Below are 144,179 nucleotides of genomic sequence, written 5' to 3' on the forward strand. Positions count from 1 at the left end.
ATGCATATAACCTCTAAATAAAAGGCTATTAAATTAAAAAAAAAGAGAGAGAATTATTGGACTTCTAGAAAAATATGATGAAAAAAAGCCGGGACACTATTTTCTAGGAAATTATCAAAGAGAACTGCCCAGCAGTCATAGAAACAGAGGGTAAAATAGACATTGAAAGAATTCATTGATCACCTATTGAAAGGGATCCTAAAATCAAAACACTAAGAAATATAATGGCCAAATCCCAGAACTATCAGACAAAGGAAAAAATACTGCAAGCGGCTAGAAAAAATCAATTAAAATATAGAGGAGCCACAATAAGGACTACCCAGGATCTAGCAGCATCTACATTAAAGGATCAAAGGGCCTGGAATATGATATTCTGAAAGGCTAAGGAAGTTGGTATGGAACCAAAAATAACTTACCTAGTCAAAATGAACATCTTTTCCAGGGAAGATGGGCATTCAATGAAATAAGCAAATTTCACCTATTTTTGATGAAAAAAACAGAACTTAACAAAAAGTTTGATCTACAAATATAGAACTCAAGAGAAATCTAAAAAGGTCAAAAGAAATATTGGGGACTATATGTCTGCTATAAAGATATATAAAGAATACATGTATACCTTGTTCTAGAAACTAGAGGAGGAAAGGAAATTGTACCAGAAAAAGGGTACTATATCTCACGAAGAGGCAAAGGAAACCTTTTATATCTGAGAGAAAGAATGGAGGGGGATGAATATAGTGTATATCTTACTGCCATCAGAATTGGCTTAAAGAGAAATATTCTAGACATATTTGATTTATGGTGAAACTTCTCCCACCTCATTGAAAAGTAGGAAGGGAAAAGTGAAAAAGGAAGAAATAAGCTAAGTGGAAGGGAATACAGAAATTGCCAGAAAAAGGAGTAAGATAGGGGGAGGAACTCTAAGGTTGGGGGAGGGATATTTAAAAAAAAAAATGGGAGGGCTGTGAGAAGCAAGTGGTGCTCACAAGTTTAATACTGGGGAGAGGGGGAAGGGGGAAGAAAGGGAGGAAAGCATAAACAGAGGTTAACAAGATGACAAGTAATACAGAATTGGTAATTTTAACTATAAATATGAATGGGGTAAACTCCCCCATAAAGAGGAAGTGGTTAGCAGAATGGATTAAAAGTCAGAATCCTACAATATGTTGTTTATAGGAAAAAAACCTGAAGCAGGGAGATACATACAGAGTAAAGGTAAAAGGTTGGAGAATAATCTACTATGCTTCAGGTGAAGTAAAAAAAGCAAGGGTATCCATCCTCATCTCAGATCAAAAAGCAAAAATTGTTCTAATTAAAAGTGATAAGGAAAGGCACTATATCTTGTTAAAGGGTAGCATAGATAATGAAGCAATATCAATATTAAACATATATGCACCAAGTGGTGTAGCATCTAAATTTTTAAAAGAGAAATTAAGAGAGCAGCAGGAAGAAATAGACAGCAAAACTATAACAGTAGGATTTCAACCTTGCACTCTCAGAGTTAGATAAATCAAACCACAAAATAAATAAGAAAGAAGTCAAAGAGTTAAATAGAATACTAAAAAAGTTAGATATGATAGATCTCTGGAGAAAACGAAATGGAGACAGAAAGGAGTACACTTTCTTCTCAGCAGTTCATGTAACCTATATAAAAATAGACCAATCAGGACACAAAAACCTCAAACTCAAATGCAGTAAGGCAGAAATAGTAAATGCATCCTTTTCAGACCATGAGGCATTGAAAATTACGTTCAATAAAAAGCCAGGGGAAAATAGACCAAAAAATAATTGGAAACTAAATAGTCTCGTACTAAAGAATGATTGGGTGAAACAGCAAATCATAGACATAATTAATAAGTTCAAACAAGAAAATGACAATAATGAGACATCATACCAAAATGTGTGGGATGCAGCCAAAGTAGTAATAAGGGAAATTTTCATATCTCTAGAAGCCGACTTGCATAAAATAGAGAAAGAGAAGGTCAATGAATTGGACTTGCAACTAAAAATGATAGAAAAGGAACAAATTAAAAACCCCCAGTCAAACAATAAACTTGAAATTCTAAAAATAAATGGAGAAATCAATAAAATTGAAAATAAAAAAAACTATTGAATTAATTAATATAACTAAGAGTTGATTCTATGAAAAAAACAAAAAATAGACAAACCCTTAGTAAATCTGATTTAAAAAAAGAAATAAAAATCAAATTGTTGGGCTTAAAAATGAAAAGGGAGAACTTGCCACAAACCAAGAGGAAATTAGAGTAATATTCAGGACCTACTTTGCCCAACTTTATGCCAATAAATTTGACAACTTAAATGAAATGGAAGAATACCTTCAAAAATATAGCTTGCCCAGATTAACAGAAGAAGAAGTAAGTAGAGTAAACAGTCCCATTTTAGAAAATGAAATAGAACAAGCTATTAACCAACTCCCTAATCAAAAATCCCCAGGACCAGATGGATTTACATGTGAATTCTACCAAACATTTAAAGAACAATTAACTCCAATGCCGTATAAACTATCTGAAAAAAATAGGGATTGAAGGAGTCCTATCAAATTCCTTTTATGATATAGACATTATACTGATGCCTAAACCAGGTAGGTTGAAAACAGAGAAAGAAAATTTATAGAACAATCTCCCTAACGAATAGTATGCTAAAATCTTAAATAAAATATTAGCTAAAAGATTACAGAAAATCATCCCCAGGATAATACACTATGACCAAGTAGGATTTATACCAGGAATGCAGGGCTGGTTCAATATTAGGAAAACTATTAGCATAATTGAATATATCAATAACTAAAATGACAAAAACCATATCATCATCTCAATAGATGCAGAAAAAAAAAACATTTGATAAAATCCAACATCCATTCCTATTAAAAACACTTGAGAGGATAGGAATAAACGGATTTTTCCTGAAAATAGTCAGGAGCATGTATTTAAAACCGTCAGTAGACATCATATGCAATGGGGAAAAACTGGAACTTTTCCCACTAACATCAGGAGTGAAACAAGGTTGCCCACTATCACCATTATTATTCAATATTGTATTAGAAACGCTAGCCTTGGCAATAAGAATCAAGAAAGAGATGAAAGGAATTAGAATAGGTAGAGAGGAAACCAAATTATCACTCTTTGCAGATGATATGATGGTATACTTAGAGAACCCCCGAGATTCTACTAAAAAGCTATTAGAAATTATTCCTAACTTTAGCAAAGTTGCAAGATACAAAATAAATTCCCATAAGGGTGATATAAATTGATCCCCATCACACAAGGACCTCCTGGAAGAAATTATAAAAGACCTTAAACTAAACCTGGAAGAAAAATGGAGAATGGAAATGAGAAGTTTACAAGAGGGTTTGGAAAAGAAAACACAGAAATTATATGAAGAAAATTTATTACAAAATAGACTTAGTGAAAGGAAAAAAGCATATAATTCCTTAAAAATAATTTGACAAAATGGAAAAAGAAAACTTCCTGAAAACAAAATTTGTGAAATGGAAAAAGAAAATAACTTTGAAAACAGAATTTGTGAAATTAAAAAAAAATAGGAAAAACAATACATTTAAATATTAAATTGGGCAAATATGAAACAAATTTTTAAAGTAAATGAAGAAAATAATTTACTAAAAATCAGAACTCAGCAAATGGAAATGAATGAGTCAAGGAGACATCAAGAACCAGTCAAGCAAAAACAAAACAAAACAAAAAATATAAAAAAAGAAGAATATATAAAATACCTACTTGGGAAAACAACTGACCTGGAAAATAGATCTATTAGAGACAATCTAAGGATTATTGGACTTCCTAAAAACCAGGATGAAAAAAAAGAGCCTAGACATTATTTTTCAGTAAATCATCAAAGAAAACTGCCCTCATGTCTTAGAATCATAAGGTAAAATATTATTGAAAGAGTTCACCAAACACCTCTTGAAAGAGACAGGCCTCATTTCCAAAATATATAGAGAATTGACTCTAATTTATAAGAAACCAAGCCATTCTCCAATTGATAAATGGTCAAAGGATATGAACAATTTTCAGATGATGAAATTGAAATTACATCATAGACACAATCAACAAATTCATCCAAGAGAATGACAATAATAAGACTACATAGCAAAATTTGTGGGATGTAGCCAAAGTGGTTATAAGGGGAAATTTTATATCTCTAGATGCTTACTTGCATAAAATCGAGAAAAAAAGGTTTACGAATTGGGATTACAACTAAAAATGCTACAAAAAGAAGAAATAAAAAAACCCCAATTAAATACCAAATTTGAAATTCTGAAAAAGAAATACAACAAGCTATTGTCTTGGCAATCTATTTTATTTTTGTAGGTATTTCTCCATTTCACTTAGATTATCAAATTTATTGACATAAAGTTGAACAAAATAAAAAGGGAGATTAATAAAATTGAAAGTAATAAAACTATTGAATTAATAAATAAAACTAAGAGTTAGTGTTATAAAAAAAACAACAAAATGGAACTATTTAAGTATTTTTTTCCTCTTCTGTTAATCTTGGCTGAATCCAAAAAAATCCAAAAAATCTTTATGTTATTATCATTTTCTTAGATGAAATTATTAACTGTGTCTTTGATTTGTGGCTTGACCCATTCATTCTTTAAGATGGGACTATTTTGTTTCCGATTACTTCTTGGTCTATTTTCCCTTGGCCTCTTATTGACGTGATTTTTATTGTGTTGTGATCTGTAAAAAATGCATTTACTATTTCTGCCTTTCTACATTTGATTTTGAGATCTTTATGTCCTAAAACATACTCAATTTTTAAATAGGTTCCATCAACTGCTGAGAAGAAAGTGTACTCCCTTCTGTCTCCATTCAATTTTCTCCAAAGATCTATCATATCTAACTTTCAAGTATTCTATTTATCTCCTTAACTTCTTTCTTATTTTGTGGTTTAATTTATCTAGTTCTGAGAGAGTAAGGTTGAGATTTCCCACTATTATAGTTTTGCTATTTTGCTATTTCTTCCTGCAGCTCTTAACTTCTCCTTTAGGAATTCAGATGCTATACCACATGGTGCGTATATGTTTAGTATTGGTATTACTTCATCATATATGGTAACCTTTAGCAAGATATAGTTCTTCTTCCCTGAAAGATAATGTTCAATTTAGCTGGATAGTTCATTCTTGGTTGCAATTTAAATTCCTTTGCCTTTCACAATATCATACTCCAGGTCCTTCAATCCTTTAAGATAGAACTACTAGGTCCTCGGTATCCTGACTGTTTCTTCTCCATATCTGAATTGTTTCTTTCTGCCTGCTTGCAGTATTTTTTCCTTGATCCTATACTTCTGAAATGTTGCTATAATATTTCTTGGAGTTTTCCTTTTGGGGTCACTTTCAGGAGCTGCTCAATGAATTCTTTCAATGGCTACCACATATTTGTGGGTTCTGCCATTCCAAAACCAATTCAGAAGTTTAATCTGCTGTTAATCTGTGGGGAAGCTTGGAGGAGATCAGATACATCTGTGTCTACTCTCTGCCATGTTGGTTCCACCCCATGACCCTCAAGACTGTCAATTTTCAAATTAAATAATCAAAAGTATCAATAGTCATATGAAAAAATGCTCTAAACCAGTACTGATTGGAGATATGTAAATTAAAACAATATTGAGGTAGTACCTAATACCTGTTAGATTATTTAATGGGAAGAAAAAGGAGAATGATAAATATTAGAGAATATGTGGGAAAATTGAGACACTAATCTTATATTGGTAGAAGTGAAAGCAATTCAATCATTATGTAGAATGATTTGGAATTATGTCCTAATATTTATAGCAGTTCTTTTCTGGTGATAAAGAGTTGGAAATTGAGGACCTATCAAATGGGAACTTACTGAATCGTTTGTGATATATGATTGTGATGGAATACTATTGTGATATAAAAAATAGTGAGATAAATGCTTTCATAATGTCCTGAAGAGATGTCTATGAACTGATGCAAAGTGAAATGAATATAAGCAGAATATTGTACACAGTAACAGCAATGTAGTAAGATAACCAATTATACATGACTTAGCTATTTTCAGCAATACAATGATCCAAGACCATTCTGAAGCACTTATCATGAAAAAAATGTTATATATCCCCAGAGAAAGAAGTGATGGTGTCTAATATAGAAACAAGTTTTTCATGGTTACACATGTATAACTAGTATCAAATTACTTTTCAAAGAGGGGGATGTAGAGAGAGGGAGAAAATTTGAAAGTTTTAAAAATGAATGTTAAAAATGATTTTTATATGTACCTAGAGGAAATAAAATGTTAATGAAAAAGAAAAGCAAAAAAAAAAAAAAAAGCTAATCAAATCAGTAAGTTATGGACACAGGACAAACTTTGCTAATTCCTATCTTTTACCAAATCCATCCATTTGTCCTAGGGTCATCATTCTGGATTTCCCCATCTGTCTTCCTAATAGGGGAAATGGGGTTTTTGTGCTTTAATTTCCCTCATATTCCTGAGTACCAATTCCATTTTATCTCTTTTCTATGGGTACTCCCAAATAAGGAGGGAATAGGAAAAAAGCGAATGTACCCAAATACAAAGACCAATCATTTAAAAACAGTTAGCTTTATTCCTACATAGGAAATTGAATGCTTAGCAATAAAATTAGCTTTGCTTTGAAGACTTATTGGGACATTTGTAACAAAACTACTCATTATTATTTTATCATCATTGATTACTGGTATGTTGTAGCTGCTCAGGAAATCATTATTAGAACTTTGGAAGGAATGATAGATCTACCTTTCAGATATCATAGACCCTATACTAAATGAAAGAAAATTGTTGCCCAGGATTACACAGTCAGTAATTGTGGGGTAGAGCACGAACTCAAATTGTCCTGATTCTGAGAACAGACAGGTCTCTATACATGGCAATATGCTGCTTCTTGTACTACAATTATATATTTATAGTTCTGATTATTTTAATTGTCCACATTAAATATTTCCCTTCCAGGTAAAACATTCTTTAGGGATAATAAGTATGTATTTAGTTCATGATCAAATGATCATGTTAAAGTATTATATAGTATATTTAATGTATATGTTATATATTATTATATATGATATTTAACATATATATTATATATTAAACACATAACCTGTGAGACATTGGGTAATCCATTTAATTATTTTGGGCCTAAAGTTAATTTTCTACAAAATAAGAAAAAAAGAAAAACTGACTAATAAATTCTGATTAAACGCTAAATCTATGATTACCAACTCTAATAACTTTTAGACATCTCAGTCCCAGCAGTACAAGAAAAATAAATGTCCTATTCCACAGATCTAATGAAAGTTCTTTGAATGAAACAAAGGAATAAATTCCATTTTTGTTGCCTCTCTGATAATATGCAGTCCCAAAGTTTGTTACATTGGCTAAAGTTTGAGGATGTTTTCTTTCCTTTCCTTTTTTTCAAAGTGGGTAAAAGCCTATGAGGAAGAGACCATCAGTCTCTGAAACTATTCACAACCTCAAAACTTTAGAAGGTAAAGGGAATGCTGCAAATGTCAATGAAGCTTAGGAAAAAAAAAAGTATTTTCGGACCTCATTCATTTTCCTTTGTCAGTAAGAAAATATTGCTTTCAGACAATAGTAATAAAAAAAAAAGACTAGTAATAGAAATTGCTGCAAACTCTGTTTTTTGTTGATGCTTAAAATTCAACCTTTTCATTTCATGGGCTAGAGTTTACAGGAAAAGAGATGGATTATTCATCTTTATAATTAAAGAAATACCAGTCATTGAAATATAACACCTTTCTCAGTGAGTGACAGCCTTTATGATTGGGAGTTAGCAGTAGTCCACATGCAAGATGAATTCAGGTAATCTCATTTCCCCCCTTCCTTCTCTTAGGAATACCTCAAATTGACACTAATTCGGTAGTCTCATATCCCAGAACCCCTTGGATACTGAGAATGGAATGTAAAGAAATTCTCCTTGGTGTCAATCAGTAACTGTCCTTTTTCTTCAGATTACAAAAGGTGATTGACAGGAAGTGAAGGATTGCTCATTGTTCAAAGAAGCTGAAAATGATTGACAAGCAACTGCTGTGGGGGGTTTGTTTAATTGTGAAATCCATTGATGATAAAGAGTATAAAAGAGTTCATGGAAAGATCTATTTATCAGTAGTTATAATGATTCATATAGCACAACAAATTGATGCCACCCTTAATGATGAATAAAATCTTAAAATGAATGAAAAACCTTTTCTTTTCACTGAACCTTTTTCCTTTCTCTTTCCTTTCTATATATGTTGTTGTTATTATTTGTCCATCATTCTGGAAGAGGACCATGACATCAGGGAGATGCTGCCATGAAGAGCAAGTGAATTGAATTTTAGTGAGGGAGGGCTGTGCAAGGTCAGCAGCTTCACTTTCCCCTTCAAAACCAACTAGGCCCAAAGGCCAATTATAGATCAGGATGACTGGAGATGGCCCTGGATGAAATGGAATACCTTGGTTTTTTTAAGCTAAAGTCTTCAATAGGTCTCAGTTTGACTGAGGCTGCACTCATTTTATGATTAAGACTAGGTTGTTGAGGCAAAGAATCTCCTAGTCCAAAAACAACAATAACAACTATGAGCATAGATATGTGTTGAGACAATGTGCTAATCCTTTAAAGCTGTAGAGACATGCCTTGACTCTTGGGGGTGGGGTGGGGTAGAAGAAATAAGTAGTTTGGAAATGGGAGGGGGGTCTCAGAAAAGAAGGAATAACTGACTATAGCCCTATGAGTTATTCATCTTTGCAAGGCTGAAAATCAACACATGAGTGATGTTGACAATCTCTTCCATAAGTAGTATCTTGTTTTTGTTGTTGTTTTGTTTTATTTAACTTCAAATATAAAGCCTTACATTATCCCAAGAAAATTATGTGGGAGAAAAAAAGAGACTAGCAAAACCAATAGAACTATAAATGGAGGAAAGATAGAATAAATCTCTTGACATGTCACATTTTTGGAAATAAGAGTAAAGAATGCTCAAATCATTGGATATTTACTCTGGTACAAAATCACTCAGTTACAGAATGACAAATTTAGAAATAAGCTTAGAGGTCATAAACTCCAAACTTCCTTCCTTTTCTTCCTTCCTTCCTTCCTTCCTTCCTCCTTATATTACTTTCCCCCTTTCTCCTCCTCTTCCTTCTTTTTTCATAATGATTATTTTCACCCAGTTATACATCAAGAATATTTTAACATTTATTTTTCACAAAATTTCGAATTCCATTTTTTCTCTCTACCTCCTTTTCTTACCCTCTTTCAAATATAGCTTGATATAGTTTTTTTTTTTTTTTTTTTTTTCCCAGCTGAAGCATCATAGATTCTACGGCAGCCTCTTACCTTTCTTTACTCTGTATGTGTCTCTCTGCTTCAAGTTTGTTTCTTGTAAACAATATATTGTAGGATCATTGTTTTTGATCCACTCTGCTATCTGTTTTCATTTTATGGATGAGTTAATCTCATTCACATTCACATTTATGATCATTATCTGTGTTTTATTCCTTCCATCCCATTCTTCCTCTTGTTTGACCTGTCTTGCCTTTCACTCTTTCCCTCCTCATCAATGTTTATCTTTTGTCTATTCTTTTCTGCCCTCCCTTCTTTCAGTCCTCTCACTTCTTTACTTAATTTCCTCCCCTCCAACTTTTCTCTCTAATAAGATAGATTTCTATATTTAACTGATTACATGCATTTTTCTTCCTTTGAGCCAATACTGAGCAGAGTAAAGTTCAGTAAAGAAAGAGTATATTCATTGCCTATCCTGCCATCTTCCCCTCCATTATAATAGGTCTTTCAGACTATTCATGTGAAATAATTTATACCATTGTACCTCTTCCTTCCTTTATCACCTAGTATACTCTTCTTTCTCATCTCTTAATTTTTGGGGGGTCATTGCCTAAAACGCTTATTGCATCTGTACCTTTTATTTATGTATATTTCTTCTAGCTGTTATTTTAGTAATAGGATTACAAGTATCATTTTTTCATATATAGAAATAAACAGTTTAACCCTATTCAATGTTTTATGTATTTTTTTTCCATTTTGACCAGCTTATGTTTTTCTTGGGTCTTGATATTGAAGGTATTTTCTGGTCTTCTTATAAAGCTTTCAGATCCTGTGGAAGTAATTGTTATCAGACTGAATTGTATTGGAATCATGCAACCAATCATATGGTCTTACATTTTTCTTTTATTGCTTATCTATATTAAATTCATTATCCTTAAAAACTGCAAGCTTTTCAAGGGTAGAGAATAGGTGTTCTCCATAATTTTAACAGAATGAAATTATATAATTCACACTTAATAAATTCTTGACACATATAAGATAATCAACTAAAATGTAAACAAACTAATCCAGAAATACTACTGGGCCCAATACCCAAGGGAATTAAGTCAAAGTAAGAAACAAAAGTTTAATATGAACCAAAATATTTATAACAGCATCGATCTTAGTAGAAACAAAGTATTGTACTCCTCAATTTAAAAAATGCTCAAAATGATGAAAAAAGTTAAAAAAAAACAAACCTCTTGAATATGAATGCAAAAAAAAAAAGAATTTTATAGCAAAAGTTGTGAATATGGAAAAGTAAGTTATATGCTTTAGTGGATAGAAATTGGTTTCCAGAATCAGGAAGCCATAGATGTAAATGCTGTCTCTGTCCCATACTATCTCCTTGAATTGGAGAAAGTCACTTTACCTCTCAGCAGCTCTTTAAAACTATACATTTTAGAGAAGTTGTTTCCCTGTCTTGGTAGAGAGGGTTTTTTCATTTGAAATTCCCTGTAGGAGTGGAATCAATATCCTGAACCTTATTGCTATCCTTATGCTCATCCCTACGTATTTTCTTATTCCTAAGAGAAATTCTGGGAAGATTTGTATTAAATAATACAAGTAGAAATAAATAGAATGAAGAGAATGAATGACCACAACAATATAAATAATCTAATTGATCACTAAAGGAAGTTTGAATTAGGAGTAAATGAAATTTAATGTAAGTTCCAACAAAGTGATAATGAAAGAAATTTCTATCCCAGCAGAGAAGCTAGGAATTACAAGGAAAAATAATGTGTTTATTTGCAGACTTCTTTTCTTAAATAAGCTTTTATTAAAGTCTTTTTTTTACTTTACCTTTTCCCCCTTCCATTCAATACAGCTAGCATATATAATATAGAGTATCTTTTTTAAAAAATCATTAATCAATTACTCAATTAATTAATGCCATTTTGGGTTTTTTTAAATTATTGTTTCAAATTGTCTTTCTCTTTCCAACCACTTTTTCACCAATTAAGAAGGCAGCAACATATTATTCATCAAATCATGCAAGACTATACATTTTGGAGAAGTTGTCTCCCTGACTTGGTAGAGAGGGTTTTCTTATTTGAAAATTCCTTATAAGAGTGGAATCACAATTCTAATGCATTTTTGCATTTATCCTGAATCTTATTGTTATTCCATAATTGCTGTTTCAAAAAAAAAAAAGCAGAAAAAGTAAAGAAACTGAAAAAAAAATCACACCTATTTGCACTCAGAGGTTTTCAGTTTTCCTTCTGAAGGTGTATGACATTTTTCATCATGTGTCCTTTAAAACTGTCTTAAATCATTGAATTCATGAAAGTAGCTAAGTTTTTCACAATTGCTCATTATAATAATACTGGTTACTTGTGTTCAATGATCTACTGGTTCTGCTCACTTTACTATGCACAATAGTATTCCATCAAAGCCATCTACCACAACATTTTCAGCCATTATCCCACTAATGGGGATTGTTTCTATTTTCAAGTCCTTTGCACCATAAAGAGCTACTATAAACATTTCTGTTTATAGGGGTCTTTTTCCTTTCTTTTTTGACCTTTTTGGGATACAAGAGTTAATAGTAGTATTCCTGGATCAAAAAACAAGCAAAATTTTATATTCATTTGGACATAGTTCCAAATTGTTCTCCAGAATAGTTATATCACTTTACCATTCTACCAACAGTATAATTAGTATCCCTATTTTTCCATATTCCAGAAGATATTTGTCATTTTGTGCATGTGTCATGTAAGTCAATTTAATAGGTTTAAAAATGGCACTTCATAATTCTTTTAATTTGCATATCTTTCTTTATCTCTGTCTCTCTGTCTCTGTCTGTCTCTGTCTATCTCTGTTTCTCTTTTTTTATATCTGATTCCATTTCAAGTTATAAACAATATATTGTTGGATTGTTGTTTTTATAATTACTAATTAAATTTCCCTCAACCCTGTTTTCTTCAATTTTATCCTTCTCTTCTTTTACTCTTGTTTCTCCTCAGTCATCTATTTTGCGTCTTACTGCTACCTCCCTTAAGCTGCCTTCTTTTTATCACCCCCTTTTTTTTCTTATCCCCTTTCTCTCTTACTTCCCAGATTGATAGGAGAGATTTCTTTACTGCTTCTCTTCATGTTTGCTTTTTTATGCTTCTCTTGAGTCTTGTGGTTGAATTTTTTTTTCATTTTGCTCTGATATTTTCATCAGGAATGCTTGTTGTTTCATAAAAAGGTCAACTTTCAACTTTTTTTTTCAAATTCCAAAGGTTTTTTTCCAAAGATTTTTTTCAAATTCTCTTTAAGATATCTGAGCCACTTTTTGCTTTATAATTTCTTGACATATGATAACTAAGCTTTTTATCATGACTTTCAAATAGTGTTATAATTTTTATATCATCTATTTTTATCTATTTGGCATGTCAGTTGCATTTCCAATAAAATATTTTCAGTTTTATTGTATTTTTTCATTCCTTTGTTTATTCATGCTGCATGAAATCATTAGCTTTCACTTGCACAATTCTAATTCTTAAGGAATTTTCTTCTTCATAGAACTTTTGTATCTGTTTTTCTATTTGAACAATTCTACTTTATAAGGAGTTCAATTCTTCAGTACATTTTTGCCTTTTTTTTTTTTTTACCATTTAGGCTAATTCTTTGTTGTTGTTGTTGTTTGTGTGTTTTGTTTTGTTTTGTTTTTTATTATTATAACTTTTTATTGACAGAATCCATTCTGGGTAATTTTTTTTATAACATTATCCCTTGCAATAACTTCTGTTCCAACTTTCCCCACCCTCCCTCCATCCCCTCCCCCAGATGCAAGCAGTCCTATACATGTTAAATATGTCACAGTATATCCTAGATACAATATATGTGTGCAGAACTGAATAGTTATCTTGTTGTACAGGAAGAATTGGATTCAGAAGGTAAAAATAATCCATGAAGAAAAAGAAAAATGCAAACAGTTTACATTCATTTCCCAGTGTTCTTTCTTTGGGTGTAGCTGCTTCTGTCCATCATTGATCAATTAAAACTGGATTAGATCTTCTCTTTGTTGAAGAAATCCACTTCCATCAGAATACATCCTCATACAGTATAGTTGATGAGGTATATATTGATCTACTGGTTCTGCTCATTTCACTTAGCATCAGTTCATGTAAATCTCTCCAAGCCTTTCTGTATTCCTCCTGCTGGTCATTTCTTACAGAACAATAACATTCCATAACATTCATATACCACAATTTACCCAACCATTTCCAATTGATGGGCATCCATTTATTTTCCAGTTTCTAGCCACTACAAACAGGGCTGCCACAAACATTTTGGCACAAACAGGTCCCTTTCCCTTCTTTAGTATCTCTTTGGAGTATAAGCCCAGTGTAGCATTGCTGGATCAAAGGGTATGCACAGTTTGATAACTTTTTGAGCATGATTCCAGATTGCTCTCCAGAATGGTTGGATTCGTTTACAACTCCACCAATGCATCAATGTCCCAGTTTTCCCGCATCCCCTCCAATATTCATCATTATTTTTTCCTGTCATTTTAGGCTAATTCTTTTTTTAAGTTGTTCTTTTCTTCAGTATTTTTTTATTTTTTTGTGTTTCCTTTACCAAGGAGTTAATTTTATTTTTAACATATTTCTTTCATCATTCTCATTTCTTTTTCTACTTTTTCTGTGACCACTTGAATTTCTTTAGTTAACTCTTCTAGGGATTGTTTTTAGGTTTGTGTCCAATTTGCCTTTTTCTTTGAGGTTGCTTGTAGTTATTTTCATATTGCTGTCTTCTGAGTTTGTGTTGTGATCTTTCATGCCATCACAGTAATTTTTTATGGTAAGACTCTTTTGTTGTTGTTTGCTCATTTTATCCAGCCTTTTTCTTCACTTTGAAAGTTGGGTTTTGCTCATCTGGATGTGTGATGGTCAAACTTCAGGGGGTTTTACACAGTTGTTTTCTAACTATTTCTGGGAATCTGCAAGTTTTTAATGTTTCAAAGTTGATGGTATCTTGGATAAACTGTGGCTACCATTCTCTTCTTCTGCACTTCAGTCTTTAGACATGAAGGACTCTTGTTATTCTACTAATACAAGCACTTGATTATGGGACTGTTTCAAAGTCCCTTTCTCTTCTGGAGCTTCAAGTGTTAATATTCTTCTCTGCCTTGGAAATGTGACAGAATCAGTATTTTCTTGTGATCAACACAAGCACTTCTCTCTTTCTAGGAACTATTAGCTAGAATCATGTGTTAGCAATGAATTTGCCAAACATTACTTGGTCCTCTACCCAGTGTCAGCTCAGAGTTCTCCTTAATATCCTTTCTGAATACTTGTCCAAACCCTGTAGAAATGGTCTCCACACTAGCATCACAGACCTCGCCTGAAAAGCCCTGAGTTATCTTGAGCTGAGAACTGTCTCTCTCTCACCATTTGATGGCTATACCATTCCAAAATTCAATTTAAAATGTTATAAAGTTGTTTAGAAGAGAATGTTTGAAGAATTCAACTGTGTTCCTTCCTCTATTCTGCTATCTTGGCTGTACCTCTCTGTTTTTAGAATTGATCTCTGTATTTAATATTTTCAGATATTTTTCCTTTACAAAAGGAGAGTTCAGTTTAGTGGATAGTGTTAAGTAAATGTTAAATAAAGGAGAAAAATGAGAGTAATTAATAAATCATGTTTCCCCCAAAAAAATGATAATGCAAAATTAATCTAGATGGACTGTGGCACAAAGGAAAGAATATGCATTTAGAGCCAGAGGCCCTAATTTCAAATCCTATCTTAGCCATTTAATATTTGTGTAATGCCGAACAAGCTGCTAATGTTCTCTATGCTGTATTTTCCTCACAAAATGAGTTTGTATCAGATGATCTTTAAATTCTCTTCAGTTCTAAATATGTGAGAGTATATTTATGATCAATTCCTTGGTTGATTTGGCTTGAAATTCTGTTTTTATAGCTTAAAAGTCCAGATAAATGAATATACACAGAAATAAATATGAGATTAGTAAAGGCCAAAAAAAAAAAAAAGCTATGCAAATTAACTATCCAGGCAGGATTATTGTAAAGATCAATTGATATACTGCATTCAAATAACTTTCCAAACCTTATCATGCTATATGTCATTATTGTTATTTTTAATGATCATTATCACTATTATTTATGTCAAAGATTTCCTTCTGTGTACTTTTTAATATTATTGTTGTTGTTCAGTCTTTTAGTTGTTTAGTCATGTTTGACTCTTCATGACCCTAGGAACTTATCCATTGTTTTCTTCACAAAGATATTGAAGTGGTTCATCATTTTCCCCAGTATTTCTCCATTTTATAAATGAGAAACTGAGGCAAATAGGGATAAATGATTTATCCAAATTAGTAAGTGTCTAAGGACAGATTTAAATTAAGACTTTTCTGACTCTGGGCCAAGTGTTCTCTTTATCACATCACCTAGTGCCCCACTTTTAAATATATCTTTTTATTTTATTATCTTCTAAGTGGGTATTCATCCATTCTCTTCTAATAGAAAACCTAAATATTTTGGAAAATATTTTCTCCAGAAAAGAGCTGGGGAGGACCCTTTAGTTCATATTAAAATCCAAGAGAAAAGGCAGCTTCTTATGAAAGGATCATTTTATCAGGAGGCTGACTTACAACTAATGAGGAAGGCAGACATGAAGACAGGGCGAAAGAGGCAATTTGTTCACAGTTCTGCCATACTTTCAAAGAATAGAAAATATTCAGCTTCTCCTAATTACACAGAAGAATGAATCACAGCTTCTTAAATGTACTAAAACAAAGAATAATTTGTCAAACAGGAAGTCGCCTTCCTGACAGTCCTATGTAGATAGAACAAGACAGAGAAAGTTCAGCTTAGCAGTGGAGCAAATGAAGCAGTCATTTGTACATTTATCTAATGAAAAGGCAATATCCAGATTAGCAACTTCCAAATTAATTGGCAAAAAAGTAAAATGTATTTTCTGATGACCAAGATAAATCTTATCTTTGTAATCTGCTGAAATACAGGATGGAATTTTTTCTATTGTTCACTTTAAGGATTCCACTGTCCATTCTGACCTATTCTAGGAAGTGTATATACCATTCTCCCTCTGATAAGCTATCAAGTGCCCTTTCTATTATATGAATGGATGCTAAACAGGGATAAGCTTTTTTCATAATTTCCTCTTTGTACATACAAGTATATCACTTTGCTCTGAAATGAATAATGGGTTTTGCAGATAAATATAGTCTTTGATTACATTTATAATGTACTTGCATGCCTTGGTTTTAAGCGTCAGGAATTGATTCTTAATCCACTACTGTATAACATAATTTTCTTATCACATCTTTTTCTACAAGTAATTGTTTTTCTTTTCCTTCATTAAAGGGAATGCAAAGTAATTCATCATAGAAGTGACCATTCAAGTTATATTATCAATTATCAGAAGTATTTTCTTAAACACAAAAAATATTGGACTGAGAGTTAAGCAATATGGATTCTAGCACTGCATGACATTGGGTAAAATATGAATGATTTTTTGTAGTGAAACCAATTTAATTTCGTGTGACAGCAGTCTTCATTCAAATCTTTGTAAAACATCTCCATGATCACATTGTCCCTCTTGTAAGAAGTGCTGCAAATGCCCCTTATTCAAGATTCAGCTTCTCTTACCCTGTTCTCCTGTTGCAATCTACATGTTAGTAGCTTTATTCCAACTATTATTCCTCTGAGTTAAAGCTTTAAACCACAAATGCAGAAATGATTTTAGCATTCTCATTCTTTTGGCTACTCAAAGAATGAAGAGCTTCACAGTTGGACAGGATCTTTGAAGTCATTAAGTACAACCTTCATTAACCAAGAATCTCATTTGCATTATCACAGAAAAATGACAAATCTTTCCTTTTTTCAAAGATCTTCCATAATGTAGAGCTCTCACTTGTCACCCATTATACTTTTGGACAGTTTATTTAGAAGTCTGTCCTTATTCTAAGCCTAAATTTCTGTATCTTCTACTCATTGTATTAACTTTGATTGGTCTTTCTCTCTCTCTCTCTCTCTCACTCTCTCTCTCTCTCTCTCTCGTTTTTCCCTACACCAATATACCTTCCACAAGTATTCACCTAACACAATCCACTCTACTTCTCCATTCCCACACTGTTTAATTCAATAAAATTATCATATTCAGAATCAAATGTAAAATCTTTGATTTGATTTTCAGTGTCCTTTGTGTCTTTCCAGTTTTCTTATCCTTTACTTACGCCATGAGCATAATTTAACAAAAGAGCCATTAAGGCAGTTCTCTCAAGATAATATTTATCAGCAGGGCAGAGTGTCTGCCAATGACAAGCTCTATGGATTGTCTCCATTTATGCTAAAGATCCTGAAACAAGATAGTTTTTCTTATATAGGTTTTGGATGATACAGAGCAAAGAACAAGGTAGTTGTCATCATGGGATTGGAAACAGTAGGATTGTTTACAAAACTCCATTGAAGGGAACAACATGATTTGTTGAAAGCAATGGGGACTAGCAATAATCCCTTTCTTCCCTCCAAATAATCTAGATGTAAAATAACCAACTAGACATTCTTGAAGAATAGCCTGGTAGTGTAAAGATATAAAGTCTGACTCCCTTGTGTGTTCACACACATCTCTGGAAGTTAGTTAAATCCCATAAGGCAATAATGGGTCAGTGATTAACAGAAGTGCTGGATTTCTAATATTAACCCATTACACACCAGCTGAATTCTAAACTTAGCTCAGAGGCAAAAAATCATGACTTAAGCAATTATAGTACAAAGGCAGTGCAAAGTTAAAGTACAAGTACAAAGATAAAAGACAAACAATTAATAATCTACTCTGTGATCAAGTGACACCAGCCCCTTTGCTGTTTCTTTCATAAAATAACCCATCTCCAGAATCTCTATTTGTATGAGTTGTCCATCATGTCTAGTTTTTCTCTCTTCTTATTTTTGCATCCCAGCTTCCTTTAAGTCTCAGATAAAAATCTCATTTCCAAGAAGTATTTCCAAATTCCCTTTAATGCTAGTCTCTTTCTTATACTGAATATTTCCAATTGACCTTTAATATAGTTAGTTTGTGTGTAACTATTTGCAAGTTGTCTCCTTAATTAGAATTCTTGACATTAGCTTTTTGAGAACAGGGAATGTCTTTTAACATTCTTATCTTAAAAAATATTCTTAGAATAGTGTTTGATACCTAATAGGCACTAAAAAAAATGTTTGTTGACTGACTGCTTCTCATTTTGCTCTGTTGCATCAAGTAGATTAGGTCTAATTCTTTTCCCACGTGACAACCCTTCAAATATTTAAAAGGTGTGATCATATCCCCTTTTATTTTTCTCTTCTCTAGCCTAAAATAATGTTTCCTTAATTATTTCTCTTATGCTACACTCTTCAGATTTCTCATTATCACAGTCATTCTCCTCCTATTTCAGCATGCCAATGGTTTTTCTAATTCAGAATGGAGCACAACATTCCTCATATGGCTTAACTAGGGCAAAGATAAATGTAAACGAGTAAGATCTGAATAGATGGAAAGAGATAAACGTCCAAGCAAGGTTATCACCATGAGAAAATCCAACGTCCTTTAGCTTATGCTACTTCCTACGTTTAAAAAAAATCCTCTTTCTCATCTTTGCCTGTTTACATTCTAAGAACCAGTTCATACATATATACCTTTGCTATTTCTCCAGCTATCATGTATAGTTTTAGTATGGCCATTCATTTGTATATCATATTCCCTCACTAGTTTTTTTTTTTAAAAATTATTAGAATAGAGACTTTATCTTGCCCAGTGCTCACAACAGCTCTTAACACAGAGAAGGTTCTTAATTAACTTTTCTGAAATTGAAATTGAACAATAAAGTATGGGCACCTTGAAGCCCTGATGATCCTTTGTTTGTTTTTATTGAAGTAGATATAATGCTATAATAGAGTACAATAGACGAAACATATATATATATATATATATATATATATACATATATATATAGTCAGAAGACCTAAGTTAAAATTTGAAATCAACCTTTCTGTATCTTTGTGTTTGTTGAGTGAATCACTTAACCTTTCTAGACCTAAGTTTTCTCTTTTGCAAAATGATTAGGAAGAACCAGATGAACTCCTTTTCAAAAGTAAATGCACTGCTCTATCATAAAAGTAATCCTCTCATGAAAAAAAAAATCTTATATTGCATGTATTTTTGCAGGTAATTAGAAAGGTTGAAGAAAAAGAAAACATGAATAATAGTAAAAGATACCTGAGCAGTTGTAGTGGACAAATAGAACAATGAGTCAGTGGCAAAAAACATGGTAGTCAAAAAAGCTACTGTTAATTTAAACTTCATTATTCTAATAGTGTAAAGGGAAAAAAAAGAGGTGGATGTAGAGGGCTGAAACTCTTGAGTTGTTGCACTGAGGTCGGTTCAAGCACTTAGGGCTAATTACTGATTGGACAGTACTCTATGGGTATATGCTTGGAAAATGGTCCTTCCCACTATCCTGTGCTGGCTCAATGATTGGTGTATACAGAGGATTGTAGGAGGGACTAGGGAGTGGAGTAAGATGAGCCAGAGTCACTTTTTGCTGTGGATGAGGAAGAAGGCAGTTGTGGAGATTCTCTTCCATCACCTTCACTTCTATCCTTAAAGACCAAGAATAAAGACTAAGGACTTTTGCTTATCCTGACTCCGGCTGATTCTGAGGTATCCTGGGCGCTAGTGTGGTCATCACCAGTGGAGAGTGAAGGAGAAATGTCTCCACTGGACTGAACCTTATTCATATCTGTTTTTGTCTTCAATTTTAGATAAGAATCACGTGGAATTAGTAAACAAAATATTATTTTCATTCTATTGGAAACAATGGATTTATCATTGCTTGGAAATATAAGGAAAAGTTTCTTGATCAGAACTTATGGAAGGGTAACATTTGAGGAAGTGTTAAACATTTTTCCTTAATTACAAGTAACTATTCTGGCCAAAATTCTCCTATTCTGCACTATAATTATCTTGTCAAAGAAAAAAAATGGAGTCAGCTAATGAAGACTTGTTCTTAATATTTTATTTCTAGATGTTTATAAATGTTCTTTTTAATTCTATATTCTAATTAATAACCAAACTAACAAAAACCATATGATCATCTCAATAGATGCAGAAAAATCATTTGCTAAAATCCAACATCCATTCCTATTAAAAACACTTGAGAATATAGAAATAAATTACCTTAAAATAATCAGTAGCATTTATTTAAAATCATCAGTAAGAATCATATGTAATGGGGATAAACTGGAACCATTCCCATTATGATCAGGGGTGAAACAAATTGCCCACTATCACCATTTCTATTTAATAGTGTATTAGAAATGCTAGCTTTGGCAATAAAATTGAGAAAAAGATCAAAGGAATTAGAGTAGGTAATGAGAAAACCAAATTATCACTCCTTGCTGATGATATGATGGTATACTTAGAGAACACCAAAGATTCTACTAAAAAGCTATTAGAAATTATCCACACCATTAACAAAGTTGCAGGATAAACCCACATAAGTCATCAGCATTCATATATATCACTAACAAAATCCAACACTTAAAGTTTCAAAGAGAAATTCCATTTAAAGTAACTACCAATAGTATAAAATATTTAGGAATCTATCTGCCAAGGGAAAATCAGGAACTATATGAACAAAACTACAAAACACTTCCCACACAAATAAAATCAGATATAACCAATTGGAAAAATATCAAATGCTCTTGGATAGGGTGAGCAAATATAATAAAGATGACAATACTCACTAAACTAACCTATTTATTTAGTGCTATACCAATCAGACTCCCCAAAAAACTATTTTAATGAACTAGAAAAAATAACAACAAAGTTCATATGGAAAAACAAAAGGTCAAGAATTTAATGGAATTAATTAAAAAAAAATCAAAGGAAGCTGACCTAGTTGTACCAGATCTAAAATTATATTACAAAGTAACAGTTACCAAAACCATTTGGTATTGGCTAAGAAACAGACTAGTTGATCAGATGAATAGGTTTAGATTCAAAGGACAAAATAGTCAAAAACTTTAATAGTCTAGTGTTTGACAAACCTAAAGACCCCAGCTTTTGGAATAAGAACTCAGTGTTTGACAAAAATTGCTGGGAAAATTGGAAATTAGTATGGCAGAAAGTAGGCATTGACCCACACTTAACACCATACACCAATATAAGATCAAAATGAGTTCATGACCTAGACATAAAGAATGAGATTATAAATAATTAGAAGAAAATAGGATAGTTTACCTCTCAGACCTGTGGAAGAGGAAGTTATTTATGACCAAAGAAGAACTAAAGATCATTATTGATCACAAATTAGAAAATTTTGATTATATCAAATTGAAAAGTTTTTGTACAAACAAAACTAATGCAGACAAGATTAGAAGGGAAGCAATAAACTGGGAAAACATTTTTACAGTCAAAGGTTCTGATAAAGGCCTCATTTCCAAAATATATAGAGAATTGACTCTAATTTATAGGAAATCAAGCCATTCTCCAATTGATAAATGGTAAAAAGGATATGAACAAACAATTCTCAGATGAAGAAATGGAAACTATTTCTAGCCATATGAAAAGATGCTCCAAGTCATTATCAATCAGAGAAATGCAAATTAAGACAACTCTGAGATACCATACACACCTGTCAGATTGGCTAGCATGACAGGGAAAGATAATGCGCAATGTTGGAGGGGATGTGGGAAAACTGGGACACTGATACATTGTTGGTGGAATTGTGAATACATCCAGCCATTCTGGAGAGTCATTTGAAACTATGATCAAAAAGTTATCAAACTGTGCATACCCTTTGATCCAGCAGTGTTACTACTGGGCTCATATCCCAAAGAGAAACTAAAGAAGGGAAAGGGACCTGTATGTACAAGAATGTGGCAGGTCTTTTTGTAGTGGCCAGAAACTGGAAACTGAGTGTATGCCCATCAATTGGAGAATGGTTGAATAAATTGGTGGTATATGAATATTATGAAATATTATTGTTCTGTAAGAAATGACCAACAGGATGATTTCAGAAAGGCCTGGAGTGACTTACATGAATTGATGCTGAGTGAAATGAGCAGGAGCAGAAGATCATTATGTACTTCAACAACAATACTATATGATGAGCAATTCTGATGGACCTAGCCCTCTTCAACAATGAGATGAACCAAATCAGTTCCAATAGAGCAGTAATGAACTGAACCAACTACACCCAGAGAAAGAACTCTGGGAGATGACTATGAACCACTACATAGAATTCCTAATCCCTCTATTTTTGTCCACCTGCATTTTTGATTTTCTTCACAGGCTAATTGTACACTATTTCAAAGCCTGATTCTTTTTTCACAGCAAAATAACTGTATGGACGTGTGTGTGTGTGTATGTGTGTGTGTGTGTGTAATTTAACTTATTCTTTCACATATGTAACATGTATTGGTCAACCTGCCATCTGGGGGATGGGGTCAGGGAAAGGAGGGGAAAAGTTGGAACAAAAGGTTTTGCAACTGTCAATGCTGAAATATATCTTGTAAATAAAAGTTATAAAATAAAAAAAAATAATAATTTTATATTCCAGAATCTTTCCAGGAATATAAGTAAAGTATACTAGCTCATATTGTAATCCTACAAATTCTTTCCCTTTTTCTGGAAATCTAAAAAAGACTTGCCCACCACCTCTGTCATTTCAGGGTTCTTTCATAGAGCCCTAGCAGTGACTCAACAATTATATATGCTGCTTTTGAGCATTCTAATATATAATGTATCTGTGCTTAACAACTTGTATTCAAGGAAGGAAAATAGGTGTTTTTTTTCTTTTTACTCATTAATTACATAGGATTATAATTCTTTATTAACCCTTTATTTTCCATTTTAAAAAGTAGTAGAACATTCTCCTAAAAGAGAAAATAAAAGTTGAATACATCTGCCCTCTTTTTTCTCTATGTTTATTATCTTATTTATCTAAGCAGTCATTTGCATTCTATAAAATTTTTTCTCAATATTGCTTCAAAAAATCTCCACTTTTTTTGTTTTGTTTTACTGTGCACTCATCATTAGATCCATCTTGTTCTATACTAGATATTACTTATTATATTCTTGCAGGATAATGACTACTCTTTTATATTCATTCTTAGTCAACTTGCTTTATTCTCACCTTATGTATTTGAGTTTGGGACTTTTGAGTGATTATTGAACTGCCCTAGAAAAGATGCTAGAAAAAATGAAGATGTTATAAAACAAAAGAAAATAAATATGTATACTTTTGATATGTAACTATATGAATATATGCATATGTTTATATGTATACACACATTTAATATTGTTCCATAATTTTAAAGTGACCCAAAAGTCTTAGTGATGTTTAAGCTGCTTAAAACTACTGAGATTTGAGAGTGAGGCTATGTGCCCATATACAAATAATTATATACATGCATGTGTATATATGTGTGTGTTTCTTTTTTAAGAAAAGAAAGTGCATAAGGAACTGAAAAATTCTCCTTGTCTCCATGCTTGTTGAAATTAAGACTCTTATTCTTTAATTTTCTATTGCTCCTTTGGCCAACTCTTATGACAATCATATAAAAATACCTGTTATTCTTGGGTTTTTTGCCTCCTTGGATGCTTTGTTCTGAGACTCCTAATTGAGGTATTATTTATTTATAGCAGCTATGTAGTCTTTGACCATAAGAGTAAGCCAGGTTACTTGATTGCTTTTGGTTGATAATTAGCAACTTCCTGCCAAACATTCAATGTGTATCAAGAACATATGAACTGGTGATATATATATAAAGGGTCTCTAATTGAATGCATTTTATAAGCACATACTTTATAGAACAAAAATTTTTAAAATCTTTCATGTTTCAATGTACTTTCTGCTTTTCTGACTCTCCTCTTCTTCTGTTTTTTTAATTCCATATTACTAAATCATCATCATCCCTCTCTTATTACTTTGACTGTGATTCCTCTGTTGTATTGGGAATACCAATCAATAGATAGTTTTGGATGATTGATTGATTGATTGTGTTCTGAAATATTCTGGAAGGATACATAAAAATAATTTAATGAGGAAGAAATGTGACATTGGTTGGCTGATTTTCTTGTCATTTTAGTGAGTCAAATTTCAAAAAATATCATCATTTAAAATAAACAGTTATTTTGTTAAGGACTTGTATCATCTGTTTTACTGATGAGCTTAGAGGACAAATAGCAATCTCTAGGGTGGGAGTAGGGAAGAAGAAAAAAGAATAAAAAAGAAGTTACATGATAATTTTTATATGTTTAGAAGGGAATGCAAGTTGTGCATAATAGATTGGAAGTTTCAAGTTCAATTTTTATTATTTTATGGAAATGATCGTGTCATTTCATAAATTAAAAATAAATACAAAAGGGAGAGAAACTACATCCTTAGATCAAATTCTGCCAAGAATTTTATGTTTCAAAATGTGATAACACTGGAGTCATATAATATTGGCGGGGGGATCGACACTACAAAGACAAAATTGTAGAAATTTTACATATACTATTATCTGGATAGGCTACTTGAGAAATGAAAGCAGTTAACTCTGAAAAACTTAAGTCCTGATTCACTTAAAAATTTCAGGCAAAGCTTATGACAATGTACGGACCTTTTAGAAGATGTTTCATGAGAAGATATTTTAAATTAGAACAATGTCTTTATTTATGATATCTTAAAAGCTCTATCCTTTCATGAAAATACCTTCTATGTCAAATAACAAGTCACTGACAAAGTAATAGAATATTATATATATATATATATATATATATATATAAATTATGCTGTACAATTATTATCTATCATTTCATCTACATTTTATATTATTTTAAAGAAAGTGTAGCATAGCATCTATAAAGCTGCTCTGAGAAGCAAGAGCCCAGGATTCAGTGCCCCAGGTTACTCTCTAAGCCTAGAGATTCCAGAATAGTTGGAAATTTTGTCAGTGGAATTCTCCATACCAATGAAATCCCAATTCCAATTAATAGTTCCTCTCTTCCTCTGAAACAAAAACAGGATACTCTGTCAGGATTGAATATTAGGCAATATTATTCTTGATTAGTAGAATAAAAGAAACCTTCTTAGTAATGATTTTGGGTTAGATTTTAAAGGATGCCCCAAATTTTCAACTGTCAACGAATGATGGCATAGGAAAATCTAAGATCCTATATTATAATTGATTCCCCTCCACCTTTATCATTATATGTAGGTGAGTCTGAATTCTTAGCAGATCTAGCAGAAGAATGTAAGGAGTAGATTCCACCGTGCTGGAAAGTCCTTGATCTAGTTTGTTTATGCTCATTATCTTAGGATCAGTTTAATTTCCTTGGGGATCATCATGAGTAAGTTGATCACTTGGTCATGGATTCTTTGTGGTTGCCAACCTTTGTAGTCCCACTCTATTTTTGCAATGACCTTGGAAGAACAGTGGAAAAATAGGAGAAACCTTCTAAAAATTATAAGTTGTCAGGTTGTCTGAAAAACAACAATAACAAATAAGACAAGAAAAATAACAAACAAAATCAAAAGCAAACAAACAACAACAAAAAAACAATCCAACTTAGCTGTTAATACCCTAAGTATATGATCTTTTTACAAAGATGAAAAAGATACACATAAGACTGGAAAGGACCTCAATTTTATCCATTTTAGCAATCTTACAGTTAATGAAACCAGAAACAGTCAGGGATGTGTTGCCAAATAGAGATATGCTTCATCCTTTCTTCTGGGATAAACAAATAAAAGAATTTGAGGATTTGATGTCTATCATACCCAAGAGGAAACCAGACTTATGAGCTTGGATAATTTGGCTTACTGATAATGTTTAAAAGGGGAAAAAACAGAAAGGACGGGAAACTTTTTTGTCATCTCTGCATGATAATATCATTAATCACTAATACACCTTTTTTTTTTGACTACTATGTTCCAGTGTGCTAAATACAATGCATGCCAATATAATGAATGAAGCAGATCATTACTTACAAGACACTTGCTCTCTAAAATGGAGACAAGAGTTATAACCATAAGTGTATAGAACATAAATATAAAATTAAAATTAAATAAAACAGTTAACTACAAGGTAGATTAGGAGGAAAGACATTAGCACATTGGGAATTTATGAAAAGTTTCATGTAAAAGATTTTCTTAAATATATGCATCATATAAATAATATATTAAATATAATCTGCATCTTAAAGGAAAAGAGGAGGAATCTTTTAATTGGATAGAATAAGGGAATGCAATCAAGGTATGGTGTTTTGCCAGTTCTAAGGCACAGAGGTAGGAGACGGAGTGTCATAGTCATGAAATGGGTTTGCAAAAAGAATACCATTAAAATAATTCCAAGTTAAGTGCCAACATGTATAGAGAAATTCTAAAGTACTTGCTTAAAACCCTGTAAATTGGTCAACTGCCATTTATTTAGTACTTACTATATGCCAAACACTGAACTAAGCACACAAAATAAAATTATATATATATATATATATGAGAAATAAAGTCCCTGTCCTTATGGAGCTCCTCTCTAATGAGGGAGGGCACACATAAAAGAAAAAAAGCTGCAATTATGTAGAGGAGGATAAAGGTACTCAGCATGGGGGCATGGTAGAAAAAATTTTGAGTGCAGTCTAGAGAGGAATGAAACTTAATTGATCCATGACAATTTTATAAATGGAGGTTCTTGGGAGAGTTATCCAATCAGAGGAAGAGGGTTTAGGAAAGAGAATACTTCCAATGCATGAATTTTACAACTAGAGTAAGGTTCAGAGATGAAGAGCTGGTGCTTGGTAAATGAAATTAGAGTAGAATTTAGAGAGAACTGGATTAAATACATATTTTTGACAGTTAATAATCCTCCATCTCTGAATAGAATTTTTTAAATTTATTTTAGTCAGCATAAGTCACTCTAACCAAAATTAAGACTCAACTCGAATATTTTCTCCACCATAGAGACCCCCCTGATCTCCTTTCTTTAGCTCCAAGTGAGATAGCTTACTTTAAAAAAAAAAAAAAAAAAAAAAAAAAAAAAAAAAAAGAGTCATAGCATTCTGTTTGGACCTTTTCTTTTCACTTGAATCTTTTCCCCTTGTGTCATGGTTATTTCTGTAATCATCTTTGTTGTTCCAGCCCCTATTAATATGAAACCTCCCTGAAAATAAGGTCTGTTTTGAACCTCCTTTCATTTTCTTTTTGTTGAATTCAATAGTTGGATATCTATGAAAATAATAGATATTATAAATCAATACATAAGATGAAATAATTTTCTGGAAGTAGTAGACCACCATTAGATTAAAATATTGAAAAACTTAGCTCAATACTTAGAATAACTGTCTTTGACAGACATTAACCATGCAATTTATTAAGTGAAATCTGAAGAAAATATTTTACTCACAAATGCTAATAGGTAATACCAAAACAAAAACAAACAAAAAATCTACGCAGATAAAAAACTTAAGTCAAATATTTATTTGGGATATCAATGTTACCATATTGCAAAATTGTCTATAGAAAACTTTGACTGAAGCTATTCCATGTGCTATTCCTTTGTGATTCTAGGCAAGACTCGATCAATAGAGTCCTCAGTCTCTAGAAATATGAAAGAAATGGACTGAATGATTTCTTAGTTCTTTTCTAACTCTGGTATAGTGAATAGAACACTGAGATTTCTAGTCAGCAGGACATCTATGTGCTAAGTAGACAATAAACATTAATTGTGCAAGCATGAGTAAAATACAACCTCCCAGTCTCAGTTTTATTACCTAAAAATGGGGAAAATAATACTTCTCTCTCACTATGGCAAAAAGACACTACTCAACAGAAACAATCAGGTCAAACAACTAGCAATACACCCTCTTTTTTTTATTGCTCCTCAAATTTTACCCTGCGCTTTTTATCCTAAATTTAGTCCTTCTCAAAAGGGGATTAGAATTTTCAGTGCCCCATTTCACTTCTTACTGTTAATTTCCAAGAAAGAAATCCATCTTTGGTTCTAGTCTCCCCTCAAAGTGGGAAGGAAGGGAAGATATATAATGAACGAACATGAACAAAATATTAGAATAAACATATTTTCCCTATTAAGAAAAAGGGATGCTACGCAATTAAGAATCATTGAATGATCAGAAACAATCTCATGATTTATTGCTAGTCCAATCAGTTGGGAGATAAAATGTAAATCTTATTTTAAACTAATATCTCCTAGTATGTACCAGACATTTCATTGTGTGTACAATTTTTAATTAAAAATAAGACAATTCCTGCTCTCAAAGAGCTTACAATATAATGGCCGGAGTTAACAAACAAAAATAGACAGGAAATCAAGGAAGTAGGAAGACACCATAAAGTATTAAGTATGGGGGCATTTTATTATATGGAACTGATATCAAAGAAGCAAATCCAAAGTGGAGTAATATGAATATCTGAATGCCCATTTTCCATCTTCTCAAGAGTAAGGCACTGGGAAGGGGGTTGATATTCTACTTATACTCTGAAGAGAGAGGAGTCTGAGGGAAGTTGTGACAATCAAGTACCTATGTATAAGTCTATTAATGAGACATATTATATTCACTTATTATATTTTATTTATAAATAATACATATTAACTATATATTTATTTATATATTATTATATTTATTTAGTCATCACTTGACATTGTCCAATCAGAAAGTAAGCAAAATTTTCTAGTGGATTCTGTCAGTACTTGTGTGAAGAACACGAGAAGATTGTGTTCTTCAGCTGTCATTGCTGTCATCCTGGCACACTACCCTGGCCCAGCCTGTTTTCTGCTTTGGCTGCTGATGCTGTTGCTTCTGTTCTGGTGCTAAGGTAAGAGGGTGAGGTAGGAGAAAGGGACCAACTACTTTTTAAAATTCTAACAAGGCCCCCTACAAGGGAAAGAAGACACAAGAAGGAGGCACTTCCTTTCAGACACAGGATTGTCCAAATAGATTATCAGTTCATAAATGTTATAGAATGGGGAGAAGGATAATAATTCCAATATGCTGAGAATCTTAACAGCATTTCTCATTTTACAGCACTGAAATACCTTCAGGAGTGTTTCAAAGACAAAGGGAAGAAGCATCTTGAGGAATGATTCACCCCTTAAATGTATTCAGACTTTTGACTCAGTCACCAATTGACAATTGCTTAAAATATGTGAGTTATGAGGAAGAGGAATAAGATGACCAAAGGAGGCAAAGGAGGAGAAAGAAGAGGAGGAAGAGGACAAAAATGGATCCTAAGATTACAAATATGTATAACTGAGAGTGAAGTCTTAAAAAAATGATCTACAAGAAAGGGAGGTAGAAAGAGAATAAATAATATTAAGGCTTTACTTTGTTTCCATATTTTAAATATAAGAGAAGACAAAGGTAAATGGTATAAGCAACAAAATTAAGCTTTTAAAAAATGCTCAGAATTGCACATGTTTTACCTATACTAGATGACTTGTTGTCTAGAGAAAAGGGAATGGGAGGAAAATTTGGAACACAAGGGTTTACAAAGGTAAATGTTGAAAACTATCTTTGCATGTATTTGGGAACTATATTTGCATGTATTTTAAAAAGCTATTAAAAAGAATGCTGAGACAGAGAACCAATAGCTAACATTTTGATACTTTCTCAATATACTTACCAAAAACTTTTGAAGTAGATAGTTTAAGTATTATTTTGCCCATTTTACAGATAAGGAAACTGAAATACATAAAAGTTAAATTATTAAATCAAAGTCATATAGTAAGTGATAGAATTGGAACTAGAACAAAAATCTTCTAAAACCACTCTCCGTGTGCCTTTGCCTAAGGATTGGCAAAGGATTTCTATAGAAATTGAAACTTAAGCATTTTTGAAGACATTAAGACTCTAAGAGGCACAGATGAGTTGGAAATTGATTCCACTTATTAGGAATAGACCAGAACCGTTTCAGATTTATAAGAATATGTCATTACCCAATTGATAAATGGTCAAAGCATATGAACAATTTTTGTTTCATTTTTACTTTAATTAATTTAATTTAACTTCAGATGCAATTAAAGTAATCTATTATCATATAAAAATGCTCTAAATCACTATTGATTAGAGAAATGCAAATTATACCGCTCAGATTGACTAAATGACAGGAAAAGATAATGATAAATGTTAGAAGGGATTTGGGAAAACTGGGACACAAATGCATTGTTGATGGAGTTGTGAAATGATCCAGTCATTCTGGAGAACAATCTGGAACTACAGATACAAAGGGCTATAACTGTCCATACTCTTTGACCTAGCAGTGTCACCACTGGGTCTATATCCCAAGAAAATCATAAAAGAGGGAACAGGACCCACATTTGCAAAAATGTTTGTAGCACCTCTTTTTGTGGTATCAAAGAATTGGAAAATGAGTAGATGCCCATCAATTGGGGAATGGCTGAATAAGCTGTGTTATATGAAAGTAATGGCATATTATTGTTCTATAAAAATTATGATTAAGCTAATTTTACAAAGGGCTGGAAAGATTTACATGAACTAATTCTGAATGAAACAAACAGAACCAGAATTACACTGTACACATAACAGCAAAAATGTGCAATGATAAACTATGAAAGACTTGGTTCTTCTCAGTGATTCGGTTATCCAAAGCAATCCCAATATAGAAAATGGTTTCTATATCCAGAAAATGAACTATGGAGACTGAATGTAAATCAGCACATGCTATGTTCACTTCTTTTTTCTTGTTTTTTATTTCTCCCATAGTTTTTCCCTTTTGTTCTGATTTTTCTTTCCCAACATGATTCATAAAGCAATGTGTATTAAAATAAATAAAGCAATTAAAAGTTTAAAAAGACAGTTTAAAAAAGCTAAGGACTCCCATTGCCTTTAGGGTTACTGATTTATATCTGTCCTGATCTATATCTGGCCATGGACCCAGATGACTCTAGAAAAGTAAGTGAGATTGGTGACTTTGCACAACCTTTCTTAACTTAAATATGATTCGCTTGCATATTGTGGCATCACCTTCCTGATGTCATAATTCTCTTTAAGAACAGAGGACAAATAACCTCTGAACCACGTGTCAATAATGACTTACCTATAGACTTTAATGAAGGAAAAGAAAACAGACAAATAAGTTACATGTTTGGAATAAATGATTCTTACAACATCCCAATCATTATTACCTTCGTTTTGTGCATGAAGAAACTGAAGTTAAGATATTGTGTGATACAACCAGAACATTTCTGGGGCATGATTCAAAGCCAGGTCTGTTTCAAAGGCTAATGAATTTTTTTGTTTTCTTATGGTATATATGAGCCCTGTTCCACTCCATGAATCTATGATTCAAAGTTTGAGCAGTTTTTGTCAGAGAAAGAAAGGAGAAAAAAAAGGAAACAAGAAAAACAGGCAGAAGAATAAGTGAAGAGATGAGTCGAGAAGGCAGAGCAGAAAGGAAAAAAAGATGAGGAGAAAAGAGAAAAGATAACAGAAAATTCACTAGGCAAAGGAAAAGGAGAATCTGGACTGCTTATGAGAAATAGAACCCCAAACAATATATTCAATCTGACAATGAAAACTGAAAGATTCAAGCATCTTAACTACATACCTGTTGTCTTTAAGTGAGGAGTGAAGTAGAAGGTGTCACAAAAAGCCTAAGCTTGTTTAAGAGAGCAACAACCTAAATTTATTGAATATTAGCTTATTATGAAACTATGTGAATATAAAACAATAACAACAATAAAAACAATTTCCAATAAAATATGTCCTTTGGCTTGGTTTAATTCCTAAGGAAAAGAGATGAATAATTGAAAAAAATCTAATTTTACACTGATCACTTGAAGCATATTTTAATTGCTTTATATTAAAAATGTACAACTTTTTTTTTTAGATTTTATTCTACTTTATCAGACTATTTTGAACAAATTTCTAATTACTTTTATTATTTTGTTCAACTTCAAGGAATACTATCACAATGGGATGCAGTGAAATTTAGGTTACATATTTAGGTTTATAGAAAATTCATTATACTAGATGAATAGATTAGATCTTTTGGCTTGTGGAGGAGGAAGAAAAAAAGTTCCAATGCAATAAAAATCCAGAATTTCATAGCATCCTCTAAAAGACCTATCCAGTTAGTTTTTTATTGGTTCAACAGATATGCAAATGGAATGCCCAAATTATACACTATAGAATTTTAAAGCTAAATTGAACATCTGTGCATTTCCTTTGGTGAAACTTGGTGATAGAAAGAGGAAGTTGGATTTGGGGTTTTATAAATGTCCTTTACTGATTTTCTTAAAGGACTTATTTCAGAAGAAAGCAAGACCCACATATATAGCTCATTGATTTTACTTAATAACCTTATGTAAAAATGAACAGACTTCAAAAAAAAAGTATTACAGAAGAAGATGACTGAATTGCTTGTTTTGGATAAATTCTTATAATCAAATTAGTTTTTACCACTGTGAAGATCCTGTGGTGGGTGTTGCTTGGGATAGTGGCACACAAAGCAAATTGTAGCTAAGCAACCTTTTTCTCTTAATTGGCTTTGAAAAGTAGATTCAACTATCACCAGTTTGCAGGTGACTCAGACTATAGATTTTATTTAGAGGGAGATAAAATCAGGAGTACAGAATTATAGAAAGAAAAAGTAATCAAAAATCCTTAGACTAATGGCTCTGCTGGTTGAAAAAAGCCTTAGTAATCATATCAAGAGAACCTAGAAATTAATCACTAGACCTATAAGATAATTAATAATTATTGTTTCTCCTTTATAATACTTTTTACATGTGAAAATTGATATGTTTTGGCAAAACTTGAGTTAGCTACTCTATACAGGAGGCACTTTTCCTCCTCAATAGTGTACTCTCCTGATTCCTCTTAGGAAAAATTATTTGTTTGTATTGCTTATTTTTGTATATACATTAGTGTATATACATATGCATATTATACATTAGTATGTACATATTATTTATCACCCAGAAGAACACACATGCACTTTGAAAGCTGAGACTGCTTCATTTTTGTTAAACTATCCCCAGCATCTCTTCTGGTGTCTGGCATGTAAGAAGAGTTTGATAAATGGATATGCTCTTGAATTGAATTAAATTGAATTGAATTTGTAGGAAGCAGAGCTAAGTGTTGAATAGAATAGTAACAGAAAGTTTTACAGCTCACACTTGAGCTATGCTTTAAAAGATGGGTAGAATTGGGAGTGGCAGAGGAAATGGAGATAGAGTAGTAGGAAAGCCTGGATTAAAAGATCATGCATTTAGAGTTAAAAGGTCAGCTAATACAACTCTATTATTTTTAAATGGAAAAATCAAGATGAGGAGGTTGTTTGACTTTTACAAAGTGAAATAGGTAGGAAACACCTAAAAGATTTTCAACCCCGATGTTTTCATTCCAAAATTAATGCACTTTCCAATATATTAATCTGCATTCTTCAGGGTAGATCAAAATTGCAACAAATATTTTATTGTTCTTGTTTCTTTTTGTTTTTCTAGCTTTGTCTTTTTTTTTTTTTGTAATAATGAAAAACAGATTTCTTCTCTATGACTAATGAAAGAACTATCATGAAGAAATGGAAATGATTATGAAAGGGGTTTGACATAGATCCTTGATAATGTTATTTGTGGATTACTTAGTGTTTTTAATGATTTGGGGGAAATTATTGCTAACATAATTTCAAAAATGTTTGTCTGGCTTCCTTGTGGTCATCTCAAAGTACAATTTTAAATGGTAAAAGGGGAAATATTATACTTCAGGAAGAGCATAAGCTTCTTCATTTGATGTAGTTTATCTCAATCTACATTGACAGTGAAAATGTAAATGACTTTAACAAGTTACTTATACTTAAAAAGAAAGTAACTTAGTACCTGTTTGGTGTGTAAGAGAATCATTTTTCCTCCCAATTAGAGAGGTGATCTAGTGGATAGGGCCCTAGATCTAGAATTAGGGAGACTTGAATTCAATTTGACCTCAGATATTTACTAGCTGCATTACCTTATCTACCCCAGAATGTTATTTATAAAATGACTGACAATAATAATAAACACAGTCTTCCCAGGGTTCTTATAACAATAAAGCCTTTTGTGAAACTTAAAGAATCTGTAAATGTTTATTTTTATTGTTATTACTCAGAAAGATAAAGAAAATAAAGGGAACAGAAGAGCCAAAGACATATTTTAACTAATGAATATTTATTTATTTTCTTTTTGTTAGTACTTTTGCTTCTCAATCATCACTGAAATAGAGCCAGTAGAGAAAGGAAGCATGAAATTTGGGAAAATGCACTATGCAGTTATGAAAATAAATATACAAAGTCTTGTCTGATCCAAGGGGCAGCTAAAGGAGATGAAGGTGGAGAACTAATAGAATCAGCAATTAATCTATACAGAATTTTTTTTTCTTTAATGAATTAGTAAATAGATGCAACCATTCAGAAAAAGGCATGGAGAATTCATTCCAGTATATTTAGCTTCATATTTGGTGGTATATGTAAACGAAAAAGCTTAAATTTCTTTGAAATCTGAATAAATTAGTGACTACAGTTTCATTGAACTATTTTTCAAAACTGACAAGTTTCATTTCTAATTGTCAATGTACAAAAGCGCTTCATTGGGTTATAAAATTTGGAATCTGTTGCACTCCTAGTTCAGTGCATAGATGTAATGGAAACTGGTAGTTAAATGGTAGTCTCAAATGGAAAGATTATGACTTGACTTATGATTAAAACATATATATACACACAACTATCTGTATATATATATATGTATATATATAACATGCATATATATGTGTCCCTATATGCAAACATCCATGTATATGCATAGATACATAAAATATTGTTTATATATTATATATAGTATATAATGTTTAATAATTTTTCAATCATGTCTGAGTTTTCATGACCAATTTGTTTTTGTTGTTGTTGTTTTTGCAAATTTGCTAGGGTAGTTTGTCATTTCCTTCTCTGGTTCATTTTACAGATGAGGAAATGGAGGCAAACTGAGTTAAATGACTTTCCCAGGTCAACAGTTATTAAGTGTCTGAGGCCAGATTTGAATTCACAAAGAAGAAACAAAAAACTTCCTGACTTCAGAGCCATTACTGTATTGATAGATAGATAGATTAGATAGATAGATAGATTAGATAGATCTTTCTCTCCCTCCTTCTCTCTCTCTCTCTGTCTCTCTGTGTCTCTGTCTCTTTTTCTCTCTCTGTCTGACTTTCTATAAACACACATACACATACTATCTACAGATTTTGATTTTTTGTGTGTATCTTTATATACTTATCTATTTCTAGATATGACTATTATTCAATATTTGTCAGTAATTGCTTTCTTTTGGTTGTCATTAAGATGATTTGAATCAAGAAGCAAATTTCTCCAATTATTAATTAATTTCTTTTTAGATTTTTAAAAATATTATTTCCCACAAGTCAAGAATAGACATAACATTAAGAAGAATCATGAACAGAAAGGAAAACCTTGAATTACCAGACTGCTTAAATAACATGAATTCTAGTTAATTGAATTGAGAATCAATTGAAAATTGGGAAGACATGATCTCCATCTAATCTTTTATATTAAAGAGCCATATACTTAAAAATACATTCACCTGTGCATGATAGTAAAATCCTGTATTTCCTGCTGTTAGAACTAGGAGACTGCTAGGTTGCTTGAATTAAGAAATCCTCTGCTACATAAGAGTAAATGCAAGCCAGGTATGTTTGCATTAAGTCCAGTACAAATAGGGTGAGTCATCATGAATGGAGGGTCACTTGACAATCTAAGGACTGGTGTATTGGTCTTTGGCAGAAAAACAGAAGAAATTATAACTTCCATGCTAAAAAGTATTGATATCAAAATAAGAAGTGGTTGCATCATTTCCTCAAACAGTAAGCAAATGGATAACTGTCATAAATAAATTTAAAAAAGCAAATAAATAGGTAGGTAGACAAAATGAATTTATATACTTTAAAGTATAAATATGTCATTTGATTTGTGTAATTAGATATTTGATAATGACAGAATTTTTATTATTTCTAAGTCATCATTTTTGACCATATTGCCATTGTAAAAGAGATTGATCATTGGTTTATAAATTGAAGTCTATGAATATGTTTTCAAATATATAATTTAATAGTTATTCCAATATACTTTATTTTCTTTAAAATTATATTTTCTTTCCTATATTTTAAACATTTTCTTACTAGGAGTTCATAGTCTTCACCAGACTGGCACAAGAGTACACAATTAAAAGGAAAAAGAGGGGCAGCTAGGTGGCGCAGTGGATAGAGCACCAGCCTTGAAATCAGTAGGAGCTGAGTTAAACTATGATTTCAGACACTTACCACTTCCTAGCTGTGTGACCCAGGGCAAGTAACTTAACTTAAAAAAAAAAAAGGAAGCAAGGGAAGGAGAGAGGAAGGGAAAAAAAATAAGGGAGGGAGGGAGAAAAGAAGGAAAAAGGAAGGAAGAAAAATGGGGGAGGGGGAGAAATGGTTTAAACCTTTGCTGAAGATAAAGAAAGAACAAGAGACAGGGTTGGAATTTGTAATGTCTTCAGAACATGACCTGAAAATCATTAAAAAATAAATCTTCTGACTTAAAAAAAAAGAAAAAAAGTAATTTGCCTCTTTCTATTAAAAGCTAAATACAAACGACATATCACAGTTAACTGAAGATTTGGGTTATATGGATTCTAGAAAATCAAGGTTTACAATGAAATTAAAAAACCATAGTCATCCTTAGTTATGCCAGCTTTTCATACTTTCCATTTCTGGCAAGATCTTGCTTTCTATTCTTCTTGACCAGTCAGTCAAGAATGCCAGTACTACAATTAACACCTACATGCTTCTAGAATGTTAATGTAAATTTAACTTACTTCCCTATCCCAGGAATATAGTTGCTTTTTATTCAGTTGCAAGAAGAAACAGAATTTGTCGTTAAAATCAGGTTACTACATTATCCTGGGGCCACAGATCCAAAACTGGAAGGAACATTAGAGGTCATCAAATACAATGCTATCATTTTAAAAATGAGATTACTAAGGTCTTGAGAATTTAGTTACCCAAGAATTATCATATAATACAAATAGCAGAGGAAGAATTTAAACACTGGTCTTCCTGATTCTAAATTCAGTTTTATATCAGGCATATCAATTAATCTCATGAGCTATTTATTCAATAATTATTTGATATATGTTTATTAAGCCTTAACTACATGCAGCCCACTATGCTACATTCTGGAAGAAATCATAATAATAGATAAGACATAATCTTTGCTTAATTATTTTCTAAAAGCAGTAAGAATGTTAGTATATTATATAAAGTACATTATGATTTTAAAATCATATAACATCAGCATAACAATATATGTGATGTTATATCATCTTATAATTGATATTATACCATACAACTCTTTTCATTCAACTCTTTAGCAACCAAATAAAACACATAAAAATAGTAATAAAGGGTTTTTTATTTCTTATTAATTAGAAACATTTGAGAATGTAACAAGGCAAGAATAAATTGTTATCAAATAAAAACGTTGAGATTTTGGGAAACTGCATAGGTTCAACCAACTGGGCACATATTAAATCCTAGAGATATATCTATGAGCTTTTATATAATGATGACTGAATTGTGGAAATATATATGCAAGAATGCAATTAAATCATTCAAAAACATTGGTGTGAGTGCCAAGTATGTGACTGTCTTTATGTTAGCAGCTGGGGATTCAAAGGAAATAAAGTAAAACAGCTTTTCCTCACAAGAAATTTATATTTCATTGGGGGAAAATAGCATGTACACAGACAAATAACTACAAAGTAGATACAAAGTTATTCAAGATGTAAAGAGAGTTGCCAATTATGGGAAAGGAGTTGATGGAGGTGTGAAGAAAAGCTTCTTTTAGTTGACATCTAACTTGGGTTTTGCAGGAAACTAGAAATTCTAAAAACTATAAATGAAGAATGTGAGCGATCCAGGAATATAAAGGCCAGATATGGGATTTTTGCATCTAGCCACAAATATCTCAACATAGAGTATATGAAGTAAATAATTTCCAGTCAGTTTGGAAAGATAGGGTAGAACCATATTATAGTCCCTTCCAAGCTACTACATTGTTGCCAGCAGTACTTCTGAATGCCTCCTGAAACTGAATAAAATTTAATTGGGAAACATTTAACAAAATAAATTACAATAGAACATAGATAATGTTAATATGTTGTTTTCTAAGTTAATATAAAGCCCAAGAATATGCTCAGTACTTCGTTTCTATTTGATTTTCATACTAAAGTGGAATGCATCAAGGAATGACCAACAGTCTGCACATTTGTTTTATATTTATGAAGAAAACCTGAAAAAACTAAAGGTTTTTCCAAACAATAGAGGGTTTAAAGATGATCTTGTCCGAAATTTAGCCACATAAGATAGTAAATTAGGAAGTCTTATGTCAAAATAAGCCTTTCCTTTGCGAAGTTAATAGAGTTTGTCAATATGTCATCAAACAAAGAATAAAATTAAAAACAAACAAACTAACTAAAGGAAAGGCATTAGTAGTGGTTGATGTTGGTTTATTATAATGAAATCACACATGGCATGCTAAGCAATTTTATCAGTATCTCACATGAGCGCAGCTTTAAGTGAAGCTTAAAGCCATGAACCCATAAAAATGTATATAGCAAGAATAACAATATATAGACTCTCTTAATTAAAGGGTCCTCCAGCACTATAGACAATCTGACCAAATGGACAAAAAATTGGTGAGACGAGCCAATGATGCAATTGTTTACATAGGGCCGTAGATTTGGATCCAAAGAAAGAAATGTAGATGTTTGTCTAATCTAATACTAATCATTTATAAATGAGAAAATAAGACTCTGAGGTCCAAACTGACTTTCATGAGGTCAATTGGTAAATAACAGTAATGGGATTTAAATTCATGAATCTAAAGCAATAGAGATTTCCACTGTATCATATCACCTTCCACAAAGGTCCTAATACTGAATTGATTTGTACAACCATATTATTGATTAATTACGTATTAAAATAAAGGAATGTTTATATAAATTGATGAGGATCACAGTAATGGAATTCATTTTCAAACTAAAATTATAATTCTTGTGATTAAAAATAATGTACACAGAAGTTGTTAGTGTATTTTAAATATAATTATGATATTCGTGTATTTTCCCAGTATTATAGTTATATTTACTATTCATAGGATACTTCTAATGAGCTGAACATCCTTCAAAGACTGTTCAAAAGTAGAGAGATTAAATTTATTTAATTCTGGGGTCTGGGAAATGAAATGGAGGAGAGAGTATAAAGGTAGAAATTATAATAAGAAACAAATTTTGGTTCTATATGAGGAAACACTTTCTATAACTAAAAATTATAAAAAGTAAAAATGGCTTGCCATGGGTTGTAATGAAATGGAGAAAAGAGAATTCACTCTGAGCTAATTAACACTAGCTTAATGCATGGGTAGTTCTTATGCTAATAAAAAACACCCACATACTTTCTGTCAAGATGTATGAATTGACACAAAGCAATGCAAAATTTTTAAAGAATAGTGGAATACGAATCTGCAGATCTGGGTTCTAATCTTTATAATTTCAGAAACTTCCTATGTGACCTTAGTTATTTTAGCTCTCTGGTTCCCAGAGTTCTCTATGTAAATTGAGGGACTTGGAATAGATCTTAAAGATATATTTTTAGTTTCAACATCATCCACTAATTTTATTAATACCAGTTTTCACTCTTTTCTTTTCCCTCAATTTTCCTTCCTGCCAAATATATATATATATTTCTCAACATTTATCTAATATAATCTTCAAACAAAAAAAATCACCAGGGTATTATTATAAATATCATTTTTATAAGTAGGCATTATGTGCTGCTTGAAAACACAATGTCAGTGATTTAATGGGTTTTCCCTGTACAGTATTAAGAATTAATTTGCTAAACATTATTTCGAGCTGGGATTGCCCTATTCAGTAGGCATGACTAATGTTCACTTATTAGTCTGTTCTGTTGTCCTAATTGTCTGTTTATGGGTCATCATTTACTAATTTGACTAGTGGAGCAGTTCTGAGTGTAGAAGCACTGGGAAAGACCTGTAGGACAGCCTTACATTACTTAGAAATTAAAAACAAGAATATTATTTCATATAATTAGGTTCCACAGTAAGGACATCTGAAATAAATATACTCAAGTTGTTATATAGTATTTGCATTAGTTTTCATGTTTCCTACATACTGCTGGCTTTGGCAGATTATACCAGGTGTCCCCAAAATTTAAATGCAACATAAAACTATTAAAACTTAAAGCTGAAATAAGATTTTTAGGATACTCTAAATACAAATACACATATGGCAAGTTTATTCAGAAAAATGAGAAACTTTTACATGGAACTGAAGGATATGGCATTTTATATAAAAAATTTACTCAATCAAAATCTAAAAAAAAAATTGTCATAAGAGAAGAGTAAATATCTCTCTTTAATTTCTTGCATAGCCTGTGGCATTGAAACAGATATTCCAACTTTATATTAGACCCACATTGAGGTTTGGTTTAGACTATTCTAAAAGGATATTATATACTGTAAAGCAAATGAAGGGAGGGCATTTCAGAGATATGGTACATGCATTGCTAATGATAATATATTGACATCTGGACATCCAGTGAAGGAAAAGAGAGCAGGGCATAAGGCATGTTTAGATCATCTACTTAATAAAATTCAAGAAGTTAAAAGATAAATTCCATTATACTAGCATTCAATTTAACATTCCTTGAGATTATATAGCATCATCTCCACTAAGTTTTTTTCTCTACTACAATGATCACCCTTCCCCATTCCCTTTTCCTATCTGAGGTTTGAGAATTGTGAATTAAAATAACTACTATTGCCTCTGGAACAAGTATTCCCATTTTCTATTGCTTTAACTGCCATCTTTATGACTTCCTAAACTTAATTTTCTTCATTTGACATCCTTTCTCCCCCATTTTTGTTTTTTTTTTGTTTTGTTTTTGTTTTTGTTTTTTTTGTTTGTTTGTTTTCCCCCATTGTATTAGAATGTGTTTCTAGAGGGTATGTCTTACTTTTCTACTTGAATATCAAGCATTTGTAATAAACAATTTAAAATTTTTCTCATTTAGAATTTCACATATTTGTAAAATGCCACATGGTTTACAAAGTGCTATTGTATTAATTAATTTGTTCATTCCAGGATGATCAGTGGATGAATATTACTTTAATTGAATCATAAAGCTAGACCTGGAGGGTACCTGTGAGGTCATTCCAATCTAATCCTCTCATTTTACAGATGAAGAAACTGAGATATAGAAAAGGTAAGTAATTGCTCAAAGATGCACAGCAGGGAAAAATTTGTGATTTGATGCCAGGTCTTTTGTCTTTTTGATAAATCCAATGGTACTTCTCATAGGATGTGAAACATTCATCAGTGCAATTCAATTTGAATATTTAAAAATAATTTAAACCCCTCCTATTCCTGTAGAATACTATCCTAGATCATAAAGGAGATGCACAACACAAATACAAATGATTTTTAATAAATAACGAGTATATACTTTTATTTAACTGAACTGAATTGTATACAATACAAAAGACTGTATGGTTAAGTATGTAACATACACACACACACACACACACACACACACACATACTTGTATGTATGTATATCAGAGCAGTGTGGTATAGTAGATAAATACCTGGCCTGGGAGTCAAGAAAATTAAGGTTGACACATAATCTGACAAATATTATCAATGTGACTCTGAGCAAGTCACTTTAAGTTCTCTAAGATTATAAATTGCTGAGCTGTTATTGATCTACATTGATAGAAGGAAGTCCAGAAGTCCAGGAGAAAAAAAAAAGAAAAAGTGTTATGTGAGATATGAATGTGAAGAAAGATTATTACTGTTAGGAGAAACAGTGGAATATTCCTAGTGTTGATAAGATTTTAATTGGACATTAGAAAAGAGAAATTAGGTAGAATTCAAAAGGGAAGGAATGAGAAAAAGAGACATACACAGAGAGACACAGAGTGATAGAAAGACAGAGACACAATCAGAGATGCTGAGAGAGATAGAGAAATTCAGATAGAAACAGGGAGATAGAAATAGGGAGACAGACAGACAGATGGAAAATCATAGTGACAGAGTCAAAGAGAGACACAAAGAGAGAGACAAACACAGAGAAAGATAAAAAGAGAGAAGACAGACAGACAGATGGACAGAGACAAACAGAGACAAGACAGGAAGAAAGAAAGAGACAGAGATAGGTGAATCAGAGGCAGAGAAAAGGAAGGCAGAAATACAAAGCACAGAAAATAAACTGAATAAGCACAGAGAGGCAAACATAAAGATTGATTTCAGAGACCAGAGAATAAGAATTCTAGTTTGGCTAGAATGGATGCAATATGCAGTAGGGTGATACCAGATAGAAGTTATTGAATACAAAGAAATTTGTACTTCATTCAGTAGATAATAGAAAGACAGTGGATATCTTTGAGCAGAGAAAATGACAAGACCAGATCTATGTATAAAAAAAATTATTTGGGGGTAGTTAGATGGCACAGTGGATAGAGCACCACCCTGAAGTCAGGAGGACCTGAATTCAAATCCAACCTCAGATATTTAATATTTCCTAACTGTGTGACCCTGGACAAGTCACTTTGATCCCAATTGCCTCAGCAAATATATACATACACACACACACACACACACACACACACACACACACACATAATCTGATAAGAATGTAAAGAATTTATTGAGAGTAGAATGATGAGGATAAGATGCCATTTTAGTAGTTGAAGTTAATGGTAGCAATAGCTTGATGGTAGCAGTGATAAAAGAGATAAAAGTTTACAAAGAAGAGATTTTTGAGGAGAGATTTTTTGAGGAGAAAGAAGTCCTTGTCGATATGACAGGTAAAAAAGACAAAGGAAACAGAGATAACTTCCAGGTTATAAGCAATCAAGTAAGTGGGGGTAAGAGAGAGAGAAAGAGAGAGGTAAATGGAAATAGAGACAGAGACACAAACAGAAACAGGAAAAATTCAAAAGAATAATTAGTTTAGGAGGAAAGAGAATGAGTCACATCTGGAGGATGTTTTGAGATGTTGGGACACGGGAGCACTATCTTATGGGTAGCTGGAACTTTAGATTTAGTACTCAGAAGAGAATTTGGGATGCATATGAAGATTCGGAAGTCAATTGCAGAGAATTGGCGTTTAGTCTTTCATATATGGGTTGACCTGGACATCCAATGAAATCCCTGGTAACTCTCAAATCTATTTTGGTGATTCTGTGAAAGTAGGGATTGATTATACTTGTGAAAGGAGAGAATGGGCAAGAAAGAAAAGACAACCTAGAATATAGCCATTTTGGGGCCAAGAAGAGGAAAGAATAAATATTTTGACAGGTAGGAGGTGACCCAGAATAGAAATAGTCTATTATTGATGACAGGACAAAGGACAAAACAAAACTAAACAAAACTAATCTTGGCTACATTGACACACACACACACACACACACACACACACACACACACACACTTTCACCTATTATCTCAAATTTCCCAAATGTGATCTTCATTTACTTATATTTCTAATAGCATTATCTGACTTATAGGATTTAGGATTTAGGCTTCTCTTCTTATTAGGCTGCTTAGAGTCACTCAAGGACAACCAACTGGGCAAATTGTGCTTCTCTAAAATCTGCCAATGTAGGCAAGGTTCCCTTAGGTTCAGTTCTACCAGGGACATTTGCCTTCATTTTGCATTGATTTTCAGTAACAACCTGCTGGCAAGCACCTGGCGGTGATTATCAGTAGAAGTTGGCCTGCAGCCAGAGGTATATTTGGGGACAGCTTAGTTTGGGTTGCTTTATGAGGAAGATCAAGATCAAATTGTGTCATCAGAACTGTGAACCAGTTACAATGGGGAGCTATATTAGATCTTTGTATGCTATGTTTCTCTCCTCTGATGCTGAGCTGCTAGTCTGCAGGTTTCATCAACTTCATTTAGGGTTGAAACTCACTCTCCTCTGTCTACCTGTATGGTACTTTTGCCTTCAACCTGTGGTGTCAGGTGACTTCCTTAGACCAGAGAAAAGGAACATGGTAAACATATATAAAAACAAACAAACAAACCAAAAAAAAACACAAGAAAAGAAATAGAAAAAAAACCTACAAATCCATTGACTATTAGAACTAATTGAAGGAGAATTTAAATCTTATAGCTTATCCTCGGGGTTTTACAGAGAGGGAAGCTGAGACCCAGAGTAGGGGAAGTAATTTATCTAAGGTTATACACCTAGTAAAGGGTGGAGCCTAGGGTCCTGGAAATCAGATCTTATAACTTTGAGACTGGCTTTTTTCCATTCTATAAGTGCCCTCTGATTTGGTGGTGGTGGTGGTGGGGACTAACAGAGTACAATCTTTTGTAATGACAGACCAGACAGGTGCATTTGGCAACAGGCTGAAGGAGAAGAACTGTTTTCTTTAAATTGAAAGTTAATGAAACAAAACAACAACAAAAGAACTTTTTTGTTCTAGGTGTTTGAAGAGGTGATTATAGAACTACTTACAGGGCAAAAACAAAACATATCAAAACATAGTACTCTGTTGGAGAAAGAAATAGTTCTGAAGCAAACTTATGGGTACAGGTCTGTCGTAAGCAGAGCAAGGTAGGTAAGTCTGTCTCCTTGTCTCCCTGCTTGTCTGCAGAGGAGCAGCACAGCATATCCTTGCAGTTCTTTTCTAGGGAATGATGTGGTGCACTGGTTCGGGGCTTTGTCTTTATTCACAACACATTCATGTGGCTCAGCAGGGGGGTGGGGGGTGGGAGAACTGCACGGTTGCCTGCCAGCCGGTCCTCTTCCACTGTGTGCAGGATAAGCCGAATGATAACTCTCAGAAGAGAGAGAGAGAGAGAGAGAGAGAGAGAGAGAGAGAGAGAAGAGGCAAGAGACAGAGATAAAGAGGGAGTGAGAGCACGCAAGAGAGGGAGAGAAGGATGCTTTCTGGCTCATTCATACATTAGGTCTCTTTGCAAAGGCAGGAGGGAGAAGGAGCTGCATCAGCAAGCTTTCCAGCAGAGATTGTAACTATTCCCTATTAATACCATGGTCAGAGCTACTTTGAGGAGGCAATCTATTACTTAACCATAGAGCTCTTCAGCTCTGCTCAGAATTGGAAGTTCAAACACCCCCCCTTGTTTTCTGATTGATAAAGATTTTGCAGCTTTTACAAGCAGACCAAACACTATCAAGACAGACTCTGCCACGACAGGTAAGACGCAGTTAAGATTTATCCATTTGTGACATCATTATAGGCGAACGCCCTTTAACAATAATTACTTTTTAATGTAATGCCTGCCTCATGTAGAAGTGCTGTGTACATTTATCTTCATCTTAGTCTACCTGCAAATAAGTAATTTTATAAGAAAACTTGCAATTAAATTAAACACCTACTAAATCTTTCCTAAGCAGAAAGCATCCGTGAGTATTTGCATTTACATAAGCTTAGAGTTCACAGCTGGCAACTTGATCTCAAACTGTGACCTGAAATGCATGTCTTGATGTGTTTCTATTCAGAATGTATAGAATAATTTACCATTATTTTAATAAGCTATAATCATTCACTGGCCACTGTATTAGGAACAGTGCTCAGTAGTGGGTTTTAACTTTTACAGTTTGGGGGCTCCAGTGACACCATACTTAACTTGGCTTAGTTTGGGAAATTCATCCCTGCATGGCGGTAATGCACCTGCTTCAAGAGCATAGGTGATGTTCATCTACTTTATGTGCTAGTTATTATGGACATAGGGATGAGTGATCAATGTGAGCAATGTGGGATATTTTTGGAAGAGAAAAGCTACATGTTGTCAGGTTCATATTCCGAAATGCACCTTTGAGATCTGAGTTATTTTACTACATGATTAACTTCGCTTTTTCAGTTCCAAAGAAATCTTTACATTTCAATAACTCTTTATCAGGTTAGCTCATTACTGAGGTCACACGATATTACTGACTTTGCTGGATAACCAGCCTTCCAACAAACATATTTAGAATGTATTATCTGCATGACCTGAAAGAACAGGAGAGAAATTGGCAACAGGTTTGTAAAATTGTGCTTTACTGAGTTTTGACAGAAGCAGCTGTTGCAGTTTAAGCCACTCATATGCTTAATGTTCAGGTATTAATATTTCACTTTCTTGATCTTTAAAAAAGTAGGCTCAAATTGTTTTTTGGGATAAGAGTGCAAATAGCTATCCTGAACTAATGCTGGAGCCATTCCTGGTGTTCATCCCTTCTTTTAACTTAAATGAACTTAGTTCAACTTAGAAATAAATCTCTTCCTGTCCACAATAGTAATGTGCTCAGTGCCATTTTTTTCATATTCACACACACACACACACACACACACACACACACACATGTGTATATATATTCATGCATAAATACATTTTTTCTGGTCTATTCCTCTGATATAATTATTTCACACCAAATATTTAAATGATAACAATCTAAAGACATGAGAATGATACTGAATAGGCTTTTGGATATAACACTGACAGACAATAAATTATATAGACAAATGATGAAAGTAATTTCTAGCAGGGAACATGTTTAACTATCAAATCCTGCAGTGAAGTATTGTGAAAACAGAAAAAATTGCAAGCAAGGATCCTTAATTCATTGATAGCTATGTGATTCTTTTTTTCTCCCTATATTTAGCTTATTTCATTTTTCAATTTCAGTTATAGAAAGTTTAACTCCTTGGGTAGCTTTTGTGCCATTTTAAAAACCTCCATTGAATCAACATGGTTTGGTTTGCTTGTGTTACAGAGTTTTGTTTTGGACTCCTCCCTCTCCTCCCCCCCAAAAAAAACCCAATAACCCAACAAAATTCTTTTAGAGCTTTTAAAGATTGAGAAAGATAGAAATAAAATATGTGAATGGATACTCTTTGAAACTCTTCAAGTCATAAAAATTACTGAATCAAACTGGGAAGATTATAAAGTTTATAACAGAATTTTTGTCTTTAAATATGGAAGAGACTGGATTAACAGGGACCCTTCTTTGACAGAAATGATTAGCACACTTGATGATAATAACATTTCACAGACATGAACTTCAGTTTTTACATTATCATTTAAAATGAAACTCTAGCCTACAAATACTGCATCTTGCTGGATTAATTCAGTTGTCTACAAAGGAGAGAAACAAATATTTAAAGATTTACTGAAATGTTTAAAAGTTTAATAGCTCTAAAGATATATTGAAATGTTTAAAACTTCATTAGATTTAACTTCATCATTCTGGACTTTTTTATTTATTCATTCATTCTTGTTATTTATTTATTTTCCTACCAAGGTCAGAATGCTAGGACAATGGTGAATAAGTCCTTAAATAAAGACTTCTTTTCAAATTAGTTAAATGTTTATCAGTGTTCATCCACAACCCTCCTTTTCCTCTTTATTCTACCACTTCATGTTCCAAAAACCAAAATAATATTAACTATGGCATAGATTAATGTTGCTGTTAGATGCCATGAGAAAAAAATAATTTCCAATTTTTGGATATATTGTAGAGGTTTAATATTTAGGCTTTACTTATTAATAATTATTGTTATATTATAATTATATAATTATTATAATTAAATGTTATTTTATATTTAATTTCTCTTTTATTGTCACAATTTCCCCTCTCTATATTTTCCTACAGATATGATACAAGTTTGGAAGTCTCATATGTAAGTTCAAAATTAAGGACAAACAATGATTCTTCCATAGGGTCTTAGAAAATAGGCATACATACTATATTAACGTATATGGATGATCATGAAGCCTGTGCTCATCAGTGTTATGTTTGCAGTGATTACTCTTAAATAACATAAAATATATTGATAGATATATCTTGCCCTCAAGTTGCTTACTCCAAAATTTTCTTTTAGTTATCATCTATTCTCAAGAAATCTTAAATTGTGGAGGATCCTTTTGAACATTGTGAAGTTGAGACTTGTTAGTTGACTGTTGTTATCCATGAAATGATTGTCATATTCAATAGGCATTCTGAATGATATTTATTTACTCTTTATGGGGAATGTTGCAAATTAACATATATGATGCTTTTTACAGGAAAAAAGGTTAATGATAATTTCTTTGAGGACATTTAACAATTACCATTATAATCTGTTTTTCACTAGGATTAGCTTCTGGCACTTTTTCTGTGTTAAATGTAATGACCAAATTTTGGAATAAATTTCTTAAATATATTTTTACTTCCACATTCATATAACAATTGCTTTAGTCAGACTTTCATATTTTTATAAGAACTTATCTTTTTACCACTTTGATATATCCCAGCAGTACTTTTATGAAGGTCACGTGGAAATTCCCTCTACAAGAGCTTGAAAGCAACCACAATAAAAATCCAAAATCTGTCTGTATATTAATAGTAATTTTGAAGCTTGAATAGTACTAGCAAGATATAAATATTGCTATTTAAACAAGAAAACAATAAATAATGAGAAAATTCTAGGTAATTTCTGGACTATGGGTCCCATCTAAGAATAGTTTAATGGTTAGATCTTTATATGGATCTTGAAATCTCTTGCTTTCTCTGGGAGTATATCCCTATGCTATTCCACTATTACTAATCAGTTTACCCATGGGGATCATTCCTTGGGTTGAAATGGATTTTTAGTTTAGTCATGTTGAACCATATGGGAAGAACTGATTGCCAAAAAGAGTATTGAAGTATCATCAATTTTATTTTAATATTTTAGATGAAATAAGTACATATGCAATTCTATATCATCATATTATAATCATTTGAGTTATTCATAGGCATATAAATAAAATACATGTCTTTAATTCTTTATTGAATGTCATACACTTTTCATATTTTTTGTACACATATTTATATGAAAATACAGATATATATGGGGACATAGACAGCAAACCTCTTTTTAAAGGGCTTCCCTAGAGCATTTGAAAATCTTTTCTTTCTGTGAATTTGAAAATTTTTCAAGAATACAAATATTACTTAAAATAATTATGGGCATATGGACTATGTGTTTATATGTACAGCAATACATTTATTCACCAACAATCACAGTTTTGTGAATAGATATATGTATGTATATATGTGTATGAATATTCTTGTACATTTCTTGGTATGTGTGCAGGGGAGTCAAACATTCTAATTTTAATATTTCATTTAAAATTTCACAGGGCAAAGAAATATAAATAATAGAGAGGTATACTTGAATGTGGGTGTAGAAAGGTTAAGTTGATAGTTTTGTAGCACATGAAAAGTCAACCAGAGACTAAAGAGTTTTTTTTTTCTTACATGAACTTTCTTTTTCAGATTAAAGGGTTCCTGACATTTTAGAAAAGTTCTGTTCAAATTAGCTCACTGTGTTTTCTTTTAATCTGCACAGGCACATATTCCTGGCTTTAAGGTTGCTCTGAGATGGTGACAGATTCCAATTAATTAGGTCCTACTGTCAGATATGTATATTGTAAATAAAAACTATAGGGTTCCAATAAAGAGGCTAATTCAATTCCTACAAAGGAAAATTAAGATCAATATTCTCTTTTAAGTACAAAGGAAAATAGCCCAAACACCAGGAAGTTATTTAATGAATGCAAAATTTACTAATTGCTGTTAACAGAAACATTGTACTAGCATTTACTGTAGCTTTCTACACACATAGATGATTTGAAATTCTTGAGTATTTTACATAAATCAAAAGAATCTTTTGGCTTTGTGTATATAAAATCATTATTTTCTTCTAGAAATTACGAGCTTATAAACTAGATTGATTGGCATAGAAATTAATTTGCTCTTATTTATGTTCAAATAACAGTCATTATATTTAATTACTTAAACTGAGGAGAAACCAAATTACAAGAAATTATCACTCACCTTATATAATACACTCACAACCTTTCCATCACAATGTTTGCCATAATAGCCACACTCAGAATGCAAAGTCATCCCACCAACTCTAATATATCTTTGTATCACTGACTTTCCTTTCATTTTCAAAAATAATGATTTATTAAAAAAACAAAAACAAAAACAAACAAAAAAAAAAACATGTGTTGAGTCCAGATGTTCAAATACAATGGCTCCCTAAAGATCTACAATTACAAGTTGACTCAAGTATGGCTTTGTCTAAATATACACATCATTTAATTAATTTAAAATGAGGACAGAGGGTATGAATGCAGTAAAAGTAGTTAGACACAATGTTAAGCTGTTGGGATATACTGGGGTAAATAGAAAATATGTTCTTTATTTCTAGTGGAACACTCAGTTTTCCTCTCTATATAAAGAGGATTAATAATCATCACACTCTTTACATAACAATGTTAAGGAAAACAATTTTTACTGTTATGATAAAGATCACACTTATAAATAGAAGATATACTAGGATACAGCTTGTTATAGTAATCAATGGTTATTAGGGATAAATTGGTTAGCTTTCTGGAGGTCTAGGGACTACCCTTGGTTTCAGCAGAATAATCACCAAGAGAATAGTCAGGAATAAAGTCCAAATCTTTATTATCTCCTTAGTCTGTCTCCTTGACATGGGGCTTGGCTAGCTTTCTGGAGGCCCTTCAGATGGTCCTTGGTTTCAGTGGAGAATGCAGGAGGCAGGAGAGCCACCAGGAGGCTGCTCAAGTCTTCTCTCTCAAAGTGCAGGAGGCATGAGAGCCACCATAAAAGGCTGATGAAAGATGGAATGTCTGTGGCTGACTTTGTCCTCAGTTTAAATACCCTATTACAATTACATCAATTGTAGAACTATTACATCACCATGATAAGTACTAAGTATATGTAAACTAGATAACCATTGCCTCATCAATTCCACTGAGTTAACACCTTGTAGGATTAAATCAATCATACTGAGCCTTAAGTATATTTCTTTAGAGTTCCTGCCCTTTACAATAAATAAGTTTCTTTTATTCTTTTTATTCTTTTGTTTTACCATGCATTCTGTACTTATTGGATGTTATATGATATCTCATATGTAAATGTCATATTTCTCTTACTAAATTGTAAATTCCATGGGGACAGGGATCATATATTATATTAGGTTTTATCTTGTACTGACTAGCAGAGGACTTTACTTAGTTAATAATGAATTGAATTGATTTGAATTGGAAATTAATTCTAATAATAGCTTGAATGACATAGAGCTTGTCCCTTTCAGCTATTTAAGAAATTGGGAATTCTATAGACCAAATAATGAAATGTTTTTTTAAGCTTAGCTGAAAGCAGGATTAGTCTTTTCAGGTATATGTATATGGGAGGATAGGGGTTGGGGAGGTGGTTGACAGACCTAAATAGAGAGACTGAACTTAGTCCCTGAAGAAATCCCTGAAGAAACACCTGAAAATCAGCATAGGCCCTTTGAAAAGTCCTATACTTGTAGGAATAATCACTATATGTAAATATATTCCAATAGGAAGTTGAAGAGGTTCATGTGTGAAGACCTAGAAAGATACTTATATATCTTCTATGAGAAGTCATTACCAGATCCATATTCAAGGAAAGACAACCTCAGCCAGAAAACATGAGAGGAAAAATATATTCCAAAGTATTTTGATCTAGAAGAAAGTGAACCAGCCTCTTCAAGAAACTATAGTAGAGGATGGGAGAGAAGTTACTGGTCCACATCAAAGGTATAACCTGAAGAGAAGAAAACCTATCAAGTTATCAAGCATTCCTTTCTTCTATTATATCTTCCTCTATTCACTCAGAGAGGGAAAGAGGGAGAGAGAAAGGAAGAAAGAAAAACACAGTGGAAGGAAGGAAGGAAGGAAGGAAAGAAGGGAGGTAAAGAAAAAAAAAGGGAGGGGAAGAGGAAGAAAGGAGGAAAAGAGGGAGGGAGGGAGGAAGGGAAGTAGAAAAATAGGAAGAAGGGAAGGAGGAAAGAAAGAAGGAAGGAATGGAGGGAGGTAGGGAGGAAGGAAGAGAGGGAAGGAAGAAATGAGAGAGGAAGGAAAGGAGGAAAAGAGGGAGGGAGGAAGGGAGGGAAGAAAAGAAGAAAGGAAAAAAGGAAGAGAAGGGAAAGAAGGAAGCAAGCAAGCAAGGAAGGAACAAGGAAAGAAGGAAGAAATTCAATGTTGGAGAGGAATAGAATAGGAAGAAAGAATTGAAGGACACTATGGGAGGAAGGAAGGATAGAAAGGGATGGAGGAAGGGAGATAAAAAGGATAGAAAGGTAAGAAGGAAAGAAAGAAAGAAGGAAGGAAAGAAGGTAGAGGGGAGAGAGGGGATGATGGAAGAAGAGGAAAGAGGAAGAATAGAAGGACAGAAGTGGAGGAAGGGATGAAGAAAGGAATGTTGAGAGGAAGGAAAGGGAAGCTGAAAGGAAATGAAATAGGAAGAAAACATGGAAGAACAGGATGGGAGGAAGAATAGGAAGGAAAGAAGGGAGGAAGAGAAGAAGGGTATGTAGGAAGGAAGGAAAGAGATGATGGAAAGAGAGGAAATGGGAAGAATAAGCACAGGAATGGAGTAAGGGAGGAAGAAAGGAATGGTGAGAGGAAGGAAGAGGAAGTTAGAAGAAAATGAAATAAAAAGAAAGAATGGCAGGACAGGATGAGAGGAAGAAAGGAGAAAGAGAGGAAGGATAAAAAAGATAGGAAAGAAGGAAGGAAAGAAGGAAGGATGGAAGGAGAGAAGGAGGGAATATAGAAGCCCTATATCACATACACATATTCAAAAAATATATTACCATATTGGCCAAGTTCAAAAATGCATTTCTTATTCTGCATATTATTTATCTCTCTTTTAAGAGGTGGCAGTGTCCATTATCAGTCCTCAGGGATCATGATTGCTCAATTAGTTGATCATAGGTCGTAAGTATTTCAATTTTTAAAATATAATTTTAATATTATAGTATAAAGTGTTCTAGAGTTGGTCACTTCATTTTGCATCATTTCTTATGTATTCTCTCCCTATTTCTTGGAAATCATTCCCCCTCCCATTTCACATAGCACAGTAAAATTATATATTTAAGCCATTTACCTATTTTGTTTCTCCATTCTTCACGTGATGAACATACACTTAGTTTCTAAGGTTTCTTTCTTTTTTGTTCTTTGTTTTTGTAACCACAAAAAGTGGGTGCTATAAATATTCTTGTACAAATTAGATATTTATGCATTTTAGGTATAGCATTGTAGATGAATAACATTTTTTGTTCTTTCTTTAGTCTGTTTGAATTGTAGTTCCTTTAGTGGTCTGGCTAGGTAAAGAGGCCTATTGTTCAGAAATTTTTCACACTAATTCCAAATTGTTCTGTAGAATGTTTGGACCCATGGGAACTGTGTGGATCTTGAGGAAAAAACATACCCACTAAGTTAAGAATTGGTTCTTTCTCTAGAAACTTCAAGATGTTCTCACCTCAACTGGCATGGGGAGTGGGGAGGAGAGAATGTCTCTAACTCTAGGTTTTATACTATTGTAAAATCTTTTGGGCAGTGGTATCTGCCAGAGGAGAGAATTGTTTTGAATGTTTATGGACCATGGTAGGAGTCTTCTTTTTTCTGTTAAATAAAATATATTTTCTACCCATTATTTTGTGAGCCTGAATGCTTTCAAGGGTGTTAAGGTCCTTAAAAAATTTGTCAAATGTTGATGTTCCCAAAGAAACTCTTGGGGATAAAAAGTAGAGGTTAAAAAAATATTACTAGAGGAAAGCCACAAAGGCTAAAAATAATCCATCTCTCATAAAGGAACTATCCAAGGAACCATTTAAGCCTCATGTAATAGTGTATTTCCCTAAGTTGTTAACCCTAATATTAGCAAGGAAAAAAATCACTTAATTGTTTTCTAAGGATGGTCTTGCATTTTTTAACTAATAATAATTTTATTGCCTTACTAGCCAATTAAACAAATAAAATCTAATATTATTGAAAACATACAGACTGTATGAATGTTAAGATGACTATCCTGAGTTTTGCTTCTAGGTGAATATAAAGTTAAGTAAACTTTTCACTTAACATTCAGTTTTAGAGATCCAATATATTTTATGCCAATTATTTGTCATTGCTTATTTTCTATCTTTCTCCCCAGCTTCAATTATCATTCATATACATTAGGAGGTTCTAAATCACTCTATTATTTTTATTACTTTTATTTTAAATTCAAGTCTTTGCTAGTTTTAACAACTAAAACAAACTCCTTAGCATTCAGCTCTTGTAAATCAGAAAACCTATCTCAAGTATTTATTTCTGGGCTAATAAGAAGAAAAAATAAAGAAAAAGCAAACATTCTAGTTGAACAGTGTAAAAAAAAAAGAGCCATGTTTTAGTTTCCTCAGGTAATTTGGTAGTAATGGAAATGAAAAATGATAACGAGAAATCAGAATCCAGAGCTTCTACAAAATCCCATGTTAGCCAATGTCTTATGCATTCTTTTTAGGAAATATAAGATATTTCTATTTTTCCCTGGTATGCAAAGGAATGGAATGAAAGTCACAAAGAGAAACAATTCACTTCTCCTACTTTCTAAAGGAGTACACATTGAGACTAGAATACCTGAAACATTTTAGAGCACACACTATATCAACCTTTGAACCAATACAACTTTTAATGAGATTGTATTATGAAATAGTGAAAATTTTCACAGCAAGGAATCATTATAAGGAAATACAAGGAAGTTTGATAATTGTCAAACTAGATCATTGTTCCAGATATTAAGTCCTGCTGGTGAACATAATCACATTTAGGCGTAATTGCCATAGTGTAAAGGGGTCTGGTCACATTTTTTTTTCTTTTTATTATCTGTATGTGATACTGACCTAATCACTTTATTTCTCCAGGGCCTCATTTTCCTTATCTGTAAAATAAAGGGGTTGGACAAGATAAGACAGCTCTAAACTGATGGTATTTTGATCTTTTTGACACAAGTTTGTTGGAATACCCAGATAGTCCACAATGAAAACAAAACAAAGCAAAAACCACTGTGGTATTAGTACATTTCAGATTCTCCTAAAGTATCTTTCCCTGTTCCTTTTTAGAATTTGTTAAGTTCTTTCCCTCAGCCAAACTCTCTATTCTGGAAATGTCAGAATGATGTGATTCCTTCCATGTTATCAAAATGAGTATGTGTAGCCCCTTTATTTTAGGTAGTTTTTCAAACCAAACCAAACCAAATCAAACCAAAACAAAACAAAATAACAACAACACAAAAAATGGATCCAGCTTGCCCCTTCGATTCATTGTTTTATTAGCTGGAAGGGTCACTGATCCCTCAAACATTAGCATGATTTTTGAGCCTGGTCTGAATAAAAACATTATATTTGTTAACACCTCTGAAGCTGAGGCTAAAATAATTCAGGAAAGTGGTTATCCTCATTTCAGATTCTGCCACTTGATTCAATTTGTAAATCCAGTTTCCTGATTGTTAGCAGTTATTAATTGAATCACCTCTATTCACTGAATAAAGAAAGTATTTTTAGGAAATTATAAGATTCCCAACTACTTCAGGGTTAGCATCAACAATTACTAGCTGCAGTAAAATTCTACTTAATTACAAACACTATGATTGTATTTAAGAAGTAAAGGGGCGGGATCTTTTTTTGTCAAGTCTCAAAAAATTTGTTATTTGTTTTTGTAACCACAAAAAGTGAGTGCTATAAATATTCTTGTACATATTAGATATTTATACATTTTAAGTATAGCACTATATAGACAGTCATAGAATCAAGAAGACCTGAATTCAAATGTGAAGTTGTGACTGTAGGTAAGGCATTGAAATATGCTGAAACTCTTTCTTTTATGATAAAATGGGGATCAGAATAGTTCTTATCTTTTAAGGTGATTGTGAGGATCAACACAGATAACACAGGTTGGGAGCTTTGTAAACTTTAAAGCATTATGTAAATGCCATTTATTATCTACTTATTTACCTTAGGGTCCCAATCCAATTTAGTTTGTTTGCTTCACTTGTTTTTAGGTGACAGAAAATATCACAAGTAAAGGCCTAAATAATATTGTTTAATCTAAGTCATTTAATCATCAGATCATGTATTTAGAGAAAAAGAGAAAGGAAAGGAAGTGAGAAGGGATAGAAGAAAGGAGAGAAGAAAGGTGGGAGTGAAGGAGAGAAGAAAGAAGAAAGGAAGAAAGGATGGAAGGAAGAAAAGAAGGAAGGAAAGAAAAAGGAAGTGATGGGTTCAGAGTAGCATCTCCTAATTTGAAATACAAGATGCTAGACACATGTGACTAATTCACAGGAGCATTCTCTGTCAAAAGATTACTTTTTTTTTTTTTTTTTTAAAGAGGTTATAGACAAAATGAAGAGGTAAAATAAGAACCCAGGTGTGTTAAATAGAGATGGATTTGAGAGAGCAATAGAGTTAACAAGAAACGGGGTTTGGAAGAAGCCTTTAAAGGAATATGCCATGAGGTTTCAGTATGCCATTGATTGGCAGCATAAATCCAAAGAAAAGTTTAGCAGAATAACCAGAGCTAATTATGTAGTAAAGAGAAAGATGCCATTAGGGGAAATCACTATGAGGAGGCGGGGAGCACCTCATAGTGGTCTAGTCCAGAAAAAGTCCTAGCAAATATATTCATCATAAACACATACACATACATATACTCTCTCTCTATATATATACCACACTTCTAATACTACTCTGAGCCATATATTAACATATCAACTTAATCTTTGTTTCTCTTTCCCATAAAATTATCTTTTTTATTCTGAATCTTTGCTAAATATACCTGGAGTTTCTCAGGGGAGGAGGAGAAGTACCAGGGAAGAGTTGGGGAGATAAAAGATATATATTAATATTGTGACTGTCTTAAAGATATTCTCGGAAAACTTGACTCTTATCTGATATTAACAAAACAGTCTGGGGAGTTCCCATCAATAGACATATTAGAGGTATCTTAAAGATGCTAATTAAGGCAGTCTATTCTATTTGCTCATTCTATTGGTCATGAGAAATCAATATATTGACTTATCATTTTCTTAACTATGGTAATAAGTCTGTCAAACCAAGTAGCCAGAATTTTAGCATTTCCTGAAAAAGAGAACAAGCTGATTTCAGGATTCATATCAGAAGGAAGGAAAGAAAGAAAGAAGAAAAGAAGAAAGAAACAAACTCAAGAAGGAAGGAAAAAACAAAGAAAGGAAGAAATGGGGAAAGGAGAAAAATAAGGGGGAAAGAAGATAGGAAGGAAGGAAGATGGAAAGAAGTGATGAGGTGTGAGAAAGTATTCCTGAGAAACTATAAGGCTCCTGGCCTTGGGAGTACCATAAATAATGCTGGCCAATCTGTTGGTCTGTAAATTGTAGAATTCAAGTATGCGAACTACCCCTACCATTTTTCATTGTACTTCTAAGCCACAATATTACCATATCAACCTAATCTTTGCTTCTCTTTCCTATAAAATTATCTCCTTGATTATGAGTCTTTGCTAAACTCCCTTGGAATGAGCCTGCTGTCAAGCAGCATAATAAATCTTTGCCTCTTAATTTGGAGACAGTATGCTAATACTTTGGCCAAACTCACACACTGACCAAGAGGGTCCCTAATCTTGTTGGGGTCTCTTTCTGCTTCAACATTTTTGGCATCCAAACATGGAACCCCCACCTCCAAATTTTATATCAGAAAGAAGAGAGAGGAAGGAAGGAAAGAAAGAAAGAATCAAACTCTACTCTCAAGGAGCTTATAAGAAAGGTAGGAAGACAGAAAACAAACATTTATTTGGTACCTATTCTTTGTCAGGTAATGTATTAAAAGCAAAGCAAAAATAATTGAATGCATCAATAATTTTTCCTGCTTCTTTTCCACAAACTTTTTATTTTTTTAAGCTAAATAACCCAATTTTTATATAGCCTGAATTTAAGGAGGAAAGGTAAGAAAAGGCAAGGAAAGAGAACAAACATTTATTAAACACCTATTATGCTAGGTACTTTATAAATATTATCTCATTTGATCTTCATAATAGCCCAGGGAAGGGGGTGCTATCTTTAACCTCCATTCTACAGTTGAGAAAAGTGATTCAGATGTAGTTTAAGTAATTTGCTCAGGGTCACACAGATCAGAGAGTGTGAGACTGGATTTGAACTGAAATCTTCCTGACCCCATGCCAAGTACTCTTCTTTATCCACTGAGCTTGCCTCTAACAACAACACCTCTTTATAAGGTCATGAATTGTTAGAAATATATTACAAAGATAAAATATACTTTGGAGTGGATAAAGTAAGTTGGTTTATTCACAGTTCTTGCAAGAAACAAGTATTCAGCCCAGGAGTAGATACAGCACTTTATTTCCTATCTTGAAGAGCAAGGTCCTTCTCTTTTCATTCTATTTCATTCTACCTCTACAGAGCAAGGTGATAAAAGAATCAGACTTCCTGGTCCACCTCTTCCTCCCCTATCATACAATTCATGTCCAAAAATGGCAGAAAAATCCTCCTTTGGGGAGAAGTGAATATTAACTAATATATTAAGCATGATAATTCAGTGTTTGAAGGTATCTTTTATCCACTTCTTGTTTGGGTTTGATTTTTATGAGCTTATCAGTTCATTGGCTCAATATCTTGTTTTGTACCACTAACTTGGTCAGCTGACATGGCCTTTCTTTAAATCTGTGTCCCTATTTGTAAATACATTACATAGGTTGCTCACATAGGGCTAATAATTAGCAGAGTTAAGTATATAACCAATACCCTTTGATTACAATGCCAACATTTTCACCAAAACACCCTGTGTGTTTACAGATCACTGGTTCTCAACAGAGAATTTTTTTTATCAGAAAATTTCAAAATAAATATACTTAGATGAAACAAAATTGGAAATAAATTAGAAATGAAGATTAAAATATCCTAGAAAAATAATTTCACAGTAATGACATGGTTCATTAATAAAATTCAAATTTTTATTTTCCTTTTCAGATACATATGTCAATAGAATGTGAGAAATATTTTGCATTTTCAAAACTATATGACAATCTTAGAGTTATAGTCTTAGAATGGAAAGGGGCCTTAAAGAGTCTAGTTCTCATTTACAGATTTTCTTGGAGTAAGAGACTTGCCTAAGATCACATAGTAGTAAAAGGCAGGGCTAGGCCTTGAACTCAGATACTCTGATTCAAAATCCAATCCTCTTTTCATTGAACCAACATATATTTTTTCCCTCTTATTGATCTTAGGTTCTAAAACACTGTGAACAATGGTCAAAATAACCCCATCAAGAAATACAAACTTGCCACTAGAAAATCTTGATCAACAAAGACCTTTGAGAACAATTAATAAAACTATTTTTATACATTATTCCTTTCATAAATTTAGTTTTTCTCTGTTTGTCTCTATCAGTCACTATTTTGTCTTTCTTTCTCTGTGTATATACATATACACCCATATTCACAAGCACAAAAATAGATGTGTAGCTAGATAGGAACATATATACATATACATGTGTATAAATTTAAAGTTTTGCTTTAGCTGAAGGCAATGAGAGATCATGCTGAATAATACAATTACCAAGCTGAGCTGAAAGACAGCTAGGGAAAGCTATAGCACAAGAAGCCTTGGGAAAACTGTAACATAAGAACTAATCAATCAACAAAAATTTATTACACATCTGCTCTATGCTGAGTGCTAAAGGACATAAATGCAATGAGTGAACCAAACTTTACTTTCGAGGAGCTTGAACACTGAAGTATCTGGATAGCAATTGGGGCCTACAGTAAAGCAGATGGAAAATAGAAAGAGATCTTGGAACTCAAGGCCCTATTGGAGAAGAAACCACAAGAACATTTTCTGCAGGTGGATATTGGGAGGAGCAAGATAGATCCTAGGTTCACTCCTTAACAATGGAAGAATACCCTCAGGGGATTGAGTTAGGGAAAATCACAGAGTTTCCCAAGGACTTTGGAAGGATATGATCTCAATTAAGATTTTGATTCCAGCCCTTTCCAGTGGTTAACTCACTTTCAGGGAAGGTAAGTATTTATGTAAGACTGAAGTCTTAAGGAGAGCTGGAAGGTAGTGGGGTGAAGGTGGGAGGAAGAAAAGCATATACTTATTATGTTGACTACCTACTTATACCCATTTACTGTTCAGGGTACACACACACACACACAAACACACATCACTGCTGAAAAACGTAGGGATAATACCTTAATTTATTTTGGACGAATGTCAACCTAGTTTCTTAGGAGAACTACAGGAAAGATTCTAAGAATTCTACCACAGAGCAGACAAGAAAAATAAAACAGAAAATCACCACAGATAAGTACAGGTAATAAAATAGTTTTGAGTGAATTGAATGCATGAATGAACTCAGAAAACTTTTATCAAAATGAAGATAGTAATTTCATTTAGTGTCTCCTACCTCTCTTTATGTGGTTGTTTTTAATTTAAGAGTCTTTTCTTCCTACTGTTGACTTGATTTTCCCTGAGGCTAAATTTGAGTCTCTTTCAACCAACATTTATAACACTAACTGGAGGATTCTAGTTATTATCACTGGGATAGTTCTAATAGCTAACTTGTTCTGCAATACTACCACATTCCAGAGTTTGACATACACCTGGCAATAACAATAACTGAACTTAGTCTGTCAATAAAAGTGGAGCAAGAGAAAATGTCCATTAGCCAAAATCCAAACAAGTGAGACCAAAGCATAAGTATTGGGTTATTTATTTACTACATTCACTAAAAAGTAACTAAAATCCTTTTTCTCTATCTATTATTGAAGCACAAGGAATCAAACTAAATTCCTGAATAAGTAATTTTTTGTATTTTCTATATATTTAAATTTTATTCCCTTACCATTTTAGTGACTTTTCTTTTCCACTATACTTCACAATTTTTTGTACTGAAATAAATGTTCACTTTTTTTTAATTGCCAAAAGATACTATACCAATGTATTTTATTTTCTACTGATGGCAACTAATTTTCATAGTTCATTGTCAAGTCAGAAGAATCTCCTACTTCAGGAACTAGATCATCCCTACAGCCATGCTGCAGAGATAGCTATTTGTGCCTTTGGCTTTAAAAAGAGTGTCACCATCTCCACTGGCCATTTCTACTTAATTCTTTGATTTAAAGAATGTCTTCTGCTTTTCTTAAAGGATAATCAGAAAAAAATAATAGAAGAAAGACAAGGCAAGAGATAGCCATTTGTTTTCATCTCACCTCTTTCCTATCCCTCTTTTATCACATTGTTTGATTTTTTTTCATAATTAAAACTGGATGTCTACAGGATAAAAAAGTAATCTCCAAAGAACAACACTAGTATTATAGGAGAGACATTTTTGTTCTTTGAAAAATGATATTGAGAAAGCAACTTTGAATTATTACATGTATAGAATTATGCTATTGCTAGGTTCAGTGATTTAAGATAATTAACCTTTTGGAAAATAAATATCATATTTCAGTAGTGCAAAAATATGACCTATATATACATATGTATGACATACAATTTAATTAGGAAACTAATGAAGTGCAATGAGCAATCTGATTGGTTAAAAACTGGTACAGAATCTCCTATCAGCAAACTGATTTTTCTCTTTTATCTCTTTATATCATACAAGCTGAGAATACAAGAAATATAGTATGGGAGAATTTTGCTACCCTGGAGTTCAAGAATCATTCTTTTGAAAAACTATTAAATTGATTATAACTTAGGGTAAAAGAACTGCTGAAAAACTGAACACAGCCTATGTTAGCTTTAGGTTAGCTACCTATACCACAATCTAAATGTGGAAATACTTGAAAACATAAGATCATTAAATAACTTGTGGATTTAAAATTGAATTTATGCATAATATAACCAACTCAGTTGAGCACCTCCAAATGTTTTTATGTCACAGTCATCTTGGGGAGCTGATATGAAAATGTATATAAATTTGTAAGAAAAAAAGACTTTATTTGTGAAACCAGAAAGGGTAACTGACTTTTCTAAGCAATCCAAATAAGTGTGGATGCAATTATGTTGTCATATGTATTATCATGTATTTTCAGCACCAGTGTATGCATCAAGACCTATAGTTAAATTCACATTTTAAAATATTTTCACATTTATGATACAACTGTTTCGATTTAGTTCACATAAGCACTATAAATTCTAAATGATAATAGTGTCTAAGGCAAAGCTAGAGTTGTCACAGTAAATCAACAACTTTCTCTGTTGTTACATAAAACCATGATTCCATCATTTAAGACTTTGGCATCAATTTTGGTGCCCCTGACAGAAAAAAAAAAATAAGCTGTTATTTTAAATCATGGCAATAACATGAAGTAAAGTTTGCCTTCCATAATGTAACGTATTTTTCAAATAAAATCCTCTCTTTATTGATACCATATCCCTTCCAAGCCTCAAAAAGGCAACTCTAATTTTTTTTCTGATTATTGAAAAAGCTTAAAAAATGGGTATTGTATGGAAACACATTTGAAGGAAATTGCCTTTCCTTTTCAAAAATTATTTATGTAGAAATAACAACATTTTGATAAAAAGCCGCTTTTCTTGAATGATAGTATATAAGCTATCAGAGCTCTTTTCCACTATGAATTGTTCTCTGCAAGATAACTGATATTCTGGAGATTCACATATATTTAAAAATATATCTTGTGTAGAAAATATGTTTTCTTAAGAAAAATATTATTAAAAACCAAGATTTTGAATATCAGGAGGTTTTGAGTGCCCCCTCACTGAAGATCTTCAAATGGATTTTGGATAACTAATGGTTTCAACTGTTAGAGCAGAAATTTTTTTTTGGAGGGGGGCATTCTTTTCCTAAGACTCTAGGTAATAATTTGTATTATAATACAGCAATAATTCAATTAAGTAAAATTTTGTTAAATGCTTACTATGTAAAAGTCTCTGAATTGATTTCCAGTGATGCAAAGATGAAAAATGAGTGTGTGCCCTCATGAATCTTACAGATAAGACGTGTACAAGAGAAAATATGGGACAAGATAGAATAGAATAAATATAAAATGGAGACAACATGTCTACTTAAGATAAATGCAAGGGAAAGAATCACTTTCAGCTGTTTAGAAAAAGAGAGGATTCACCCTACAAGTATATGGCACCAGTCTGGGTTGGACTATAAAAAAAAAAATTATTTTTAGGGACAGAAATATTTAGAGAGTACATTTTAGTCAAGGGGCATGGAGAGATAATCTCACAAATTCATAAAGACAGAAAAGGGAAAAATAAAAGTAGGAAACATCTAATAGTGAAGTTTATCTATACCTAGAATACATGAAATATATTCATGAGGACTAAGGATGTCCTCAAATATCAGTCTAAAGAGTTTGTCTTTTATAAGACACCTAGAATATTATATTATAGCACCTAAAATAGTTGGTGGCCTGTAGTAGATTTCCATTAAATTCTTCTTGATTGGAGGGTTTACACATATCGTGAGATGAAATCAGAGAGAGAAGTTTGTTACTTGCTAGGAAATATAGAGGAAAGAGACTGAGAGTCACAGAAGATTTCTTATCTGAGAACTGATATGAGCAGAGTTGCACATTGCATATTATATATATGGGTATTTACATACAAACACATGTATGTATACATATGTGTATTCACAGACACACAATATACACACATGAATGCATATCCATGCATATCTATACATACCCATATAGATTTTTTAAAATAGAGAACTGAATCGGATTTCATAATCTGATCATAAAATAGGTCAGTGGAGAATTTATGTGTATATATAAATTGTGGTGATGATGAAAATGATGATTTGTATAAATGTTATTTCAAATTTAATCTCCTTTATTTTTTAAATTCTATAATAGCATTTAGCTATGATCTCTTACATTGCAGCTTATATTGTAGGCATTTCATTTTTTAAAATTGAAATTAATTTGTGATAATATATTTGAAGTAACTTGTTTTATGTCATTGGACAATAAACAATAAATTCCATGGAAAATAAGCAATAAATGTATTCAAATAAAAGTGTTGCATTAATAAAAAATTAGGTACAGGATCTGCAAAGAACTTTAGTGAGTAGCCCTGTGTAAATAGATTCAATCCATCTTGACCTAAGATTGTAATGTTCTCCTGACAAAGAGCTAAAGCTGCAGATGACACAGTTTGTAAACAAATTTGTAAGGAATTAACAATGACACTGAAATTGTATTAATTAACAAATTAAGAAGTTTCTGGTGACATTCTGTGTGTATATGTGTGTATGTATGTACATATATATATAATATATCTAAGTGTACTTATATATATACATATATGTATATATAAGCATATTTGTACATGTATATATATACATGCAGATATCAATTGGTGTATCGTATGCATAGTTTAATAATTGGAGATAGTGAAGTGATTGAGATTACTAGCAAAAAAAATATAGTCAGTAAAAAACAGAGACTTGAACAATATTTATCAAGGGATTCAGATAATCTAGTGAAGGGTTCCTTAAAGAAACAATAAGAAAACTAGAAGACTTGGAGAGGATTATGTCATGGAATGGGGAGAGAGAAAATATCAAGGAGAGAATGGTTAATAGTGTCAAATTATGCAGAAATAAGTCTAAGAAAGGTCCATTTGGACTTGTCTATCAAGAAATCAATAGATGCATGTGGAAGCCAGAGTATAAGAGGCTGAGCAGTTGAAAGAGGAGGAAAAAACAGAAATAGCAAATACACAAAACTCTACTAGTGAAGATAAAGAGATGTTAATTTGAGGGAATAGTGAGGGAAAATACTTTAATAGAAGAAAGAGTAATCCAATATGCATTATTAAGTATCTCCTATGTTCTGAGTACTGTGCTGTAGAATTCCCTTCCCCTCATGATGTTATAATTGATATAAACATGAGATATCAATAGAGATAATGATAATAAATAGAAAAGCTTAAATCCCATATCTTGATGAAATCTTTCCTGATCTCTCAGCTATAGTGCCTCCTCTCTCAATTCAGATCTACTAATTATTTCCCCTGTACATATATATTTTAAGTATATATATTTTCCTGTATACTTGTCTCTCCCTAGAAAATATAGGCTATTTGAGTATTTAATTATCATCTTTGCACAGTACCTAGAATAATTTTGGTGGCCTGGAGTAAATTTCTATTAAATTTTTCTTGATTGGAGGGTTTACACATATTATGGGATGAAATCAGAGAAACAAGTTTGTTACTTGCTAGGAAATATAGAAAAAAAGCTTCATGGGGGATTCACAATAAAATTGGGATTTAAATGAGGTATAGAAATTCATTAGATAAAAAGAGGGAAGAGACATTTTAGAGAAAGGGAACAGTGTAATAATCATAATAACTAAAATGTATTTAAACTAACATTTGTTGAGTGCTATATTTATGTTATATCAATTGATCCTTACAATAACATTTTTGAGATGTGCTGTTATTTTACAAATGAGAAAAATGAGACTGAGGAGTTAAATAAGACAGGATTTAAACATGGGTTTTCGTTTCTTCTTTAACAAAGACATGGAGATGTGATCATGTGAACACCCATTCTTTTTTACGCAGAAGAGAGTTCTCTAGTCTGCTACAGGAGTCACGGTAAAGGCATAATATGAGGTAAATCTAGAAAGATAAATTAGCACCAGATTGTAAAGTCTATAGGAAACAAAATCAATACCCTAAAGGGAGAGAGGGTACAGCAGTAACTAAGAATTAGTAAGGCTAAGAACCGACACATATGGCCCATCTAGATATGGAAAAGGAAGAGGATGAGGAGCTAAAGAAAAAGACAAAATAGGAGCAAATAAAGAGGTACTAGAATGATTGAAACTGACAGAAAGAACTGTTTTTGAAGAAGACCAATGATAACAGAAATGGGTGATATCTTAAGGGGGAATTGTTTTACGTGAAGCATCTTTGTGCAGTTCATCAGTCTCACTCTGTCTTCTAGAAACTCCAAAGTCCAGTGACAAAACAACAATCAGAATGACTGGCTATGGCTTGGGATGTAATGGTTGACCCTGGTTTCTTCAATACCTACCCAAGCTTTAAGTCAGAGAGAATTTAAGGGGTAGGATTATGATGAAGGGACTCAAGATGAATGATCTCAATCTTTTGGGCATGGTAAGAAACAAGTCATTGTGTTGATAAAGTTGGAAGTAGAGTGATTTTTAAGTCTATGGATAGAAAAGAAGGTTTAGAACAACTTCTGTGTGATAATGTGATAGGGAGTTCATCAGAGATGACCTTAAACACAATAGATTTCAAATCTTCATTTTGTATAGTAGTTCTCCATCATGTTTGTTTTCACATGTTAAGGTCCCTTAAGACTTTAACTTTATACATAATTAGGTATCTGAAATTGTGGGGTAGAGTGAGGTGAATGGTAGAGAAAAAAGGGGTAGAAAGATTCAATTAATGCAATTCTGTGGAAGATCGATTAGAAAATAAGATAAAGTGCCTCTCTAATACTAATGTATGCCAATGGAAAATTAACAAATACCTTTTCAGTAATACAACTATTGCTTAAAATGAGTTATGTTTTCATTCATTCTAAGAATTCTATAGTTAGCATATTACCAGGTCCTTCCTAACTTGTACACCTAATATAATTTCAGTATCATTAATAACTCTGAATTAATGTGTTTATAGAGTATTTCATTTGCAACTTTGGCTTTCCACTAGGAGAATATTAAAAGTATAGGTAGGGGTGGATTGTATCATTTATACAAGGCCATTCAATAACTCCCACTCCAGATCCTGTTTTTAAATGTGTGTTAAGACAGCATCTTTATTTGAATAAATTTATTGTTTATTGTCCTATGTTGTAAAAAAGTGACCTCAAATATGATATCAAAATAATATTCAATTAAAAATTAATAAATACTTACTGTGAATAAGGCAGTTCCTAAGTGCTATGATACAATTTTTTAAAAAAGTGTTTCTGCCCTGAAGAGATTATATCCAACTGAGACTATAATGTTTACACAAATCATAATCTTCATCATCATTGACAATTAAGTAGCACTTTAAAGTTTGCAAAATGTGATGCAAATTCATTTCAGGAATAAATGACAAAAAGCTGTGCTTTTTATCTTTGATCTTTTAACATTTTAAGTTCATTATGGATTGTAAACTATTTGAGAACAGGAACTATATTTATCTATGGGAAAATACTGATTAAAACAAAAAAGGAAAACAATAGAATGAGTTGGTTTGAGAAGGAAGTTGCTGAATTAATTTGGGACACACTGTTCAAGGTGCTGGGGAGAAAATCTTTGTTGGAAATTGTGAACAGAAGTACTTATTTGAATGGAGCTAAGGAATTAGGACAGAGCTGGAGATTCAGTTTTGGCAATCATGACCACAATAATAGTTGAAAATCTATAGGAGTAGAAAAAATATAAAGAGAAAAAATAGAAATGGGAAGGAAATTGAAAAATACCTACATGTAGATAATGGGAAGAGGAAGGTAATCTAATGAACAGATTACAAACCTCACAATGTAGATGAAAGACAGGGACTGGTTCAAATACAAACTCCCTAAGCCCCAGATCACAATTCTATGTACTCTAAGTGGGACTCAATAAATGATTGATGATGATGATAAAATGGTCTCAAGCATTCACACAGTGGGCAATCAGTAAATATTTGTAGAACTGAATTGAATTTAATTGCACTCAACTAGACTGATCTGAACATAATTTGATCTCAGTTTTCTTGGGGGAGTATCTCATATTGAATTTATGGTTTTGAATTTTAAGTTCTCAGAAATCCCTAGCAATTATTATGAAATATTTTCCTTGATGCAACTAACCATGCTTGGTTTGTGAAAGAGTTAAAGATGAATTTTCCTCATTAGCCATAGAATTAACCAGTCAATGTGTGAGATAAGGGAGAAAGAAGAGTCACAATGTTGAAGTTCATAAAGGAGACCCCAAGAGGTTGGGGTTGCAGACTCATATTGTGAGGTGTATCAAAATAATTTGTAGGCTTGAACCCATCTCCAAGTTAAGGGACAGAGTTTATTGTAATTGTTAACACCAATTGAAGCGGGATAAGTTCTAAAAGAATTTAGCAAAGAACAAAGAAGATAAATTTATAGGATAAAGTTAGAGACCAGAGCTTCATGTTACTTATTTGCTAATTTTATGGCTTACAGGTAGCATTGAGGGGTGGTTTGTTCACTATTATCTCAGGAACTTGGTTATTACTGACCAACAGATTATCTATATAACAGTAAGGGAATGTTTGTAAGACTATCCAAAGGCCAGAAGACTTTAAAATCATTGACAGACAGATTGTTAGAACAATACAGCTCTAAGGTCAGGGACCCTAGGATTATTGCTATATTTCCCCTAGAAGCTGTACTCTATCAACAGATGATTCCCAAATTTTGAGCTGGATAACTGAGAAAAAATGATTTCCATTTATAGAAACCAATGCTCTGCTGCTGAGGCATCCATTACTTGCTACTGCCTAATCTATTTTAATAATATTATGGCTTCAATAAGTCAGGAATCAAATCTTGTTGCCTGATCTCTATAATTCTATTTTATTAAATACCCGCTATTGTCCAGGAAAGAAGCAGTGATATAGTATAGAGAGAATTGAATTCAGAATTTGATTTCACATCCTACCTTTGATATGTCTGCTCACAGTGTAACTCTTAAAAGTTTTGATACTTCTAAGCAATTAAAATTAAAAGTTGCAGAGTAGTTGCTGATCTACACTGGTAAAGGAATTTTTCTCACTGGAAATTTTCTATACCAATGAAATCATTGATTTGTCTCAGAACAAACTTTTGGTAGATACTTTGCAAGATCCTAGAGAAAAACACTACTTCTCCCCTTTCCTCCCTGTTCCTGCAAAATGAATTCCCCCTTCATCAATCTAGTGAAATAGCATAGTTAAATACTAGAATAAATACCTTCATCCTATATCCCAAAGCCAGCATTATAAAGGAATACTACCGAGTTTTACAGAATATTTCAATTTTTCAGTTTTAAAATAAATAAAGGGCTTATACAAACCTAGAGCACCCTTACAAAACTAGACCAACTATGGCTAAAAGTATGACTACAACTCGACTTATAAGAACTGACTTACAATTTTATCATAGTGATCAAAATAGCAATTTTCTTAATATTATATTCATATTTTTTAGAAAAAAATACTCGGAGGTTGGCCCAGAGCTAATTATGTTGGTGCTTACTGGCCACAGTTAACAAGGGAAGGATTGGGGCAATTAAATGAAATTTGGAGCCTGAGATATTTCATGCATAACCATCTCTGCTTTTCTTGTAAAGAGAGAAAGAAAAAGAAGCTGTAAACAAGGAAGTAGGGTTTTATGGTTCCTTAACACACATACACACAAAATTAGGAGGCACTGCATACAGAGCAATCTAAGAAACTTCAATAAATAAGCAATAGTGCATATCTATCAAGGGAAAATTCATTGCTTATTAATTATAAACCAGAGTTATAATGGCTTGTACTTGTTTTAAAGTCCAATTTTTCTAAATCCAAAGTTGGCTCTTTTTCCCTAATTAAGTTGGATTTCTTCCAGTACAGCTCAGAGGAGTTCCTAAGATTTATTCTACTTATTTTTCCTCACATGGGCAGGACTAATATAAATAGCAGATATAAAGATTTTCTTTCAGCTTTAAGATTACAGTGGATGAGACCCACCCTATATTAATGTATTTCAGCCACTTGACAAGATAATGTTCCTCTGATGTTGTATCTAATCTAACCTTTTGTCTCTGTCAGTAAAAGAAAGAGATTTATCACAGAAGCATATTAGTTTAAAAGAATACAGCTTGTCATTTTAATAATAGGTCAGGGCATTGTGGTGAAGCAGTGCCATGTTTTGGCACAGTAATATAATACTTAAAAGTAAGTGCTTCCTTTATAAATTAATGAGAATAGTTATTAATTTTTTGTTCTTATGTGTAAAAGCAAAAGTATATTAAAGGTTGTAATGTAATAAAAAAAATCACATTTTGAAATATTGATCTGCTTTTGACATTGACTAATTTGATTGCCTGTCATTCATTAGTCAGTTTCTGACTTAGGAAGTTTCTGAACTTAATTTCTTAAATGGTTAGAATCATTGTCTATTTTTCATTATACATGCTTGGCTTGCATCTCTGATTGGTAATAGTCCTTAAAGTAAGTCTTCAATAAAAATATGATATTTTATTTAATAGAAACATTCAGATTATGATTCCACTTAGAAGTTAAAGGCTCATCAATTTCTTTCTTTTCCCACCTTAACTATTAATAAATTAAAAGAAATGGTCATATTAAGTTCACTAACTGAAAAGTGGAGGAATAATCCTACACTTTAATTGAAGTAATTATCTCTCTTTCTATCCCCTGTTGGAAAACAAATGCTAGAGATGTTCTCATACTGATGTTATTTTATGCTATATATTCTATTCTAATAGTCTTTTTCTATCACCATGGTCTTCAAGACTTATATGTGCTTGTTAATTATAATTATAAGAATCCTCTACTTGGAAAAATATGGCATAACAAATTTTGGTTTTCATAAAGCTAATATTGCCTTTAAAACGGATTTAAAAAAAAAAAAATTTTTTTCAGTTTCAAATTCTTTGTGCATTCATCCTGTTCACCACCAATTGGAAAGGCAAGAACTATGCTGTCCATGTTCAGGTGCACATGTGTATACACACCCACCCACCCACACATACACACACACACACACACACACAGTTATTCAAATATATTTCTTCATTAGCCTTTATCTGGGGGCTGGGGAAGCAAAATATACAAGGAAAATGCATAAATTTGTACTGATTCCATCAATTCTTTATCTGGAGATGGCTAAAATTTTAAATCATGATTACTTCTGAAGTTGTGGTAGATTATGATATTGATCAGTTACTAAGTCTTTCAGGGTTGATCATCTTTACACTATTGCTGTAACTGTAGATTGCTTCTTCTGGTTTCACTCACTTCACTTTATAGCACTTGATACAAATTTTCTGAAGTTTTTTTGAAACCATTCTTTTATATGTTTATGTATGCATATATATATTATACTATAAGAAATTACATGTATATATAATTTCTTATAATATAATAGTATTCCATTCACATACCATGGAACTCAGGAAGGGTGAAGAGCAACCTTGGATGAGCTGCTGCTATCTATTGCTTCCCCAGCTGCAAGCTAGTCCAGGAGTACAGTTACAACCAACACCCTTTTAGAGTGAGAGAAGAAACCTTTGTTCAGAGATTCTCATGAGAAGTGATACACACTGAATGGACACACACCAATTACAGAAACAGGAGCAAGCTTTATACTGTTAGTTCATTTCCTTACTTCTCCCTTCAAAGTCTGTATTGGTTGGATTGACTATCAGAGCTACAATTGGTCCCATTTGCAACTAGAATTACAATTGATTGGATTTACAATTTGAGTTAAAATTCTCCTTATCAGCCCATTTCATATGACAGAAAATGATGATTGTCTCCCTCAAGGTTTTTCAGTTAGTATGTATGAAGTAATTGCAAATGGCTTGTGCCTTGTCATTGATCTTAGCCAATTTGCACCAGTTTTACACCTGAGCTCTTTTATCAGGAACTTAGTTCTTTAATCAATTTCTCAACTCACAAAATGATTGGTTGGAGATATTTTAACCAGATATTCCATTTCTCCCTTCATCCTACTTTGACAATATCCGTGGAAACCCAATTTTTCATACTCCTAACATATACCATACATTTATATACCATAACTTGATCAACCATTCCTTAAATAATTCAGTTTCCATGTCTTTACCAGTATGAAAAGAATTACTGTAATTTTTAAATAAATATAATATTTTTTAAATGTAGTATTTCTTTAAAAGTTCAGGGATAATTCTAGTTTATTCTACTTAGATAATTGTGATTATCTAATACACATGTATAACTGTTGTAGTACAAATTGCCCTTTTGGCACTGTTAAAATTTATTTTCATACCAATTATTCTCTTTAGATCTCTCATCCAAAATTAATATCCTTGACTTTTATATTTTTAACAACTGAGATATACAAAAATCAACTGATATAAAACCCTTATATCAGTAATTGACACTAGCATTGGTTGCAAAATCAACATATGCTAATTATGTTAATAGTTGCTCTGTATCAAATTTCATTTGAGGATACAGAAGACATTAAGTACTAATAAAAGTACCACTTTTCACTTGAAATACACCCCCACATACATACACAAATTCAAGATACAGATACTGATATTATTATAACTTAAAACATTTTTTTCTCTTTTAAGTGATCATAATGAAGGTCTAAATGTATAACTTGCATTCAGATCACTGGCTTTTTTTTTAAAGGCTTTTCTATTTGACAAAGTTAGAAATTTAAATGTAATAAAAGGGAAAGTGAACACATTTCCATTACTGGTATTCTTGAAAACAAACCACCTACAAAACAGACATAAGAAATCATATGATCAACATCAGTATACCTATAATTCTTGACAAAATGTTCTTGCCATCAAGTGAATAACCATTGTGGCTATACAAAGAATATGTACATAAGTATTCAGAATATTTGAGGAATGGTCTGCATTGGTTAATTGAGTATTCTTTTGTTGAAACATTATACCCTAATAATTAAAATGTGATATATACACATATCTATCACAATGTTATATATAAAAAAGGCAATTCACTAAGATTATATGTTAAAGAATTATTAGTTTTTCTGCATGTATAGAGGGAGTTTCAATACTAGATTTCCCCACACTGATGAAATCACAGGCTCAGAACTTGACTGCTATTGTCCTCAACACTGAATACCAAAACTATACTTAGTATATTAATTCATTAAGACATTGATGAGCACTGCATGGTTTTTACTTGGTTATCATTATGCACAGTAAGCATTATCAGATATTACATATATATTTTTAATTCTGAAATAAAAGGAAGAGAAAAGAAGGGAAATAAAATAAGGGTTTTATGTGAGGTGATTTTTCTACATTTTCATTGTTCAAAACACAGAAGTCAAGGATTATAATTTTGAATGAAACACCTAAAGAAAACAGCTGATACAAAAGAAAATTTATAAATATTGAAAAATCAATGAACACATATTCATTTATTAAGTACCAACAATGTGGTCAGTATTGAACTTACTTAGATAAAAATTAAACAGCCCAGTCTCTCTCAAGAAACTTACATTATGTCAGCAATTGATTCTATTAAAAAAAGAGACATAGATGTATACATGTGCATACATACAAGTATTATTCCATTTTTATCCTGATAATATCAATATCCAAGTACAAGTGAATTCAATGTATTTTTTAAGCATCTATTCTGTTCTAGGCACTGTCCTAAGTTCTGACATATAGTAGTAGTTAATCTAATACTTTTGATGTTTAAAAAGTACTTTGTAATGTTCTTCTCTTAAATATAATGTTCTCTGGGAGCAGATTTCTTGGGGAGCTTCTGGGAGCAGCCTTTCTTTCAGTTCAATGTAATAATGACCTCAAATGCAGCCAGCTGTTAAAGTCCAGTTCTTTATTGTCTTCTTCAAAATAGTCCAGTTAGTTTTCTTAGAGGCATATCTTTCTCCTTGGTTCTGAGAGCTCTTGTCGGTAGTCATTTGTCTCTTCCAGCTTCAGCCTCTAGCTTCCTCCGAATCCAAAGCGTCCAGCCAGCACAAAGGTGGAAGTTGGAATGAATCTGACTCCACTTCCCAGAGAGTGGGCTTATGGGTTTCTGACTTGTGAATCTCCTGAAGTCTCTAGTGGGCTTCTCCTTTAGTGGGCTCCTCCTTATATATGCCCTCTTAAAAGTGTGAACTCTAATGTGTGAACTCTCTTAAAGGTGTGAACTCTAATGTGTGAACTTTCTTAACGGTGTGAACTCTAAAGGTGTGAACTAAGTACATAAGCATTGTCTCTATCATCCAATGACTTAGCACCTTGTTTCAAGTTCTGGTCCATGACAGAACTTTACATTCATTACCTTTTCTTTTTTCCCCTTCAAGAAACTTTAAAGGATAGGGCTTTTCTGAATTTAGAAGTGAGGAAACTGAGAATTAGGATGGTTAAATGACTTTTCCATGGTCACAGTTACTATGTAAAAGAACTGGGATTTGAATCTAGCACTCGACTCCAAATACAGTAAGTACTCTGCACTAAAGCAGATTTTGTGAGTGTATGTGTGTGTATTTCTGGTTGGTATCTATCGCTATTTCTTTCATTTTGACAGCATACTGTTCTTTTTTAAGTGCTTGAGCATAGTATAACTATTTTTATGTACATATATCTAATCTTCTAATAAAACTAGTTTGTGATCATTCCCTGAAAATCCTACCCTTGCCAATTACTATTACTAATGGAAAAACACCATATCTATACCTGTTAAATAGCTTGTTGGAGAATCAAAGATTCAAGTGGGTTAATTGGCTTCCCCTGGAGAATGAGAGCTGAGATTTCCCCACCAGAGGGGTTAGTTTATTGCTTGGTATATTTGACAACATTTCTCAAGTGATTATTCAAATAAAAGTGGCCAGGGATATTTCATATGGTAAATTTGTAAAAATTCATTACTGAGGATTACACTTAATGAAAGACATCTTGAGCAGGCGACTATGTAGTAGAGTTTAATATATATAAATTAAATCTTCTCCTGGAAATATACTAATAAAAACAATGAATTAAACATCAGGACTGAGAGATTCTGGCTTATTAATATACTGTAACCCTATTTAGTGAACTCTAATTTGCTGAACACAGATGTTACCAGTAAAATAATTAGTGGAGAAAATGTGTATCCTGCAGAATATCAAATGTATTAAATATTAAATATTAAAATTTAATAAAGATTTAATATCCTATTAAAAGTTAGAAGAAAGAGACACGTGATAACCATTTTAAATAGGTTTTGTGGAATTATAGACATATAAACTCTAGGAAAAGTATTTTACCAAAGTTTAACAGTCAAATACATGTTCCTTTACAAGTTTATGCTCTACAAAAATGTCCCATTTCCAAAATATATTTCTTACTTCTTTCTATATTTTCTTAAGATTTAACATATTCGAGTTAAAACTCTCCTAGGGACAAATCTAGTACGAAGCAAAGCACTAATTCCTAACAATAAAATTAAATATTTCTGTATTATAATAGGGCAATAATAATGATTATGATAATAATGAAAACATAAATTTGTTCTCATTCTTCTTTTCTCACTTTTTCTTTTGATGTTTTGTCTACTGATGATTTGAAACTTTATTTGTATATGATGACAAATGTCCTAGTGTATATTAACCTATTCTTCATCTAACCATTCCTTGATATTTGGTTGTAGAGGGCTGAAACTCTTGAGTTGATGCACCGAGGTCAGGATGGCTGAGCACTCGAGTCTAACTACCGATTGGACAATACTCTATGGGCATAAGCTTGGAAAATGGCCCTTCCCACTATCCTTTGCTGGGTCAATGATTGTTGTATACAGAGGATTGTAGGAGGGACTAGGGGTTGGAGTAAGATTAGCCAGGGTCACTTTGGCTATGGACGAGGAAGAAAGCAGTTGCGGAGATCCTACTTCTATCCCCTTCACTTCTACCCCTAAAGACCAAGAATAAAGACTAAGGACTTTTGCTTATCCTGACTCTGGCTGATTCTAAGGTATCCTGGGTGCTAGCACAGTCATCACATTTGGTCATGGAATAAGTGGGGTATCCCTGTACTTTCTGGTTTCCTACAATAATTAAGAAAATTACACAGTCCTGCAAAACTAATTTTATCATATATTGGAAATTCACACTTCCTAATCATGGTGTAGAATAAATTAAGTCAAATACATAGAGCCATAAATTTCACATAACTGATTTTATTTGGATATCAGTATTCAATTACAAAGTATTTTTATATCCAACAATATGGAATTCCACTAATACTTTTAAGACTTTTGAGAAAGTAGATTTGGTGTGGTTCAATGAAAAGACTTATGAATTGGGAATCAAAGGCCCTTAGTTCAAATCACAGTTCTGCCATTTGCAAAGTGAGAGGAATGAGTCAAATCAATTTACTCCCCCCTCTATTCCAATCCATATTCCACTCAGCTATCAAAGTAAACTTGATGGGTCCTCAGCCCTTGTCCTCAGAATTCCCTCTCCCCAAGAGACAGAAAGGACGGAGATTCTGGGTCAGAGCTAATGGTCTTCTCAAAACTGCACACCTAGCTAAGGAATATAAGCAATAAAACTTATGTGTTGCTCCTTATTTTGTACTCTGCAAAAACCCCATGATGTCTGATTGATAATAACTTGCTAAAAGACATCCTATCTCCTTACCTATCTTCTTATCTTTCTTTTACAAATTTGTAGCAGTTAACCTGCTAGCTAAGTGTAGTGTTCTTTTTCGAAAACACAGCCAGGTGATAAAAGTTCAGGTCTTTTATTGCATCCTTCAATATAGCCCTATTAGCTCAGAGACCTATCTCTCTCTGTTTGGTTCCAAGAGCTCTTGCATCTTTGTCCTTGGCTTCTGCCTCTGCTTTCTTCAGCCTCCAGCCAGCACCAAGTTGGAAGATGCAAAGAATCTCTCTTGCCTCAAAGATAGGGCTTGTGGGCTTCCTCCCAGAATGCTCCTCTCCGACCCCAGGGAATGTTCCCAAGTAACTCCATCAAGCTCTAAGAGCTTCCTGTATATATATGATCTCCCAAAGGTTAAGTCCTCCTTCTGGAGAGAGAGGGATTCTGGGTTATCTCCCAGAGTGCTCGCTGGCCCTAAGGGAGGTGTGATTTCGGATATCTCATACTAAGCCCTGGAATCTGGAATCTCCCAAACATGTGAACTCCACTGAGTACTTAGATACTTACTTATGAGCTCTCTAAAGATGTGAACACAAGCATCATTTCTTGTACTCAGTTGTACTTAGTACCTTGTTTTAAGTTCTGGCCCAAAATATTTCCTTCTAAGATCAAATCAATCATATTGAACCATGCCAAATTAGATAATTATTGTCTCTATCAGCTCTAATGGCTTAACAGTTTGTAAAGATTCCAACAACTAAGCCCTAAAATTTTCAGCATATATAGCCCTCCTGAATTATTTCTACTTTGCTAGACTTCCTTTTGAGCCTATCCTGTACTATGGAGTAAATAGATTCTTTTTTAATTTTAAGACAATCTCTTTGAATTCTTTCAAACTATGAACCATGACTCTCACACACTTATCTTATCACAGCACAAATCTGACTATGCCATTTTCTTATTCAGTTAACCCCTGTGGCTCCTTATTACCCCTAAGATGAAATATAAAACCCTCTCTTTGTTTTTTAAGGCCATTCATAATTTGCCACTTTCTATTTTCCCAATTTTCTTACACTTTACTCCTCTCCACATATTCTGCAATATAGTATCTTTGTCCTTGATGCTGTTAATGACAAAATATGTCATTGTCTTACTCTGCATTTTTCCTTTGTCCCCTTGTCTGGAAAGCTTTTCCTCCCCATCACAGCTTTTTGAATTGCCTGGCTTTGTTCAAGCATCTGCCTCAAACCTAAGTTCTGGAAGAAGATTTCTTGGCCACGTTTAATGCTACTTCCTTCTCTCTAAGGTTACTTACAATTTGGCATGTATGTATTTTATACATCCATATTTGTCTGTGAACTGTTTCCCAATATTCTATCTTGAACCATTTGAGGGAAGTTCTTTGTCTTGTATTTCACTTTATCCCCTGTCATTATCTTTTAAAAAATGGATGTTGACTTAATATGACTTTGCAACATCTCTGGGTTCTTGGTTTCCTCACCCATAAAATGTAGTGGTTGGTTTCAGAGGGGACAGACATGCCTGGGGGCAGCAAATACTAGAAAACTCTGAGTAGCAAAAATTCTGGAGCAAATTAAAATGTAGTTGGAAAATGTTTAACAATATAAATAAAAACGCACTACAGAACTTCTAGGAGTGGAGCCAGGATGGAGAAGTAAATCCAGGAAGCTGCTAAAACTCTTCCAGTTTCTCTCAAAAATCACATGAAATCAAGCCTCTGAACAGAGTCTGACAGAATGAAATCACACTCCAGCTCAAGACAAATTGGAAAATCTTCAAGAAAGGTTAGTCTTACTGGGGTGAAAAGAGTGTTCAGCCCAGCTCAGATAGACTCTGAGAAAGCTGATGAGAAGTCTTAATCACAGCGAATCAACAACTAAGACCCTCAGTGTTGACTCAGTAGAGCAGCAAATCAGTGGGGCAACTTTCAGTGTTAGCTCAGAAGACAAATTCTGGGAAATTAGGCTTTTTCCCCCCTGAACAAAGCAGTCAGAGTTACCCCTTGCAAACACAAGGGGTCTCTGTGTTCAAAGTCAAGGCTCAGAACTCTACAGGAAGCTTGAGACAGCATCCCCTTTATCCCAGAAACAGAGCTTAACTAAAAAAGTTAAAAAAAAAAAAAAAAAAAAAAGAACAAATACCACAAACAAAGGAAAGAAAATGAGCAAAATCCAGCAAAGAACCCTGACCATTAAAAGATACTAGAGTGACGGGGGAGATCATAACACCAACTTAATTGTGGACAAAATGTGATATAAATTAGTCTCAAGCCCAAAGAGGCTTCTTGAAGTGTTCATAATAGACAGTAAAAGGCAAATAAGAGAAGTAGAAATAAAAATGAGGGGTATGGATGAGAGAATCAACAGTTTGGAAGAGGAAAGAAAAAAAAATTGAAGAAAACAACTCCTCAAAAAGTAGAATTAGCCAAATGGGAAAAGAGATACAGAAGAAAATTAGACATTAAAAACTAAAACAGGGCAAATGGAAGCTAATGATTCTGTGAGACAGCAAGAATCAGTCAAATAAACTGAAAAGAATTTTTTTAAAAAATGGAAGAAAATGTGAAATACCTCATTGGCTAAAACAGCCAACCTAGAAAATAGAATCAAAAGAGACAATTTAAAAATTATTGTTCTACCTGAAGGCCATAACTAAAAGAAAAAAGAGCCTGGATATCATTCTTCAAGATATCATTAAGGAAAATTGGTTCAATATTCTAGAAAGAGAGGTGAAATACTCATTGAATGAATAGAGAAAGAGGAGCTCAATGAACTGGGCATGCAATTAAAAAAGCTATAAAGAGAATAAATTAAAAACCCCTAATTAAATACCAAATTAGAAATTTTAAAACTGAAGGGAGAGATTAATAAAATTCAAACTAAGAAACTATTGAACAAATTCATAAAAAAATATAATTGGCTTTATGAAAAAAAATAAACTTTCATTAATTTGATCAGAAAAAAGGAAGAAAAAACAAAACTACCACCATCAAAAAAAAAATGCCACCAATGATAAAGAAATTAAAGCAATAATTAGGAGTTGTTTTGCCCAACTATATGGTAGCAAGTCTTACAATCTAACTGAAATGGATGAATATTTATAAAAATACAAATTTCCCAGATTAACAGAAAAAGAAAAAAAATTACTTAAATAGTCCCATTTTAGAAAAAAGAAATTAAATAACTAATTAATGAACTCCCTAAGAAAAAAATCTTCAGGGCCACATGGACTCCCAGATGAATTCTACCCAACATTTAAAAACAATTAATTCCAATACTATATAAACTATTTGGAAAAATAAGTAAAGAAGTAGTACTGTCAAATTCCTTCTATGACACAAATATGGCACTGATATCTAAACCAGAAAGAACCAAAACAGAGAAAAAATACTACAGGCCAATCTCCCTTTAAATATTGATACAAAAAATGTAAATAAAATATTAAGAAAGAAATTACAGAAACTAATCATCATGATGATACATTATGACCAAGTGGGATTTATGCCAGCAATACAAGGTTTGTTCAGTGTCAGGAAAACTATTACCACAATCAACAAACAAAAGGAATAGAATTCATATGACAAAATATAGCATACATTTCTAGTAAAAACACTAGAGAGCATAGGGATAAAGGGATAAAGCTCTGCTTAGAATAATAAGTGGTATCTATCTAAAACCTACAGCAAGCATTATTTGTAATGTTGAGAAGCTAGATGCATTTCCAATAAGATCAGAGGTGAAACAATGATGTCCATTTTCACAACTGTTATTTAAGATTGTACTAGAAATGTTGGCTGTAGCAATAAGAAAACAACAAATTACAAGAATTAAAATAGGCAAGGAGGAAGTAAAAACTATCACTCTTTGCAGATGATATAATGATATACTTAGAGAATTCAGGAAAATCATCCATCCAAAAAGCTACAGGAAAAAAAAAAAAAAAAAAAACAACAACAGCTTTAGCAAAGGTGCAGGATATAAAATAAACCAACACAAATCATCAACATTTCTACATATTATTGGCAAAGCCCATCAGCAAAAGATAGAAAGATAAATTCTATTTAAAATTCTTAAGATTATTCTAGACAAAATAAAACACTTGGGAGTCTACCTACCAAGATAATAACTATATTTACAGAATAATAAAACGCTTCTCAATCAAATAAAGTTAGATCTAAATTATTGGAAAAATATCAATTGCTCATGGGTAGGCAAGCTAATATAATAAATATGAAAATTTTGCCTGAATTGGTCTATTTGTTCAGTACCACTCCAATTTATCTGCCAAAATTATTTTATAGAACTAGAAAAAATAATAACAAAATTCATCTGGAAGAACAAAAGGTCATAAATATCAAGGGAATTAATGAAAAAAAATACAAAGGAAGCTTAACAGTCAACAAACCTAAAACTATAGTATAAAGCAGCAATCATCAAAACTACTATTTTGGTACTGGCTAAGAAATAGAATTGTGGATCAGTGGAATACCCACAATACAACCATTAAGGCCTGTAGTAATCTAATATTTGATAACCCCCCCAAACTTTAGCTTCTGGAATAAGAACTTACTATTTAACAATAATTGCTGTTTTCTTTATGTTCTTTATGCATAGAACTACATCTTACTCCCCATATCAAAATAAGGTCAACATGAGTACATGATTTGGGCATAAAGTTAGGAATATTATTGTTCTGTAAACAAGTTAGGAGAACAAGGGACAATTTACCTATCAGATTTTTGGAGAAGGGAAGAATTTATGCCCAAAAAAGAACTAGAAAACATTATGAAAGGCAAAATGGACAACTTTGATTACATTAAGTTACCAAGTTTTTTGCAGAAACAAAACTAAGAGAAACAAGATTAAAAGGAAATACGATTATTTCAAAGTCCGGTTCTTCTTATGTGGCAAAATAACTGTATGGACATGTATACATATATTGTATTTAGCATATACTTTAATATATTTAACATGTATAGGTCTACCTGCCATCTGCAGAAGGGGGTGGGGGTAAGAAGGGGGAAAACTGGAACAAAAGGTTTTGCAATTGTCAATGCTGAAAAATTACCCATGCATATATCTTGTAAATTAAAAAAAAAAAAAAAAGGAAGTACAAAGTTGGGGGAAAATATCTTTACAGACAGTATTTTTGGTAAAGGTCTCATTTCTAAAATATCTAAAGAATGGTGTCAAATTTATAATAATACGAGGCATTCCCCAATTGGCAAATGCTCAAAGGTTATGAATAGACAATTTTCACAGAAATGCACATTAAAATAACTCTGAGATACCACCTCAAACTTATCATATTGGCTAAGATGAGAGGGAAATTTACTGATAAATGATGTGGGATGTGGGAAAGATGAACTACTAATGCATTGTTGGTGAAGTGAAATGATCCAACTCTTCTGGAGAGCAATCTGGAACTATGCCCAAAGGCATATAAAACTGTGCACACAGTTTGATGCAGCAGTGCCAATACAGAGTCTGTATCCCAAGGTAATCATAAAAAGGGAAAAGGACCCATATGTGCAAAAATGTTTGTAACAGCTCTTTTTGTAGTAGCAAAGTATTGGAAAATGAGTAGATGCTAATTAATTGAAGAATGATTGAGCAAGATATGGTATATGAAGATAATGAAATATTATTGTTCTATAAAAATGATGAATAAGCTGATTTTAGAAAGGTATGGAAAGATTTACATGAACTGATGCTGAGTGAAACAAGCAGAACCAGGAATACATGGTATAAAATAATAGCAAGGATTTGTGATGATCAACTACGAAAGACTTGGTTCTTCTCAGTGATTCAGTAATCCAAAGAAATCCCAATATATTTTGAATAAAAAAATGTCATCTGCATGAAGAAAAAGAACTATAGAGACTGAATGTAAATCAACACATGCTATGATCATTTCTTTTTTTCTGTATTTTTATCTCTCCCATGATTTTTCCCTTTTGTTCTGATTTTTCTCTCCGAACTTGATTCATAAAGCAATGTATTAAATAAATTTACTAGAAAAATAAAAAAAAAATTAACAAAATAAGTTGTTGTTAATTTATGGTTTTCTAAATGAATATTCAAATCATGACAGGCCATGTCATTTGAATTTGACATCATTAACCTAAATGAACTCTTAGGATCCTTCCAGCTCTTTTCTTTTTTTTTTTTTTTTTGGTGAAACAATTTGTATTAAGTAACTTGCCTGGAATCATTTATCGGGAATGCAACAAATTACCAGCAGAAGATAATTTTGAAGCTCTCCAGAAAAGGTCTGTTTCAGTCAGGCATGGAGGGAGGCGGAACATGCACAAGCAGGTGGAGCACAGACACTGAATGCAGGCAGTGCACACCCAGGACAGTGTGGGCTCTGCATACTGGAGAATCTATGGGGAGGAATCTACAGCAGTGTTGGCTATTCTGCCCTGGTTGCAATCCAGTAGATCAGCAGAGAAGTTATAAAACATCCAATACAAACACAAAAGGTAAATAGATAACTGAAAGAATTCCAAGGGACCTGGCCTCACCAACCTAGCACTTGAAATCAGTACAGTTGCTGCTGCTTGTAGAGCAAGTTTGGACAATCACCCTTGGCCTAAAAGCACATTTCAATTTTTTTTTAAATGAGTAAAAATGCAAAAAGAGCTCTGACCACAGATAGTTCTTATGATGAAAGAAAACAGATTTGAAACCCCAAAGAGACTAAAAACAGATTGTCTCTATATGGAGCCCCAAAGGGTGATATAAGTTGGTCTCCATCACATAAGATTTTCCTAAAATAAATCATAAAAGATCTTAAAAGAGAGCTGGAAAAGAGGAAAGAAATAAGAACTTTACAAGAGGGTTTCAAAAATGAAAAGTATTAGAGTAAGCACATCTAATTTTTAGGTGGAAGGATGGTATATCTGTCTTCATAAACCCTAGGAACTTTAAACTTAGAGCTACTCCAGCCAGCATGTGCCCACAGCCAGCAAAGGAAAGGCCCTGCCCACTGCCTCTGGTGCGGGTTCCTTCTCTCCCAGGGTTGAGTCTCTTTCCTGGGCCTGGCATTCCTAATCAGTTCTGGTTTCCTCAGTCTTCTTGAACTTGAACACCTTAAACTCTACATACAATCTGGGAAATGAAAGTTTCTGTGGTTCTTGCTGAGGTTCCAGCCAAACCCCGATCTCCCCAGGGGTCTCCGCTTGGTGTTTCTGAGGACCTAGCCTGAGGTGTTTGTGTTTTACACTGGTTAATCTCCATCTGGAATCTTTCTTCAGATCTTCGTGGCTTGTATCAGGATGACTCCGGTTCTGCCCTGTCTTCTTGTTTTCGCCAGTATGTTCACTCTGAAACATGATTTTTTTTCTCTTTATGGAGGAAATCTAGAGAAATTGAAATTTACTGAACTATTAGTCAACTTCCCAGAATCCTCCTCCCAATCTATAATATTTTTATGTTGTTGTAAGGCTTCCTCTTCCAGTGTAATGGAATCTCCTGGAGGGCAGTAGTTATTTCACTTGTAGAACTTTTTCCAGTGCCTAGCACAACACATAGCACATTATAAGTTTCTAAGACATTATTACTAATTAGAATCAATTTCAATTGAAAGTGAAATATGTGTACATATATATGTACACATATGTGCATATCTATCTATCTATCTACAAAAGTTAACATGATGGTAGGATCTCTGCGTTATATCACCTTTTGGTTACTTGAAATTCTCTGAGTGTTTCAGCTATGTTTGCTATTTTATAATCATTTAGGCTATTATTGTACTTGGGAAGTAGTACATACCACGTCAGTGTCCAGGGATTTCCTATTGAATTTTCATTTCCATTGTTATTTCCCATTCTTACACATCCTTTTTAAAGAGCGCATGTCTGATATTTCCAGTTGTTGCTAAAATGATGTATCTATCCCATATGAAGGGTGACAGAGAATGATCAAAACAATGAATAAATATGAGAGAGGAAATAATATAAGTGCTTCCTTACTATGCTCTAAGTCCTATAATAAGCACAAGTAATACAAATACTATATAAAGATAATTCCTGCTTTCACAAAACTGATTGTAATTGGAGGGAATAACACATATAGGGAATTACTGGCCAAGAAAGAGTACTTTAATTTGAAAAGTTATAGAAATGGTCAGTTGAGCAACAAAGGAAAATAGTGACATGTCCTTTTGAGCAGCAATGGCAGTATTGCCTTTTATGTGGTTCCAGAATTAGATGAGGGGAAGAAAGAGAGGTGATCAGAGGGAATATGCATGATGGCAAGACAATTGATGAAAAAATTGGCTAGAGAATAAGATGAGACATTACTAGACTTCCTCATAGTGTAAACCATATGAAGCACTTATCCATCAAAATAATGGAGCCTCAAGAGAGAAGTAAAATAACACAGCTGAATTCTGCAGTGACTTAGTTTCTGGATTCTAAGTTAAGATAGCTAGTGAACCATGAAAAAAAGAAGGAAATCCATGGAGGGTAGTACCGGGAGATAGGAGAAGGCAGAAGCTAAGAATGTAGGGAGGGGCTAATTAGGCTAATTATACCTCCTCTGGTTACTGAAGTGTAAATGAATAAATTGAAAACAAAACACAATAACAACAACAAAACATAACTATGCTTAGAGATATCCCTAGATACAGCATTAGGAAAGTTAAAAAAAGATATATATATATATATATATATACATATATATATACACACACACATATATGCAGATGCCCATACCTACATATATATGTACACATATGTGCATATCTATCTATCTATCTACAAAAGTTAACATGATGGTAGGATCTCTGCGTTAAATCAACTTTTGGTTACTTGAAATTCTCTGAGTGTTTCAGCTATGTTTGCTATTTTATAATCATTTAGGCTATTATTGTACTTGGGAAGTAGTACATACCATGTCAGTGTCCAGGGATTTCCTATTGAATTTTCATTTCCATTGTTATTTCCCATTCTTACGCATCCTTTTTGAAGAGTACATGTCTGATATTTCCAGTTGTTGCTACAATGATGTGAATGTTAGTTTCTTCTTTCTCACAGTCAGCAAAGGCATATATGCATACACACAAACACATAGGAATTTAGGGTTAATAATAATTAAAAAATATGTACAAATATATGTGCACATGTGCTTCTACGTGTGCATACATATGCATACATGCCTGTTTTCTTTTCTTTTCTGGAAGCATTTATTTCTCAGAAACATCAGTGCATGTGTTTTCTTGCAGTTTTACTATGTAAAAATATAGCATCAGTCTGCTTATATTTCAAAAGATAGTGAAAAATCCCATTTGAAACTGTGGGCATGGCTCATGAAAGAAGATGGTTTTCTTTTTCATAGATACCTGAAGATACTGATCATTAAACCCTTCTAATGGGTTTCCCTTTATTCAATGTCTTCTTCCTCTGATAAATTTTGCATATTGATACCCGATTAGTTTTTACCTCATCACTTATTAAGTCAGTTTTCTCCCATATAATCTTAAATACAAATTCCTCGAAATAAATATCTTACCTAGCTGAGCCTAATCTAGTATTTCAAATTTATTGGTCCTTATTCTCATAATTAAAGCATTGTTTATTAAATACATTTATATATGTTCCCTTTTTCTTCCCCATTGAAATCCTACTCTACTTTTGGGCTGAAATGAGATTTACTTTCTTTTCTCCCTTTGCTTTTATTGATTTTACTAAATATTCATAGGATCATGTATTCAAATCTAAAAGGAAAATTAAAGCTCATTTTGTTCAATAATTGTGGCTTAAAAGAAGAAACCGAAGTGATAGAGGTTAAGAAACTTACCTAAGACCATACAAATAATAATGACAGCTAACATTCACATATAGCATTTATGGTTTTTAAGGACTTGCATATGTTACCTCACTGAATCCCACCACACTGCTATAAAATAGGTACAATATTCCCACCCTAGAAATGAGGAGAATCCAACTGAGAGAACTTAAGTGATTTGACCAGAGTCTTCAAACTAGCAAGTCTTAAACACAAGATTCAAACTCATATATTCCTAATTTTAAAACTACCACAGCATTAATATGTCATTGTACCATTTAGGGACTTCTTATGTGATAGAGATATAATTTTAATCTAGGCTCTCTAATGCCATTTCCAGCTCTTTCCATTGTACCTTGATGCGTTCACTGGTCATTGATTTAATGCTGCCTTGCCTTGTAATATCTATTATATTTTTATTAAAATTCTGACCAATATATGTCCTTTCTTCTTAACTGAATCATAAGGTCTTATTGGAAAAGAATGATGTATGCTAGGACTTTCTATCTCCCACAAGGCTTAGCATAATCAATGTCAAATAGTAGACATTAAGATGGGATGAGTATAGATTCAATGAGGATCAGTCTAGCTAAATTAAGAGAAATACACTACTTGTTTTGCCAAAAAGGTAATGGTTTTTTCAGCTATAAAACCTCTCAGAGACTATGGGTAAAATAGCATATTTTGTGTCAGAATACCATAGAGTAGCTGACAAAAGCATGGATACTTGAAGCATTAAAGTATTTAGGTTATTAAAATATTTTCTTAAGAAATGAGTAAATCTCAAGATGTACCTCAAGATGTAAGAAGTTTTCCTCTCACTGGAGCTCTTTAAGTGAAAAGTATATGCACAACTGTGGGGAATTTTTTTCATAGGTACACACTGGACTAGATTAATGTATACATCTCCAAATGAAGTATATTTTTTATGATCTTCCTTTCTTAGATTTTCTTTCTTACTTAGATTTTAGTATGACCTCATATCTTTCTTAGCTTTTTTGGGTGTCTATTGTATATGTTTCCTAAACATGAATATCTTGATAAGTTGAACTTGTAAAACTCTTAAGTTACAAATGAGTTGCTATTCTGTTTCAGAAGAATGAATTTCCACCTCAGGAATTCTCCACATTGATGAAATCACAGATTTGCACCCCAAATAAATAAAAACATTTTTCATGTCCTTAATGAAATTTTCCCTAATTCTCTCATTTGAAAATAAGGTTTCTTCCTTAGAATTGATAACATGCTTTGAGTGCAGTTTTCAAACACTTGCTTTGAAGCACAATGCTAGATCTTGAAAAAAAAAAACAAAACAAAAATCTGTGTTTAAGATCTGCTTCTAGCACATAATACTTGGGTAAGTCCCCCCAAGAATTTCTAAATGATTATTGTTATAGATAAAGTGATACTCTCTAGGAATTCCTATATCATGTGATGTCCACATTGATGAAATTACAGGTCTGGACCCAAAACAAACAAACAAAACCTTTAGCATATATTATTTTATGCTATATATTGTCAAATAATCTTAGTAGATTAAAAGATGCATAATGGATAAGACCAAGTTATTTTTAAGATTAAATGTCCTTTACTTTGTTCAGGATGCCAATGCAATTTTGCATAATCGTTCTTCTCTGATTCTCTTTATATGTTATCTAGCTGGTTCAGTGACACATATAATTAGGCTATTGAATACTTATTGATTTCATTTTTGTGAAATTTGGAGTCTAGACGTCAAAAATGCTTTCGAATCTTTACATGTCCTTGAAGTTTTTTGACTAAAATTAGAATTCTGAAAAGCACATGCAATAAAAATAGGACATCCGTCAGATGAACTGATTTTTGTTTATGAAATTTGTATGGTGGAATATCTGTGGAGATTTAAGAATCCCAAATCTCTACAGAATGTATTTTTGTCTGTATTTAAACTTAACTTCTATGTGGCTTGTCTGATATGACAATATTGGACTATTGATTGTGGAAATCCACATTAATGAGTAAAATCAATGTTAAACCATTCTAATGAGCTTTTTCAATAGTGCATAGATCACAAAGTTTTGAGGCGGACAAGATTTGTTTTATAGCAATTACGAATGGATATTTATTAGATCATATTCTTCTCTGTGATCTGTGATGCTGCTTCAGTGTATTAACACTTTCAGTTTCTTTAGAGGATGCATGAAGTAAGTAATTTAAAAATCTGTCACAGTTAATTTAGTTTGTGTGTGTGTGTGTGTGTGTGTGAGAGAGAGAGAGAGAGAGAGAGAGAGAGAGAGAGAGAGAGAGAGAAAGTATGTGTTCTAAGAATAACATAAGTAACTGGGGCAATATAAGTGTGTTAGATGTTGTCTAAGAGGGATCAATGAGCTAGATATGCTCACACTGGTTCCATGAGGATGAATGTGTGCTCAGGTTGATTGTTGAAGGACTTCAACTCTAAGCTGACATAGTTATCTTTTCATCTCCCAAACTTACATATCACCATGTTTCCAGGATATAAAATTCATAATTTTGTCATTATCCTTGATACCTCAATGAATGTGATCCCACATATCTAGTCTGTTGACAAAACTTGTTCTTTTTACCTTTAAAACGTCTCTCACTTTAGGTTTATTTTTCTCTAATCAGTTATACTATAGTTATTTTTTCAGTCATATCTGATCTTCATGACCTCATTTGGAGTTTTCTTGGTCAAGATACTACAATAGTTTTTCATCTTCTTCTCCAGCTCATTTTAAATTGTCTGAGGTCAGATTTAAACTCAGAAAAATAAGTCTTCCTGATTCCAATCTTTCTTTCATCCACTGTGCCACCCAGCTGCCCCATCTACTCATAAACTTAGTTCAACTCATTATCCCCTCTTTCTTGGATTACTGCAAGATCCTCCTGAATTGTATTCTGAATAGTATTCACATTATACTGATACCCTATATATCTTTATAAGTACTTGCTTGTCCTTTGTTCTGCAAGAAGATCAATGACATAGGGAAGATGATGTCTTGGCTTGCAAAGGAATGGGATTTAAATGAATAAAGGCTATGTAAAGTCAGCAGTGTCACTTCTCCAGAGCTATCTGGGCCCAATGGAAAGGTATAGATTAGGATGACTAGAGATGACCATGGATGTAGAATGTGGGAGACCTTGACCTTGTTAAGCTTTCCTAGATTTAAGTTTGTCTGAGACAATGTCCACTGAGTGATTAAAGCTATGGAAGAAATGAGGCTTCCTAAGCCAAAATGATCTCTTTTAGCTAACCAAGAACAATCGATCTGGGAGGGTAAGATCTTCAGTATCTCTGGTCAAAACAGCAACAATTGCTATTTACACATTCTAAATAAACAAAACTCCAGCAATGATCAAATGAGTCTTAGGCTGGGACCTATTGTTGACCAATCAATGAGCACCAGAATGATATGGATTTAAGTATAGTGTTGTTATTGTTTTAAATGATAGAATAATTAAGTAGAGAATAGGGGAAAAATAAATATATAGTCTATAAGATTTCTTTAAAAGTTTCAGTGATCAAAATGTATATTCCTTTAAGCAGAACACCCTTTAATATGAACACAATTTTCCATGTGGATAGAGGGAGAGGAATAAGAGGAGAACAAAGAAAGAAGCAAGGAGGAAGAGAAGGAAGGAAGAAAGGAAAGAAGGAAGGAATGAAGAAGCAACATTGCCAAATTGGAATTGTCTAGTTGGGTTCCTAGTAGGGCAGTTACTACTACTCACAGATTGTTTTTTGTCCTTCAGTCTTGAAAAGGACCAATGAAAAGGACCATCAGGAAGTTGATATCTAAATTGCAAGTGAATTTGATTTATATGAGTTTGGGCTATGTGAAGTCACTGTCTCACTTTCTCCTCTGGAATCCTTTAAATCCAGTGGCAAATTATAGATCAGGATGGTTAGAGATGAGTGTGGAAGAATAGAAACCCTTGGTCTTTTTAAGCTAAGGTCTTTCCCATGTCTTTTATATGTTCTTACTCATATTGTGTATATCTATATCCATAGCTACTTTTCTTTTATGTTATCATGTGAATTTTGGATATGGATTAATTTGTTCTTTGTATTTGTATTCCCAGTATCTAGGACAGTTGGTAGCACAAAGTAGTCTCAATAAATTTTTGTTGATTGAATGATTAAGGAATCAGGAAAAACTTCATGGAGAATGTACTATTTAAATTGAATCTTGAAGTAAATCAGGAATTTCAAGAGGTAGAAGAGAATGGGAGAGTGGGCAGAAAATTGTAATCAATGAGGGATACCAGTGGAATGGAATGGAATGTGGATGGAAGATGAAGCATCATGTAGCCAAAAGAGCAAATAAGTTAATATGGTTCGTGTACAATTAGACATAGAAGTGGAAGGGAGTGATGTGTGAGAAAACAGGAAAGGCAAAAAAGTAGATATGTACTAGTCCAATCTAATTCTAACACAACAATAAATTATTGTAAATATTGGTAATACAAACACAAAATGAAAAACAGCTTCTACCCTCAAAGAAACTATAGTTATTTAGATTTGGTGAGCTTATTTTCTTTTTCCAGAATAAAACTGCAAATTCTTACATTTGTGTAATCTGTTGTGAAATGCATATTGGTCATTATCTTTGTCCAAGTGGCACTAAGTACACTAAATACTAAGTTCCTTTAAGGTCTATTATACCTCTCTTTTCATTTGGTGGGAAAAATTTTAATGCTTTAAAAGAAGAAGTCATGTGTGTCTTTTCCTCTGGCTGGATTTTCTGAGTGCAAGACCTATATATTCCTATATATTATCACATTTTTTTTTCTTTACCCAGCAATTGTTTACTCATATTTTCTCTCCTGAATGTAACACAGAATTGAGCATATAGTAGTTATCTTTTAAATATTTACTATTGTGGAAACAGGATAATAGAGCTTAAAGAAATATCCAGTAGTCTTACTTGACAGGTGAAGAAAACACATCCAACTCAATGGTTTTTCCATTTAATTCTATAGCAAACCCAAACTTAATTGCCTAGTTTTGTGTCAAACATGCAGTGAGTATTTACTAAAGTTTATTGACTGATTGAATCAAACAAGGTAGAATTTGAAACAAATCAAAGTCTGATATTTGTGTTCAAACATCAACATATCATTTATAAAATGGTTGATAGTTAAGGGATAAATAATGTTTTAGTTTTTTTTTTTTTTTAATTTTGTTTTGTTTTGTTTTTGTATGAACTTCAAGATCAGTATGAATCAACCAAGGTGCTACTTACAGGGAGCTTACAAGGAGTACTTTGAAGCAATCACCAGAAATAAGGAAATTCAAAACTCCACATTTCCATGAGTAGTATTTTGTTCAATTTTTACATGAAGTTTTAGTGGAGGATTTGCCCTAAAGGGGAACCAGAATGGGGAACGGCTTTTGAATTCATATCATCTGAGGATTATTGAGGAAATGAGAATGTTTAACATCCAAAAGAGAAATACCAAGGGACAAGCTATTTTATGTGCTTGAAGAATTGTTGATTAGACTTATTCTATTTGTCTCTAATGGGCAGAACAGGAAATAATGTTGAAAAGGGAAAGATTTAGACTTAATGTATCAGAAAAGCCCAAAATAAAACAAATTAATAAACAAACAAACAAAATCAACTCTTCCTTTTAGATCAACCAATAAATAGAATTACTTGCTTTAGGTGACAGTGGATTCTCACTCATTGGAAGTTTTTAAAAAATGCTTATTTATAATGTGTTGGGCATGGTTTAGAAAAAAATTAATTTTCCATATACAGATTAAGCTAGATGGCTATTGGTGTCTTTTCCAACTTTGACTTCTGCTATTCTTTGTAGAAAGTAAATCTTGACGTTTAGTGCTAGATTTTTTAAAGTCAGACTTGCCCAGTTCAATTCAACAAGGATTTATTAAAAGTACTTACTATGTAGCAAGCAGTAAGAACATTTTTAAAGGGCAAAATTCCTGTATTAAAAAACTACAAGAACCTTACAAGAAAATTTTCCTCCAATTTTTATACCAATGAGAAATTCATTTGCAAATTCCCCATCAGTCTGCCAAACTGAGAGTCTCTTAGATTAAGACTCAAACAAGAAGGTTTAATTAGCTTAGTTACATTAAAATATGATTTTGAAATGTTTAAAACAAAATATATAAAATAAAATAGATTATAAATAATGTTAATATAGAATTTTCTATTCTAATATGTAGCCCTCAGGGATCCTTATGTGCAGTTTATGTATATATTTATCCTTTTGTACAGCTGCCGTTTCTATTTTATTTTGACATCACTGACATATAACATTGCCCATTTATTTTGTTTTTACTCATAATAAAGGATCTTGGATGTAAGAAACAAAATATTTTATCATAACTGCACTGAATCATTGAAGGATATAAGAAATATTTATTTTACATTCTTGAAAGGATGGATACCAAAGTGAGTAGACACACCTTTGAAACTCCAAAGGCAGCATTTTATTTCCTATATTGAAGCACAAGTTCCTCTCCTGATTCCCCATTAATTGGATGGTACAGAAGTTACAGGCATGAATCTCCATCCCTCATCACATAGCTAGTCCTGTTTCCAAGAAGCTTACATTCTAGAAGGGGGAAGGCAATAGAAAAAGGTGAAAGTCAAAGAACAAAAGATTCTTTTCAAATCTCAGGCCCTTACCCCTGACCACAAAAGTCTGTGTCTACCCCAAAAAGGACCTTAAATTATTTTGGGGAAGATAACCTCGACTTTTGTTTATTTTCCCCGAGTCCTCTATCTAGGTGCAGATGGTTCTCATCATTACAAATCATTGGAACTGGTCTGAATTGTCTCATTGATGTGAAGAGCCACTTCCTTGAACTGATCATTTTATAATCTTGCATTTGCCTTGTACAATAAAATCCTGATTCTGTTTATTTCATTTAGCATCAGTTCATGTAAGACTCTCCAACCCTCTTTGAAATCATTCTGCTGGTTGTTTCTTACAAAACAGTAATATTCCATAACATTCATATACCATAACTTATTTCAGCCATTCTCCAACTCATGGGCCTTCATTCAGTTTACAGTTTCTTGCTACTACAAAAAGGGCTGCCACAAACATTTTTGCACATGTGGGTCCCTTTCCCTCCTTTAAAATCTCTTTGGGATATAAGTCCAGTAGAAACACTGCGGGGTCAAAGGGCATGTACAGTTTGAAAACCTTTTAAGCATAGTTCCAAATTGCTCTCCAGAAAGGCTGGATCCATTCACAATTACACACAATGTATTAGTGTCCCACTCACCTCCAAAGTTCATCATTATTTTTTCCTTGCACTTTAACCAGTCTGAGAGGTGTGTGGCACATGCATTTTTTCTGATCAATAGTGATTTAGATATGACTAGAAATGGTTTCAATTTTATCATCTGAAAATTGTCTGTTCATATCCTTATGCCATTTATCAATTGAAGAATGGCTTGAATTCTTATAAATTTTGAGTCAGTTCTCTATATATTTTAGACGTGAAGCCTTTATCAGAATGCTTAATTGTAAAAATATTTTGCCAATTTATTGCTTTCCTTCTAATCTTGTCTGCATTAGTTTTCTTTGTACAAAACCTTTTAAACAATATAATCAAAATTATCTATTTGGTGTTCAAAAATGAGTTCCAATTCTTCTTTGGTCACAAATCCCTTCCTTATCCACAGATCTGAGAAGTAAACTATTCTATGTTCTTCCAATTTGTTTATAATATCACTTTTTGTCTAAATCATGAACCCATTTCGACCTTATGTAGGTATATGAAGTTAGGTGTGGGGCAATGTCTCATTTTTTCCATACAGATTTCTAATTTTCCCAGCAGTCTTTGTCAAATAGTGAGTTCTTATCCCCAAAGCTAGGATTTTTGGAATTATCAAACACTACATTGCTATAGTCATTGACTGTTTTGTCCTGTGAACCTAATTTATTCCACTGATCTTAGCCATTACCAAATGGTTTTGATGGCCACTGATTCATAATATAGTTTTAGGTCTGGCAAAGCTAGCCCACCTTCATGGGTATTTTTAAAATTAATTTCCTTGAAATTCTTGACCTTTTGTTCCTTGATATGAACTTTGTTATTGTTTTTTCTAGATTTATAAAATAATTTCTTGGGAGTTTGATTGGTATGGCACTAAATAAATAGATTAATTTAGGTAGTATTATCATTTTTATTATATTATATTATATATACCCATATATATTATATATGGGTAAGCTTGGCTTACCCATGAGCACTTGATGCTTTTGCAACTGAGTGGATTGGACGTTATTTGTGTAGAAAGTGTTTTGTAGTAGTGTTCACATAGTTCCTAACTTTCCCTTGGCAGATAAATTCCAAAATATCTTGTACTATACACTGTTACTGTAAATGGAATTTCTCTTTGTATCTCTTGCTGCTTGACTTTTTGGTAACATATAAAAATGCTGATGATTTATGTGGATTTATTTTGTATCCTGCAACTTTGCAAAACTTGTGGATTGTTTCTAGTAGTTTTTTAGTTGATTCTTTAGAATTTTCTAAGAATACCATTATCATCCGTAAAGGGTGATAATTTGATTTCCTTAGTACCTTCTCTAATTCCTTTAATCTCTTTTTCTTCTCTTATTAACACAGCTAGCATTTCTAATACAATACTAAATAGTAATGGTGAGAGTGGGCAACCTTGTTTCACCCCTGGTCTTATTGGGAATGGTTCTAATTTATCCCCATTACATATGGTGCTTGATGATGGTTTTAAATAGATTCTACTGATCATTTTAAGGAAAAGTCCACTTATTTCTATACAGTCTAGTGTTTTTTAAGAGAATGGATGTTAAATTTTATCAAATGCTTTTTCTGCATCTATTGAGATAATAATATGATTTTTGTTAGTTTGTTTATTTATATAGTCAATTATGCAAATAGTTTTCTTAATATTGAACTAGTTCTGCATTCTTTCTATAAATCCTATTTGGTCAAAGTGTAATATCCTAGGGATGACTATCTCTTTGCTAATATTTTATTTAAGATTTTTGTATCAATATTCATTAGGGCTATAATTTTCTTTCTCTGTTTTCACCCTACCTGCTTTAGGTATCAGCACCATATCTTTGTCACAAAAGGAATTTGGTTAGTATTCTTCCTTTCCCTATTTTTTTCAAATAGTTTATACAGTATTGGAATTAATTGTTCTTCAAATGTCTGGTAGAATTCATATGTAAATCCATCTGGTCCTAGAGATTTTTCTTAGGGAGTTATTAATAGCTTATTTTATTTTTAAATAATTTATTTCTCTTCTGTTAATCTGGGCAAGCTATATTTTTGTAGATATTCCTCCATTTCATTTATATTATCAAACTTATTGACATATAGTTGGGCAAAATAACTTCTAATTATTGGTATAATTTCTTCTTCATTGGTGGAAAATTCTCCCTTTTCAGTTTTGAGACTGACAATTTGATTTTTTTCTTTCCTTCTTCTTTCCTTCTTTGATTTAGTTAATTTACTAAAGGTTTATCTATTTTGTTGGGGTTTTTTCCCCATAAAACCAACTCTTAGTTTTATTTATTAATTGAATAGTTTTCTTTCAATTTTATTAATCTCCCTTTTTATTTTTAAAATTTCAAATCTAGTATTTGATTGGGGATTTTAATTTGTTCTTTTTCTAGTGTTTTTAGTTGTAATCTCAATTCACTGATGTTCTCTTTCTCTATTTTATGCAAGTAAGCACCTAGAAATTTAAAATTTCCCCTAATAATCACTTTGGCTGCATCTCACAAATTTTGGTATGTTGTCTCATTGTTGTCATTCTCTTGGATGAAGTTATTAATTATGTCTATAATTTGATGTTTCACCTATTCATTCTTTAGGATTAGATTATTAAGCTTCCAATTAATTTTTGGTTTATTTTCCCCTGGTCTTTATTTGCATGTGATTTTTATTGCATCATGTTCATTAAAAATGCATTTACTATTTCTGCCTTTCTGCATTTGATTTTGAGCTTTTTTGCCCTAATACAATGTTAATTTTTATATAGGGTTCCCTGAACCACCAAGAAAAAAGTATACTCCTTTCTGTCTCCATTCAATTTTTTCCTAAGATCTATCATTTGTAACTTTTCTAAAATTCTGTTTACCTCCTTATCTTCTTTCTTATTTATTTTGTGGTTGGACTTATCTAGTTCTGAGAGAGCAAATTTGAGATCACCCACTTGTATACTTTTGCTGTCTATTTCTTCTTGAAGCTCTCCTAACTTCTCTAGGAATTGGATGCAATACAACTTGGTGTAAATATGTTTAGTGTTGATATTACTTCATTATCTGTGGTACCCTTTAGCAAGATATAGTTTCCTTCCTTATCTCTTTTAATTAGATGGATTAATTAGAATTAATCAATTAATTATTTCTCTCCACATTGTTAGATCTGTCCTGGGAAACAACACAGTCAGCAGTGCTATCTTCAAATAGGTAATGATTCAGAATTTTCAAACATTTGACTGAAGGCCATAGCTACTTCTAAATATATGTAGTTTAGGGACTAAGTATAAAAAATTTCCATTAAACTTCCACTTATTTCTACTCTGATCCTCATATAGGTTGAAATTCTCACCAAGCAGGTGTTTATATATCCATTCTTTTTTTTTTTTTTTTTTACTTCCCCTGAAGCATAATAGATTCTGCTCCAGCCTTTTGCCTTTATACTGTATCTATCACTCTTCTTTACATGTGTTTCTTGTAAACAAAATATTATAGGATTCCAACTCTTAACTTACTATCCAGTTCTATTTTATGGAGAGTTCATCTGGTTCATATTCACAGTTAAAATAACTAATTCTGTATTTCTAAATAAGGTATCTTATTTACCTTAAGTTATACTTTTCTTTTTCCTTTCCTTCTTTCCTCCTCCCCAGTATTTTGCTTCTGACCACCACCTCCCTGAAACACTCTCACTTTTAACAGCCCCTCCCTCTTTCTTATACCTTTCCCCTACTACTTCTGTTCCCCCCCCCTTTTTTTTTTTTTTTTTTTTTTTGGCCTTCCTCTTTCTTTTCCCCTTTCACCTACCACTTTCCTATAAGGTGAGACAAATTTATTTATGAAACCGAATATATGTCTCTTTGAGCCAAATCTGATGAGAGTAAGATTCATCTTCCTCCCTTCTTTCCCTCAATTATAATAGGTTATCTTTTTTGACTCTTCATGAGATATAATTCCCCTCATTTTATCTCCATTTCCCTCTTTTTCCAGTACTTTCCAACTCTAGTTTCTTTTTCATATTATCATAATAAATCCAAATTCTACCTGCACTCTCTAAGGCCAGGGTAAGCTAAGAGCCTCATGCAAGATTCCCGGTGTGTAAATGCTACAATGCTTTGGCTTCCTGTTCCAGCTTCTTTCCCCTCAGTCCCTACACCGTGAGTCAGACAGCTTGGCACATTGTCCCCTTGCCCATTAAAACAAAAATGTTCTGAAGTTCTTCCAAAGTATCTTCTTCTGGTTATTGTGCTCCAAATATTTGGGAGTTCTGTCATTTCAAAACCAGTTCAGAGGTTTAATCTGCTGTTAGTTTGAAAGAAGGTCAGAGGAGGTCACAGGAAGGTGTGTCTGCTCTTTGCCATCTTGGCTCTGCTCCCCCAAACACTAAGGTTTGTTTTAAAGAGCATAGTGGGAACATTTAAGTCACACTACTATAAACAAATGCAAACACAATTCTTTCCACATTGATAGATCTGTCCTGGGAAACAACACAGTCAGCAGTGCTATCTTCAAATAAGTAATGATACAGAATTTTCAAACATTTGACTGAAGGCCATAGTTACTTCTAAATATATGTAGTTTAGGGACTAAGTATAAAAATTTTCCATTAAACCTCCACTTATTTCTACTCTGATCCTCATATAGGTTGAAATCCTCATCAAGCAGGTGTTTATATCCATTCTAAAGCAAAATTGCTATCTCAACAATATGTTTTAGAATATAACTCCAAAAATGTCAAGAAACTAAATATTATCATTCCCAGAACAATTATAACTTTTCCCCTTGTTCACATATTCCCATTTATGTTTTCACTTTAGATAAGATACAACTAAACTGAATCTTTTTTGAGCATTTGGTTTTAATGCAAACCCAGGAGGAAAAAAAAAACAAGTAATTTTTATTCTAAGTCTGAATAATTTCCCAAAGCTTTCTTTAGCAAGTTTGTTGTTGTTTTTAAGATAAATACATTGATGAAACATAAGGAGTCTAAACTTACAAATTAAATTTGTCCATACACAAATATTCAAATCTCATAGGTAAATATTTCACAAAATGTGATTTCCTTTCTTTTAGGAATGAGGAAAAAAACTTGTAATTGTCACCCAACTCTACATTAAATCCTTAGATATTATTATTATTATTATTTTTTACTTTTGTTGTATGTGTGGTACAATAGCAATCACAAAAACACTTGAGGTAAGAAAAAGCAAAAAGGGATTTATTACAATCTTACAAAAAAAGGTAACTACTAATAAACAAGATCTCCTCAGTAGGAGTGCAAAGCACAAACTGCAAAACACAAGACTAAATAGGCCAGAAGCCCCCACCCCCATGAACACTCTAAAGTGGAAGTCTATCCTAGAATTTAAATTTCCCTAGAGAATTGCTATGCAACCAGATACTCTGTTACATGAATTCCTAAAGACATCATCACCTTTAAAAGAAGTACTTAAATACTAATTAAGAGGTAGTAGGAAACAGGAGAGGAAATTTTCATCCAAGACAATTGAACACCTGCAGCTTTTTAGCTATAGCTCAACTTGTTATTGCTAAGTTTCAAGTCACAATTAGAGTATAGCTCAAAGCCACATTCCCATGAGAAGTCTTCACTTAATTTATCCCATACATTGTAAAACTTCACATATTTTTTATATGCTTAAAAAGACTCTTGACTTCTGTGTGTGTATGTGCAACAATACCAGTTCCCAAAAGGTCAGAGCAATGAATTCACAATGTCTTTGTACAGAATTTAACTAAATCCCAAAGCATCTTTATGATTTTAGAACTATGTACTTCAATGTGTGAAATATACTCCAGGAAATAGTTAAGTACCTGTGTTGTTTTGGAAGCATTTTGTGTACTGAAAATGCAGTTTCATAATGGGATATCCTAATTTTCTGATGAAAAGCCTCAAAACTATCCCAACTAAAGACTGGTAGAAGATGATGTTTATAACAGAGAAGGGAAAACTTAGTGCATATATGATAGCTGCCTTCAAATATTCTAAGGAATAAAAAGGATTAGAATTATTCTGACTAGGCCCAAAGAGTAGAAATATGAGCAATGGGTAGAAAGCAAAAATAAGCAAAATTTACCCAGTTATCCAATTAAAATTGGACTGATTCTAGAAGTAGTGAGTTTCCCTTCACTGCATATTATCAAGCAGACTGAATAGTCACTTGTCAAGTATACTGTAAAGGAGAAATTTTACATATGAATAAAATGAACTAATATCATGAAGGTACAATAACACTCCAGTTCATGCCTGAGACCCCTGAAAGATCAGACATCATAGCTGTTTAGAACTTGAAAATATCTTATAAATGAATGTAGAATCAAAGAACCTCAGTCTGAATTTCAGTTTTGCTACTTACTGTTTCTGTGACTTTGGATAAACCCTTAAACACTCTGGGCCTCAGATAGTCCGCATCTGTAAAAAGAGAGGAATTAGACCTGACAACATGATTGCTAATGCACTTTTTGACTTTAAAATATATATTCCGTGATTTTGATTGTAGAGAAACTGCTTTCATTGACACAGATCAGATCATTGATGCCAATAATGAAAAATGTGAAAAAGCTGAGATTCAGAGGGTGACTTGCTCAACATCACACAGCTAGTATTTATTAAGGTCAGTATTTGAAATTAGAACTTTCTCACTCCAAGTTAAATAATACTTATATCTACTACACCATGCTCCTAATCCAACATGTTTTAAAAGATATCACAATCTATCTATAGTTCAAATCCAAAATTATATAAATAAAAAAATCTTAAGTTCAGTGAATAGAAATGTATTTAAGGTAATGCAACTCAGTGGTATATCCTGAACAAGAAGCCAGGCCTTTTAATTCCAAATTTGGTATTTCTCTTCCATACAATGCTGCCCCTAACTATTTTTAAATAAGTAAACCCAAAATACAAATAAATAAATAAATAACTCTAAAGCTGATTACATAATGGAAAGTTCATCTTGAATTAATTTCCAAATCTTCTATTGGAATTTAAAGTAAAAACAAATGTCTTTATTTCCCAAGTATATAATGAAAATTTTAAGTAGTTATATTGGTGGGTAAACCACATAGAAATGCTAGAAAATTTCAGAGGAAAATAATTGCCTATTGAGTCAGCTACTTTGTTTTTCATTTTCAAAAATAAATACACATGTATCTTAATGGCAGAATTACATTAATTGTCAGTAGAGATTTGCAGAGTTTTTATTTTTAATGGAATTGTACTATCATCAGACACTGCACATCAAGCTGGAAAAGAGAGCCCAAAGAGGATGAGATAGTCTCAAAATTGCTATATCAGCTCCACGGAGACATTACACTTTAACTGATAAGTGCTAAGAGTAGTATTTTGCATAAATATTCCACAGAATTGAATAGATTTTTGTGTCTATAATTAGAGCTTTGATTTATTCTGATGGAATTAATTATGGAGTAATGTCCTATAAAGTGTCTATTGTATTTTATGTGGACTTTTCTTCTTTCCTGATCAAATCAAAGGTGCATTTATGCTTTTTTAAAATAAAATACACACATTTATTAATGTCAAATGTTAACTAAATGCACATTATAAACAAAAACAACATCAACTGATGAAAAAGTCAGCTTGAGTTTTCAGATCCATACTCACATGTAAATACACTATTTAAACAGGTTAGCAACTCTTTTGAAACCAAATTGTTAACTGGTAGATTCTGGGAGCAATTGTTTTCAAATACAAACAATAAGTGCCATATTAGTTCCTACCTATATTTGATATCATAAATAGAGTGCCAGACCTGTAGTCAGGTGAATTCAAATTTGTCTTTAGACACAAGCTATGTGACACTAAGCAAGTCACTATACTCTGCTTTCCTCAGTTTCTCCATTTATAAAATGAATTGGAGGACATGTCAAACAACTGTAGTATCTTTGCCAAGAGCATGAAGAGTTGTACACGATTGAAATGACTGCACAACAACAAAAAACTTGCTGAAGGGAGTGCTATAGGATTATATAAATATTTTATTAAATGTTTTGAGTTCTACTGGTAGCAAATATATTACAAGAGAATCTTCAAAAAAAGTTAAACTATCACACAACCTGGATTCTCAAAGGTGTTTCCAATAGTCTTCTTTGTTTTCTATACTGCTATTGATTAAATAAAACTCATAGTTTCTGACTTTAGCCAGCTCAAATCCCTTTAACATTAATTGGTGCTATGTTTAAATGAGTGGAATATTCTATAGAATCACTAATAAAGTTAAAATCTCTCTTGACAAATCATATGGGATCTTGAGCTATGAGTACATCTCTTTGCCACTACAAGATTTTGCTTATCTGATGCATCTGATAAATTTATCTGATACATTACATAGACAGGTAAGTAGTGAATAGAATACTGGGCCTGGAGTTAAGAAGACCTGAGTTCAAAGCCAGACTAAAATACTTAGTAGTTATTTAAATGGGCAAGTCATTTAACCTCTATTTTCTTCAATGTCCTCATCTGCAAAATGGGGATACTAACAGCAGCTCCCTCCCCACAGGGTTATTGTAAGGATCAAATGAGATCCTTTTGTAAGGATCAAATCGGTGTAAAGGATTTAGAGTAGTTCTTGGCATACATAACTGTTAGCTATTATTATACAGGAAGGAAAGTTGTAATAATCATAATCAGATTCCTATATAAAAATAGCTAACAGTTACATAGTATACATCATTCATCCCTCTTCTTTATGCTTTGCCCTGAATGTCTCTCTGCCTGGGATGAATTTCATTCTCTTTTCTTCCTCAGAATTCCTTAATTCATTCAGCTGTAGCTCCATATGAAGTCTTTCCATTTTCTCTTCACACCTATTACTTTTTGATCTAAAATTACATTCATTTATTTTATATATGTCTGCATATGTTAATGTTGTTTCCCCCACCAAAAAAAAAATTCCTTGAGGTCAGTTATTAATTACAGTTATTATAACTTGTCAATTTATCCCTACCTTTTTAACCCTAACACAGCATCTGACACATGCCAGAAATTTAATAAATATTTGCTCACTGATTATGCTTCTAAGATATTATAAATTAAGAAAATAGTTCTTTTCTGTGAATCTAGCTCTTCCAGCTTTCTAGCTACATTGATTCCTAATGGTTTCTAAGAAAATAGTTCCTTTCTGATGACTGAAACAATGGGAGAGAGAGTGTGATGCACATAGAAGAAATCGTACTGGTTATGGATATGGATATGAATTCTGATGCAGTTTCAACTCCTAGCACTGATACTTAATTTGTGACTTTAGAAATACATTCTATCCTTAAAATTTTGGTTTCTTCAAATGTAATATGGGAATAACAATTCTTTTATTTTTGCCCAATCTAAAAGGTCAACATGAATAAAACGCAGCATAATCATTAGAATGCCATAGAAATTTAAATTTTTATTATATCAGTATGACAAGATTTGTGTGCTTTAGCTGCCATGAAAACTCTTCATTTTTAGTTTGGACTGCCACTCTTTCTATGCCCTACTAGATTATGAGCTATTTTTCTTATACTTCTTTCTATTATGGAAATGATGCGGGAAAGATTCCAATCTTTGATTCCCAACCCCCCCTCGCTAATGTAAATTACCCTTTGACTCACAAATCCTGGTCCCTTTGAATTCCAATAGAAGATCCAGACCTGTCCCAGCCCCACCCGGATCTGAGCCAACTTTGGGGCTACACCCCAAAGCCACTAGAGCTAAGTCTCTGACTTAAAAGGACAACACTGGGAACCCCTCTTTGCAGAGATTCCAAACATGGCAGCTATGTGAGGACCCTCTGTCCACTGGACCCTCTGTCCAGTGCCCTCCTTATCTCTAACTTCACCTATCTCCTACTTCTAAACTCAGTAATAAACCTCTTTTATCAATCTAGCTCTCCGGGCCAATAAATGCTTTTATTGAGAATTCTGCGCTGCTACTAGACCTCGTACACCGCCATATCCTTGCGCCGAATCCAAGGGGGTTGCAGGGGAACTCTGTTTGACTCCCTATACCCCAAACCTGCCACTAGACCTTAACTAAACCCTAATTTCATTTAGGTACCCCAAATCTAGACCTCAACATGTGGTCTACACCTCAACATTTGGTTCCTGACCTCAACAGAAAGAAACACTGTTTTGTATTATGTTATCCTCCATTTAAAATGATGAGAGCCTCTCCAAAGTCACTCTTTGCTTTGGATCTTCTCTATGTAATCTTAAATTTTATAACACTAACACATTTAATTTAAAAAAAAAAACTTTGAAAGACAATTTTATCCATATGATATTTAATCTCATTTTAACTTTATTACACAAAAGAAGTAAAATTCATTACTTTGATGACTTCTTCCAAAGCACATTTAACATGTCAACATTTGGTGTGCTGTTGCCAAAAAATTAAAAAAAAAAAGAAAATTTATCTTCCTGCAACCAACCTGGTGATTAACTCATAGAATCCATGTTGTTCAGTCCTTAGATGACTGATATACAGACTACATACAGGCTACACCTTCACTCAAAGGTATGATAACTTGAACCAATTTTATGCCATGATGAAGTATATAAAGAAAATTCTTACTTAATAAGAATACTCAAATTTGTAATTCTACTTTAATGTATAAAGATCAACTATGTACTGGAGTCAGGTATAACTTTTGAAATGTATGACTATTTTAAGGTATACATTATACATATACACTTATATCCTTTGAAATACACAACCCTGTGCAATTAGTTAATCCCTTATTACTTGCTATTAGTAGTCTTACACCACACATGAGAAAACTGAAGCTCACAGAAATTAGATGACATACCTAAATTCACAAAGAAAGTAAACTTTCAAAGAAAGTAAACACAAAAAATCACACCTAGAACCCAGATTTTCTTATCTCTGCTTTTCTTATCATTTAGCTATAATATTTCTTTACAATAACTCTATAGGAATGATATTGAAGAAATTGAGTTCCAGAAAAATTAAATGTATTTGAGTTTGCCAAAAATTATTATGGAAGTTTTGATTTCAAAATTTTGAAAATGCTAAGGATGAATATCAATAGTTTGAACAACCAGAATTTAATTCAATTTGTGAAGATTAGATGTCACTTGGACATAATGCATTAGTTTTATTCATAATAGTGATAAGATTGAATGAGGAAGTAATATATCAGGTGTATTTTCATATTTATATTTTAAAAAGATATAAATCTAATAAATTCCTAAAAGTCCTAAAATATCACAAATTGTCTTTGTGTTTAAGAAATATCATAAATATGAATTATTGAACCTTTTTTATATTTTCTTATTCCAATGAGGTAACTTGTTAATGCACAGTTTGGATTACATGTCTCATATGTTCAAATACTCTGTCTTCCCATTGCTTACTGAATAAAATGTACACTTCTCAATGTGACATTAGTAGCTCTTTGTCCTTTTGATCCAATGATTAATCCCACATTTATTTCCTCCTCCCCCTTCTACCCACCTTTTCACCCCTCCTCAAACTTCCAATATTCCCCAATATCCATTCAGAAGAGAACAATATTACCATCATCCTCTTCTGTCTTATTTCTTAGATCATGTCTTTCAGGTGCCTTTTACCACAATTTCCTCCTTTACCTGTTTCATGTAAAAGAAGTTGCTTTTCTCACTGCAATAGTAAACTGCTCTACAAGCACAAGTGATTCTTTTCCATCTCATTGTTTTCAACATATTGTTCCTTTTACCATTTCTATTCTCTCATTAATATTCAAATGCTCCCTATCTACTGATTGCTTTTTTACTACCTACATATTTGCCCATCTATCCTCCATCATAAAATTAAATAGTAATTAATAACAACAACAACAACAACAACAAAAAACAATTGATCCATTCATTCCCATTTGCAAAGGTTCAATGTCTCTACCACTTTTGTGGCTAAAGTCCTTTAAGAAGGCTGTTTGTAAAAGGTGTCTCTACTTACTTTCCTCTCATTTTCTTCTTAAATTTTTAGTCTTGTTTGACCTTTGTTCAACTGAAACTGCTCTCCCCAGCTCGCTACACTAATCTCTTAATCACCAAATCTAATGGCTTTTTCTTAGTCCTTATCCTTTTTGACTTCTCTAAAAGCCTTTGACACTATTGAACACTATTTCTTGATACTCTCTTCTCTTTAGATTTCTATGAAAACTAATCTCTCTTGATTCTCCTGCCTGTCTAACTGTTTATTCTGTTTCATCATCTACATCATACTTGCTAACCATGGGGATCAACCTCAGTCCTCTCTACCAGGCCCTTTTCTCTTCTTTTTTGTTCATTTGTTTCAGTAATGTCTAACTCTCTATGATTCCATTTGGGGTTTTTCTGGAAAAGATACTGAAGTTTTTTGTTTTTTGTTTTTTTGTTTTTTTGGCGGGGGGTGGGGTGGGCAATTCCTTCTCCAGTTCATTTTACAGATGAGGAGACTGAGGAAAGTGGTACTAAGTGACTTGCTCAGAGTCACAGAACTAGTGCCTGAGGTCAGATTTGACTCAGGTCTTCCTGACACCAGGGCTGGCACTCCATACATTGCACAACTTAGCTTCCCTCTTCTCTTCTATCTCAATACCATTTCACCTGGAAATATTATCAGCTTTCATGATTTCAGGTGTCATTTTTATGCACATGACTCTTAGATATACTTATTCAATCCGACCCTCTCTATTCATTCTAGTCTCACATTTTCAATTGCCTCGCCTCTTAAGTATATCAAATTTGATGCTCTATGGACAACTTACATTTATCATGTCTAAATTGAACTCATTATTTTCCTCCAAAATCTTCTTTTTTTCCAAATCTCCTTATTGCTATTGAGCATACCCAACATTTTCTATGTTCAAAATCCAGGTGTCTTCCTTGACTCCTCACTCTCATAAATTTTTTTGCCATGGCCTGTAAATTTTCACCTTGTTAATATCTCTTTTATATAGCCTCCTTTTCTATTCTGCCACTACCATCACTATAGAACATACCTTCACCATTTCATTCCAGGACTAATGATTACAATAGCTTGCTGTTATGCTTTCTTGCTTCAAATGTCTCCACAATCAAAGCCTATTCTCCAATCTATTGTTAATAGGATCTTCTGAAAGCACAGATCTGATCACATCACCCTCCTTTTTACTAAACTCTAGGTGTTCCTTAATACCTCTAGGATTAAATGGCAGATAGTCTTTTAAGTTTTTGAAGCTCATTATAATTTGGACCTTTCCTACCTTTGCAGTCTTATTGCTCCTTATTCCTCTTCCTAGACCACAATCTGGTGAAATCCCCCGCCTGGTTTTTCCTCAAACAAGGCATCTCCTGAATTTAGGTTTTTATACTGATTATCTCTATGCCTGAAACATGCGTTCTCCTCATTTCATTTTCCCAGCATCCTTGACTTTCTTCAAATCTTGGCTAAAATCATATCTTCCATAAGAAGCCTTTTCTATTTCTCTTTAAAAGATAACCTCAAAGAGAAAGGTACCAACTACTAGGAAAATGGAAATGACCTCCTACAGAAGTTAGAGTTTAAGCTGTCTTGATAGAAGATAAAAATTTTAATAAGTTCAAGAAAATGGAAAGCATTCCAGACATGGAGGATAGTGACAGTGAATAGAAAGGCATGGAGAAAAGTGGTGGTACATCATGTAGAAGAACAGTAATTGGGCCATTATTACTGGCTCATATTGAACTCTAATGTACATGAAGAGGATACACACATACGTACGTACATATGTGTCTATGCAATTAGAAAATTGGGAAAAATCTATGTTAAAAAGACAAAATAAAATGGAAAAATATTTAAATTTGATTCTAAAAGGAAAAAAAAAGATCTTTCAATATTAGGATCACACAGTCCTCTATTTTAGAAAAAAACATGACCTTAGTGACATTATGGAGAGGTTTTGAGTGGGGAGAAATTTGAGGCAGAGAGACCAATCAGTACTATGTTGGAAAGTCCAGTTAAGTAAAGTTATGAGGGCAAGAACTATTGTGGTAGCTGTGTGAGTGGAGATAAAGGGAACGATCTAACATACATGAAGAAAGAAATGATACAATTTGGCAACAGTTAATTAGATTTATGTAGTGATTAAAAGTGAGGAGTTGTAGATAATACTAAGGTTATAAATAGGGTGAATGGGAGGATGTTACTACTCTCTCTAGCATTAGAGAAATTAAAGCAAAGAAGAAGGGAAGATAATGAATTCTATTCTGGTTATACCTAATTTTAAATGTCTATGGGGTATCAAGTTCAAAATTGTCCAATAGACAGCAGCTTCTAAATTGAGTGGTTAAATAATTTTCTCCAAGGTCCAATAGAGGTGTCATTTCTTACATGAAACCTTCAAATTATCAAATGAGATAAAACATAAACTTTTCAAAGCTTAAAGTGATATAAAAGCTAGCTAGTTTTTTAAATTTTTCCCACTTTATGCTATACTCACTTCTGTACATACAATTATGTTATTATTTACATTATTGCTATTTGTGAGATGTTAAATTTCCTCTATAACCATTCCAAGTGGGTTCTACTTTCTTTGAAATGAGGCAATATTTCAACTTTCTACTTTCTATCCAATAGGCAAAATCAGTATCTTCTTGTTTGTTGTTTATGAAAGTTTTCATGATCGTGAAAGCCTTTCACTGTTTTCTTATTATATGAAACCATGTTAAGCTATAATTTTTATACCACCAAGGTATAATTTTATACCAATACCACAACTACCACCAACATCTATACTCTTCACTGTTCTCCAGTTCTATAATGATTTCTTATTGTATCTCAAATAGAACAAAATCTCCTTAGCCCAACAATTTGACATTAAAATCACTCACATTGTTCCCAGTCTGACTTCGGTCTACCTTACCAATCATATTCATATTTCTCTCTCCTTTACATTGTCCATTTTATTTGACTGTTGTCCTACCAGCTGTTCCTCATTTACTTTTGCATAAGTGTTTGCTATGTCTGAAATACATTTTCTCTTCACTGCTACCTTTTATAATATCTAGATTCCTTAAAAGCACAATTCACATGCCATCTCCAGTGTGAAACCTTTGCTGATGACTCCAAGAATTCATTATTTTTCTCTTCTCTTTCATTTTTTCTCTATGAAATGACTTTAAATTATTTTGCATGTCCTGTTAAGTGTAGTGCTGAATCCCTACAATAGAAAATGTGATTTTCTTATTTAGATTTCCCATAAGCATCTCAAACTCAACATGTCCAGAACAAAAATTAACATATCCAAAAGAAATTTCCTTTCAAATGGTTTCCTTTACAGAGCTTCATTATCTTTGTCAAAAGTACTTCCATCCTTTCAGACATTTAGATTCACAATTTTAATCTCAGTTTTGATTCCTTTATCTACAATCTAATCAATTGCTAATTCAGCTAAGTTTTTTTCTTGACATTATCTTTCACCTACATCCCCTTCTTTTCCCTCACATAGCCACCACTCTAGTTCAAGCCCTTTTCATCTTTCACCTGGATTCTTAATTGGTTTCCCTGACTCAAATCTCTTGTCATTCCATTCTATCCTCCTTGCAGTTGCCCAATTGATTTTCTTAAAGCAAAACTCTGACACTTCCAACCCCATCAATTTCAATAGTTCTCTATTATTTCTAGGATCAAATAAAACTATTGTCTTTGCTATTTCCAGCTGTATTACAAATTATTCCCCCCTGCCCATCTCTTACCCAGTCAAAATGATCATCTTATTTTTCCTCTTATAATATACCACCATCTGTAGCATATGCCATTACACTGTTATCCTTCATTTCCAGGATACTTTACTTCACTTTTAGAACACTGAATTCCTTTAAAATAGAGGTCAAATGTCACCTGCTTCAGGTGGTTATACCTAATTTGAAATGTCTATAGGGTATCAAGTTCAAAACCCTTCCAATTTCTAGTGCTTTTCTCTTTAAGGTTAAATTTCATTTACTCTTATTTTAAATATTTGTGTAAATAGACTCTCCAGTGTTACAAAAACATTTTGCTAGTAAGAATTGTTTCATAATTTGTACTTTTATCCTAGCACTCAGTCAGTGAGGAGTTGTTGAGAAAGAAGTATGCTGAAGGTAGAACATTTACTTTGATTTCACAATTGAAATAAAATGAAGCACGGTCATTGAACAGTTAACAAAGGGAGATTTGCTATGGCCTGACAAAACAAGCTATATAACAAGGATCCAGATTATTCGCTTCTTTACCCCTTCTCCTGTTAGTGTTTGTAACAAAACACTCTATATTATCAGAAAGACAAGAAATGACCACTTCCAGTCTTCAGAAACCCTTTAAGTTGTCCATATGGATCAGGTTTTTTATGCTTTTAGCTGATCAGGAAACTTCAGCCAATCAAGCCCAGGGGACAGTTTTGTTGCTTTTGGGGGAAAACTAATTCCTTTTGTGAGCAAAGTAGTAGACATTTTTATACATATTATACTAGCACAAAGTACTTGTTTAATGCTTGTTGAATTATATGGATCTTGTCTACACATATTTGTGAATATATAGTCTCCTGTGTTAAAATAGACGCTTCTTAAAGTTAATTATCTTTTTTTGTTTTTTCCCCTTCTTTGTATTCCCAGAGATTAACATAGTTTTTGACATAATTTTTAAAATTTTTTTATTAATTAATTTTTAATTTAAATTTTTTTTTAATTTTTAATAAATACTTATTGAATGATCAAAAGTGAGGATTGTTTTGCTTTGTTTGTTTTTGTATTATCCCCAGCACCTCAGAGTGTTCTGTGAATGCGTGTGTGTGTAGCATGAGTACATATACATATGTGTATTTGTATATATGTATATATCTATACATAAACATACACACACACACACATATATATGTATAGGTACAATTAAGGCATTTCTTAAACGTTTCTTGAATTGAATTTGTTGAAATAAATATGATAAAACTTGCATTATAATGATTGCCACTCTCACCAAAAAAATATCCCTAGAAACATCTATCTACAAAATATGATGAGATAAATTTTGGATTCTATCTGGTTACAAGTTGCAATGCATAAAATGTCAAACTCCATTAAAAATTTCAATGAGATAAAAGAAAAAAGGTAAGCTGGTCCTCTAGAGACCGATCTAGTCCATGCTGCATACTTTAAATAAAGGGAACAAATTTAACCACAGCTGAAATGGGACCTTGATTTGCTTCACTCACTATCTCCTGGCAGCTACAAATGATCTTAAATCCCCAAGTGCAGTAAAATTGCCAATATGCCATTTTTATACAGTGTAACCTGCTTGACACACCATCCAAGAGGATGAAGAAAGATAGAGCTCAAGACCAAATTTGCTGAACCTTGTCAAGCTTTTTTTGCCAGAAGAAAGCAACAAGCTGTTCAACCTTAAAGACACAAAAGCTCTTCTTGATTTAATTCTGAATCATCTAAGCTCTTTGGCATAAAGCAAGTCTTTCATGGGCTTCCTATGACAACAATCACTCCCCAGTTTTGCTATAATCAGAATTCTCCACAAGACCTCACCGAGATTATAAGCATTTACAAATCTACCCTGAAGAGATATGCATTTTTTCTGGATTCAATCTGGGAAGTATCATACCTGTACTTTTCATTATTGCTTTTGCATCTTAAAATAGAGAATGGGAGATTTAAACATTTCTGATCGGTTGTCTTTCATACTAGAGTTTTACAATGTATTACTGTGTCTTTAAAAGGAGTATCTAAATTCAAATCCTAATGAGTGACATTCTAGAAATTCATATGAAAAATTCAATGTATTGTAGATATTTGATGCTTGAATTTCAAAAAGAACAGAGTTAATCCTAGATATATTATGAGTAGAGCAAAATAAATTCATAGGCATAAGAGAAGATGATTAACAGGAGAAAGTGATGAAAAAAAAAGAGAGAGACAGATAGGCAAAGAGACAGAAAGACATAAAGAGAGAAAGACACAGAGACAGAGACAGAAACAGAGACTGAGACACAGTGAGAGGGAGAGGGAGAGAGAGAGAGAGACAGAGAGAAAGAGAGAGAGAGACAGAAAAAGAGAGAGAGAGAGAGAGAGAGAGAGAGAGAGAGAGAGAGAGAGAGAGAGAGAGAGAGAGAGAACTGAAAGAATGTAAACATTTACTCTCAGAGAAGAGAATATCAAATAATATAATGCAATATTAAAAAGAGAGGAAAAGAGAAGATTCTGATAAAATCTTAGAAAATATGTCCCAACAATGAGAATTAGATTTTGAAGTACTGTCCTAAGGGAAATTGTAGAAATCCATTATTCAGCACATGTGTAACAGGACAGAACCAAGCACTAGAAACTGTGTGCAGTACTAATTCCCCTGGGAATGGAATATATAGCTTTTTCTGTCTGTCTTGTTTTTGCCATTATTTTTGTCAGCTCCAAATAATTTGACCATTTTTGTTTCAGAAAGCCTAAAAAAAAGTTAAAACCTGTAAAAATATGTTTGTGAAAAGTAGAAATATGTTTGTGAAAAGTAGTATATGGTATTCTCAAAATTAACCAGTTTTAGACAATGGAGGAGATAGGTTGAAAATAAACACAGGATTGAAGTACATATTTTTGTTTTGTAAGATAATTTCAGATTTTATTCACATTTGAATAAACCAGTCAACAATCATTAAATTATTTCTATAGTCTAGGCACTAAGATAGATAGAAGCTAGGTCTACTGAAGCAAAAAGCAACAATCTCTTTCCTTAAGGATTTCCATTCTATTGAGAGATATTGTACAGATGAATGTTCTTATCCCATTTAATGTCTGTACAGTGACCTAGGATACTAGGCATGTGTCCCATCTGTTGTGGAGAGTTGTCTGATATGAATGGCATAATTTCTTCAAATGAAGAGAGGATTTTTGCTCGTGTCCTCATAATTCTTTTAAAATATATATTTTAAAATTCTGAATTTAAACATTGTAAGAGTTTTTCTACATATAATTCAGAACAAAAAATTGAGATTGTGTGTAAAAACTTCAATCTCTACTTTATACTATTTGTTTCTTTTTTTAAAAAATATGAAATAAATTCCATACATTACTATCAGAAGTGTTCTGCTTTTCTCTCTCTTTTTTGAACTTCATTCTATTCTTTTCTACTCATTGAAAAAAAAAAGTTCAATCAGTCTTTTTGTTGTTTTAAGTATCACTCATGCTATCAACCCATTTGTGTACACCATTCCCTATTTTTTAAGAATAAAAAAACTTTAACAAATAAAAATGATCATGCATAACAAATTCCCACAATATCCTTATACAAGAATGCTTGTTTCTGCATCTTTTGTCTATCACTTTTTCTTTCATGAAGTGAATAACATGTATCATCATAGATTCTAAGATGTGGTTAGACATTGCGCCTATAAGAGTTGGATACTTAAATCTTTCAAAGTTATTTTTTCTTTAAATTTTGTTGTCCTTGTATAATTTATTTTCTTTGAACTACTCAGTAAATCCTGTGTAAATTCATGCTTTGTGTGATAGTGAGGTAACAATATTCCATTATATTCATTACCTTTGTTCAATGATTTGCCAATTGAGGGACATCACTTGGATTCTAGGCTTATTTTTTCTCCTAATTTTGCCCCCTTTTTCAGATTCACAAAGTTTGATCTGTCTGTAAATATCCTGTTTCTGGCACTTTCCTTCATTTTAGCCTCCTCTCTTCCATAAAACTACTTATTTCATTGTTGCTTTTGATGTATTTCTATAGTAAAATATGTGTATATATCTATGTGTTCAACATTGGTGGTTATTTTCTTTGACTTTCTCCTCCATCCAGATTTAGTTCCTGAAATGGAACTGTGTATGCCAGTCTCTTCTGTAGTCTCCTTGCTTTTAGGATTGATCATTATTTTTTATGTTAAGTTCCCTAGATTTTTGATGCTCAGGACGCAGAAACTTCTAGATGTCCCATGACATTTTAGGACAGAGTACTCAGAATCTTAGCGCTCCCAGTCAGCTGGGTTGTCCTGGTCTAAGCATGGTCATGCAACAAATGAATTATTGTCACTGCTTAGGGCTTCTAAGATCTCCATCTTTTGGATTTCTATCCATCCTTGTGTTTTCTATCTTCCCTGTAACTTTTTTCAGTGACAGCTATGTTCTTGCTGTCTTTGGGGCCAGAACCTACTTCTGCTGAAAGCACCACTCTTGCCTATTTTCCAAATTTATAACCTAAGAATTCTGTTCAAAACCTTATTATTGTTACCCTTCATATTCATTCAATGGCCATTTCAATCTTCCAAACATCTTTCCCTAGTGGATATATCACTCTACTCTCAAAGCCGACATCTCCATTGAATTCCTCATCACTACTTAGATTATTGCTATAACTTTTATTATATGCTAGTCTTCTTGCCTCAAGTCTCTCCAAGATCCAGTTCAGCTTTCATGGTGCTGCCAAAATTATTTTCCTTTAGTACAGTTCTGATCATGTGACTCTCCTAATCCAATCATTTTAGTGCCTCCCTTGTTGACTTTAGGATCACTTTTAAACTCATCTGTTTAGCTTTTAATGTCTTTTATATAATTCACTTTACTGTTATTTTCAGTACTGTTGTATAATATTCCCCCCTCACATATTCAATCAACTATCCAATTAAAGTGATATCTCTACTTCTTATACATGATCCTTCATCTCCTACCTTTGTGACTTTCTATTGGCTGTCTCCCATACACACACACACATGCACACACACACACACACACTACATATGCATTAACACAGCTAGTCTTATTACCTTATTACCAATAACCCAAAAGCCTGGCCATTGAATGATAAGATTTTTGACCGTGAAAATTCAGGAAATGAAAAAAACACACACACACACATATAAATGTATTTAAAAATACTCAGAAAAAGATATATATATATATGTGTGTGTGTGTGTGTGTGTGTGTGTGTGTATGCTATATATGGTGTATGTCTGTATACATACATATATATATATATATATATATATAAACACACCTATATATGCACTATTTTCTATTTAAATGGTGATGGATACTAAAGAATTCCATTTACAATCAGAGTAAACTACTTTCAGTATCCTGCTCTAGTTAAGTAAACTACAAATTTACAAGGAAAATTTAAAAAATTCTATTGACTAGCAGCATCTTTTCTTGAAAAAAAAAACACTGCTGCATTTCCAGACCTGAAAATTCTGTGTGTTTTGGGTAGCTGCATTTCAAATGAAGTATATCAATGTTCAAGGTATAGAGAAAAGTATCTAGTATTATTGAGGAGATAGGGATTGTGGTTCAGAATAGGCTCCAATAATGAAAACACATGTAAACAGTTAGCATTTTTGTCTGGAAATTACAAAAATGAAGTAGGAATTTTTGAGTTCTATACCTTTTTAATATGAATGGAGAAGGTAATAATTATATAGTTATTCATTAAATTCTGTTAAACTAGAACTAGGGTCACTCTTTGAAGCCAGGGGAAAAAATTAATTAATTAAATTTAGAAGACATAAAAGGAATCTTCAGTAGGTAATTCCATCCAGTAGGTAACCAATCTGTGAAACTCATTACTCCAAGAAGTGATACACGATGAAAATATAAGTATCTTCAAAAAGATTCATAAATTCATGGATGACAGAAATATGTGAATAAAGGAAAAAAGAAAGAAATACTTCTAATTGTGTGGGGGGAAGGCCTACACCTATGTTTTGAAGTTGATATGAAAGAATTCACCTATATCTACTTATATAATGCACCAATGCATCCTTTGTAGTCAATACTATTGGACTTAATTGGAAGGCTTTAAATTCCACTTGGAGTGTGTGTGTGTGTGTGTGTGTGTGTGTGTGAGAGAGAGAGAGAGAGACAGACAGACAGACAGACACAGACAGACTGACAAATAGGCAGACAGACATAGAGCTAGACATAGAGACAGACAAAGACAGAGACAGACAGAGACATAAAAGTGAAGACAAAGTGAGAAAGTAGAAGGGAATGGGAGAGGAAGACAAGGAAACAGAACAAGCTATAAAGAGAGACAGATCACATTTACCATGGAATGTTAAATCTAATGCTTCATATCCTATTGGTACATAACCTTGATTACCAAGACTCTCAAGGTTGTAAGTTCTGAATTAGATATAGAATATATATTTTGTCATTGTATTTCATTCAGAACTACATTATCTTTTTTTACTCCCACATTTTAATTTGAATTTCCTTATTACTTTTTAAGTAGCTTGTCATGCATTATTGAGTATTTACTGTATGTTTATACTGTAATTCTCTGAAATGGCATACAGTAATTGCTGTAGCTACCACATCAGATGTTTAATTACTGTAAATGCATGTAAAGAAGTAATTAAATATATAAAAAAATAACTTTCCCCCAATCTTTATATTCCAGAATAAATACAAAATGTTTGGTCATTTTATTTTTAATGTAGACTTGCAATTCCATTACTATAGGGTGTTCCCAGTTAGGAAATTCACTTTATCAGAAAAAATCATAAACTGTGATATAAACTATAGGTACAGAGAGTTATCTGGCTCAAAGTTAACAGTATTTTTTAAAGGCAGGGCTTAACCCCACAGTTTTTTGACTCTTAAGGCAGCTTTTTGTTCATTTCCATCGGGAAGTATCAAACGCCTAACTGGCAAAACTCCAGAGTGCTTCTGAATCAGATTAAAATACAATTGGGAAATGTTTCACAAAACAAATAAATACTATACTATATATAGTACTTATATACTATACTATAGTATACTATATATATTATATATGCATATATATACTATATACTATATATACTATATACTGCATATATATACTATATACATGCATAATGTTAATATATGATTTTTCTAAGTTAATATGTGCGATAGGCAGGTGACTCAGTGTTTAGAGCACTGGGCCTAAAAATCTGAGGTCAGTTCTGGCCTTAGGTACTTACTAGCAGTGTGATCTTGGCCAAGTCATTTAACCTTTATTTGTCTTAATCCAATGCATCGGGAAATGACAAACTATTCCACAATTTTTGCCATGAAAACGCCAATGAATAATATTGATGAGCACAGGGTCATGGAGAATGGGGAAAAGTGAACAGCAGTAAAGTCAATATGCAGCCTGAAGGCATCTATTTCTATTTAAGTTTGATACAATATACTATCTCTTCAGTTCTCATTTTCTGAATTTTATAAAACACATACATACCTAAATGCACATATCACAGAGTTGAGAGATATTTCAGAGATGTATTTCAGACATCATATATATGTTCTAATTAAAGGCAGACTGGAGAGGGCAGAATCAAGATAATCAAAAGACTCAAGCTGTCATCTCTTCCATAGACTGGAATGAAACTCAAACTTCCTCTATTGAGAAATGTTTTCTCTGTGTCATTCCACAACAAAAGGGGCAATCTTGAGATAGATAGTTTGTGAAGAGCTATTCTGTAGGAATTTCTGGCACTGTTTGAAATCTGAAATACTTGAAAATGATACAAGATATCCTTCACTAAGTCTCTTCTCATTTTGCAAAGTCATGTAGTTTGGGAAATGATATATAAACCACTCAGAATTCAAACATTCGTGGATCTTTTGTAGGTCAGATCAAGTATTTAAAAATCCCCCAAAACAACAGACTGATAGAAGCCCCATTCTAGAAACCCAAAGCCAAAGTATCAGGCACAAGTCTATTTTAACATCAAAAACTACAGCAATGTACTAGTTGGATAAAGACCAAAGGCTTTAAATGGAGTTTTTTTCCCTATAAAAAAATCACAGTAGGAAGGACTTAAAGCAAGATCAGAAATTAAAGGGCATTTTATTTCTCTCATCCTTACAAGGGCAGTTGAACACAGAGGGGCCATTTTCTACCACTGCGATGATAATAAAGATAGACACAAAGAACTTGATGTAATCTTGCTGCTATAAGTCAATACAATCTTTCTCTGACCTTTTGAGTTGTCAGTTGAAAATTCATGCATACACACATGGCCCTCAGCAGAAAGGACATTGGGTGTGAGCTTTGGATGACCTGAGTTCATCTCCTTGGTCAAGAAGTTTGAGGGAAATCAAAGGACAAAGCCTGTGCTCTACTTCTCCAAACTGGGCCCTTTCACTGCTGTGCTTTTGTCCAGAGCTTGTTCATTGTTTAGGTTCATGATGTCTTTGTTATGCTCTTTAGCCATAAAAAAAGACTATGTAGGCAGTGACCCAGAGTAAAGATGTGCAGACTAAAACACCTGTAGGCTGTATTTATCAATCCCCATTATTAGTCCCAATCGGTCTGATGTTTTGTTCTCACTAGAGGTAGAGACTCTGAAAACTAATATCAGAAGACTTAGTTTATGCTATCTAAATCAGAGAATTCTGGTTTTGGTTCTGTCCCTTTTCACTAAAACATCTCTCTCAACTTTAGGGTCTAAAACTTATTCAATATTAGTTTTTTAAGAATTATATTTTTATGTTTAATTTATGTAAATACTTTTGGATAAAATAAGGATACTAGATGGCATAATGGCAACAGTAGTGATTCAAGAATTAGACAGTATGGATTCAAATAACACCTCTTATAATTAACATTATGTGGCATTTGGGAGTCACTTAAACCTAGCCTCATTTTCTCTAGGGACCAGATGGCCCCTGAGATTTCCTTCCTTTTCTAGATCTTTTATGGGCTCATGATTAAATACACACTTTAGAAGATAGCACTTAAAATTAATTGACAGCTGAGAGCCTTGTAACTGAAAGGCACCAGAAGTGGAGGAATAGGGAGTTGTAGTAGGATGTCCTAGCCAGGTAGAACCATGACAGCAGTGGTCACCAGGGATCTTGTGGAAAGAGTTGCCATGAAGGAGAAAAGGGATATCATAAAGGAAGATGGAAAGATAAAAAGGAAAATGAATTCATATCTCTGCCTAGGACCAGTTCTAGATAGTGCAAGTATTGACCAATATAATCTAATTTTTTACTGTTTTTAAGCTGAACAGTAATGTCTTCCTGATCTTGGCTAGAATTCTGGACAGACATAGGAAAAAAGTGTGGTCACAACCTTAGCAGGCAGAATGCATCTAACTTAACTATATCTGCATTATGAATGGCATTGAGCCACATTCTGGCACTTAGAGCTCATCAATCAGGCTACCATCTTCCCATTGCAATATGACTCTACTGCATTTAACCTCATATGAAAATCTGAGTGCCTGAACTGGTCAGCACATACTTCTTCCTGCCCTGGAGTTTAAAAATTGAATAGTGCCAGTAGCAAGAAGACTACTATTGGGATGTGTGTGTGTATATATGTATGTGTGTGTATATCAGTATGTCACATTTAAAAACAATGTAAATGAATCCAATCTGTAAAATAAATAGCCAAAGCCCAAAGAACCTGGTGTTTTTGATGAAATTTAGAACAACAACAACTACAACAACAAAAATGAAAGCATTGGCAAAGACAAAGGAAAGAATCACCAAAGCTAGAATCCTGGAAGCATGAAAGGAATAGCCCTTTCTATTCCCTAAATATGCAAATGTGGGCAATGATTTGACAAAGTAGCAAGGCCACATTTTAGCAAAATTCTAGTGAATTGTAGAAAGAAGGTGATTTTCTCTCTTTTTTTCATTTTTTATTCTTTTTTAAATGGCATTTTATTTTTCCACATACATGCAAAGATAGTTTTCAGCATTTCCTTTGCAAAACCTTGTGTTCCAAAATTTTTCCTCTTTCTTCCCTCCCCAAGACAGTAAGCAATCTGATACAGGTTAAACATGCAATTCTTCTGAAGATATTTGTATATTTGTCATGCTGCACAAGAAAAATCAGATCAAAAGGGAAAAATAAAACATGAGAAAAAAAAACACAACAAAACCAAGCAAACAATAATATCAAATAAGGTGAAGACACTATGCTCTGATCTACATTCATTCAAGGAGCTACTTTTCTAACTTCATTTTTTTTCCACATGATTTTATATCACTTTCATGTTTCATGATCATCTAGCTTTTGTTCGATTTTGATGAAGTCAGTTTATATAATGTTAAAACAGTTAAATCCCAATTTCCTCCTTATTTTCCTGGCATTCATCAAACTTACAGATAGTGATTGTCACATTGCCTTCTATGCTGATAATCTGTTCTCATTTGACCTCATTGGGAATATTGTCTTCAATTCCAAATACCACCGTTTCAGAAGACATGGATAAGTTGAAATGTGTTCAGAGAACTACTTGAATGATGATGGACCTTGAGTCCATATCATTTGAATAGTATTTGAAGGAATAGGTAGGTTTGTTTTGAAGAAAAGAAAACTCAAGGGAAGTCATAATAATCGTGCTCAAATATTCTATTCAAGGGCAATCCCATGGAAAGAGGGATTAGAGTTACCCTGTTTATTCCCAGGGCGTATAACCAAGAGTAGTAGGTTAAAATAACAAAGAGTCACATTTAAATTTATGTCAAGAAAAGCTTTGAAAAAAATTGAGCTGTTCAATTATTTTTAGTATTTAGTAATGAGAATTACTTTTTCCTGTGAGTTAGATTAAATGGCTACTGATGCATGTTCCTGCTTTCAAGTGATGAAACATTTCAAGCCTCCAAATGGCAGATGAGGATACCCAGAGAGGTTAAGTGACTAGAAGAGTTAGTTAGTGGAAAAATTAGGTTTAAAGCCTAAGTCTCAACAACAAGTTTAGTCTAGTTCTTTTCATTCCTCCTTCCCTTCCATGCCCATTTCTATGTATAGTTTTTTGCTAAGTTTCATTAGTGTTAGAGTGGTTTTTACAGATAATAAAATTGAGAACCAATATGAATGACTTGCCTATAGTCACACAGTAATTATCAGAAATCAAATTTGAACCCAGAGCTTCCTAACTTCAGATACACTATAATAGTCAATATGTCCTGTGTCCTGAGAAGAAGAAAGAATTATTGTTGTAGATGCACATATCACTACTATTGGAGTATCTTGTCCCTTTCTATCCTTGAAATGTTATTCAGAATTTAAAAAACGTTTGGTATGGGAGAAATGTGAGAATAGAAAGCTATAATATAATATAATATAATATAAAGCTATATATATATTCTTTAATTCTCAACTTCATTCAGGAAATATTTTCATAGATGTTAAGATTAAGAAATCGAAATAAAGGATACATATGAACAAGAAATTGAAGAAGGACAGTGAGGAGGAAGAAAATAATTAGAAAATAGTTCAAAGGAATATTTAAGAAAGTATTTCAATAGTCTAAATATAAAGTAACAAGAGTCTAGGCAAGGATGGTTTAACTAGGACTGGAAAGGAATGAATGGTTTTGAAACATACACACAAATTACAGTTCTTCGTTTTGGTCATGTATACTTATTGTGTATCTAATTTATATTTTAATGTATTTAACATCTACTGGTCATCCTGCCATCTAGGGGAGGGGTGGGGGGGTAAGAGGTGAAAAATTGGAACAAGAGGTTTGGCAATTGTTAATGCTGTAAAGTTACCCATGCATATGTCCTATAAATAAAAGGCTATTAAATAAATAAAAAAAAAGAAATTACAGTTCTTACTCAAGGGGAGTTGAGAAGAGTGTACAACCATGTATTAAATAAGAAATTAAAAGTTCTACTATTAAAATATAGGAATCAAGGGTAAAGCTTTTAATTTTAAAATCATCATCATTACCACCACTATCACCATCATCATCATCATAATTGTTATCATCATCATCATCATCATTTTTCCCATTACCAAAAAAATTCTGTAAGCTAAGTTTATGAGCTGCTTTAAGATTTCACAAAGTAATTTCTTCACAATAACCTTGTGAGGTAAGTAGTAAAGGTATTATTATCTACATTTGAATATATGGAAAAAGTGGTGATGAGAGAGATAAAATGACAGTTTAGGATATTATAACTAATTAGGCAAGATTCAAATTCTGATTTCTAGACTCCAGGGTTCTTTCTATGATACTACCTACTGAACTTTAGCTAGATTAAAATTTATATGATTATAAGACAGTAAAATGAAAACAAGAAATATAGAACTAGGTCTCAGGAGAGTCATCATGACTACAGATTTGCAGTTAAGAATTAACTGTGTGCAGGTGGAAACTGAAGCCAAACAATGGACATATTTGGTTAAAAGTTAAGAAGGAACATGCATAGGTTGCTGAAGCTTGGGAAATTCTTGCATTTTGGGCATAAGATAAGATACAAGAGCTACTTAGAAGATGAAGTCATAAAGGTAGAAGAAATTTGATTGCTAGATATATTTTAGAGGTGATTCTTAGATGTGCATTAGAATAGATGGCCTATCAGGCCATAACAGATAAGTTTCTGTTTTGAGAATCTGTGTAATATCTCTGATATTTAAAGAGGAAGCATGGCAGGAGCACACTCAAATAGTTCATCAAGATAAAAAAATATGAAAATGGAGAAAAGAGTGCTGGATTTGGAGATTAGTGACTTTTGGGAATGCAATTTCATTGAAATAGAAATTTTAAAAGCCAGAATGCAGATGGTGAAAGGAAGAATGAGTAACAAAAAACTAAAGTCTTTAGGACATAGTGAGAAACAATATGTGATATTATGTATCACATAAAAGAATAAGGAAGACCTGGGTTCAAATCCTGACAAGGGGGAACATAATCAATCTCTTTGACTCAGCTTCCTCATCAGTAAATGAATATTCATGTAACCATTGGAATTTGGCTTTATAAATGCTTTCATTTGTTAAGTACTTATTATGTGCAGAAAAACTGTACTAGAGCCAGAGATATAAATAGAAAGATAAAACATCCTCTGCTCCCAAAAATTTCATTTTTTAGTGAAAGAAATAGTCTATAAGGGTTCCTTCTAGCTCAGAATCTATGAATTTGTGGTACTGACAAGATATGTTAGAAGTTTGGTATTGAGAAAGAAAAAAATGTAAATGGCATAGTAGCTGGAATGTTCAACATAATTGTTCTTTATACTTTATTGACAAAGGTGTCCTAGAAGATGATTTTCCTCCTCAATATTACTATTTAGTGATAACTTTCATTTTTTACAAAGAGCCTGTAGACTTAGATGGTAATTTTATGTAATTCCAAAGTCCTTTTTGAAAGAAATTGAAAAATTCATTACTGAATATGTCACTACCATAAGAAGTTATTGTGACAAGCAGTCATAACAAATTTATCCTACCAATGGTATTAAACTATGTTATTTCCTCAAAGACATATTTATGCAAGTTGTGAAATATATGGAAACTACTGATACTGTCTCAATTACTAAGTTAATCTTGATTGTGAGCAAGTGAACAAGACTTTGAATAAAAATATTTGTTAAGAAAAGAAAATATCCACTTTAGGTGCTTCAAAATCAGTGATGAGGTCTGTGCATATCTCATATTTATTTCAGACTTGTGATTTCATCAGTGTGGACAGTTCCCAGTATAGAAATTTTTTTAGTAATAAAGTCTAGTGACTCAAAAATATGGTTTTAGAATTGCCTAAGGGCAGTGAGATGACATATTTAATAAATGTCTCCTATGTGTCTAACTCAATTCTGGAGATTTAAAAACAAATGAATTATCTCGTATATCTAGTATGTGTCAAAGGCAGAACTTGAACCCAAGCCTTTCAAAATATGTGCTGGCTATCTAATACACTGCTATATCTCATGCTTACCTTTTACCTTCTATTTTTATATTTCTAATTTAATGAAGAAAATCAAGGCAGAGTACATTGATCTGGCCTTAGAACCAGAAAAATCTAAGTTCAAGTCTTTCCTATACAAATCATTTAACTTTTCAGTTCTTCTTTACAGCTCTCATAGGACTTTAAGATGCAAATAAGGAATGAACTTGCACTGGTAGAAAGGTCAACCTCATCTTGAAGTTCCAGTGAAAGTATAGGTATAGTCCATATTTTTCTATAATTTAAATATGAAATCATAAGTTCAGAAGGAATAGCTAGAGGTCACCACATAATTTTTACCTAATTTTAGGAAGAAATGTTTTCAAACTGTGGCAAACTGCATGGGTTTCAGAAAGTACATTCCACTATCTTCTCCCCTATTCCAGTGTCTAGTCCAAATGCCTCCTGCTTTAATGGAAACCTATCTACTGAAATGCTATCACTGCTTCCATAAAATAGATTTCCTGAAATTTCCTGCCTCATTGACTAGATTGGACAGTTAGAGACTTCATCTCTGTGTTTGTATAAGACATTCCTGTGGAGAGATACTGCCAAGCTGAAAATATAGTAAACACTGGAGGCTTATTTTTTCCCTGCTGAAACTCCAGAGGCAGCAATATTATCTCTAAGACTCTAAAGCAGGCAAATTAATCTGATTTACATGTCATCTAAATGAAGAGTGGATTCAGATAGCTTTGAATCATACTTAAATTAGAGTTTGCATTTTAGGTTGTTGTCTAAATGAAGACAGTTCATTATACATAAAGTAAGTTAAAATATATCTTATGTCTAGTTTAAAAGTATAATTTAAAAACAGAAAAGTTTATATGCATGTGTGTGTCACAAGAAAAAGCCTTTTAAAGGAAATCCCATAATGTTAGTATAATCAGAGAAGCAGCATGGTAAAATGTATATAGAGAACTAGTTTAGAAGTTGTACAAACCTAAATTCAAGTCTCAACTCTGACATATATTGGGTATGTGATCCTGACCAAGTCACCTAATTTCTCAGTGCCCCCAGACAATTCTCTAAGAGTACATATTGCTGAGGAGGTACTGACCTGAATTGATAGAATAAATTTCATCACTATGAGATGTTTTTAACATTTGACAATCAAAAAGAAAAGAAGCATCATTATTATGATCATTCAGTTGTCATAGTTTATCCTTTCTACTTCACAATTCTGAATCTATTACTTCTGTATTGATAAAGATGCAATTCTAGTTTAGTCAGATTACACATTTATTAAGTATCTACTATATGCTCAGCTAGACTCTATAACTATAGATACAAAGAATGGAACACATTCGTACACACACACACACACACACACACACACATATATATATATACAGAGAGAGAGAGAAAGAGAGAGAGAGAGAGAGAGAGAGAGAGAGAGAGAGAGAGAGAGAGAGAGAAAGAGAGAGAGAGAGACTGAACTTGTGATTTCTGTATTACAGAGAACTGCCTGAATGAAAGAATTCCCATTACCAAGGCAGGTTAGAATCTTTGCTGAAACTTACAGTTTTACAAAGTTGTTCAGAACATTGAGAGTTTAAGTGAATTGGTCAGAGTCACTCAGCTAGTAGGTGTCAGAGGCAGAAAATGAACCTGAGCAAACTCTCTAATACAATTTTCCCTCTTACAAAGTTCATATGAGAAATTAATGAGAGCAGGCTTCTAGTAGGTTGAGATTAGGAAAGGCTACTTATAGAATGGTGTGCTTAAGTTTCTTCTTAAAGAAAATGGTATTTTATGAAGTCCACTTCATGACTATGAAGTCAAGATGACGAAGTGTATTTCAAGAATAAGAATGATATTTGTGGTCAATTTGAAGGCACAAAAATGAAAGTTCTAGAAAGATAGGTTGGGACCAGATTGTAAAGTATTTTAAAAGTCAAATAGGGGAATTTCTATTTTCTTCAAGACAGTAGGTAGCCTCTGGAATTTATTTAGTAGAGGAATGAAATGATCATTTAAAGAAACCACTTTGGCCCCTGTATTGAGAATGATTGGGAATAAGGAGGTATTTGAGATGGAGCAGCCAATTAATACTCTAGTTAATAGGCTAAAAATGTAGCCAAAATGAGAAATAATAAGACCTGAACTAAGTGGTCATTGTAGAGAGAGAGAGAAAATGGGTTATATTCAACAGATGTTGTGAAAGTAGAAATGGCAAGATTTTTGAACTGAGTGTATATGTAGTAAGAGAGTGAGAGATCAAAAATACCATCAGGGCTATAAACAAGGGAGAGTGGAAGAATGATAGTAACTGACAAAAGTATTGCTTTGGAAAGAAAAGAACTATAGTTTATGACCTTATCACCTCTCCTACATTGTTACAACAATTTGATAATTGGTATTACTTTTCCTTTTTAATTCACGTTCTTCTATGCAAGAAACAAAGTAATTTTCCTAAAATTCAGGTTTGACTATATCACATGTTTATTCATTGATTCAAATAGCTCCATATTACTTCTCAAACAAGATATACTTCTCTGTTTAGATTTTAAAGACTTTCATTACTTTATCTCAACATACATTTCCAGTTTTGTTATATATTGCTTCCCTTCTTGTACTTCATGGTCCAGTAAGTAACTACTTGCTGTTCCTCATAATCCATCCTCAGTCTCTGTGCTCCCTCGTGACTATAATCCACTTTCACCTATCCTTGTCTCATATTCCTCATTTCTTTCAAAGTTATCCTCATGTTGCATCTTCTACATGAAGTCTTTCTATAGCCTTTGAGTTACTACTGTCTTGTTCTCAGTTTTCTCTTATTTTTAAGTGCTTATATTTTACATATGTATTGTCTCCCCTGACTAAACATAAACTACATGAAATCAGGAGTGATTTAATTTTTGTTTCTGTGTTCTGAGTAAATAGGTCAGTGCCTGATACATTAGGTGTATAATGCAAACTTAAGTGACCATAGGTGATTGTCATAGATAGCTGAAGTTTATAAAATGCTTTTCATATGTTTCAATGAAATAGTTAAGTACAACTTATCCCCATTATATATATATATATATATATATATATATATATGTGTGTGTGTGTGTGTGTGTGTGTGTATGTTTGTGTGTATGTGTATGTGTATAGATATATGATACATTATATATATGTATATATACTAAAACTAAATTCTTTAATTAAGTGATTAGTATGTGAGTAGCAAAGCTATTAAGTGATGATGTCAGAATGCAACAACAGATCTTTAGACTTAAAATGCAGGTTTTTTTCCACTGAAATATGCTTCCTTCCTAATCAAGAAAGTAATAGGCATGAAAGACAACTTTTTATGAAGTTAGCTTAAGTTTATCTTCCAGCTGTTCTCCTCATTACCAACAGTTAAGGAATGAGCCTAAAACAATCCTCAAGGAATTCAGGCAATTGAATAAAATTCAGTTTCATTGAATTTGAATGAAAAATTCAAATTGAATGAAAAATCTATATTTGTATGCTATTCCTTTCTTTATTTAAGTTCTGTTAAAATCAGTGGGGAATTCTGTGTGTATTCACTGAAGAGAAGTCATGATATTTATAGATTTTTTCAATATTATTCAATATTATTACATAATAACATTATGAGACTATTCAAAAATATTTTATATGAACTTTGGTCATTCTTAATGTGACAAAAGAAATTTAATAGATGGTTCTCATCTACAATGTAATTTCACTTATCTGAAGAATGCTCAGCAATCAGTCCCCAGAGTTTTCAAATTTGAATTTCTTACACATAAGTATCTGATAAATTTCTCACTTTCCAATATATCCCAAATATGAACTCCTAAATTTTGATGAAGCAAAAAGGAAAAAAAGTAACACTAACGTAATAATAATTCATCTTTGCAATATGGGTAAATCTGACTCACGTATTGAAAAATAAGATTCTCATTCTAGAGTAGTTTTTCTTTTTTCTATTGTTAATATTGAAAAAAAATGAACACCTAAAAAGTCAAGATGTCAATAGATATCAACATATTTTAATGAAGGTAAAATTAAAAAGGCAAAGAAAAGACTCCAAAATAATTGTACTTTTTCCTCTAGTTCTTGGAGGGTCCCATGAAAGAATAATATCTATAACATGTTTTACAGCATCATTAATAGTATAAATACATATAAGTATTCAAAATGAAAGAATTAAGAATTGAATATCTATATAGGACAAATGTTTCTTATTTTAAGAAATGAAAATAAGCAATAAAAATCTAATAAATCATATTTTTTGAGGTTTAAAAAGATGTGTATTTCCTTAATAGAAATGTAAAAGGATATTATTTAAACTCTTTGCACTTAAGATCATTTTGAAATTGTGGTTTTATGAATTGTATTCAAAGATAGTTTGTTTTTCAGGAAATAAAATTAGCTTTAAGAGCAACAATAGCTTTGGGCACTCTCCAGCCAATTCTGGTTCACACTTTTCTTTGGTCTATGATCCAGGACATATTTAAGTGATAGATTTTCATTCTTTTTTGTTTTTCTTGTGGTTTTGGAGTAGCCAAAACAGTACTGCTAGACATCAAGGAAGGTCCTCTCAAGGGCTTTGTGTGTATATGGCTACTAATGCCATTCTTGTTTGTTATGACTTATCAATGATATGGACAATTTTCGTCCCTCTTTTATAAGAGGAGACATAGTTCTCCTCTTTTACTCTTTACTTAATGTCTCAGAAAGGTAATATTCCTTCAGGGCTCCCCTTCCTTTTTTTTTGGTCTTTATATTCCTAATGTATAGCATAGTATCTACAATTTGAATTGGATTGAATTGAAATTCTTGCAATGTAAAGAGACTTGAGAAACTAAAAATAACATTTGCTCATATTAATTAAGCTACGAGAGAAGTCTCATTTTCAAATTCTTGGGGAAAGATTTTTCATCTGTCAGAACTCTTTTTTTAAAAAAATGGATCATGTTGATATATTAACTTTTTATTTTCATCAATATTTTCATCAATAACCCAGTAACATTCGAGATGTAGCTAAAAGACTGCTTACACTTGTTAAGTCTTAAGTAAAACTTAAAAGTTCATTCTTGAGCAATTCAAAGTGGATTGTTAGATGTTAAGTTTTTGCATTACATAGGATTGGGCTCCAAGTGCAACTCAGCTTTTTCCTATGAAAAAGAAAGATAGACTTTGAGCCACAGAATTTCAATAATTTCTATGGAACCTAATTCATTTATTTTCTACTCTTCATCCTTTTACAGTATTGTAGAGATAATCTGTATACAGTTACTGAGTAACTATATACAAAACTCAATTGATGTAAAGTATTGAAAACCAGGGAGTTTCGTTTTTTTTTTTTTTTTTTTCCCAGAGAGTTCAAGAGGTATATGACCAAGAAAGCACAACAGTGGCTATAATTACATTAACTCCTTTATTCATTCATTCATTCCAAAAGCAGCATAGCATATTTCATAAAATATTGAACAATAAATGAGGAAGATCTAGTTTCAACTACCACTTCCAAAATGTATTTCCTGTGTGTCTGAGAAAATGTCACTTAATATATCTGCATCCTGGTTTCTCATCTTTAAAATAAACATAATAAAATCTATAGCCCCTCCTTATAAGGTTGTTATAAGACTCAAACGAAATATATCCATTATAATTTGCAAACCTTAACACATTATATAAAGTTAATTAGTATTAATTAAAAATATTGATTTTATTTTATATCTTTTCCATGAAAGGAATTTTTCTAAAGCATATTGGGGACTACCAAGAGTCAAACAATGTGGGAGGAAAGAGTACTCAATTTGAAGTCATGAGAACCTACAATTCAAGTACCAGTTGGGCCACTTATTCATTATTTGTATTATTTTGGGCAAGTCACTAAACCTCTCTGCACCCTACTGTTCAGTCTGTATGCCTGATTTCTAATGTCCTTTCCAGCTTTTAATCTATATTACTGCTTTTTATTCCCTGTCCCAAGAAGCTAAATGTGCAATGCATCTACTGATTTAAACTACTTTTGTGACCTGATTTACTAAAACTTGATTATTTCATTTATTTCTTCAACAAATATATCTTAAATGTTTAGCATATGCTAGGCCTACACTAGGAAAAATATTGGAATGAAATGCTTTATTAAATCATTTAGTAATATGTTTTAAATTACCTTAAGCCTTTAAAACATATTTCTAATTTTAGTTATGAACTACTTATGAAATATAAGTAACCTTTAACTATAATAAAATGAGGCTATAAATGGGGAAGTGATTAAGTTTTATATATTCCCCAAATTCATCCCCATTTCAGTAGTGCATTTAATTCATTAGAGTATGACACATTATTTTTCCCCAATTATATCAAATATAAACATTTTTCCCCATGGCTAGAAGCAGGAAAACCATAAACATTGCTTCTGATTTTTCTTATTGCTGAATTTTGCAAACTGAAATAAAAAAAAAATACTTGAGTACAGGGCTTTTTTCCCCATCAAAAACATGTTTTAAATATATAATTTTATGAGGTCTGCCCTTCACTGCAAATAAGAATGATGAGCTGATTTACCCCCAACTGGATATCAAGATTTGAACTCAAATCTCCATATACATAATAGAAGAATATTAAGCCACTGTACTCTTTGATACAATGGACCCTATGTCTGTTTGGGATATTCACAATGATATATAGTATTGAAGTTTTTTGCATTATTCAGCACTTGAAAATCAGTCATCCTGGCAAATTACATATGTAATCTCCATTAATCCAAATGTATTTAGATAATGAAGTTTCTTGAGGTTTCACTCATTTCAAATGATGTTAAGACCATTATAAAGGCAGAAAGTTGCTCCCTTCCAGAAACTGTTTAAAGAAAAAAGGAGTAAAAGGATAAGTATGGGAAATCAAGCCAATCAAAAGGGAAAGCCTAGAAGACAAAATAAAAAGAAATGGAGAAAGATACATATTTATGTATACTTGAAATTTTGCTGTCCACTTTTTGTTTATTGAGAGTTTATGTTCATAATCAAAAGGAACATTTTCAGTTTTAGCACAGCTTCATTGGCTGATCATCAGTAAAGAGAATTCAATGCCAAAAAGATTAAAATGGATTGCACTACTGACACTGGAAGATAGTCAATTTTGTCTGAAAGAACATTTTTGAGATAGTCTCATTTCTTGTTTTCTTTCTACATGTTTTTCTGTTCCTGTGCTCTCTCTCTTTCCTACCCCTCCTACCCTCATCCCTCTGAGCCATTAGATTAAAAACTATCAGTTGCTACAATTTTAGTCAGTCATGTCTCTAAATAACTTGAAAGTAAATATTCTTTGAATGTTCTCTGTGATTGCCTATCCAACATATTTCCAGTATGGCTTGACAAGCAAATAATTGTGTATTATTTCTCCTTTGACTTCATTATAGCCAATAAAAGTAAATACTTTCCCCTACATACTTGAAATAGAATCAATGGCTGGTTTTATTATCTAAAAGTAAAACAAAACAAAAATCTCTTCATTAACTATATTTAACGTGACATAAACTATGATACTGGATATTCTGAAGGTAAATTATTGGTGCAGTATAACAAGTATCAAAAGGATGTTAAGAGACATAATTAAATAACTTTAATGATTCACTGACAAAAATAGTTATATTAGTGAAAATACAGGAATTGCAGTATCATGGAATTCCAATGTTTGAAGGAACTTCAGAGAATATCCACTTGAACCTGTATCTATAGAAAATTTCATCTATCCCAAAGAGTAGACAACGAATCATCTTTCAAGGATTTTAATCATGGTTAAAAATAATACTTTGAAATTATTTTATATTTATTTCTATTGAAGTACATTATTAGAGTTGCTTTTTCAAGTTGTTTTTCAGATCCAATGCTAATATTCAACATATAGATGAGTATTTCAAACTTTATGTAATATTCTGATTTGATATACATAAAATTCATGACTTTTTATAAAAATTGAATATTCATATGAATATGTGTTACACACACACACACATACACACAGAGACCACATTTTCTCATCTATATTCCCAGACATCAACTTTTTAAGAATATCTTTTTAGAATTTTTTGATAGAAATGAAAGTTTACCTCACAGATCTTTAGCTTCCAAATTCCACTCTGATCCTAATTTATTATTTTTTTTAATTAAAATTTGGCCAAAATTCTCAGTCCTTCAGTACATCTTTCCTAGTCCCTTAATTTTTCAAGGATCATTAAAGTATATTTATTAGTGGCATCTGTTAATTTCTTCAGAACCGTGGGATGTGATTTCTTTAGGACTAGTTGACAAATACCAAAAGAGCAAGTTGTTATATTGCTATTTTCTTCTTATGTTGAATTTACAGTTTTGATTTTGATTTTTGTCATAGTCAATCTAACTATAATTTTACTTTGTAAATAAACTAGAACAAAAATCAAAGTTGAATAATTATAATACTAAATAACAAATAGTCATAATAGCTTGCATTTACAATATTTTGTGGATTTATTATTTTACCTTCATAAAAAACATTACATGTAGGTGTTGTTATTATTCCTATTTTATAGATGAAGAAACTGAGACAAGAGGTTAAGTAATTAACATGAGTCAACAATTTCTAAAGCTTGATTTTAAATCAAATCTTTCTGACTTCAGGTTTACCATTCTAACAACTGTGACTCTTCATTTCTTATTATATTTCTTTCCATTCTTGTTAGCAGTCCTTTCCCTTCTTTGCAACTTTGATATTTCTCAATAGAGTTTAAAATATAATTTTCCATAGCACTTTTTTTTACCATCATAAAATATATCTGATCTTTAGAATTAAAGACTTTATTCTTATAATATCATGGTGTGTTTTATTATGCATCCTTCATTATCTACCTTTACTTCAATCTACTATGTTTTTTTCTGATATGTTTCATTTTAAAGGTTAATTTTCAGGCATACTCTAATTTGATATTTGCTTTTGTTTTCTCCTCAGATGGTTCTTTTATTTGCTTATTTCTTTAGAATTTCATTTTGGGAGCTATCTATCCCATTTTGGTCAATTACCCCTGAAGAATTTTAATAAACAGACTCTTACCTATTTTGTTAAAGCTTATCAAATCAGATATCCAAAATCTAGAGTGTATTTTAGATTATGGTCAAGTTTCTTCTTCCTATATGTGAACTTCTATATTCTAGTAACTATCTACACCCACCAGAAAAAAAATTTAAAACATATTTTATTTCTTTTTCATCAATAAATTAATTTGCGTTGGTAAGAATTGGGTTCAGAATTCCAATTCCAATGATTGCTTCTACCAATCTTTAAAAGATAAAATTATAATTTTGGAAATTATCATAGCTATTCCCTCAGAAGTTCAGATAATTAAAATTCACCATCACTACTATGCACATTCCTATCAAACTAACAAGAAAAAATTTGCAGGTTTTGTTAATGTCAGGCTTGTTAGTCACCAAAGTCTCCTGCTCTTGCTTTTGATAATATGATATTACATTTTAAAAGTAATTAAATTCTATAATTCTCAGACCTCATTTATTATTTATTATTTTCTTCTGAGACTTCTTGCAGATGAAAATAAATTAGATGTGAAAATACTTCTTATTTTATTTTAATAATTTTCATTCTTTATACTAAATAAATAATGTTACTTTTTCTGTATACTTTTATTTTATCTTTAAAAATAGTAAAGTGAAATTGACAGTAATAATAGTTCATATTAATTCCTATGAAAAGTAAAATTATCTATGTCTCATCTTTTGGATAAGTTCTTATTTTGTTATTTAAAATTAAATGAAATTTCAAAAAAATAATTTGGGGTGAGTGTTATAGTTTAAATTATAGCTATATGTATTATGTATATATCATATATTATACATGTGCTACAGCTACATAAAATTAACTTATTTTCAGGTCATTAGTTAGTTTGGATTTATCAATCTTTTATATTTGTCCCATTGATATTATGTGTAATCTGCAGCAAAATAGGGTGGAGGAGAGGGAACAAATTTTTATAATATGTAACAGTATGTTACAAGTACTGTTGTACTGAGTACAACATATACTTGTACTGAGCCCTTTACAAATATTTTCTAAATAGATCCTTACAATAAATCTGTGGAAAAGTAGGGATCCCCATTTTTACTACTGAGGAAATGGAAATAATTTGACATTAAGCAAATGCTCAAGTTCACACAGCTAATAAGTGTCTGGGATCAGATTTGAATACAGTTCTTCCTAATTATAGGCTCAGTGCTAAATCCACTACACCACCTATCTGATTTAAAATAGATTTTTAAAAAAATGTGATTCATAGAAATTAGGATAAATTGCAAGCAGCATTTTTGGAGAACATATCCAAATGGAGGAGATCCTGGAAAAAAAAAAAGTTAGTATTGAATTATGCAGAAACTCAGATAACAATTACAAGTAGAAAAATAGATGGATTAGTGATATAATGAAATTTCAGATCTATAGTCAAAATTCTAAATATTTGAATCTCTTGAAATTAAGAAAATTTGGGAAAAAGTGATCATGGCTTGCTGAAAACCATTTTAACCAACTTTCCAACCATTTGAAATAATGATACTCTATTTCAACACTATGGGGTGAATGTTGACATGATGATGATGAGCCTGTAAACTAAACTAGTCCATATTAGTAGTCAGCACTAGCACCATATTTATTTAATTCCAATAAATACTCTCAAAAAAGGATATGGAATGAGGTCTTGCTTAGAGTAATGTATCTATCATCTGCATCAAATCAACCATCTCTGCCATCATTATCATCATTGTCATCATCATGGATATTTCTATAATGTTTTATGGTCAATGGGAATTTTGAAATCCATCATCTAATTTATTTCTTATAACTGTTCTATAAGTGGTGAGTACAAAAACTATTCTCATTTTCTATATAAGAATACAGATAACATCTGACACCTCATACCAAAAAAAGATCAAAATGGATACATGATATGGGCATAAAGGAGTATAAAACAAATCAGGAGAACAAGGAATAATTTACCAATTAGATCTTTGGAAAAGGGAGAAATTTATGCCCAAAGAAGAACTAGAGAACATTATGAAAGGCAAAATGGACAACTATGATTACATTAAATTAAAAAGGTTTTGCACAAACAAAACCAACAGAAACAATATTAAAAAGGAAATACAAAGATGGGGAAAAAATCTTTAAAGCCACTGTTTCTTATAAAGGTGTTATTTCTAAAGTAAATAAAGAATTGTCTCAAATATATAAGAATACAAGTCATTCCCCAATTGATAAATGGTTAAAAGATATGAACCGACAGTTTTCAGATGATGAAATTAAAGCCATTTATAAGTATATGAAAAAATATTCCAAATCACTATTGATTAGAGAAATGCAAATTAAAACAACTCTGAGATAACATCTCACACCTCTTAGATTGGCTGATGATAGGAAAAGTAAATGATAACTGTTAGAGGGGGTATGAAAAAAACTGGTGCATTGTTGGTGGAGTTGTGAAATGATCCAACCATTCTAGAGAGCAATCTGGAATTATGACCAAAGGACTATAAAACTGTGCATATCCTTTGACCCAGCAATGCTGTTATTAAATTTTTATCTCAAGGAAATCATAAAGGAGGGACAAAGACCTACATGTGCAAAAATGTTTGCAACAGCTCTTTTGGTAGTAGCAAAGAATTGAAAAAGTAGTGGATATCCATCAATTGGGAAATGGCTGAACAAGTCATGGGATGTGAAGATAACGGAATATTTTTTTTTTAAATGATGAACAAACTGATTATAAATAGGTCTGGAAAGATTTTCATGAACTGATGCTGAGTGAAACAAGAAAAACTAGGAATGCATTGTAGACAATAACAGCAAGAATGTGCAATGATCAATTATGAAAGACTTGGTTGTTCTCAATGGTTGAGAGATTCATAGGAAACCCAATAGATTTTGGACGGAAAAAGCCACCTGCATCCAGAAAAAGAACTAAGGAGACTGAATGTAAATCAGCACATGTTATGTTCACTTGTTTTTTTCTGTTTTTTTTTTTTTTTTAATCTCTCCCATGGTTTTTTCCTTTTGCTCCGAATTTTTTCTCCCAATATAATTCATAAAGCAATGTGTATTTAAAATATAATTAAAATAATAATATAATGGTTTTTAAAATAGTGAAAAAATAATATTACAGATATACAGAGATGCTAAATGACTTGAACTAAGACAGGTAGTCAAGAAAAGGGCTAAATCTGGAATAAAATTCAGATCTCACTCTAGATTCTGGGTTCTCTCAATTGCATCTTAACTATCTTTTTTCATTATGCAGCAAGTCCTTAGGTACTTCTTTAAAAAAATGTGCAAAACCACATTTTATTTTCTATTGTATTATAAGCAGCTGGGCAAGATTTTTTACAAAGGAAAAGTGCATGGATTTGAGTAATTCATTTTATTTAATAATATTAATAAATACTTATATACAAATCATGCACATGGAATTGTCCTATGTCCTTACGTATTATAAATGACCTAAAAAACAGCATTTTAGGAGCCCTGCCAGGCTCATATTATATGAGCAGATAGTTAGAAGGTTCTTGCAAGTTTCACTACTTGCTTACCACATCAGTAATATATAATTAAAGTTGTCTTTGTGTTTCAGTTGTCCTCAGGTCCCTATTTGCCAAGACTGGGGAAAATCACAAACAGTGGTAAATAAAATTATAGTCTTCCGTATGGTAGTTATTTCCCCCACACAAGCACATCTGTTATTTGAAGTTGGCTGCCAAGTGAGAGAAAATATCAGTTAGTGAAACACACAAGGGACATAAAACCTTGTCATAGGAAAGTGATTTGTTAAATGTAATCCAACTAGTGGACATGAGGAAAATTAGACAACTATTAGGTTCTTAACAATCACTGAAATGGATATAAGAAGATAGTTGTTCATTAAAGCAATGAGTTTTTTTTTTTTCCAATCATGTGTGGATAGCCTTGCATTCAGAATAAAACTATACAATGAAAATACTTACATGTTTGTTGGAGAAAAATTAAGTAAATGAGGGTAGGAAGAATGTAAAATAAAGGGGAAAGAAGGAAGGAAGAAAAGAAGGAAGAGAGTAAAGAAATAAATAAGGATGAACAGAAAAAAAAGAAAAATCCAAATATTCAGTAAAAATAAATGTTGCTTTATGAAAATAAAGTCCTTTTAGCTCATATAACTTTAATTGGAGAAGACTTTTGAATTAATATAATCTAACCCTTTTCATTATTCATTAATCCTTTTCAAAGCATATCTGACAAATGCTTATCCAGATTCTTTACAGAATGAGAGAGTTGGAAGGAACCTTAATGACCATTTACTTCACCCAATTGGGGGGGAAAATTTTACAAAATACATTGTGAGTGGTCATTTGGCCTTGCCAAAAACTCAAATGAGGAGTTTCCTATGTTTTCCTAAGACAGCCCTTTTCATTTTTGGATGTCTAATAGGAAGTTATCGATTATGACAAACTTGAATCTATTTCCTTGAATCTTCTATCTCTTTTCTACTTCTGTCTTTTGAAGCTAAATAGAACAAGCCTAATTTTTCTTCCATGTGACAGGTCTTTAAAAATAAATCTTAAACTTTTCATGATAGGGAAATCATTACCTAATGAGGCAGGTAATTCTATTGTATTTTCTCTTTAATTGTGAGAGAAAATTATTCTTTATATTAAACAGGTCTGCTTCACCGTCAATTTTACTAATTTGTTTTAGTTTCCCCACTGAGGCAAAGAATAATACAAAAGAATAGTTTTCTGCAACTTAAAACAAGATATTTGATGTAAAATAGTACTATTTTATTCTTAAATAAATCTGTTTTTAATGTATGTAAAGATATTAAAAGCTCTAGAAAGAGGCACCCTCTGTATTTTATCTAATCACATCAACTATTGTACATATGGCATAAATGAAACATTGTACTAGAAAGTCTTGTGAAGCAATATGAAGTAATGGTTTCTTCCCCCAAAAAGTTCACAATGTATTAGGCCAGTTAACTACACATGTGTGTACATATGTATCCTATACAATTTATATATGCATACATATAATACGTATGTCTATGTATATACTCATACATCTAAATATGCAAGTAGTTTCGAATAAGTATAAGGAAATATTAGATAGTTATTATTAGATCATGATAAAATTACACTCATTTTAGAGGTATGAGCTATTGGTTCTGCTTAAAGAGATCAGAGAAAATTCATTAGAGTAGGAGAATTTTAGCTATAGCTTGAAGTGGACTTATCCTTTTATTAGAACAAATTATAAGGGAAAGATATTCCAGGAACAGAATGATCTGTGTGCTATGATGGAAGAACACAAAGTATAAATAAATATCCCTGAATGAACAAATTTGAATGGAATAAAGTAACATGTGGAGTCCTGAGAGTTAACCAGAAAAGGTAAGTCAGCCCAAATAGTGGAAGCCCTCAAACCACTATGGAGTTGAGACTTCATTTACTAGATGCTAAAACAGACAGACAGACAAAAATAAAACAAAAAGAAAACCCTGAAAGTTTCTGAGAAGCAGAGATAATAGAAAGTGATTATGAAGGAAAATTATTTTGGTAAAAATGTATAGGATGGATTTGATGAAGAAACACTGACAAGAGGAAACAGAGTGATAATGTTTACATCAAACACAGTTTAAATTATTGAATATCCCTGTAATTTACTAAATCTGATTATGAAAAATAAGTTTTGAGAGTGAATATGGCATAGTGGACAAAGTATAATATCTATGGTCAGGAAAATTTGGAATAAAACCCTACCTTTGACACAAATTCTGTTATTTAACTTTTTGGAGATTTGGCTCCCTGATAAGTAATACAGGAATAATAATGTCTGCATTCATTTTTAGCTTGCCCTTCCAATTAGGGTAGGTAGGCAACAATTTCACTAAAAGGTATCTAAATTGGAACTGTATACATTTAAAAAAAAAATAGAAACAGCTCAGATGGCTCAATGGATAGAGTATCAGACTTGGGATTGGCAAGAATTTAGTTCAAATTCAGTCTCAGATCTTTCCAACCCATGTGACCCTGGGGAAGTCATTTAACTATAGTGGACCTTAATTCACTAGGAAAGGAAATAGCAAACTCCAGTATCTTTGCCAAGAAAACTTCATGGTCAATATTAGAGTACTATGGTACACAGGACATAAAGAATCTGATATGATCAAATAACTGAACGATAATTACAATGTGAAAATGACTCTAGATAACACAAATCAGAATAGGAATAAAGGAAATAGGATACTTGGGGTCTTAATCTATTTCTTTTAAAAACAAAACAAAACAAAAACGTTATTGGTCAAAATATTTTGTTTTATTTTCAAATTTTTCACAATTTAATGAAAACAATCTTCATAGGCTTAGTGATTGACCTTGTGATTTCACTGGAGTAGGAAGATGCAGAAGATAACAATGGTCTTTCTACTAATGTTTCTCTGAAGCTTCTGATCATACTTAGATACATATACTTAGAGAACTACTTCAAGCATTGAAAGGATAAGTTATTTTCCCAGCGATAAAGAGCTAATGCATGTCAAATGAAGAAATTTGAACAATTCTTTCCAAAACCATCTTTCTATCCATTATGCTATATGTTTTATCAACATTATTCATGTTGTTTTTTTTTATAATAATCCCTTTTTTAAATTATTTCTATTTTTATCGTTGAAGTAGTAAGGTAAGAAACCATTGTAATAAAGTTATAGATCAGGCCAAGAAACTATTGTAATTAAGTTATAGATCAGGCCAATAATGTTACAAGGAAAATAAAGAGGAAAATAGCTGGGCAGAAGAGAGAAAATAAACAAATTCTGAAGTCTTAACATGTGCATTTGTTTATGAAAACATTAAATTTCCCAAATGGTCCTGAAATTTCTCCCTGATCACCTCCATATGTCAATTCAAGCCACAATAAATGGACATCTTTCTGTAAGGAAGATTGGCAAAAGCCCTAATCTGACAACAAGTTTGAAAACACTAGCTATTTTGTTAAAGCATGTTGATTTTGTGTAATTCAGTGACAATTTAGCATGATACCCACTGACGGCCTTATGTTCCTGCATCTGCTGTAAAGATGAAAAACACAACACTTTTCCCTTAAAGAAGCATCCACCATACTAATTGCTTTCGCTCTCAGTTTATGTTAAGCATTAGATGAGCAATTTATCTTTCAAACCAGGTGAACAAAATAATTTGACTAAAGCAATGACTTTCTTCTCAGTGAAATCAAATTAAAATCATTGTCTAAATTATCAGGTCACTGAGATCATTGCTCAACAGTAGGTCACTTATCTTATTGAAAAAAGATATAGCAAAACATAAAATACTTATAAATATTCATACGTGTATATGGACAAGAATAGGTATTGGTTCTAAGAAGTTAAAAACTGGCCAAGGTTAAACAAATCAATATGTGTAAGAGGTGAGGCTTGAACCCAAATCTTCTTGATAAGTAGACTAACTTTTTATTTTCCAGTTTCCAACCTACTTCTCATAGGCCAGATTTACATAAGGCAAATATGAAAAATTTGGTAAAGCTTATTTTTTTTGGGAGGGGGAGAGTCTGTAAGATACAAATGAACTAATATTTAGTAGATTGCTCTGTCACTTTAGACATAAGCACATAAAGAATTCTGTGAAGTGGTATGCAAATTTTTTCATGCATTTTCATCATCAGTAATAACTTTTATTTAATAGTTCAGGGATTTTGAATTTGCTTTTAAATAAAATCAAAAAAGCTCCTTCCTAGTTGTGGCCAGAAAAATAAGTCATGACTCTGATACCATAAGATGAAGGAAAGAAAAGAGACAAGCCAGAAAAGGTGGATAAAATAGGAGAAAAAGAAAAAGTGCATGTATAGTAACTGGAATGAGAGTAACATCTATTTATGCTGTAACGTTTTTTAATTGTAATATATTTGCCAAATAATATTTATCTTAATTTAAATAAATATGATATGCATTCACTCAGCAAGACTTCCATGCATAAGAAATGGAAAAGACTGTTGTTTAGGGATTGTTATCTGGCCAGATATATTAAAATATTAATATAACATAAATGAGAATGTTATAGATTTTTAATGAAATAGAATCTTGAAGCTGTGGAAGCTGAGGCACAAATTGTCTTAAGCCTGTGACTGTTTCTGCTATATTATACGCCCTCCTCCATAACTTATTTCAAACTATAGATACAAAGTCATTTTTGATTATGTTTTAATTATGATTTACTTCATGTTCCTTGTAAATAAAATAAAATCTATATTTTAATACATGAGAAATAGAATGCATGTTTGTTGCTCAGTTGTTTTTAACAGCAATAACTTGTTACCATAATAAATTCATTAATTGATTTCCAGACCTTTCACACAATCAAAAAAGTATAAATGAAGTTGAAATAATTTAATTGTATAGTTTGAATTTGAAAGCTAGAAGGTTATAGTGATATCTGATTCAAAATATGATCCATTCCAAGCTATTTACATTTGAATAAAGCTGTTCAGTTCAAATGCTTCCTTTTGGTTCCCATGATCTTGTGAAAACCATAGATACAATCATACATATTGATTTATGTATATTTTATTTCATTCTTTGTGACATTAAAAAGTCCCAAAGTGGAAAAACTCAGAAAAACTAAAACCTACAAATTAGCTTACTGAATAACTCAAATCCTAAAATGTTTCTGGATTCTGTTAATATAGAGATTCCATTTAACAATGAAGTATTCATTCATGGAAGTGTGTTTAGCTTGCATAATTCTTATCAATGCTTTCCCATAAATTTAGCCTTTACCAATATTGTCCAATGGTTTCAAGTGATTGAACATTATACATTCCAAAGAATTCTCGGTGAATTACATCTAAAGAGAGCAAAGGAAAGGTATATTGATAAGTGAATTATCTGAAATACACTTTTAAAAAAAATTGTGAAAGAAAATGAGAACATAAGATGTAGTCAAAGAAGGCAGCTCAAGCCAAGAGGGGAAAAAGAAAAAGTCAACGAATAGGTCTTTTAAAAATATTAGCACATCCCTTCTTTCCTGGGAAAGAAATTAATAAATATAATAGCTAGGAGTTTGATCTGAAAGTTTGAACTTTATTATCACCAGAGGTTTTTGTTGTTTAATTTTTCTTTTATAAAATCCCCTTTCATGTTATTATCAGTAATTAAGTTCAATAAGTATGAATAATTTTTAATATTGGATGGCACAAAAATCATTAAGATTCTTCCCTATTGGCAAATGCTCTAATGGGATCCATCATAACCAATTAAAATCCCAGAAGTTATGAATCTTTTATAGCTTTATCATGAGATAATTCAACTGTGATTTTCTTTGTGTTCCTGATGGAAAGACTTTCTCTTTGTAGAAGCCAATAACCTCTTGGCATCATAATTCTAGGAATGTAATATAAAATGTTATTTTTGTGAAATTGCTGTATTCCTGCCATAAAATGAATTTTGAATACATTTTCTATAATTTTATTTTATTTAATAATACATGAAGATATGTTTGAGGCAGCTAGGTGGTACAGTGAACAAAATAAAGGGTTCAGTCAGGAATATTTAAATTTAAATCCAGCCTCAGACTTAATAGTTTTGTGACTCTGGATAGATCATTCAGTCACTCCTTCAGCTTTCTCATCTGTAAAATAGGGATACTGATATAGTACTATTGTGAATATCAAATGAGATAATAATTATAAAATGCTTTACATTATAAATAGTTCTGAGCTAGAGTTAGTCAGTTGGAAATTTGCCTAAATCTGGCACTTTTAGAGTAAGCCTCTGGGAGCAGAAGTCCAATACTCTGCCTAAAGAGTGGTGAAGAAACATATGTGGTTAATTGACAATAGGTAAAATTTTTGTGCTGATTAATATTGATATAAAACCTCTAAATGACTGCTATGCTTCTAAACTGAATGAAATAGGGAGATACTGTTTCATACATAAATGTAGCAAATAAATCACATAGATAGAAAAAAATAGATGAATAAATGAAATAACAAATGAAGGATTGAATAAATGCATGTTTTATATATATATATATATATATATATATATATATATCAGTGTGTATGAGTGTATATACATCTATATTTGTATTTAAACTCACAAACTCATTTTCCTTCCCTGGGAGACAGGTGGGAGAATTGGGGATCAGAATGTTATGTACATTATTACATATATTCACATTGTGTTAATTTGAATTTTAAGACATTTTTCAATATATTGTTTAATGGATGCTATTATATAACTATGGATTATAGAGATATTACATAAAGAAATGTCTTAGCTAGAGAAAAAGAGAAGAGTACAAAAAGAATACTAATGGAATTTTTTGGGGGTGTGAAAGGATATTAGTGTAAAAAATGGGGAACAAAAAAGAAAACCTAGGTGAAAATGAGTATAGTTGACTATGATAAAAAAAAAAAAAAGTAAAAACAATCAATCATAATTTAAAAAATCACTTAGTGGAAACCTGTTTTCTTTGCATAATAAACAGAATAAGATAACAATGAGTTTATAAATATGGCTGTGTCTCACTGGTTTTTTACTCAATTTGTGCTTGTTTTTATATAGCTATAGCTGGATTTGTAAAGTAATAATTCATATCAAAATTTGTTCTTTTGAACTAAAATATAGTTATATTTTGCACAATTTGAGATAATTTGAAGCAGAACACATGGCAATTTAGTATGTTCCTTCTACTCTGTAAGAAAGAAATAGTAAAACAGTCTCTTGTGGTTAATATTCAGAAGTCCACGTTAGTCTATGAAATTGTATTAGTCGTTTTCCATTTTTTTGAAATAAATTAATACTTCTTCCAAGGATTTTAAAAGTATGGTCTTCTGGTGATAAAGTTATCAAGATAATCATTAGTTGACTTTGATATGTCCTAGACTTGAAGGTAAGAGGGAGTAACATATATAATTAGAACTTATTTCTGTCATGTATTTTTTTTAGATATAAGGGTATTTTAAAATGTATATCTTTAGTAGTTACGATAAGAGTTGGAAAGCCCTGTCAGCAATGTTTGGCTGCTCCCCACTCAAGCTTATCTTCATCTTGGGTCTTTTCTTTTTTGCTAATTTAATTCAGTAATACACATTTACTAAAACTAAAAATAAATTTGATAATTGACTCTAGTATTCCCTTTGTTCTCTTCTCATTAATCTACCCATGTTATTTCTTTATGCAATATAAGAAATATAAATATATAATAATGTAATATATGAAAAACATTATGCAATATAATTATATTATATAATTTTATGTAATGTAATTATATAATATATGATGCATATAACAAAATTAAGATGCATAAAGATCTATAGTTATAATCAAAAGAGTAAATCAAATTGGCAATAAGTTTAATCTACCTATATAAGCAATTTATAAGGATAAGACAATACTTTGGTCAACTTTAGGAACCTTAATGTTTCGTAATTCTCCAACATTTATAAAGTTTTCTTCTAAAAGTTAATCTGATTTCATCAGAATCTGTAGTCCCATACAATAGAAACTCCTTGAAGAAAAGAATTCTTTCAGTTTTGCCTTTAGTACCACAAAACCTAGCACAATGATTTGCATATTATAAACACTTAATAAATTCTTACTGAAGTGACCTGAATAATGGTTGTGTTATGTTTGAATAAATTTTATTTACAGATGCAAAATTTAGGTTTTAAGTGCCATAGGCACCTCTAATTGAGAACTAAATAATTTTAGAATGGTGAATTTATTACTCTAGTTCCAACTTTCATAATTTTTTTCTAAAAGCATTTCTGAAAATTATCACTTATCTGTCAAATAGC

Source organism: Sarcophilus harrisii, chromosome 2 (genome assembly GCF_902635505.1).
Source record: "Sarcophilus harrisii chromosome 2, mSarHar1.11, whole genome shotgun sequence".
NCBI classification, from domain to species: Eukaryota; Metazoa; Chordata; class Mammalia; order Dasyuromorphia; family Dasyuridae; genus Sarcophilus; species Sarcophilus harrisii.